The sequence below is a fragment of the Borostomias antarcticus genome (genome assembly GCF_949987555.1).
Source record: "Borostomias antarcticus genome assembly, chromosome: 17".
Classification (NCBI taxonomy): domain Eukaryota; kingdom Metazoa; phylum Chordata; class Actinopteri; order Stomiiformes; family Stomiidae; genus Borostomias; species Borostomias antarcticus.
The window spans coordinates 17,405,202-17,549,380 of record NC_140250.1 but is presented as its reverse complement, the minus strand read 5'-3'; the positions used below and the strand labels follow the sequence as shown (position 1 = coordinate 17,549,380).

The 144,179-nt window shown below is 42.9% G+C and overlaps 3 protein-coding genes across 3 annotated transcripts; 2 read left to right on the top strand and 1 right to left on the bottom strand.

Moving 5' to 3' along the window:
* Nucleotides 1-25,751: 25,751 nt before the first annotated feature.
* On the bottom strand, nt 25,752-31,611 carry LOC311320508 (gastricsin-like; the record flags this gene model as incomplete). Its single annotated transcript, XM_084452270.1, has 9 exons — nt 25,752-25,916; nt 25,994-26,092; nt 26,951-27,098; nt 27,369-27,485; nt 29,336-29,535; nt 29,990-30,108; nt 30,581-30,698; nt 30,910-31,051; nt 31,556-31,611. 9 exons carry the CDS (start codon nt 31,609-31,611, stop codon nt 25,752-25,754), a joined length of 1,164 nt encoding a protein of 387 aa, XP_084308396.1.
* A 22,709-nt stretch (nt 31,612-54,320) lies between these two features.
* tfpia (tissue factor pathway inhibitor a) lies at nt 54,321-83,845 on the top strand. The gene is made up of 6 exons (XM_084452268.1): nt 54,321-54,454; nt 70,356-70,556; nt 75,919-76,095; nt 80,563-80,646; nt 82,699-82,887; nt 83,341-83,845. Exons 1-6 carry the CDS (start codon nt 54,367-54,369, stop codon nt 83,403-83,405), a joined length of 804 nt encoding a protein of 267 aa, XP_084308394.1. The 5' UTR covers nt 54,321-54,366; the 3' UTR covers nt 83,406-83,845.
* Nucleotides 83,846-101,547: 17,702 nt separating this feature from the next.
* On the top strand, nt 101,548-112,321 carry calcrla (calcitonin receptor-like a; the record flags this gene model as incomplete). The annotated part of the gene is made up of 12 exons (XM_084452034.1): nt 101,548-101,577; nt 102,029-102,182; nt 103,567-103,677; nt 105,203-105,315; nt 106,011-106,102; nt 106,247-106,373; nt 106,763-106,916; nt 107,058-107,118; nt 107,327-107,393; nt 109,474-109,692; nt 111,304-111,345; nt 112,103-112,321. The coding sequence occupies 12 exons, from the start codon at nt 101,548-101,550 to the stop codon at nt 112,319-112,321; spliced, it is 1,389 nt and encodes a 462-aa protein (XP_084308160.1).
* Nucleotides 112,322-144,179: the final 31,858 nt, after the last annotated feature.

Below are 144,179 nucleotides of genomic sequence, written 5' to 3'. Positions count from 1 at the left end.
TTCCAGCTATTCAACTGCAGCGAACGAACGTAGGCTAGCGTGCTGCAACCTAACAACGTTAGTTGAAAGTGAATTTAAATTCCCACGTGGGAACACATTTCCCTCAGTCTAGCGCCTATTTCTGTTCACCGCAAACTGCCTTTCAGACCAAATTGTTTGCCAACGTTGTGTCCTGCTCCGGCTTGCATGCGACACAACGGAGCTACTCACACGCTGGGGACAGGACGAGAGATGGAGAGAGAGAGTCAGAGAGAGAGAGAGTCGGAGAGAGAGAGAGAGTCGGAGAGAGAGAGAGAGTCAGAGAGAGAGAGAGAGAGAGAGAGAGAGTCAGAGAGAGAGAGTCAGAGAGTCAGAGAGAGAGTCAGAGAAAGAGAGAGAGTGTGTGTGTGTGGGAGAGACTGTGTGCGCGTTGTGTTGAAACTTTTTTTTAACTTGCTTCCCCACGAGGTAAGGCAATTTTGTCCTGGCCTATGTACATTGCAGATGGCATGAGTTACATCTGTCTCACACACATTGTACTAGTTCCACAGCATTGACATGTTTTAGGTTAACACGCATGCGACAATGAACTGGCTCTCGTTTAGGTTAACGCTCATTAAAGAATGAGTTTGCCATCATTGATGGGTTGTTGTGATCGGCGACTAGAAAGCATTATCGGAATTCCCCAATATCATATTTTACTGAATATCTGCCGATTCCTACTGCAGGCTGATCGATTTAGGCACCCCTAGCTTATGACGCTAAATGCCAAGCTACTTTGTAATCTCTAAACTATAAGTGCACAACCATAGTATTGCTAACAATGCATCCTCATCAAAGTTATTTATGGAGAAAGAAGTGTCAAAGTGTTAGCTTACTTTACTGTAAATTGAGACATTCCAGGCTTTTAAAATGAGTGTTAGGATAAGATTTGAAGTGTGCCCAGGAGATGTTTTTACAGTTTCTTTTACAGTTCTTGGGCTCAGGCGGTTGCAAATAAACTTCAAGACTGACACATCGTATCAATAACCCAAGGAAGAGCCAAAACCACTTACTGCATAACACCAAATAACATCCGGCCTACACATTTACAAGAACCTATGATTGTGATGTGTAAAAACTGCAGCAGGTCTAAATTCAATCACTGTTAGTGAAATCCAAAGCTTTGACATTTGAGGGAGTCATGTGCTTGTCGAGCCAGATGAAAATATGAATCAATTTGGCTCCAGAAACTGTTGACATTTTATTTAACCATAATTGTGCTTGAGAAAACAGTCCTGGCACAATCATCACCATATAATTAATAAAATGGCATACCCTAATATGAAAAATTAGATTGAATAATTGCATTTTGTCTATTTCTTCTTCTCAGTTTCCTGTCAATCTAAATTATGAATGAAGAGTTATAAATAGTTATTTTGGGTCAAAGTTTGCTTGGATCGACAGACGGCAGCGCTAAGCTGCCTTGAAGAAAAACAACTCTGAAATCTCCATCACTAGGAAGTTAATCTTTACACAGTGACAGTGAAGAATAAGCAGCTATGGCTGATAGTAATGATGTTATCAGTCACACTGAGAATGATCTTGTACAGACAGATGAAGGATCTGTCTGGAGAGACAACAGCACATCCACTGGGAGTACAAAAGTTCAATGATGAGGACGGTCAGGATACCAGGGCAATAAAATCTGGCCAGGGACAAATCCACCCTGATACAACAGTAATGAAACAATCAAACTGAAATCATTTGGGCCTAGTTACTCACTACTATGGTAATCGCAGGTGTGTTTTTGTACTGTATTTCCCAGTGATCTCATCAAAACCAAGTGTCACTTGTGTTATGTCAGTGGATGGACGCTTTCCGTTTTAGATTGTTTTTGTCTGAACATTTTGTCGGCCACCGGTTTCTGAAGTTTGCTCTCAGTTTGGTCTTTTCATTGTTTGCTCAGCCATGATTGCTACACTACAAAAGTACAGGACAGCACACAGTACCAGTACCAGCACTAGCAATGCAAACGCACAAAGAGGCTGCTCCGCCAACATGCTCTACGTCCCCTCTGCCCATCCTCTCGGGCAGACCAAACTGCTGTTTTACGTAAAACGCGTCACTAACCGTGAGCAGTTTGGGATTTTTGCTGGGAATGTCAGGTTCTCAGAACTCCCAGCAGTGCAAATGGCAAGGCTTTCGTGATTGGGGGTTAGGATGAATCATTATTGTGTTACCTCAATGAGTGATAGTAGCAAAATTGACATTTATTTATATGAAAAGGTTTGAGATGATCACTTGAACACAGGCTACATTGACTGCAAAATCATGAAGAACTAAACAATATGGCCATCAGATGCAAAGCATGCAAAGTAGTGGTGCTATTTTTATTCATGTCAAAATAATTATGTTATCAGCCATCTTGTGAGATTCTGATTACAGAAACCATCTTCCTGTTCTTTTCCTTCTTTTTTTATGTCTGGATAGCACGTTTCTTCCGGGTCTCTCTTATGACCTTTAACCTTGAGCGTGAAAACGTCTACTTCTAAGACCAGTTCTGCTTCTCGATGTGGCGGATTCTTGCTGGGAAATTGAAAATGTTATTTTAAAAAGGCAGCTTCATCTAGGGCCTGAAGGCTAACTCAGACTCATTTGCAAAAGGAATTGGACATTCATATATTGCATACAATATGAGCCCAAGGGGGGGGGGCGCTGCAATAAAATAATTTCCCTTGGGAAAAACAGTTGCCAGGCACCACAGTAGGGACGAGGAAAGTCTGAAGTCTTCGGAGGTCTCCATTTTGCAACAATTCTTAGAAAATAGCCATACTTGCTGTGACAAAAGTTATCCAAAAGTCTGACAGACAATTGACCAATGTTGTGTGCATCTCTTTTGATACAGACATGGAAAAAAGACTAAAGTGACAAAATACTAAAGTGACACATTTCTCATGCCCTTATTTGATTGACAGTGTTCAATCTTTTTGATTGCTTTGAAATAATCTGATGCTCCAGTTTAGGGCTCTGTCCCAAGTCATTTCATTTATGAGAAATGGATTTGATATGGCTATACTGGGAGAAATATAAGTGCTTCCCACAAAACTTAGCATGTGAAATATGAAGGGGGAAAAAACATCCATCACTGTGCTGGGTATTATTTCCCTCAATAGACAAAGTTAAATCTGGCAATAGGTAAAAATCTGTTGCATTATAAATGCAGCTTCTAAACAAGGTAAACAAAGACCGTCACCATCCACCCATCCCAAACACACACGCACGCACGCACACATACACACGCACACCCATATGCTGCCCCAATGGAAGATAAAGCATACACGCAGAAACTAAGGAGCTAATGACAGTACGGGGCATTAAAAAGCAATACAGGCTAACGATGCCTCACAAGGTTCACCATCGGAAAGCCTGCGTTTTTATGCAGTAATGGCCTGCAGTTAGAGGTGATGCATTTTCAGAATACCTGCGGACCTGGCAGAGTTCATATGCAGAGGCTTCACGCCAAATCTGGAGTAGCCTTGCCTCAAGCAGCTACAAAAATGAAAATGTCAGCATTCTTAATGCATGAGATCCGCGTGCAGACAAGACTATATTGCGAATAATTGTGGCTTGATTCCCTTTCATATGATGAGTGTCTGAGAAAGTTATTTTTGAGGCTACTCCAATAGCCCACTAAAAGCAGAGGATAACACCCCACAGAATACTTCTACGTTCATTGCCGCTCGGTGAAGACTGATGTCAAACTTGGTATTCCACTTGACGTTCGCATCCATGTTGCTTAGCAAAAGAACCTGCCGCTTACTATTCGGAGCAACAAAGTTTCTACCCACACCAAGAGATAAGAAATTGGCTATGAGAGAAACAGTGAAACCACAGTAAATCTTGCCTACATTCGTTGAAAAACGGTAACCAACTAACTTCATGTGTTGCGGAATTACACACATTTTGACGCCTAGAGCCCTAGACAAGTGGCAAAAACAACAGAGCAGACATTGGACTCGATTTACAAAAATACACAACTGTTGAAATTGGTTTCAACAATTCTAAACATCCCAAAAATAACAACAACTTACCAAAGAACACGATAATCACGCTGTCCTCTCCTCGCCGTTTGCACCGCATCAACGACTCTCATTGCCTGTCCTCATCTCGCTACAGCTGCTGGAGAAGTTTGGTGACGTCAACATGTTCCTACTTGCTAAATGTTCACTGGATTTGTCAACCAGCTGCACATTTAAAGTGACAGATCATGGGATGGTGGTAAGTGGGCTAATTTGTATCGTTAAAAATTCCATCTTTTGCTTTCCTTCTCATTTTCAACATATTTTTTCGGCATTGTTTTGTATGTGGAGGTTGGCCATTCATCATCCATATGAGAAAATTATTACTTCAAATGGAATATGCCACAGAAAGTTATTTAAAAATAAAAACCCATGAAATAATTTCCCAAGCTAAACATAGTGTGTGTCCTAAAAGTCTGCCCTTTATACAGCCTTACCTCTCCAATCTTAAGAACTCAATTTCACATTGTTTCCCACAAGCTCATTGAGATTCCATTAATTCCATTTAATTAAATTATAAGTGGCCTACTCATGGGAAACTCAAACCTATCCATTTTCACACAGTGAACGAGAAACGGTGCTCAGAGAGCACAAACCTCCGTACCGGAATGCATTCCGTGGCCCTGTGCCAAAATTGAATGGGTTCTAAATTGGCCCATGCTACACCCCTCCACGAGTTTCATGAAAAGCAGTCTGGTAGTTTTTGTGTAATCCTCGTCCAAAAAAAGAATGGAAGTGAATGGCCGTCAGTGTTTGGGGGGCTAAAAATTACTGTATGTGAATGGTTGGCTGTATTTGGCCGGATCTATGGCGCCCCCCTCAGGTTACAGCCAGTGGGGTGCACTCCCAGCTCTCCACCTGCACACCCCAGTCCAAACCCTGTGTCTCTAGCACTCCCACAGAGGTAGCGGGCTTCTTTCAAGCTTTGTTTTCATTTTGTGTAATCCTAGTCCAAAAATGACTGGAGGTGAATGGGTGGCTTTATTTGGCCAGCTCTGTGGCGCCCCCCTCAGATCACAGCTGGCGAGGGGCAGTGCCATGCACTTCGGGCTCTCCACCCCCACACACACACCCCAGTCCAAACCCTGTGTCTCTAGCACCCCCACACAGGAAGCTACAGTAGCTTTGTTTCCAAGTTCTGTTTTCATTTCATTCATGGATCCGGCCCGTGATTCGGATCTGCTCTAAATTTTAATGGGTTCTAAGGTGGTCCATGATACATACCTCCACCGAGTTTCATAAACATCGGTTTGGTAATTTTTGCATAATCATAGTCCAAAAAATGAATGGAAATGAATGGGCAGTCCGGCTGTGTTTGGGCGGCTCATGGACCCGACCCATGACTCGGATCTGCTCCAAAATTTACCAGGTTGTAAGTTGGCCCATGGTACTTGCCTCCACCAAGTTTCATGAAAATCGGTCAGGTAGTCTTTGCATAATCCTGCTAACAGACAAACACACGTACGCACACATGTACACATGCCACCGAAAACATTCCAGATAGCAAGCGGATGTGTAATAATTCTGCGCAATATATGGGCCGGAACTAAGCCACAAGGCCCAGATCTGGCCTGTATATGGCCCAGATCCGCTTGCTATCTGGGATTACCTCTCGCCCTGTGCTGTCAGATAGGATAGCTGCTCTGCAGTGATACGGACCTCCATCATCATCTCAGTTTATCACACCTGCAGTCTAAAGAGAAATAGATAAAATATGAATGCTTGCATGAAGGGTCAGATGTGGCTTCACCTGGCTCTAAGACTGATGGAAAAGTACATCAGAAGAGAAACCACCATGCTTACATTGTGCTATTGAGTTTCCAGTGGTACAAATTTCCAATCTAAGCTGTAGGTTCAATGTATAGAGGGCTTCAAAATGATTGGCACCCCTGAATGGCAATGCACAAACGATGCATAAAAAATATAAAGTTTATATATTATATATATATATAGAGAGAGAAACGGAATATATACCAACAAATTAATTTAAACAAATTCAAGGTTTCCTAATTATTGGCATCCCTCATTTACAGTAGTAATTAGTGGAACCACCTCTAGCAAGGATAACAATGGATTTTTTTTCTGTAATGTTTGACAAGGCTAAAAAACACACAGCAAATGAGGTCTGGCAACTGAGATGCCATTGCAGAACATTGATTTTGTTGTCATGGAACCATTTTCTGTGTAGATCTTAAGGCATGTTTTGGGTCATTGTCTTGTTGGAAAGTCCACCTAAGTTCCAGCTTTCTGGTAGAGGCAACCAGATTGTCAGGCAAAATTCCCTGATACTTGGGGGAATGCATTATGCCATCAATCTCAACCAATGCCCCTTGACCTCTGAAAATAAAATACCCCCAAAACATCACTGACCCACCATCATAGTTCACCATGGGTATGAGGTGCCTGTCCTTGTATGCATAACTGTTTCGACGCCAAACATGACAATGCTGTTTCTGACCAAAATGTTCAGTTTTGGTCTCATGTGACTAGAGCACCTTCTTCCAGTCATAATTTACAGTAAATTATGTTTGGCAAACTCCAAGTGCTTGCTTCTGTGTCTTGTAGTCAGAAAAGGCTATCTTCTGGCAACCCTTCCCAAGAGCCTGTGGTTGTGGAGGTGGCGTGACGTCTGATGGTACTTTTTGAAACCTGGAGACCCCAAGATGCCACCAAGGCCTGCAATTCTTCCACAGAGATTCCTGGGGATTTTGTTGCTTCTCTCAACATCCTCCTCAGTATCCTGGGGGGAAACATGCAGGTGCGTCCTCTACCCATGAGGTTTTCAACCCTTCCATATCTTTTGAATGTTTTAATAATTGCACTGACAGTGTTCAGTGGTATATTCAATTGTTTGTGGATCTTCTTGTAGCCATTATCAGATGTACTGTATGAAGGTCTACGACCATCTGTCTCTTTTGAAATGACAGTTCTTTTGTTTTCTTGTTGTTATGTTATTTTTATTTGTAATGTGCCCCATAATCCAATTTTTACATCAGCCCGGAGAAAACAAAAATGAACGGGGGTGGGGGTGGGGGGGGGGGGGGGCAGCAATAACAACAGTCAGACAATAAATCAGACAGACACAGATAGAGGTGATCTGAGACAAGTAAACCACTTGTACGCACAACAACAACAACAAAACCAGTTCAAGAATTACTTGCAGCAAACATGTGGGTTTTAAGTTTGTCCCTAAACGTCTCTAGGGTGGTGGCAGACTTGATGTTGAGAGGGAGCTTATTCCACAGTCTCGGCCCCATCACTCCAAATGCACGGTCACCCCTTCTCACCATCTTTGACCGCGGGACCTTTAGATGCATCTGGTCATCGGATCTGAGGGACCTAGAGCTGGAGGAAGGGTCCAGGAGATCGTTGATGTAGGCTGGGGCGAGACCGTTAACGGTTTTGTTGACAAACATAACTTCACGCATTCATTCTTCATGCATGCAATATTCCTTTCTGGATGACAAAGGGATATTGCACATGTGATACCTAATTTTTATAACCTAAGATCCCCATTCAGTACATATGCCACCCTCTACACACACACACACACACATACACACACACAAACACAAACACACACACGCACACACACACACACGCAACCATCTACAAACTGAACGCCACACCAAAACACTGCCCGGTACATCTGCCATTCCCTTTTTATGAGTCCAATATAACGTGGCTCTGGGACATGGGTACATGGACCATCAGTACTCAGACTTTACTGTCTAGTTTAAGACCCAGAATGGACAGACCCTCTCCCTGAGTCAGGACACCCAAGGGTGGAGCCAGCTTCACCTTGGAACTTCCTTCTTCCCTTCAGCTAAGGCAAGGCAAGGCAAGTTTATTTGTATAGCACATTTCAGCAACAAGGCAATTCAAAGTGCTTTACATGAGACATTAAAAGCATCATTAAAAAACAAGGACCTTAGGAAGGTCATCGTTCTCTCAGTAATTAAATAGTCAAGAAACAGCACAATATCTTATCAACCATCATCAAGTCTGCCTGTATAAACCTTTGAGGAACATGGTTTCTTTGTATTGCCTTTGTAACCTGCTGCAACTGCATGTATCCAGAGCTCTATATTAAAGTTGGTGTCTGACTCATCTTGGGAGCCCATGCATCCTCCTTGAACTTAGACTTGCAATGTTGGATAAAATCAGTTCGGTAACAATAAAAAACAAAAACCTTTGATTTAAAAAAAAGTTATCAATAGCTGTTGACTACATTTGATTTAGCATAATAATAATAATAATAATAATAATCATCATCATCATCATCATCATTACATTTATATACTGTAGAGCCTTTCTAAAAACCCAAGGACGCTTTACATGACAGAAAGAGACAGAGACAGTGTTATGTTATAATCTGCTGAACAAAAGCTGAGTGTCTGAGGAGAATCTAAGATGGCCAAAGCCATGCAATTATGTTATGCATGTAATATAGATTGGGGGGCGAGGCAGACACCTTCTCGTGGTCGCGAGAGTCTTTACTGTGCCTTCCGCCGGTCCCCCCAGGAGCTGAGTCAGACAGGCTTGCTTTAGCCCTGCTGTCAAGACTCAGCCGAAGGAGACGAGCGCTGGGAGGAGGCCATTAACTCCATTGACTTCTCACACTCCTGCCGCAAGGCACGGAGCATCCTTAACAACCTCACTGGTAGGTCCAGACACTCCCCCCGTCACTGCCCCATCTCTGCAAACAAAATCGCATCACAATTTGTGAAAATTGGGACATACAAGGGCAAAGACCATGAATCAAGAAGTGTCTGACATCTGGAAGGCCACAACTCCTAGCGGCGGTAACATCTCCGGTGAATTCACACCGGAGGAGTTCGCTGCTTCCCTCCAGCAAGTAAAGCCAGGGAAAGCTCTGGGGTCTAATTCTATCTGCCCAGAGCTTGCCATGCCTGCCTTGAAGTCCGGGTTAAGAGCATTCCTCTCTTCCTGTTTGCGCCAACTCAAGATCTCCAAAATCTGGAGAAAACGCCTAGTTGTCGCGATCCCTAAGCCGAACAAGCCTGATGGGGACCCCAAGAGTTACCGCCCCATCTCTCTGTTATGCCCGCATTGAACCAATCATTGATCCGCTGCTCCCACAGGAGTAGGCCGGGTTCCGACATGGAAGATTTACCGTAGATCAAGTCACTTTGTGGACTCAAGACATTGAGGACAGCTTTTCGGTCAAAAAGAAGGCTGGAGCCATCTTTATAGACCTGACGGCTGCTTACAACACACATACAATCGTATGCCACCGCGGCCTCACCTGCAAGCTGATCCGCCTGCTGCTGGACAGGCACATGGTCAGCTTCATCATGGAGCTTGTCGGAAACCGCAGCTTTACCTTCACCACCGGTAGCGGACAGCGAAGCAGGTTGTGACGCCTTAAGAATGGCGTCCTCCAGGGATCTGTCCTTGCCCCCCTCCTTATGACATATACACCTATGACCTGCCGAACACAGTTTCCAGGAAGTACGCCTACGCAGACGACCTCTCACTGGCGTACTCCGCTGAAGATTGGCAGGCCATGAAAGAGACTTTGAGCCAGGACATGCAGACACTAGCGGCATATCTCTGGAAATGGAGATTGAAGCTCAGCGAGGCAAAGGGGGTGTCGGCGGACTTCCACCTTAACAACAAGGAAGCCAAACGTGATCTCCGAGTGCAAATCGATGGAACACTCCTGCCATGCTGCACTGAAACATCCTATCTCGGGGTAACATTGGACAGGTCGCTCACATTCCGCCGACACCTTGAGTCACTGCGCAAGAAGTTACCAGCTCGTGTGGCATTGATGAGGCGACTGGTCCGATCAGGCTGGGGTGCCGACGGTACAAAAACACTGTGTACGGCAGCCCTAGCCCTGGTCTACTCCACCAGTGAATATTGCTCACCGGTGTGGTGTCACAGCACTCACACCCGCCTCATCGATCCGCCTATCAACGAAGCCTTGCACATTGTGACAGGATGCCTGCATCCCACTCCTGTGGAAAACCTTCCCATCCTTGCAGGCATCCAGCCCGCTGGCCTCCACCGCACAGGAACCACAGCACGTCTCGCCTGCCAGGCTGTGGAGCCTAACCACCTGCTCCACGACAGGCTCACTGCAACAGCGGAGCCTCCCCGGTGTCTCGAGACACCCTTTAGTGCCTGCAGCATAGGATCTCCTGCAGCAATGCAGAGATCTCAACATCAGCGAGGCAGGATGAGCGGACTGCACCTGGCGTGTGGAGTGGGAGACAAACACCTTCCCCTCCCGGGATGGACTTACCCAGACTGGCATGGGTGAGGCTTAATCCCCTCCGGACCAGCGTTGGATGCTTCTGCTCATCGATGCACAGATGGGGCTTGGCATCCTGTGCGGCGTGCGAGTGTGGCGCCGAGGAACATACCGCAGATCACGTCATCCAGGACTGCCCGATATATTGGACACCCAATGGAATGCAGAGAGCTGAATCTGAGTCAGCTACAAACCTTTAATGGTGGCTGGGTGTTGAGGGACTACATTGGCAACAGGGAGCCCCAGTAAGGGCATTATGGCTCATTGAACCATATGATGTGCTTTGAGCAATCCAAGTCCAGTTCAGGCCCTTAATGTCTATCTTACAGTATATATCAAATTAACGGTAATGTACACAGTTGAGATGTTTTTACAAGCCTAGTGACCATGACTATTGCCTACAAACCAACATGTCTGAGCTGGGGAGTAGGAGTTTCCACATCACTGGACTTCATGATCAAGGCTATCCTGATTCCTAGAATCCGTGAGATTTTCTGTGAGATTTAAACAGATACCCGCAGATCCAAGGGGGTGGCTGTGGCTCAGTGGTAGAGCGGGTCGTCTAATGATCGTACGGTCGGCGGTTCGAATACTGCGTCCTCCTGTTCATATGTCGAAGTGTCCTTGGGCAAGACACTGAACCCCAAGTTGCTCCCAATGAGCAGGCTAGCGCCTTGCATGGCAGCTGCCGTCATTGCTGTGTGAATGGGTGAATGAGAGGCCATAAAAGCGCTATATAAGTGCAGTCCATTTACCATTTATCCAAAGATTAAACAGTATTCATACAGTATCAACCCAGATAGCATGAGTGGACTGGGGAACAGTAACACATGGCTGATGTAAAATGCCATCATGAAATTATACCAAAAATATAAATATTGCATTTTCATAGCTCATAATACTGTCACGGATGAATTATCAAGCTCTCTTTTGAGTAGAGGTAGGTTGCTGTAATGTCGGTGTTCCCCCTTGTCTCTGCACACAGACGGCAAAGTGTTTCACCTTCGCCTCAGAAAGTCGTGAATAAAAAATAAGAGTCTTATGGGTTTTATAGGATGATGCAGTGGGTTGAAAATCAATGATTTAAAATGCAGCATTGTACCCCTCAAGAGGTCATTCAGTGGGACACTGGGGTGGATCGTGTGCCCTAAATATGTGTCCATAGGCACAGTGCATAGGGATCCAGTTATCAGTTTTTAATAGGGTAGTCAAAATCCACACAATGTGCTCTTCGGTCCAAAGGAAAACAAAAAAGGCAACCAAGGCACTCTTGTATTAGCCTGGAGGCCAGATTCATCATGAACAAAAGTAGTTTTCACAATAGAGTATGGACTTCCAGCCGCCCAGTGGGTGGGAGTAGATTGGATGGCTAACGCTGTCCCTCCCTGATGAAGATAGACAGGAGCACTTGGTCAGCCCTCACGCACGCTGCCTACTGACTGCTCCCGGCTGCCCTTGGGGAAAGGACATGGGGATGGGTTAAGAGCAGAGAAAGGTTTCATCGGTGGATGCTCCAGCCATTTGGTGTGTGTGTTTGTGTGTGTGTGTATGTGCGTGTGTGTTTCGCTGACTACACCGTGTGATGTGGGTGTCTCACCGTGTGACAAATAAAGATGTTTGTTTTGTTTGTTTTGTACTTGCCTTGACAGACGAACTCCTTCAGCCAATCAGCATAATAAAACATAAATCAAAGTTTTTCTAAATCAAGTTAGAAGAACAGCGAAAACATATTTTTCCGCTGAGAAACTCCACTAGTGCATAATCTAGTTTTTCTTTAACTGTTGTTATTGAGTCTATTTCTGCATTAACTGCGCCTGTGTTTATTCTTCTAACGTTAATGTTACTGCTCGCTGCTTCATTCTACTAGTGGACTCTGTTGTATGTCTCGTCATCATCTACGGGAACCAATTAGGGACTGGGGGAGGAACAGCAGTTAAAATGCAGTCTCCTGATTGGTGCCCCATATTTGGGGAAAACTCAAATCATTCTGAGTGGATCGTAAAAACTACTTTTTTCTTTCGCAAAGAGTCTGGCTTCGAGGCTACTCTTGTATTAAAAAGCCTTTATTCCATGGCTAATGCACAGAAAAAAGAAAAAAAAAACACACCTACAGGCCTTCATCAAGATGACTAGACATCAATTTGTCAGTTTTTAATTCAAGAACTTGGAGGCAGGAAATGATGGACTGGATTGATAGCTATCAACAAAATAGGGTTACAATAGTGAAATGAGAGATGGTGAAGTGAGTGGTATGTAACAGTCCCATGCAGTGTAGGGTTATGTCAGTGTAACGGCCTGCTAATGCTTTCAAATTGATCAAAGCAAGCATGGGACTGTAATGGCACTGCATTTGTTCATTGCCTTTCAGTCAAGAGAATGCAACAAATTTTTGACCTCACACAATTTACAAAGGGAGATTTTTGGTGTGTACAAACAAGCAGACCTTTGTGTGTGTGTGTGTGTGTGTGTGTGTGTGTGTGTGTGTGTGTGTGTGAGAGGTAATAATTTAATCTCCTCTCAGTGGGAGACTATTTTGAGTTTGTTGACAGCACAAAAAAAGGTGATCACAATTTCAAACCTACAATGCACGCTATTTGGTGAGGCTCACTTAACATTGTTACTTGACGTGTTTCAGTTCTGCATGCTTGAACTCTGACTATTGATTGCCTCAGCTAATATTCCACCAAAACTAGTTCTGTCAGGCAAACGCGTTTTGTTTCAAGCATTTATTTGATAAATGTAATGCATTCATCTTATGGTTCTGCTTTGCAAAGCTCCTGCGCAAGAATGCATAGCTTTTAACATGATCAACAATAATGGGAGAGCGTTGCATAATACCATCACTCTTCCTGACAGAGAGCCTGCGGTCGCTAAGCTGGAACCACAAGATGGAGGCTGGGGAGAGGAAGGCACCAGCAAAGTAGCAGCAACTAGAATGGCAACAAATAAATTAAGTTGATATCTATCGAAAGCTCTATCTAAATTTGACTCCACACTGTAATGAGGTTTCAGCAGTGGAAAGAGTACAGTAGTCGTGGGAAAGGTACAGCAGAAGAGATGCTGCTGGGTGGGGTGGTCTACTTAAAAGCCCAGAAATCCCTCACACACATCTGGAAACCTTGCATCACAAGTGTGTCCATTGTCATAAACACCCATCTATGAAATTGTGCTGGGAGACATCATGTCAGTGAAGTTATTGTGTCCACCACCACAAATGTGTATACAGGGCAGTCCAATTGTTGCTGTTGCTGCTTTGTTACCATCAAATGGTGTCAAACTTGTCATGCATAGTAGAAGTGCTGTTGACTAGGTAATTGCCTCCATGCTGGCGACAGTGCGGAGGGTACATTTTCACATGAGTGTGTTATTTAATTTGTTTGCTACAAAGCAGGATTACACAAAAACTACCAGAGCGATTTTTTCACAAAACTCCTGGGTCTCCTGGGTTCACGTCCTAATGGAAATGTTGTTTTTATTTAGAGAACGTTGATATCTTATCTTATCTTATCTCATCTTATCTTAAATAAAACCCAGCAGAGGAGGAGAACCCAGAATACACCCTTTAAGGTGGGCATTTCCTCTGCTTAGTTATGAAAGGTTTTCTATGAATCGAACAATAACAAAAGTTAATTTATTCAGTTCAAATCAGGAACAGTAACTGGAAGTTATTGGAATATTGTTAAGAATCTCATCAGAAGCGTTGTCTTAACTAAACTGTTTTTCGTGTGTTAAAAAGTGTTAAAAGGTCAGACTACCATGCCCAGCTGCCAGGGCCACTTCAACAGACACCTCAGCCAACATTACTCAGTTTAGCAATTGATTTTCCCTGCCTGTAAAGAAGCTGGAGGAAATACAGTATGAATGCATTCAAGATAGATCGCCATGCCTTTGAGGGAGTGAGGGATATTGTATCAGGAGATAAACATAATCTCGCCCTACAGTAAGATGAGAGAGGTTGATTTTTCCAACTAGGCAGAACCACTAGCCCTAATACACTCCCATTTTAGTTTTATGGTCTATATTATTGCAGTCTGTATGAATCTGTAGTACTCGCAATAAGAGCTAAAAATATGGTCCCTATTTACCTTAAATAGAGTAGTACTCCTACTTCATAGCAATGGAGTCTGAGGTACATTTGTAACATAACTCCGGTAGCACTGCCGCTGTATGTTCTCTTCAGTGGTCAACAAACAAGGATTTGTCCATCCTTTTCAGAAAAAACAATGTTATAGAAAATGCTGTACGCGAAGGCTAGAGCCTTATCTTTGTAAGAGATAAGCTAGTGCAGTGTTATAATTCTGTACCAATATGGATAAGCAGCATGGCTACTTACAGATTGTGCCTTGTTAAAATCCCAATAACACAATATGAGATTAAGGATTCATTAAAACTGGATTGCTCTTTAATAAGTGACATTGCATGACAGGCAAATGAGAGTTTGTTTATACCTTAGGGATAAGATAGTCATGGCAATAGTAAACATTTGAATAATCTACACAGTGGTGTCTAAATCCCATTATTCCCGTACGGTAGGAACATTTAATCAAATGCACCTGCAGTATTGGAATGGAAATGAATATACTGTGAGAAAAATAAAAAAAATATATAATTTTTTTCTTTTGCCAATTTATGACAAATAAAGCACATTTGAAGACCACAGAGGAAACAGTGCACGCTTTGCTGGAAACATACGGCTCACATCAAGCTCTGTAACAGCAGTGGCAACATAATGGCAGCTCATCAAGGCTTTTGGGCCCAGGGTGATGTCGATAAAAAGGCTTGCGGCGATATCTGCACACGATCCAGCACAAATCATTATGTGGGGAAACAAGATGACAATACGCCAGTGAGGGATGCATCTAAAAATATATTTCCACATCGTATCACACATCCTTAGCCTGGGCCTGGATACTCTCCTCCTTCAGAGTAATCACATTCTAAGCATGGCTGGTGGTGAAAAAAACAGTCTTAGGGCTTCAGTGCTGTCATTCATTCTGCCGGCCATTACGACGGTCCTCCTGGATTTAGCTCCCACTCCTCCTAGCATGCCCGGAGCTCTAATGTGTTTTTATTTTGTTATCAGGGGGCTGCTGGGGTGAGTCTGCAGCCCTTGGGGGATAGTCGATACCTGCTCTGGCCTGGCTAGCTGCTAGGTGAGCGCCGTCGTGACAGGGCCATGGAGGTATATCACTGGAGCAATCTAATTTCCCCGCCTCACTTAAGGGACCAGCAAGGACAATTTTCTGCTTTTTCGCCAAGTCCCCCCGCCACGAGCTAGGCTTGGTGTCACGAAGTGTGACCAGGTGCCCGATGGTGGTTGGGAGAATCGGAAGGAGAGAGAGAGAGAAAGATAAAGAAAAAGAGAGACAGAAGAAACAAACAAAAAGGCATCGAACAACAACAACAAAACCTTATCTTATCGATTATCAACAACAAAACCTTATCTTTCACAAAAGACGTGCAGGAAAGTGAAGCGCTCCTTTAATGAATTTTGGCAGATGTCCAACAGAGGATGTCTAGTAAGGAAACAAAGGAGTTTGCCCCCGCCCCTCCACACACACACACACACACACACACACATGCCCTGCAAATTATATATTCTGGAAGAGGTGGAAGCCAAGTATTCCCGTGTGTTGGATCATGGGAGCTCTGTTGGGCCAACATTGCCCGGTCTGAATGGGGCTTCCAGGGGTCTCAGTGTGGGCAAGCCAGCAATCCTCCCCCCTCACCAAGCCTGGCTCTCACGTCAAGCAGAGAGACAGAGTGCTTGTTATCGGTGTGCAAGGCTGGAAGTAATACAAAGTGCAAGTGTTCCGAGCAGGTTCATTGCGGTGACGAAGCCCTCGTTTACTGAAATGGGAGTCGGGCTGGTTTACGGGTTAGAGAAGATAAAGCAAAACAGAAATAAAAGCTTTAAAAGATCTTGATGATTGGACAACTGCAGAATTCCATTATTCTTTTTTATTGTCCTCTCAATCCTAAACAAAATGTTTATTTATTTTCCCATGCTAATGACTATTTATCTAACTAATCCACCCCACTCTCTGCAAAAAAGATACAATTATCAACTTTACATTCATGATCAAGGTTATCTGAGAAAATTGTCTCCCTGCTTTTGTAGACTAGTGCAAGAGCATCTGTATTTATTTCCATAACAACTCTGTCTCTCTCTCTCTCTCTCTCTTTCTTTCTCTCCCCCTTTCACTTTTTTCTCTTCCTCTTCCCCTTTCTTTCTCTGCAGGAACAGCATCTCTTTACCAAGCAGTCTCCACTGTTTTTTATTTCTATTATTTTGATGAATCACATTGTAGATAGAAAAATAAAAATGCTGTGGCATAATTTAGTATCCACTGGCATTCCATTCTGGGCTATACATCCTTCTGCCATAATTCAAGTAATGACATACATACAATATTGTGAAAACAAACAATCTGCATTTTGTCTCAATAGAAAGGTAGTCTACAGTAACACAATCGTTGGCCATTCATTTTGTAATCAATGTAATCCCACCTTTTATATATGTAAATTGTTCAGATATGCAGAGTGTGTCCTTTATCTTGACCTTAATCAGCAAGTGTACGTGACTGTATTTATGTCTTTGAAGGTTAAACCTCCTGATCCTGAATGTAAGGTGAATATTGAAACTAAGAGACTGGAGTAAAAAGAGAAGACACATACTGTACATCCACACACACACACACACACACACACACACACACACACACACACACACACACACACACACACACACACACACACACACTCCTGGAGCCCCAGCGCCAGCTCTCCTCCAAGGGTTTTTACTCCTCCGCCCATAGGTCTTATCTTCACTGAGGGGCGAATTCACTAAAGCGGAATTGCGGCCGTTAATTGCACCATTACATTGCGCGTCAGTTGCTCCAGCTATGTGCTCCGTTGTAAAAACCTATTCACTAAAGACATTGCGCTAATAATATCCCAGCGCAAACATGCCCATTCGGTGCAATTTGCTGCTGATATAGGAAATGACTATAATTACTGCGCATACAGCGCATACAACTCGTATAGCATTGGACGATGGCAGACAGAAAAAGAAAGATACGATTTTCAGACAGCGAACTTGAAGGCCTCACGGAGGAGGTTCAAAAACATGTCTCACAGCTTTCCGCAAAAAATATCACGACTGCAGCAAAAAATCATATTTGGGGTTTAATTTCCCAATCAGTCAGTGCCATTTGTGTGTGTAAAGGCGGAAGACTGCAAACGGAGGTGGAATGATTTGAAGAGACGAACAAAGGAAAAATTGTCATTTTATGTTATGCAAGTTGCAGCACGATGATCTGGCATACTTTTGGGGGAGTGTATAACATTGCCCCACCGGTACGATCTAGGCATCTAAACGGCTTTTCAGGATTCCAAATGTGCACTCAATCACACCGCGCGTCCTGATCCCAGAGCCCAGTTGTAGGCCTACGCCGCCTCTCCAACGTTGGAAGGATTACGCACGGGAGTCATCATCCATGGCTGAAGATGACCTGCCGTCACCTATGATACAAAAGCAAAATATTTTCAAGACCATTCAAATAAAAAAAATATTTTGTAGGCTATGTTTTTATTTATTTATACCTATATCGGCCGCCAGCCGTTCAATGAACAGCTATAGCGCAGTTTCATCGATTTTTTTTCCTTTTGTGAAGTGTAGGCTATACTTTTCTTGTTAAAGTGCGAAGATAACATTTTGTTGTGTTATTTTATTGCCATATAGTCATTTTGTGAGTAGTATGAATGGACAACATTAAGCCTTGAGTTGTACAGTACAATCCTAGACCGTACCGTAAAAAACGATGCGTTCTTACGGTAAGTCCATTGAACGGCTACTGGCAGATACAGTTATATAGTGAGCCGCGGTGGTTCTAGTGTTAAATCAAAAATTGACCTTCTTCTAAATATTCTCTCACGAACAACATGCCTGGCATTGCGATGCCGAATTCGCCTCGCAACAATCACTGCTGCCATGATTAGCGGAAAGGCTGGACATTACACACCCCTTGCACTTAAATACCACCACGTCTCTGAAAACTGAATTAATTTCACTTTAACTGCGTGAAGCAATTGGCGCTGATCTTTGTGAATTGGGCGGATTTTGCAATAATGTTCATTTGCATAGAAAGGGGAACATTCTCCGCCCATATTACCTAATTTAAATATCCGCTAATACCGGCGCAGAGAAACGCTATGAGGAAGGCAACGCAGTTAACACCGTATTTCACCCTTTGCGAGGGCTTTGTGAATAGCAAAGATTATTTTTGACTTATTTGCACAGGCTTTGCGTCAGGAAAAGCTGCGCAATCCTTTAGTGAATTCGCCCCTGAGTTTCTAAGGAATGATCTTAAACTGGGATCAAGTAGACTCACCCAGGCTCTAACCACATACTGGACCCCTGTGACCTGATTGGTTGGATACAATTCTAAGGCCACACAGGTTGATTGTGGCTCTACTCTATAGCGTGTTGTTGCTGGATTATATTTAACAGTAAGTATACTTTTACTGTAGGGAAATGTATTTATAGAGTCTAGGGTAACCTCACACATCCTTAGATGCATAAAACTATAACTTTTTACAAATACGACTACCCTATCTGGGCCCATCTCTCTGGGAGGGTAAAGCGACAATAGAACTTAAACTTTAAATGCACACTGTACTTTATTACTACTTTATTAACAGGGCAATAAGCAAAAGCAAAATAATAGTAACTTGAAATGGTGCTCAGAGAGCAAGACCTGCCCCTGAATGCATTTCGTGGCTCTGTGCACACCAAAATGGAATGGTTTCTGAATTGGCCCATGCTACACCCCTCCACCAAGTTTCATGAAAAGCAGTCTGGAGGTTTTTGCGTAATCCTAGTCCATAAAATGAATGTATAGGTGGGTTAGGGTTAGCTAAGGTGAATGGCCGTTCGGAGGTACATAACGACCATGATGACTAAGGCTGTGTTCGGAATCGCTCCCTCGTTCCCTCACTCCCTATTCCCTATATAGGGTTCACTATGTAGTGAACTACCTAGGGAATGGTTTAAGGAGTATTCGGACACTACACCGAACGTAAATCCCAAATAAAGTGTTGAAATTTAAATTCTAATCATGTGCATGTGTGTTTTTTCTACTTTGGTCCTGTCTGTTAATTGCAAGATGTAACGTTGGCTATAGCCGCGCTACCTAGCTAGCTATGAAGCGCACGATCAAGTAACATGTTTACAAACATTACATGTTTACGATTTAGCTCCGCAAGCTAGAGTTCCTTAAGTTTATACACGAAAGTTGCCGCCGCCATCCTCCGTTCACAGCCCTCTTCGCGAGACAACTCAACTGCATTGCATTGTGGTATACCGGAGAAAATGTAGGGTACATGCACTGTACCCTCGAAATCAAGGTGACTTGTGGGTAATAAATAGTGGACTATATAGGGAACGAAAATTCCGTGGAGAATCCGGACACTACAAACAAAATGGCTGACGCCCTATATAGTGCACTATATAGTGAATAGGGAGCGATTCCGAACACAGCCTAAATGTCTTCTTGATCTTGAACAGGCATGTCCAGGCTTGTCCTTATTTGAATTAGTGTTACAAATTAGTGAAATACAAATTCTATCATGATTTGTGTCTAAACCTTACTCCTAAACATTTCTAGATCCTTAGTACTAAAATCACTGTTAACACAAATAACATAATTAGCTATATAAGATAGCATTACAAACCAGAACTAAAATCACACTGCTCTGAGATAATATCATTAGCTGGGCACATAAGCAAGCATTATACATCATTACTAAATCACTTCATTCATCTCACCTCACTCCATTCAAATTATTCTAATTTTTAGTAATGACCTTTGCCAAACACTCTCTCTCTCTCTCTCTCTCTCTCAGATTGCCTTTTATTGTAGGAATTAATCCTCACTAGTGCAAAGGGCCCATTCAAAATCACTTTCCATGAGCTAGTTGTGTCTCCCTTCCATTACAGTGTGATTCTACAAGGAAGTAGGCTACTTGTGCTTGAGAGAGTGTTGACAGCAGAGGTGCCCCGCTGCATTCAGATTGAAATGCCTCGCTTGCTAGTTAGCTAACTTGAATGCCTGTTTATGCCATTGTTAGGCTATCCAGGCTATCTTGATTTGTAAAGAAATATGGGACGTTCTAACAAAGGTCCCCACTCCAGGTCGAAAGAAATGTTAACTCTCAGTTACCTTCAGCTTCACATGCCATCTCTAGGCTAGTGACTCTAGCTGTAATGTTAGCCAACAATCTTGGCTAGGCTGGCTAATGTTTAGCTAATACTAAACCTTTTGAATTATACTATTAGCGTATCATGCAGCTATGTGAAATTAACTAAAACACAAACTTTAGCTAACAAGGACTCTATACTTAGCCTAGTTGTTGGGACTGAAATTGGTAGCTAACAAAGCAAAATGCAGCTCAGGAGGTAGAGCGGGTCATCCAATGTCTCGTTGAATAGACGCTCAGAATAGAATAAAATGATACCTATTCCATTGCTATTGTATACTCTTAATGTTAATTAAATCAATGTGAACTGTGTAATACTAATATAGCATGCTTTCTACAGGAGGTCCATGCTAACCACCTTGTACTAGCCAATGTTTTCCTACCTTTGTGCCATAATGTTGTTAGTCCTGCATTGTCTTAGGATAGGGTTACATTTAGCTTTTAAAAAAAAATTCTTTGGGCATTGTGCGCACAAATTATACCCACGCTGGCTTGTGTCCGATCGTAGGCTCCTGTCCCCACTTAGTATGCTGTGCTTGGGCCCTTGTGTGATTAATGTGTGTTGTGATAATCAGAGCCCTTACTTTCTTGGAGTGTGTCACCCGATATCTCTCGGTGAGGCGTGTAGTACTCATTAAGAGCCCTATCCTTTTGCTAAAAACTTCCTTCACCATCTGCACCTGCCCTGCACGCACCCTCACGTACAAGACCAGGCTAAAGACCAGAGGTGACCGAGCCTTTGCGGCAGCTGCCCCTAGGCTCTGGAACAGCTTGCCCCTACACATCAGATCCACCCAGACCCTCAATGTTTTTTAAATTTTTATTGAAGACCCACTTTTTCTCCCAGGCCTTGAATTCTAGTAGAGCATGACTCCCAGGCTAGTGTGTGTATTGTTGTCTTAGTGGGTATTGTTGTGTTTGCATGTATGGTTGTGTCTTTATTGTAATTTATTTTTCACTTACCTGTACAGCACTTTGGTAGATTTTAGTCATTTTAAACGTGCTTTATAAATAAAGTTTAAGTTGAGTTGAGTTCAAGGGCAGAGTCCACCCACAGGCCCTCTTCTGCCCCTGCCACCAGCCCTCTCTGCCCCTGCCCTGCCCTAAAGGCCCTTATAGTAGTGTTTATCGTTTTTCATACATGTTATCTGTTTTTAATATTGTAATAAATTACCTGTATTTTGGATACAGCAGCCTCTGTTCCATTTCATTCTGGGCTTGTCCTAGTGGGGAGCTTAGCATTAACAAACTTCAGGGTCCCTCACCCATTAGTGTTTGGGAGGCATTATCAAATAAGTGTTATTAGATGGTTATTACCAAATTAAGAGTTATTACCTGTGTATGACTAGCTGCACATGTCCCTGCATGCCACACATACAGTACATGAATATGTAAAACTCCACTGATCAATTATATGAGAGGATTACCAGAGAGTAGGGCATCTCTACAGGTCAGCAGCTGACCTGTATGTGAAGACCCCAGGCCAACATTTATGGCCTTGGGAACCACCTCTTAGGCCCTAGAAGAGTCTTAAAAAATGCCAACCCCCTTCCTCACTAACAGCTAAGCAGAGGAGAGAGAGAGAGAGGGTGTTCATATAAATATGTTCTCACATAAAAGAAACAACAGCATACAGGTTAGGGTGCATCAAAATACACATTTCCGGAATATTGATTTGCATGGGTGCTAAAAGTGTTACCATCCATGCAAAAACAATAGATACAAAATATTAAAGCGATACGAGGTGATTTAGAGGTGCAACGGTACGTCTGATTTTATGGCATAAGGGGGTAACAGGAACTGTGTCCCTTCACTCTGCCCTGCTCGCACATGGCCTGCTGGTGTGTGTGTGTGTGTGTGTGTGTGTGTGTGTGTGTGTGTGTGTGTGTGTGTGTGTGTGTGTGTGTGTGTGTGTGTGTGTGAATGTGAGTTATTCACGCACAAGGTTGCAACATTGTTATATTTCAAGCACGGAGACCTGTCTGCTCCTATATTCCCGCACCTCTGTGTGTGTGTGTGTTATTCAACAACAGTGTGTGTGTTGTTGCAATATTGTTACATTTCAAGCCCGGAGACCTGTTTGTTCCAATATTCCCGCACATTTTACCCTCTGTTTTGCGGGAACTATTCTATTTTCACGCACCTGCATAAAAATGGGGGGGGGGGGCTTTGCCTATAAAAAGCTCTGCCTGTGTAGCTCAGTTGCTGAGTCAATTCCCTCAACGCCACCATCACACACCACAGGATCCAGCTCTCACAAGATGGCCTTAGGCCCCTGCCAGAGGAGCTGCACCCTGGTTTTTGGTCTGGGCGCCACTATCACCGATGCAGATGCCATTATCACTGGCGCCAAGCTGCCAAGTGGTCACCAGATCTTGCGGTGCTTGCTGTATAACTGCGACACACAACTGCATGCAAAGCGACCAGGTTTGACTGGAGCCATGTCACGGTTCCAGGCGGTTAAGATTGTTTTGGAGCAGGTGCGTCCATTTTATGGAAAGGCCAACATCCCAATGGGGAGTGATCAGCGAGCATGTGAGAAGATGATAGCCCTCCTCGATGCCAACAACAAGCTGCGGCGCATACCAAAGGAAAGGCGCTCCAGTGAGGCTACTGCTCAACTGGTGGACGCAATGGAGCACAAGCTGGATGCCACGTTCCCGCTGTGGACTCCAAACGCAGAGGAGCTGATCCGTGATGCAGAGGACCTTGCTTTTCTAGCCAGCATGAAGGGCGACAGAGTGGCCACATTTGGAGCATTCGATGTCAAGCTGCAATCCAAGGGTGAGAACACACCCATCCGTGAACGCAAGAAGACAGGCACCACAGCATTCATTCCATCTGACATTCTCAGCCGGCCAAGCCTTGTGTCACTGGCTACACGATTGAAGATGACACCAACGCAGCAGGCTGCTTTCACACGCGGCCTGATCGAGGAGTCAGGTGGAAATTCAGAAATGGTCTCCACATCCTACGCGACAGCAGACCGATCACGCCGTCAAGTGCTGAAGACCATCAGTGAGCAACAGCACGAGCAGTGGACACCCCCTCCCATGTGCACCCTGCACTGGGACAGCAAGTTGACACCAATGCTCAACAATGTGCGTCAGTTGGAGGAGCGTCTGACGGTGGTGGTCGGAGATGCGGAGCGGCTAAAACTACTCGGCGTGCCAGCATACATGAAGGGGACTAACGAGGCATGTGGAACGATCATCGCCCGGCTGACATGCAAGCTGCTGCAGGACTGGTGCTGTACCGATCAGGTTGTCAACATGGCATTTGACACCACGGCCTCAAACACCGGCCATCTCACAGCAGCCTGCATTGCCATCCAGAACTCACTGGGTCGACCACTACTCTGGTCCGGTTGCCGGCACCACATCGGAGAGGTGCTCCTCAGCCACATTTTCACTCACCTCAAGGTGGAGGTGTCACGATCGCCAGAGGTGACATTGTTTACACGTCTGCGGGACAACTGGAACCTGTTGCCACTCAAGGGCGGCACATTGTCCTGCTACATTCCTGGGGATGCTGAACCACCATTTCTTGGCAAGTTGCGTGCTGAACTCAATGTTTGCGCTGCAGGACTGCTCAACTACAAGAGGGGTGACTATCGTGAGTTTGTGCAGCTATGTCTAGTGTATCTGAGTGCAGACATTGCAGATCAAACTCCAGTAACCTTGCAACGACCGGGAGCACTGCACAAGGCACGGTGGATGGCCAAGCTGCTCTACACCCTCAAGCTGGCCTTGATGGAGCAGCACATTGCGTTGCTTCCTCAGGGGACCATCACAACACAACAGCAGGTGTTGAAGATTCGGGCGTTTGCCAAGTTCATTACGCACATCTACGCAACATGGTGGATGGCCTGTGACACGGCCGTAGATGCTGGATGGAATGACCTCACACTCTACTGCCACCTGTGTGAATACAAGGCTGTTGACGAGGGCATCGCTGCATCAGCAATTAAGGCTCTGGAGAGGCACCTATGGTACCTGACATGCGAGATGCTGCCCCTGGCACTCTTCAGCACCAAGGTGCCAGTTGGTGAGCGGCGCGCACTTGCAGATGCCATCTTGGAGCACAAGCCGGCTGATCTACCCATGCGAGCCCCACAGCTCCGCTTTGGCACTGGCTTTGGCAAGCCGAAGTTTCCAACCCTCTCGCCGACCACCAGCTTGGCTGACCTCGCCAACCCAGACTGCTGGTTCGGCATGCACCTGCTGCACATTGATCCAACTTTTCTTTCACTGGATGTAGAGGATTGGACTTCCAGTGCAGCATTTCAAACGGGTGCAGTGAATGTACGTGCCATCAATGTGGTGAATGACTGTGCCGAGCGTGGCGTCAAACTGACGTCAGACTTCGTGGCAGCAGCCAGGAGCGAGGAGCACCTGCAAAATGTGCTGCAGGCAGTTGAGCATGACCGCACACAAAATCCAAATCTTCGCCGCAGCAAGCGCAAGCTGGACCAGGAGTAGGACACTATATTGAGACATGTTCGAGGACAGTAACTTGATTTACTTGAATACTGTACTTAAGTACAGACACTGAGGAGTTGTACTTTACTTGAGTATTAGATTTTATGTTGTTCTATTCAAAATAAATGTTCTAAAAATCTATTTCTTGTCGTTTTTGAGATTGCATCGATGTTATTCAGGAAAACACCCAAAAACGCCCATTTTGGTATTTTTCACATGCTGCGTTGGACCTCTAAATCTCAAGTAATTTTCCCAAAACTTTGCACAAATCATTTGTATGTGTGTCATAACAAAATGCCACCCCAGGCAGAATGATATGTTGAGATTTAATTTTAACATTGCAATTTGATGCACCCTAATACAGGTATATGTTGAGATTAAAATTATTTGTAATATTCATAAACAGCCAGTTTCAAATAATGTTGTTTGCTTTCATCACAGAATCAACTGAGTGGTCTGTTGGTGACAGATGACAAGTCGATCTACATAATCTGAATCCTCACAGCCTCAACCACAGCTCACAGCCTCAACCACAGCTCACGGACAAGACAAGCTACCCGGTTAGAGGGTTACTATCAGATGTTTCTGAGTGGACCGTGGTTGAACTTGTCGGGTGTGGCCCTAATGCTGGTGCGGTCGTGTCGTCGGGTTGGGTTTGCGGTTGCGGTCAGGTTGGGCGTGCCAGGCTTAGACGGCGGTGGCGAAGCCCACGCGGTTGTTGGTGCGGTCGTAGACGGAGTAGAACTCCCTCAGGAACACGTCTCCCAGAATCCAGAGGGGCCGTCCGTCCCTCGAAGGCATGTAGGTGGGGATGATGGCCACGCTGCACTGCTGGTACTGACCCAGATGGTACTGGATGGAGAGACAGAGGGGGTTACAGGGACGACACACACACACACACACACACACACACACACACACACACTAACCCGATTAATGTAGGCAGAGGGAGACAGAGGGAAGGAAACTCCATTGATGACGAAGCTGAGGGTTGGAAGTTGGCTGATCTGGTCGCAGTTCACCAGGTACTGGAGCAACGCACACAAACACAAACACACACACATACGCACGCGCGCGCACACACACACACACACACACACACACACACACACACGCGCACACAAACACACAAGAGAGACGGAGGAGAGAGTTATGGAGATTATAGGCTTCTCCCTGTATGGCCTGCACTGGCTATTAACTGATAAACCTTCCTTTTAACTGATAGCACACCAGTTTACTGTATATTCTCTCTCTCACTCTCCCTCTCTCTCTCTCCCTCTCATCTCTCTCCCTCCCCACCTCTCTCTCTGTATCTCTCTGTCTCTCTCTCTCTGTATCTCTCTCTCTCTCTCTCTCTCTCTCTCTCCCTCCCTCTCTCTCTCTCGCTCTCTCTCTCTCTCTCCCTCTCTCTCTCCCTCCCCACCTCTCTCTGTATCTCTGTCTCTCTCTCTCTGTATCTCTCTCTCTCTCTCCCTCTCTCCCTCCCTCTCTCTCTCTCTCTCCCTCTCTCTCTCTCTCCCTCTCTCTCTCTCTCTCTCTCTCTCTCTATTAAATTAAATATGCTTTATTGGCAGGTGAACAATATTTCCCAAGCGTCAGGGATACAATTCAGTAATGATGACATGAGAAAACAAATTAAGTATACAATTAATTAAGCAAACTAAGAGATAGATAGGTCATAAACTAGGTCAATAACGAGAAAATTAATAGAATAAAAAGATAAAAAGAATGTATCAGATGTCATATGTAAAATAAATAAATAAATACATAAATGAACAAACAAAAACCGATCCACATGACGTAGAGGACTGAATGAGAAGTGAGCTGAGGGAGCAGCTTCCTGTGTTGTTGAGTTTCCCCCTCTGCTGTGTATCGTGTTGCCTCACATCTCCGTACTGGTTCCTCTGCGCCCCGATATACTTCATGAGGTACCCCAGCCCCTGTCCGGGGGCCGTGAGCTGTGAGGTGCCCGTGTCCACGATGGCCTGGCACCCCTGACGGCACCAGCCCGTCTCCTGGCCATTGATCTGGACCCTGGAGGACCACACACAGGGGGACATGCATTTCATTGAAGTGAATACACAGTCGGTCTATACACAGAAAACAAGACTACAGAACCACTTAATGAGCAATTCATTGTTGACAAATGACTCGTATCATATTCAAACGGTTGTTTTATGCCCCTGCTGTAATTCCACGGCTGAAATGTCAAGTTTCCCCCTAGGAGATCAATAAAATCGTATCTATATTATCTTATCTGATAAACAGAGGTTCTCGAGAGCTCTAGAAGTTGTCGGTTCTGACCCATTGATTTCGATCTGCCAGTAGGTCTGGGAGGTGACGGGAGTCCAGTGGAGCTGTCCGGTGTATTTGCTGCTGTCCACTCCTCCGAATGTCAGCTCACTGCCCTGCTGCTCTCCTCTGCAACATGCAGCACAACACAGATGAGATGGACTGGGCAGCCCAACACAGTAGAGAGATGGACTGGGCAGCCCAACACAGATGAGATGGACCGGGCAGCCCAACACAGTAGAGAGATGGACGGGCAGCCCAACACGGTAGAGAGATAGACCGGGCAGCCCAACACAGTAGAGAGATGGACGGGCAGCCCAACACAGTAGAGAGATAGACCGGGCAGCCCAACACAGTAGAGAGATGGACGGGCAGCCCAACACGGTAGAGAGATGGACGGGCAGCCCAACACAGTAGAGAGATGGACTGGGCAGCACAACACAGTAGAGAGATGGACGGGCAGCCCAACACAGTAGAGAGATTGACTGGGCAGCCCAACACAGACGAGACTTCACCTTATCAATCTGGGCATCGCTGCTCTGAATACATGGCCGATGATATCAGTCTGGGAATGGTGGCTCTGTACTCACACTGTTGAAGTGTAACAATACAGTAACAGTGGTTCCCCCCCCCCCCCCCCACCCCCCCATTGCTCTCTGTAAAGCGCATTGTGTCGCCTCTGTGTATGAAATGCGCATACAAATAAAGTTTGATTTGATTTGATGTAGTGATTAGTGTAGCAGCAATAGTGTTCCAGAGCATCATTTATGTTGCAATGTGAGACGTTTTATGCATTTTCTTTGAGCTAAATCTTTTTTTGGTCATCTCCAATAACTCAAAACTCTTAAGAAACAAATACATTTGTGAAAGCACTAGCACATGGCTTGTAGAAATAACGTTGTCTTCTCCCAGTCTCACACCTGCCCTGGTAAACAACCTCCTACATGCTTATGGCACTAAGAGCTCAGATATATTAGAGGATATTGCACCTGTCAAAACCAAGTTCATCTCTGGTAAAGAACGAGCTCAGTGGAGAAATGCTGTTCCAGTCGCAATGCTTCAAAGAGTGTGGGGAAGTTTGCTACTCTTGCACTTTGCCTTTAGCACTAGATTATGCTTGTTTGGAGAGGAGATACACTTTCTTGTGAGTAGTACACTGACTTCTAGAGTTACCCCCATTCTTAAATCACTACACTGGATTCTTCTTCTTAGTGTGGGTTAGATGTTATATCCTCCCCACCTTCAGGCTCGGGGCCAAGGGTCTATCTGTTTACCACCCCAAGCCTGGGTGAGGGGTTACCCGGGCTATATATCCAGGCACACCTCCAGGAGCCCTGTCACCGTTTCGTCATCCACAACCATCAGGCCACGCATTCCGTTGGGTGTCAGGTATATCGGACAGTCTTGGATGGTCTGCGGTTTGTTCCTCGGCGCCACACTCGCACGCCGCACAGGATACCAAGCCCCATCTGTGCATCGATGAGCGGCCGGCTTTCCGCATCATACAGAATAGATTTTTAAGATCCCGCTCCTTGTTTATAAAACTCTTAATGGTATGGAACCAAAATACATCTCTGACATGCTAATATCAAATCAACCCACTAGATCCCTAAGGCTGTCAAAGGGACTTTTTAATTGTCCCTAGAGTTAGAAGTATAGTAAACATGCTAAACATGGTGAGGAATAAAATGTATTTTATTATGGGCCTTTGAATGAGTGACTCATAGTACATTGTATTTCACTTTTATTTATTTTGGAGCTATTTTATCTACCTTATTGTTGTTATTTTATCTGATCTTTTTACTGATTTGATCATTTTTATTATTTTATTTTGAGTATTGTATTGATTTTATCCCTTGTTATTTTACTGTATTGTTTTTTAATTACCTTGGTTTTATTACTGTGAAGCACTTTGAGTTGCATTCACTTGTGCTATATACTGTAAACAAACTTAATTTGATTTGAATGGTGTGTCACACCTGGTCATGTAGAAGGCGAACATGTTGGCCGGCAGCAGGTTCTGGGAGATCATGGTGTCCATGACGGGGGTCTCTCCCCCGGCAGAGATGGAAGGGTAGGACAGGCCCAGGATGCCGTCAAACTTGACCAAAACAAAGTTCTGACCCGGCTCGAAGGTGCTCAGACCCACCTCCTGTTTGTTAATGACAATCCCGCCCACCTGTAGGGTGCAAATCACCCACCAGGTTACAGCCTGATCCACTGAGGGGTGAGCGCTGATTTACTGAGTGGATCGATTCCAGTTTAGAATGATATTCAACTAGGATTGTTCACATAGTACCAATCGTGAGCAGCCTATGCATCCTTTGGCCTAGATATTTTATGTTACAGCTTGGTAAAGCTAAAAAGTACACACAGAAGCTAGATTAGTAAAGACTGGATAGGTTTATTCAAGTCCCTTGCTATCCATTAAGAAAATGTGGATACAGCTTGTAGACCCAGGGACAGCAGATGGAAACTAGCCATTTGGGCTAAATCTGGCTCATATATAGTATTGTACTATGGATGTATGTGCATTGTCCCTTCACAAATAAATAAATACAAATCTGCTGATTCATCTGAGTGGGGTTTATCCAGTGAAGACATGTAGGCGCACATTAGCGGGTGTGACTCACGCTGACGGTGTCGTATCCGAAGACTCCAGAGAGGCTCCCGGCGCCGTAGGGCAGGTAGAACCTCTGTCCTTTTGCAGAAAAGGTGGAGGACTTCTTGGGGTCGAACTTTGTGTGCGTATCTGGAAACGACACAGTGTTATTGTTATGGTCATATCTTGCGCCGGCGTCATGTGACACATGGTCCGAGGGATTGCCAAAACTCACACAGCGACACGCTGTCAACTTAAGTTTTCTAAATACTTGGTTGGTCAAATCAAAACCCCAAGGTCTGCAGCCAATGGCAGCGCAAGGTTGTAATGGTCAGTATTTAGTAGCCTACAGCACATCCGATAATTTTGAAACAACACAGTTTCCATTTGATTAGGGGAGAGGTATAAAATATCAGCATCATTTGAAACAGTACTGGTAGCAGTGGTAATCGTAATAGCGTCAGTCCAAATCAAAGGCTGTATGTTGTTTGTTTTTGTCATTATTCAGGTTGATCGTAATTTGTGACTGTTCATGCAACTCAGATTTTAAATGAAAATAAAATATTTGATCACAAAAAAAAGTAATGTTTGTTTTAAACATAGCCCAGTGGGCAGTACTCACTGCAGGCCTGGTTGTTACAGTAGATAGAGTCCACCCACAGGTTGGCAGAGCCGGTGTCAAACAGCACCTGGAATGACTGGGGTGGCGTTCCCACGGTGATGGCTCCGTAGTAGGTGGTCTGGAGGTCACATGACCCAGGGATAGAGGGGCATAGTTAGCACAGAGGCTGGTCAGTCAGAACGAGGGTGGGTTTTAATGTCTCATGTAAAGCACTTTGAATTGCCTTGTTGCTGAAATGTGCTATACAAATAAACTTGCTTTGCCTTGTGTGTGTGTGCGTGTGTGTATGTGTGTGTATGTGTGTGTGTGTGTGTGTGTGTGTGCCTTACATCGGCGTAGTTGTTGATGTACATGGTTCTGGAGCTGATCATCTCCTCAGGCCGGTACTTGAGACCAGGGTCTTGGTAGGACAGGTGCTCCCCTCTGTCTCTCAGGGCCTCGCGCATAGACTTGAGCTTCACCAGAGGGACCCTGAGACAGGGCCACGCGACACACACCCACACACACACACACACACATGCACACAGACACATATACACAGACACACAGATACACAGAACTTGAGAGAGAGAGAGAGAGAGAAAGACACCGGGAGAGAGAAAGACATAGAGAGACAGAGAGATACAGAGAGACAGAGATAGACAGAGATAGACAGAGATACAGAGAGAGACAGAGATAGACAGAGAGATACAGAGAGAGAGAGATACAGAGAGAGAGAGACACACAGGGAGAGAGAAAGACAGAAAGAGACAGAGGGATACAGAGAGAGAGAGACAGAGATACAGAGAGAGAGAGAGAGAGAGAGAGAGAAAGACAGGGAGAGAAAGACAGAAAGAGACAGAGAGATACAGAGAGAGAGAGAGAGAGAGAGAGAGAGAGACAGAGAGATATAGAGAAAGAGACAGATACAGAGAGAGAGAGGGAGAGAGAGAGAGAGAGAGCAGAGAAGATATCATGCAGGAGGACCTTCCTTACCTAACGAATCCCTCAGTAAGCACCGCACACGCCAAAATAACTATGAGACACTTCATGCTGCCCGGTGAACACAGACCCCTGTAGGCTGGCTATAGCCCTGCTAGGGCCTCGCTGGCCTTATATACCGTCGGCCTTCACACTCCCCCAGTATGGCAAGATATCCTATTGTTTCCATTATCATAACAGGCCTGTCATATCTGAAGAGGTCACCCCCAGGTGTATTTGTCCTTGGTTCCACACTCTCCATCCACCATGCAGAGCAGGGCACACCCCCCCACACACCCACCTCCAACCTTCAGGTGAAGGAGAGAGGTTACCTCCCACAAAAGTCAAGTGTGCTTTTGAATGGAACTTTCCATAGACCGAAGGAACTGCTCTGTCTAATATCAACACTGCTATCAGAGGCTACCACTAATAGCTACCTCAATGTGCTCTTTTAAGTGTATTTACAGTAGATTGGGAATCTACTTAATTGGTTTTTATTTGATGTTGTTTGCAATGATTTTCTGTTGATGTTTTTGGTGAATTATGAGGATCCAATTGTTGCCATGAAAATGGTTGGATTTAGCCTTCAAATGAGGATTATTTGCTTATTTATATCTTCTGATCTTGCTATGATGTAGTCTCTGACAGATGCATGGTCTCTCTCTCTCTCAGTATACTATCTATAATAAGGGCTGTGATGTATCTTGTCCTGACTGGAAAACCACCATTTCCCTCTGAGCTTCACCCCAAGTGAAACGAGTGCTGTAGAGATAAGACCCTGCTAAAACTAACCACCGCTGATGAGATCAGCTAAAAATGTCACTGTATGTTTGCGCTCATTAAAACTTCACATACTACGACAACACATCTGGTCTAGCGAGCAGGGCTTTAAACAGGGGACCTGGAAATTGAGTCATCTTCCTTTTGAGTGGATGTGCTTCAATGTTAGTTTCAATCTTCAGTCAGGGGAGCTTGTGAGGAGGGTATCCAGAGGTGGACAGGCTGTAGATCAGAGCAGGCTTCCCCAGTGTTGGGGCACCATGTGGGCATTATGAGTCCGAGAGAATCGCCCCTCTGGAGTGTTACAAACCTGTATGTATGTATGCTGTATAGTACCGTACAGTATTGGTGCGTTCCAGTGGGAACCGGGATTTCCCCTTTTCAAACTCTTGGGAACCTCATCTACCCCGACCTGACCTGACCACAAGTCTGACCCTGGCTGCTCTGTCATCAAGGCAAGGCAAGGCAAGTTTATTTGTATAGCGCATTTCAGCAGCAAGGCAATTCAAAGTGCTTTACATAAGACATTAAAAGCATCAAGACAAAGTGCAAGAAACACATAAAATGTCATATAAAAAAGGACATTTAAAACAGAATGCAGGAAAAAATAAAATACACCAATAAGTGAAAGCTGTAGTAATACTGTTTATGAGTCTTTATCTGTCTCATGTGTCTCATTACATTAGTCGTACACACAGTACTGTCCAACTATGATATGGACCTTTTGCTATGGTGTTTGTATGCTCAAAATACCATGTAGTGTGTTGTTATCAACTGGCATTGATAAGGTTGGTTGGGACATACTGTACAGTGGATGACGCAATACACATGGCCCTTCACTACAGTACTTTCTCCAGCAACTGGAGTCCGTAGGCACCTTACACCAGGATCCTGTTTGTGGACTTCAGCTCTGCTTTCAACACCATCCTCCCGCCCACTCTGGAGGTAGTAGGTAAGCGTGTGTCCGACTCCACCTGCAGGTGGATCACAGACTTCCTGTCTGACAGGAAGCAACATGTGAAACTGGGCAAGCACGTCTCTGACTATATACTATAGGGGAACAACATGCATTCTACAAAGAAGATAATGTATTTTTTTGCCCAGGACGTTTAAACAACCTGCTGGTAGCTGTTTCTATCTTTTGCGTGACAATAGAGAGCAAAGGATTCCCTGAAGCACAGATATATTGCTTTACCTGACTTGTTGAATAACCTTAACTAATCTAGATCACTCTACGTGGACAACTACCAATGCTTACAACCTAATACCAAATTACATGTGAGCCAAAAATAAACTGTTTATTACTACCACAACTGAATATTTAACCTACTTTCATCCACTACTTCCTGCACTCAAAGGAGGGCAGGACATGTATTCCTTGTGGTAATTAAAAGTCTTTATTCGTAATTGTCTTACTTATGCCTACTACCAAGTCTTGGGCACAAGCCACGAACAAGGGCTCTCTAGGCATCCTGGTCCTGGGCCACTTTCTCCAGCTGAAGACTTATTTTTGCCGCTACTTTTTATTAAATCAAATAATTATTCATTCATACACTGCACATACCTTTTATTCCTGTATTTTATGGTTCCTGCATTTTGTTTTAAATCTCTTTTTTTGCATTTCGTTTTATATGACCTTTTATGTGTTGCACTTTGTCTCATGTAAAGCACTTTGAATTGCCTTGTTGCTGAAATGTGCTACAAATAAACTAGCCTTGCCTTGTCCCCATGTGTGGCCAGACCTCCTCACATCTGCATCCAGGTCACGGCGCCTGGAGGTTCCTAGTCTGTCTCTTTTCCTTTTCCCTTCCAGAAGTCCCAGTAATCATCTACTGGTTATGGATATGATATACAGGATTTGCCGCCCCCTGTTGCTAATATCGGTAAAGTCTAGTATAATTATGAAACTTACTGTATATCTCCATTACAACACCATCAAGCAAGAGGTGATCATTTGACTCTTTTTTTCTTAAACGAGATACATTTAATGAAAAAAGGGTATTGACAAAGTATTGAGCAGCACACCAATCATATACACTCGCACTCAATATGGTGGTCTATCAAGCTGAATAAACATTAATTTACCCCTTTACTGCTGTTACCTGTCTGCTCTGTTTGCCCCTCTTGCCCCTACCCTGCATGGACTGTACCATCGTTGTGTTGTGATGGGTGCTTCCCGCTAATTGTTGTTATGTAATGCTGTCATACAGACTGTATTTGATGGTTACATTTGGAACACTCTTGAACACTGTTGTTATATTTATGATAATTATTGTTGTATTGGTTATGTTATCTATTGTTTATATGTTGAGAATGTGATGCCCCCCCCCGCCACACACACACACCTCCCCAGCAATATACGTCATATTATCTCACACACACACACACACACACACACACACACACACACACACACACACACACACACACACACACACACACACACATACACACTACATGTACACACACACACACACACACACACTCACACACAAAAGACACAAATCTTGAGAATGTGACCCCCCATTGCTATTGTTGTTGTATTGATATTGTTCTAGCGTTCATCAGTTATGTAAACATTAGATTCCTGTTCTATGTTATGTTTTTATTATTATTTATTTTTAATATTATATAGTTTGTTACGTGGTTGTATTATACAGTACAATTGCACTACCCTGTGCTGTGTCTCTTTGCTAGTGTGTTAGTCTGTAATTTAATAAAGTAGACCAATCAGCTCACCTGCTGTGAGGAAAATAATAATACATTTATTTTGAATAGAGGGGCAAGCTTTTTTTGTTTTGTTTAAATGGTTTGGTCATTACTCTGGACCAACAAGATAGGGCCCTAGATGTGTCCTACTTGTGATAATGCAGTGCAGCTACTAGAGGCAGCTGTAGCCACATGGTTGGACTTCTCTCTACAGGTGGTCAACATGTTGGACCATAACTGATGGCTTCCCCCAAGTCTATCCAGATGAGGAAGTTTGGAGAGTGAATGTCAATTCATTTTCTTAGAACTTCTACTGAAGGGAAAGGTCAGTCCATCTCTCTCTCCCCGTGTCCATATCCTGGAGCCAGGTCATGCTGATAGGCTGGATGGATCATAGCCTACTGTACAAAGAGGGAATAACAGAACATTATCCCAGTGGGACGTTGACACTTAGTGTGTAGCGCGTGTGTGTGTAGTTGGGTGCATAATGGTCATGGAAAGCTGTATTTCTCCCAGATTAATAACACAACAAGCAGATAACTGTACAAAGAATGGAACATATAACTCTGGTAGAGATGTGTTTGATTTGATTAGAAAATTATGAATGACAGGAAGTTACACTTTCACATGATCCTGGCAACAAATTACTGTAACTGGCACATGGAAAGATACCCTCAATATCTAAAATATGTGGCACTCCCTTCTATCTGAAATACATTGAAGTGCTACTTTGGCACACCAAAAAGTTCAATGAAGAACGACATTATCCACAACAGCTTCAATACTGGTCTGCGTCCCATTCCCAAAGCTGCATGTGGCATGACACCCATGTAAGACTTTGGTCTCTTCAGAGATGATGAAGCACAAAGCCATGAAAGCTATAAATCCCTCATGTACTTGTCTCTCTGAAAGCTAGATTACTTTGCAAACGGTCCAGATTTAATATGCTGTCAACCATTCATTGCCCACTTCACAGAGAATGTTCTGGCATTCTACGCCCTGGCATTAAACTAGTGAAGCCGCCTAAAAGAATGACAGGAGGGGGTGGAGCTACAGAAACAAAGAGTGACTAAGTGTTTTAAGTGGTGCTATGAAATACGTGCATTATTAAACTGAATACATCTTGGATGAGCACCATCCCATATGAACTGAATGAATACTGTAGCTGCACAATTCAAAGGCCCGTCAGTTAACGATGTTTTGTAAAGCTATTCAGTAGCCTCTTTGGGTGAACAATAATCCTAAAGTATAATTGAGCGTTGCATAATAAATAATAAACTAAATGGAAATGAAATACATGGAATATAAGGTTCTCCAATGATCAAAGCGATTTAAAATACTAAACAAAAACATACATTCACATCTTTACAACCTCCAGATCTTGTCAACCGGGCCAGCCCTAATGCTAAAGTACAGTACTACAGCAGTAAGCAGCAGTATATTTTTTGTTATGTTTTTTCCCCCAAAATGTTTTTACATGTTTGGCATGGCTTGGACATAAGCTTACCCCCTGGCGCTTGTGTTCACTGCTCCCATGGAGGACTATGTGCAGGTCATGCCAAACACAAATATTCGGATTGCGATACATTTCACAGGAGAGCATACTGACACTGGTAAGATTACACCCTGTGCTTACCATCTCGGAAAACCACTTTATTATAGTTTTTCAATGCATTTACATATGCCCCATTGACTTCCGTTGTAGCCCAGTGAGAGCCTGCAGAAAACCTGCAGCTAGCTCAATACTAGAACAATCGGAAATTCTGATCTCAATGTTTTAGGTTCATGGTAGATAGACCACAAATAGGGTTAAATGTCCAAAATAGCACACTACCCCTTTAATCAAATCAACCTTTACTCCCTCAGGGCGCATTCATATTCTATGATAGCGCCAGCTACAGTACACAAGCTATGTAAGACTACGCATGTTGTATTTGACGTGTCCTCGCGCAGCCAAGTGTATCCTGAGGGAAAAAAAAAAAAAAAACTTTACGCAAGCCCCGGCGTTAACTGCTTAGCTTGAGTAAAGTATGAATTAGGCCTAAGGCGCATTATAGATATCTCAAGTTAGATGCCATACAAATTAAATGCCACACAAAGCTAGACACCTACACCCCCAGGCACAGAATTCCTCACACCTCACAATCTACTTCCCAGGTCTCATCATATATTTAATTAGAGAAGTCACCCAGTGTGTCTCCAAAGGTGGAAAGATAAGACGCCAGGTGAATAAAAACTAATCCGGAGTTGAAGGGGCCTATCTCCAACACACATTTGTATGCTCAGGCTAAGCCTAACCCTAAGCCTTTTTAGCATGAGGATGCCAACCAGACTGCTTAGAATCTCATTACTGCTGCTGTCACCTTCCTCAGGTGTAGCTGGTGAGTAACGATGGCTTGCTCACTGACACTGCAGATTCGAGCGGACGCAGATTAATACGCAGAATTAGAAAACAATTCCTCAGCCGAAGTTCTCCGCCATTCTATCTCCTTTGAGTTAAGGGGCGGAACATTACTCATCCCCTTCACGGAAGCGGATGCACGTACTCTCTCTCTCTCTCTCTCTCTTTCTCTCTCTCTCTCAGGATCATCAGGTACTGTGGAGTATAATGGCGATAGAGAGTGCCGTCCACTGGGGGAGTGAGAGGACATGGCAAGAAAAGCTTGAAAATTGGCAGGGTGTTCACTGTAATTCTGCTCTGCTTGTTGCTATAGGTAAAAGGGCCTTGATTGGAGGGGGATAGATATTAGATCGGTCCGTGTCCGGATTTGTTCGTTGGTCTATCACACATGTACCAGAGCCCATCACTAGGGGGTGCTCAACTGTTCATTTTTCCCATTGCTAATACATATTGCTTTGTACATAAAAACTATACTTGGTGTCTCAGTAAAAGTATTGTCTATTTCACTCAGGGGCCATAAACTGGTTGCTTAGCCTGGCTTCGCCATCCTGATCATGTGAGCTTACATTCTGTTTCTCTCCACAGATCAGTCTGGTCACACCCAGAGTTTCACCCAACAGATATTTGCTGGGACAATCACAACCGTTTATCTAATATGGGGCGGATTTAATACGACCCATTTGATACGATGATACAACAACTTACCCACGTTTCGTTGCTCTGATTGGTCTATCCAACTGTGTCCAGAGGCATTTTGGACTGTGACTGTTGATAACGCCCCTTGGAAATTGAAAATAAACTCAGCAGCTCCAGATCCTTCACATTTTTGCGAAGTGGGTCTGGTGAAGCCAGGATATGTCATGCTAGCCAACTATCCAAAATAAATGTTAAAGCAATACGTAGCGTTTTCGTGGAGCTGCGCCCCCACATGCTCTGCGAGTAGGTGCACTGTCATACTGTCGTAATGTTATCAGATTGTATTTTTCTTTTTCTGGCTTCCTCTGTGATGTTTCGCTTCGGTTTTCTCACCTCCGGCATGATATCATTGAGCTAAAAAACGCATGATATCCATAGACGCCGGAATGGTTAGCTACTACTGTATTGTTTAAGCACAATGTTGCACATGCGCACTTCGACTGAATGCTGCGTCCCGGGGGCGCGAGTTTTAAAAGGTAATAAATGTCAATGTATTATCTTTCTGAGTAGACTGTTGGGACGATTCAGCATACTTTTAGTAAATCTAATTGGAGAATTAGCACCAGACATGTTTGTAAAGGTCCAAATATCGCGATGTATTGCTTTAAGCTTGTTGGATATTTGGCTGCCTGCACAATGCTAATGCTAACAACACAATTTGGCAAATATAGTTTGAACCTCTTCCTTCGTTCCTCTCTCTCTCTCTCTCTTTCTCTCTCTCCCTCTCTCTCTCTCTCTTTCTCTCTCTCTCTCCCTCTCTCTCTCTCTCTCTCTCTCATCCAGCTCGCTTCCTGCGAACCTCCGCCGGTAATCCAATTGGGGAGGACGCCCGCTGTTCCCCAGAGCGCGACTACTGTAGGTCATCTCAGGTATACGCCACACACATCCCGACTCAAAAATAGCAATCAAAATAAAAATAAAAACAGTCTATAAAATGTCAGAGGCACATTCTAGCACTACAGTGCCCTAGAGTGATGGGAAGATAGAAAAAAGGGCAAGGACAATAACAAAGAAAAGGCTAAAAGATACAGAGCTGCTGAAACAGTAGGCAGCCACACAGAGCGGCACAGTAAGGTATGATGGCTCAAAGGTAGGTTAGCTCAAAGACACTAGACTACTGAGATATAATGGGAAAAATAAATCATTTTCTGTGTCACTTGCATGTCACTATGCATTCAATGTTCCACGCGTGTCAGGTTGAGTGCTGGTCAGCATCCTAGAGTAATATATATATATTTTTTTTATATATTGATATTCATTTCCTATTTCTGAACTCTTCACTACACATCTTTTCATTTTCGGGGTGGCATTTGTAGGGGCCGATGTGCAGACCGTGCAGTTGGCTATAGGGTCACACCTGGCAAGTGTGAGATGATCAGGTTTGACTTGCACAAAGATGCATTCACTTCCCTGCATCCCAAGAGTGTCGCCTCCCCCAAATCACATCCAGAGTGGCTGATGGCAGCCACATGGAGCTAATTCACTCAGTTCATTAGCCTCTGTTAAGGACAGAGAGAGAGAGAGAGAGAGAGAGAGAGAGAGAGGATTTTGGCAAGGAAGGCAGTATTAGAAGGCTAGCTAGGCCGTTGGTTATCTAGGATTGGGCTTTAATTGGCATATGAGGGAAGATGCATAAAGATGATATGAGGCACTTACTGTAAGCGGCACATATCCAATTGTTATAGATGCCCATTTTCAAGTGTTTTCCAAGTTTGGCTCAATGCATCGTGAGGAGTAAAAACGGAAAGTAATCTGTCACTGGGAGTACTATGAGAGAATAAAAATAAGATTCTCTTTCATTTTTTGCTTGGCTGCTATAAACTTTCCGCTAATGCTTCTCAATGAGAATTGGCCGACACATCTTGGCAAAGCAACTTCAATGATCCGCCCTCTGTGTCGTCGCTTTTCATCCTGCTGCTACTTCCTCGAAGAGAGAAAGAGACAGAGGGAGAGAGAGTGAGAGAGAGAAAGAGACAGAGAGAGAGAGAGTGAGAGAGAGAAAGAGACAGAGAGAGAGAGAGTGAGAGAAAGAGACAGAGGGAGAGAGTGAGAGAGAGAAAGAGACAGAGGGAGAGAGAGTGAGAGAGAGAAAGAGACAGAGGGAGAGAGAGTGAGAGAGACGGAGGGAGAGAGAGTAAGAGAGAGAAAGAGACAGAGGGAGAGAGAGTGAGAGAGAGAAAGAGACAGAGGGAGAGAGTGAGAGAGAGACAGAGGGAGAGAGAGTGAGAGAGAAAGAGACAGAGGGAGAGAGAGTAAGAGAGAGAAAGAGACAGAGGGAGAGAGAGTGAGAGAGAGAGAAAGAGGAGCCCAATCCATTACAGTGTGTATTTCATTACTCATGCGCTGAAAGTCTTAACTTTGACAGTTCCAAGTGGGGGATGGAAGCATTCAGTGGCTCAGTCTGAGCAGTAACAACAAACATTTCAAAACAAATGTGAGAAATGATACAGGCCAATATTAATCATCTACAGTTATAGCCTACCGACTGAGCAACGTAAACCCGCAGAGACTGCCCTCGACTACACCTCACTCACTGGACATCTTGTTTGTTGTTTGTAATACTACTTGTTGTTTGTTTGTTGTCTAATGCCGTATAATGTGTCACTGTCACAGCATTTCCAGTGTTTCTACTTTCCAGGTTTTGCTTGTGTTTATTATCTTTGATCTCCCAGGAGAGCTCAAGTCCACACGCCCTTTCTGAGCAGTGACAAGCAATGAGACTGAGCTGTTATTTTAAAACTGGAAATGGATATTACATTTAATTTAATAAAAGGAAGGAAGGTTGAAGGATGGACAAAAGGATGCAGGGTGACAATGTCCACACAGCCCAGTCTACTTCATACCGCCTCAGTTATTAACAATATTCAAAAGTAATAAACCATAACGTTCTTGATAATGGAGTTCAAACATAGTATAATGAGGCTTCTGAAACATTTATATGCAGAGAGTTCTACAATATATTGCATGGTGTGATATCTATTCTTTCCTGAAATTATTCTGAATCAGCGAAAAATTTTGAAAAATGTCTGCTTATACAAATGTGTCTTATACAGTATTGGAGCTTCAACTACACTGAATACTGGCACTCTGGTTGTCAGTTGTCACAGGTTGCTGAAAACAAATGTGGAAAAAAATGGGGAGGCAACATTCTTCACTTTAGGCAGGTAAACAGAATGGTTAGGTTAGGTTTAAGCTTATAAACCAAATGGTTAAGACTGTAGGCCTACTTTTCTTACATCACCGTTGCATGTGTTTGCTAGTCCACTAAGCAACTATGAACCATTGAACCAATATGGTGGTGTCCAACTATATTTTTAATTCAACCTGTTCTCTGAGATTTTAGATGGAGATGATTGATTTGTTATTGATGTCATAGTTTTCTTTCATCATCAATCATTTCACGTTCAGCATAATTTTCTCAGGCCAGTCAAGATGAGTTATCGACCAAGTCAGGACAGCTTTGCTTTGTGAGACCAACCTGATCTTGCAAGTTCACATTCTGTTTGGCGCATCAGGTTAGGGTCTGTATGCTTTGAAAGGTGTCAGGGGATGTGCATGAGTTAATAGCCCGTTGCCGCTAACACACTCAATGGATCCATAGGTGCATAGACAAAATCCCTCAAAAACACCATAAACTCTCGTTTTCAAAGACAGGAAACTCACCAAGTAGTCACTGGTGTCTGCTGATGTTCTGACAAAAAAAAAAAAAAGTGGACAACGCCATCATCAACCTGATACACAGGGACCACTCCCATCTGGATCAAATGGGCTGGTAGCACTGTGAGGATCATGTTCTTTGATTTCTTCAGTGCCTTCAAAACCATACAGCCACAACTTTTGGGAGACACGCTATGGACAAAACTGGGGGATGCCCCCTTGGTGACCTGGATTATGGACTACTTGACTGGCCACACATGTGAAACTTCAGGCCTGTGTGTCTGAACAACTTATTCAAGAACAAGGTAGGCTACATTACATAGAAGAGGTCTCGGATTTTGAGTTTTTATATTGCATAGACATTTATTCTCTCTTACATTTCGATCTTCAATGCATCTTTAATTTCACTCTGTAAACATCTTCAGATATGTATGACTTACTTCGCTCAGCCTTCGTAGTCCCATTTGTGTTCAGTATAGAGATTCATTGTAAGAAATGTAATCTCCCTCTGGTGTTTTTTTAACATTAGCTTCGTATCAATGTTAGGTTAGGTGACATTTTACAATATGTTTTACTCCAATTACAGCTCTAACTATTTACATGGAAATTGAGCAAAGTTTAAATGGCCCTTCAACTGTACAACGCTTTAGCCTCAAGCTACCACTTTATATTAAGTACAGATTTATGGGAAACTTGACATCCCATCTACTCTGACATTGTGGCAGGCGTTTTTGCTGAGAGTGAGTAGCAGTGAATGCTCTAATGGTTAAATGGATAGAACTTCTATAGACTGTCTTTGCAATTACTTTCCAGTGGAATTGCCTTAGCATGAAAAGCTGATGGCTTCAAGATGTACCCTTGTTGAATGCTTAATGGACAATTCACAGTGGTGGCCTTTCATCATTTATGCCTACTTAATTCAAAAGGATATGGTACAGTAATGCCAATGAGGCACAAGGCATGTTTTCCTATTTAAAGTCATAGACAAGGAATTATTACAGTACTCTATATGCAGCATTATTCAATTCTTCAACAAACTTTCAGGATTTGGAATTTGTTCGCTTGCATAACATTCAAGATTCCATGTACTGTAATGTACGCTGTACAATCACAGTGAAATGTTGCTGCACAGTGAAATGTTTGCTAAATTACAAATTTACAAGTTACAAATTTGCAATAATACAATTGTACATATTAACACAAATAACACAATAAATACCCTTTCTATACAGCATAAAATTAAGATGGAATGGGATCGATGGATTATTTACATCCTATATATGGATATGAATGAATGGCTGAGAGGAGTGAGTGAGTTATGTACATTCTATATTCTTCTTTATACAGCGGTTAGTTCTGGTTCTTGATTCTGATTGGCTGGAAGCCGTGTTAAAATACTTTGTAACACACACCTGGGACCGCATATCATTCCATTTTCAGTATTAATGCGCCTCCCATTTGATCCAATGCATTGTAGTTATTGTTATTGCTTGGCAACCCTTTTGTTAGGGGAACTATTTTGCTCGGCGGAATTGAGGGAATGATGCTTCATTTTGAATAAATGTTAATATTTTACATTACTTTGTGTTTATTTTACACTAATAGCTGTAGTAACTGTTGTATAAAAGCAATAAACCACTCAAGGCCGTGTGTTATAGTTATTTTATAACAGCTAGGGGGGTTTTAGGCACTCCACATCGCGTCATGCCTAACAACGCCCCCTAGCTGTTATAAAATCACTATAACACACGGCCTCGAGTGGTTTATTGCTGAAGTATATGCTGAGCCATCGCTCTATTAAAAAAAAGGAGATCTTGGTCAGGATTAGAACCCGGGACTCAATACAGACAGACCAGCGCCTTAAGTTATATACACTAGATACCCTGATCCTCTGGGTACAAACTGCAACAGAAAAGTTAAATGGTTATATTGGTACAAGTGTTGTGTTGCCTCATGTATAATTGTATGTATACTGTATGTGTATAAATGTATGTGTATGATGTGTATAATTGTATTTGTTAGCTTAATGTTTAGTTAGTTACTGTAATCTTTCCCTGTGTCATTTGTGTAGGAGCTCACTTGTACAGTACATCACTGACAGGAGGTTTTCGCTGTTTTGTCTTGGCAGGTGTGTTTTCTGTTTCAATGGCTTCTCGTGCCCTTTTGTTTACTCTGGGAGAGGAGCTACTTGTATGTTGATTCATTGATGGGAGGTTTTCGTTGCCTTGACTTGTCAGAAAGATCAGAAATAAACAGTAGACTCTACCTCCAAAGAGATCCTGGCCTGCTCTACTGTATACAGTAGCTATCATCTAACACAATTCAGACAAGATGCTGATCATCCAACGCTCAACACAGTCTGCTACAGAGGTCTATTGTGGGCCTACAACAAGTTACAACGACCCACTGTAAGTGTGTAATTATTGCACTGAGCTGATTTTGGATTGCTTCACTCAGGATAGTTGGATGGTTTCATAATGAATATCTCGTGGAGCTTGAGGCTAATTGTATCTGGCCTTATTCGCAGATACAGTCATTTTAGGATGGATCTCGCCAGTTCATATTGTATGACATGGCGTGATTCCTTTCCAAGCAACTGCTGGGGATATTTTACCCTGAGGGGAAACAGTTCATCCCAGTCATAGATCTTGCCCTCCTGTTCTCAACAGTAATCGCAAATCCTTGGAAGACCATTTCCGACATATCGTGAGGGGGTTCACAGAATAATTAATTGCACCAACCATTATAGAAGGTAGTGGGTTATTGTGCAATCTTTTACACTGTATTAACTATGTAGGTGAGGGCAAAACGCTTACTACTGCTTTTAATTCCCAGCAGTGGGTAAAAATGGTAATAATTCTCACATGCAAGTGATGGTGAAGTGCATCAGGTACTTCTGGGTAAGAAAGGGAGGACTTTCACTTTCCAGTAGCCAGATGCTAAGATTATTACTCAAAGTAACATCCATTGTGTTGGCCAATCCGAACCCATCTTGTAAACTAAACAGGTCTGAATGTAATCCTTTTGCCTCTCACTTAGCCTTATTTCACTCCTTAAATTAGCATATTTAACAAGCGTCCAGTCAAGTGTCATAACAAAGACCTTCAAGACATCCATCATTGATCTGTTCATCTTGAGCCGTTCATTTGTAAAGGCCTGTTTGTTTTCTGTCTTCTCATTAGAGGATGATGGAGTTGGCCGAGAACTCAGATGAAAAAAAAGGCCTTGGCCTATAGCCACTTCAAGCTTCATCAGAGCCAAATGGATCATGGCGAGGTGCTGTGGATCCATGTTTGAATAGGCTCCTCATCTGAGCCATTGTGCTCGAGCGCCCCATGAGGCCTTCAGGAGAGAGAAGGAACAAACTGCAGACCAACTCATCCAGGAATGACGGTTTTGGATGACGAAACGGTGACATGGCTCCCGGATGTGTGCCCGGATATATAGCCCAGGTGACCCCTCACCCAGGCTCGGGGTGGTAAAAGGATAGCCCCTCTGCCCCAAGCCTGGGGAGGAGAGGAGAACACAACACCTAACCCGCACAAAGAAGAAGAAGGAGACTGTAGGCTGTGAATTTAACAAGTAGAGCTTGTCATCAAAGCCACAAACCACCACAAGGCTCTTACTGTTCATGACGAATAGTCTGCAGATAGTTGTCCACTGAGTGTGTTTGGGGATGGTGTCACCCCGATGGCAACTTTGAGAGAAGCTTTTTTCTTTTTTGTCAATGACCTTTTTCGGAATTGTGTGATGGAATTAAGCTAAATCTCATGAATCTCATGAGTTTTAAGTGACATGATTAGTGAGTTGGTTATAACAGGATGTAATCATTTGGATGGTTTTCTGGACACGGTTCAATGTCTCATACATTTCAGTCTGACAGTTGACATACTTGAAAGTTGTCTGAAAGTAAACTTCATGAAAGTTGCCTGAAAGTGAATTTCATGAAAGTTGCCTGAAAGTGTAATCATTCTTAGCTGTGAAGCACATGCATGCATACTCTCTGTTGTAAAGCACTTTGAGCTGCATTTATTTGTGTGAAAGGTGCTATACAAATAATGTTGTGTGTGTGTGTGTGTATTATTATTATTATTATTATGATTGTTGTTAGTATGAGTGTTATTATTAATAATCATAATAATAATAATCTGTTGAATAAGTATTCACCATGACACTACTGTATGTAGTATGTATGATTTGATTTGTATGTAGACTATCCTGAGATATTGTAATGAAATAAAATTCCCAAAAAGGGAACAGGGGTTATAACACCGGGACACAGGAAACCATGAGAGCTTTGAATCTGACTCCAACTGTCTGGATGTTCTCATCCCAGTACAGAGCTTTTCTGATGGATCCTTTAGACTGAGGAGAAGCCACTTATCCTTGATCACGCTCCTGCAAAGGGATGAATACACAGCCCAGTGAACTGGTCTCAAAGACAGATATGCTTATGCATATTATGCATCCAAGACACACTGATGCATGCAGACACACACACACACACACACACACACACACACACACACACACACACACAGATACACAAGCACACACACACACACACACACTATATCAAAAGATAATCAGCAGTAAATCAGGGACACCCAAGAGAAAGAGCTCTTCTGCTTCATTTGTTTTTGCTTGTTTAAAGTTATTCGTTGTGAACAGACAAGGAAATCATTATGGACTACACACTTCCAACAGGACCGCGTCCCCTTATCCCTTATACTGAATTTAACTGATTTAAAAACCAAAAATTACACCAAAGTGCCTGCCACATGTATAACCCATCTATGGGTTCTACCCATATGAACAATTATATATATATATATATATATATATATATATATGGAGAGATAGATAGATAGATAGATAGATAGATAGATAGATAGATAGATAGATAGATAGATAGATAGATAGATAGATAGATAGATAGATAGATAGATAGATAGATAGATAGATATGAATATATATAATTGCTTTGGAAGAATAGACCATGTATTGGTGTTTTTATAATCTGCTTCAATACTTGCCAGGACCTTGTAGTTTAGTACAGTACACATACTGTATACTGTACGACCGATTCCATTTCCAATCTGCGTACATTGGTAGTACTTACTAAATGTAAATAATGACATTGAGTTAGTATTGCTGAAGTGGATATGATCAAATCCAAGCCTTCGCTCATGCATGTGTCCAGTGTTGTGAAATGACAACAAGCCTGATCACCTATTTGTACTGTAGAGGCTGTACAAGGACATGTCCTACTGTACCTGTGTGACTCACTGTTAGATATATAGTAACATGATGGGTACACATTTGCACCTAGGATGTGGTTGTTGTGGGGCGTGCGCGGAGCGCGTCACGGTCTGCCTCTCCGACGCCGTCTGACCAGCCCACCACCTCTGCGCGCTCAATGAGAGCGTTGGCTAGGCGACGACGCAGCCGGTCTCCATCAGGCAATCAGCGCACCTGTCGCTGATTGCCTCCGCTGCTACAAGAACCAGCGGGACCGGCAGTTCATCGCCAGATCGTAGCCTTATGTACACGGTACAAATCTCGCTCCCTGTGATTCCTAGTCAACTTGCCTTTTCTTTCCCGGACCCTGCCTTACCCCGTTTTGTGTTTTTCCTTCCAAGATTCCCACGGACCCTCCCTCGCGTCTCTCCGGCCCCAGTTCCTCTCGGCCTCCCGCGGATCCCTTCCCCGTCTCCCCGGACCCACAGAACCCCTCGAACCACCCCCGAACCCCTGGACACCCTCGGACGGATCTCCCGGTACCACGCTCGCCTCCTCCCTTGGACATCCCTTGGACTCTCGGACTGTACTGTAGCCAGGCGCACGCACATACATACAACACCCTGCCCGCCTATATCACCCCGCACCCACGGTAGACCACACACATAGTCTTCACTACGCACTACACATAGGTATTCACACATCCCATACTCCGAGACCATTCGGCGCACCACACTTTCTCCCGCATATCCCCTTCCCAACATCCTGGAAATAAACAAACCCACGGGCTAACGGATCAACCGCTCTGTGCCGCTTCTTTGGTCCCCCCGGGTCGTACCGCACAACATTACGATCTGGCCATGACGGACCCCAGCGGCACAGGGGCGGCTGACGCCCCGGCTCCACCGGTACCCAACGTCTCGGCCCTCACCGTTCTCTCTGGGGCTGTCCAGCGGCACGAGGGACGGCTAGCCAGCCTGGAGACCCAGCTCACCGACGCCTTTGCTCTGATTGTGGCTCGTCTGGATCAGCTGGACAGCACCGCTCGGGCGCAGTCCCAACCTCCGCCCCCCGCCGCTCAACCCATGGCAGCGTCTCCCCCGTACCAGGCTCCTGCGCCCGTCGCTCCGGAGAGAGAGCCGAACCTAGCCACCCCTAGGCCCTACGAGGGCGACTTCGATCTCTGCCGTGGGTTCCTCAGTCAATGCGAATTAGCATTTCGCTACCAACCTAGCCGGTACGCCTCTGACGGGGCTAGGGTGGCATACATCATGTCACTCCTCACAGGTAGGGCCCTTAGATGGGCTACAGCCGCGCTAGATCAGAACGGGTTACTCACCTCAGATTATGCGGTTTTCCGTAGGGAGTTCACTCTGGTGTTTGACCACCCCGTAGACGGATGTGACGCCGCTACACGCCTCCATGTAATCCAGCAGGGCTCTCGTTCTGTCGCGGAGTATACCGTCGAATTCCGCATCCTTGCGGCCGACAGTGGGTGGGGAGACAAGGCCCTCCTCAGTGCCTACCGACGGGGCCTTAGCGAGGCTGTCAAGGACGGTCTTATGAGGGACAGACCCGAGACCTACAACCAGCTGGTGGACCTGGCTCTCATGATGGACCAACGTCTCCGTGAGAGACGCGCCGAGCGCTGTCACCGTCTTCCTCCAGCGGCCCCTAGATCCTCTCCCCCGGCTCCCCGATTCCACCCCGAACCACGGTTCACGACACCCAACGAGCGTGCACCGGCTCTCCGTCCAGCCGAGTCCGAGGAGGAACCGATGCAGGTAGCCCGGTCACGGCTCTCGGAAGCGGTGCGCGAACAGCGCATGCGCGGAGGGCTTTGTTTATACTGTGGGGAGCCCGGTCACTTCATCCGTGCCTGTCCTACCCGCCCAAAAGACAGGGCTTACTAGCTGAGGGGTTACTAGTAAGCCACCTGACGCTGCCCCAGAACAAGAGCTCACCTAGTATGTTATTCCCTGCCTCGATCTCCTGGGACAGCCAGTCATTGACCGTTAGCGCTTTTCTGGACTCTGGGGCAGACGACAGTTTCATTGACAGCACGCTTGTCCGGCAGGCTGGTATCCCCCTTGTTCTCCTGGAAACCCCTCTGGTTGCCTACGCCCTGGATGGGCACACTCTAGGGAAAGTTACACACAGCACTAAGTCCCTTTCCTTCTCCATCTCCGGCAACCATGTAGAAACCATGCGTTTTTTTGTTATCTGTTCGCCCACGGCCCCGCTCGTGTTAGGGAGACCCTGGCTCCAGAGACACGATCCCCACGTCTCATGGTCCACAGGGCAGATCCTCGGATGGAGCGTCGCATGCCACGCCAACTGTCTCCGTTCTGCCCCTGGCTCCCCTAGGACGCTCAAGCCTGACCCCTTACCTCCGGATCTGTCTGGCGTTCCTACTATTTACCACGACCTAGCCCCCGTGTTCAGCAAGGAACGCGCTCTCTCTCTACCTCCCCATAGACCCTACGACTGCGCGGTCGACCTCATCCCGGATGCGCCGCGTCCCTCTAGCCGGTTGTATAACCTCTCCCTCCCCGAGAAAAAGGCGATGCGGGAGTATATATCCGAGTCCCTTGCCTCTGGTATCATCCGTCCCTCTTCATCCCCGGTGGCAGCGGGTTTTTTTTTTGTTGGCAAGAAGGACGGCTCGCTCAGGCCCTGCATCGATTACCGTCAGCTCAACGACATCACCATCAAGAACAAATATCCCCTCCCTCTCCTTAGTTCCTCGTTTGAGCCTCTCACTACCTCTGTCATTTTCACGAAATTAGACCTGCGCAACGCTTACCATCTCGTCCGTGTCAGGGAGGGCGACGAGTGGAAGACGGCGTTTAACACACACCTTGGGCACTTTGAATATCTGGTAATGCCGTTCGGGCTCACAAATGCCCCTGCCGTTTTCCAAGCCCTCGTAAATGACGTTTTGCGGGACATGTTAAATATTTTTGTTGTTGTTTACCTGGACGACATTCTTATTTTTTCCCGTTCCCAGCAGGAGCACGAGCAGCATGTCCGCCTGGTCCTCCAGCGGCTCTTGGAGAACCGCCTGTATGTTAAAGCGGAGAAATGCACGTTTCACGCGGCCTCAGTGGAGTTCCTGGGGTACATAGTGGAGGGGGGGCACGTCCGGACCGACCCCCGAAAAGTGAAGGCGGTGGTGGAGTGGGCCCAACCCACCAACCGGACTGAATTGCGTCAGTTCCTGGGGTTTGCAGGGTTCTATCGCCGTTTCATCCGTGGCTTCAGTAAGGTGGCAGCCCCTCTCCACGAGCTCACATCCACTCTTCGGGTTTTTTCCTGGACCCCGGAGGCGGACGCTGCGTTTGAGACCCTGAAGGGGTTGTTCACGAAGGCTCCGGTGCTCGCCCATCCAGACCCAGCCCGGCCGTTCGTCGTGGAGGTGGACGCGTCAGACACGGGCGTCGGAGCCGTCCTCTCCCAGCGGTCTGAAGAGGGCAAACCGCTCCACCCCTGCGCGTTTTTCTCCCGGCGTCTCACCCCCGCAGAACGCAACTACGACGTGGGGAACAGGGAGCTGCTGGCAGTCCACGAGGCCCTGGTTGAGTGGCGGCACTGGCTCGAGGGGGCTGAGCTGCCGTTCTTGGTGTGGACAGACCATCGCAACCTCACCTACATCAAGACCGCCAAGCGGCTAAACGACCGGCAGGCGCGCTGGGCCCAATTTTTCAGCCGTTTTGATTTTACCCTCTCCTACCGCCCAGGCTCCCGAAACACCAAGGCGGACGCCCTCTCCCGGCAGTTCGCGGAGGAGGCAGACGACCACGACACCCCTGACCCCATCCTGCCCCCAGCCCGAGTGGTGGGTGTCGTCACCTGGGCCATCGACTCTGTGGTCAGGGCGGCTCTTCGCGCCCAGCCAGGCCCAGGCAACGGACCCCGCAACCGCCTCTATGTCCCGACCCTGGTGCGTTCTCGGGTCCTCGAGTGGGGCCATTCCAGCCGTTTTGCCTGCCACCCCGGCGCCCACCGCACGCTGACCTTCCTCCAGCGGCGCTATTGGTGGCCCTCCATAGCGGCTGACACCAGGGAGTTCGTTGCAGCCTGCATCACCTGTGCCCGGAACAAGGCGTCCCATCGACCTCCGGCGGGCCTCCTACGTCCCCTACCGGTTCCCAGTCGGCCTTGGTCCCACATCGGGCTCGACTTTGTCACAGGTTTCCCCAGGTCCCAGGGCAACACCGTGATCCTCACCATCGTCGACCGGTTTTCCAAAACCGCTCACTTTGTGGCTCTGCCCAAACTCCCCTCCTCTGCGGAGACCGCCGACCTCCTCGTCTCCCACATCGTCCGGCTCCACGGCATACCCCAGGACATCGTCTCTGACCGTGGTCCCCAGTTCACCTCTCGGGTGTGGCAGGCCTTCTGCAAGGGGATTGGGGCCACGGTTAGCCTCTCCTCCGGGTACCACCCCCAGACCAACGGGCAGGAGGAGCGGACCAACCAAAGCCTGGAGGCGATGCTGCGCTGTGCCACCTCCCGCAGCCCCGCCTCCTGGAGCAAGTACCTGGCCTGGGTGGAGTACGCCTACAACTCCATGACCAGCTCAGCACTGGGTATGTCGCCTTTTGAGTGTTCCCTGGGTTACCAACCACCTATGTTCCCCCAGCAGGAGTCCGAGGTGGCGGTTCCGTCCACTCGGGCCCATCTCCGGCGGTGTCGGCGCATATGGAGGGTCGCCCGTGCTGCGCTGCTGAGAGCCACGGAGCGGTCCCGGCGTTGCGCCAATCGACGGCGGGTTCCGGCTCCCATGTACCGCCGCGGCCAGCGCGTCTGGCTTCTGGCCAGGGATCTCCCTCTCCAGGTCCCCTCCCGGAAGCTCGCTCCCCGCTACGTGGGGCCCTATACCATCGACCGGGTCATCAACCCCACCGCGGTACGTCTCTCCCTCCCTCCATCCCTGAAGGTGCACCCGGTGTTCCATGTGTCGCTACTTAAACCGGTGTCTGTCAGTGCCCTGTCGCCCCCTGTCCCAGCTCCCCCTCCTCCCCGTGTCCTCGAGGACGGCGACCAGGTGTGGCCCGTCAAGCGGCTGCTCGCCGTCCGGCGTCGGGGCCGGGGGTTCCAGTACTTGGTGGACTGGGTGGGTTTCGGCCCCGAAGACCAGAGCTGGGTGCCCCCTTCCTATCTGGCTGACCCTGCCCTGTTGGCCGACTTCTATCGGGCCCACCCTGACGCCCTTGGGCGCTCGCCGGGAGTCTCGCGTCGGGAGGGGGGTACTGTTGTGGGGCGTGCGCGGAGCGCGTCACGGTCTGCCTCTCCGACGCCGTCTGACCAGCCCACCACCTCTGCGCGCTCAATGAGAGCGTTGGCTAGGCGACGACGCAGCCGGTCTCCATCAGGCAATCAGCGCACCTGTCGATGATTGCCTCCGCTGCTACAAGAACCAGCGGGACCGGCAGTTCATCGCCAGATCTTAGCCTTATGTACACGGTACAAATCTCGCTCCCTGTGATTCCTAGTCAACTTGCCTTTTCTTTCCCGGACCCTGCCTTACCCCGTTTTGTGTTTTTCCTTCCAAGATTCCCACGGACCCTCCCTCGCGTCTCTTCGGCCCCAGTTCCTCTCGGCCTCCCGCGGATCCCTTCCCCGTCTCCCCGGACCCACAGAACCCCTCGAACCACCCCCGAACCCCTGGACACCCTCGGACGGATCTCCCGGTACCACGCTCGCCTCCTCCCTTGGACATCCCTTGGACTCTCGGACTGTACTGTAGCCAGGCGCACGCACATACATACAACACCCTGCCCGCCTATATCACCCCGCACCCACGGTAGACCACACACATAGTCTTCACTACGCACTACACATAGGTATTCACACATCCCATACTCCGAGACCATTCGGCGCACCACACTTTCTCCCGCATATCCCCTTCCCAACATCCTGGAAATAAACAAACCCACGGGCTAACGGATCAACCGCTCTGTGCCGCTTCTTTGGTCCCCCCGGGTCGTACCGCACAACAGTGGTATTCATAAGAACCAATGGGTCATGAGTCAATGTTATGGCATCCTCAAATGTATCCCCTGTAATGGTTACCATGGTAAGGAATGTATTGAAGCGGGTCATAGGGAGTGTTTATGACATCAGAACATATTCACTGTCACTGTGATAATGACTGTGTCATGTTGACCATTTCACGGAATGTTCATATTCAAAACATTAACACCACAGTTTGCAGTGCAGTTTATTGGACCAAGAAGTCGTTGCCCTAGTGACCCAAAGTTCCATTGGTTCCACTGAATGGGTCTATACAACATAAGACATGGCAGACAAATAAATGACAGTCATGAGGTGTCATAATGTAGTGACAGCGTCAAACAAAGTGCTGCCAGCACAGAGAGTGAACATTAGGAGGTAATTATTCTAATTCTGTGGCTACCAGTTCCATATCCAATATCAAACATGGCTCAGTATGCAACTGCACCATTTCCTTCTGGAATTATCCCCAAACAAAAACAATATTGCTAAAATGTCTCAGATATCTCCTACACTCCATCTCTGAGGTCTCCTTAAAGACTACCAGTGAGGTACAGTGTGAGTTATCTGAATGGAACGGAGACTTTAATGGAGTTTCAGACAAAAGCCCAGCTTAGTGTAGCCTGCAGCAGATGTGAATATTCCATTGCGGTGGGATGAAATGTGGCAGATGAAAGTATAGGTTGAGCTGACAAGATACAACCGGAGGGCACAGGCTACCACAGTTCATCAGATTCTAAATGCCTGTGTGTGTGTGTGTGTGAGAGAGAGAGAGAGAGAGAGAGAGAGAGGAGAGAGAGGAGAGAGAGGAGAGAGAGAGATAGAGGGGGCTGAGGGTGTCTCACTGCTCAGTAATGTAGCCTAGGCCTAGTGCCAGCACAACCAAAACAGCGAGTTAAACATTTAGGGCAGCCTAATGTATGGCACTGATATCAACTGTTTATTTTGACGCCTAGGGTTGAAACTTGAAATTCATTGTTGTCTGGTAGTTAATGTTTGCATCATATAATCCCACAGCACGGTGTAGCAATATAATAACCTGCTTTTCAAAATAAAAACCTTCAGCAAACGTAGGCTACATTTTTAAATTAAGTAGCATAGGCTACTTTCCTGCTATACTACTATAGGCCTACATGTGATAGTCCACGAAGCAGTTCCTGAACATGTATTGGATAGATTTCTGGTGGGAAAGAGAGTAGATAAGAAAGCAGACACGTTATCAGCCGGAAGTGCGTGGGATAACGCCTGCCTCAGCCTTTAAAAGAAAAAAAAAATCATGAAGTTTTTGCAAAAACTTTAGCCTACATGCTCCCCGGTCGCTGGTATGGCTTTCACGGATAAAGTGTGTATTTTGTGCGTTATTTTCATTTCACGCCTCGATTTGGGAACGTCCCGTGCTGAACGGCCAAGAGGTAAGATAAGTTCACAGTTAATGTTAAGATTATTTAATGATGTGTTCTCCGTTCTCACGAGTTGAAGTCGGAATCTGGTGCTCAATCATAATGAAGTCGGGTCCGCGGCAGTCCGCATCAGTCCGTGCGTAATTTGGGTCAATGACAGCCGGATACCACATGTAGAATTTATATTTTCTTAACTAAACCGTCCTGTTATATATAAATACAGTCAGATATAGCCTTGCAGTAGGCTACGTTTTGTTGTTTTGAACGATGTGATTGTGAAAGTTAAACACTGCTGGGTTGTGGCGCATATCCAAAAAGCATAACAAAAACATGATCTTGTCCGACACTCCTCTGCTAAATATAGTCAAATCAATATTAGTTCACAAAAGGGACACAGGGAATATGTTAACCCCATGATTTCCCATTTCAAAAGCCCCTTTTCCCGAGTCAATTACGCACCAACTGTTCTGATATTGGCCGACGTCTAGGAGCCCTAGGTCTCTGGCAGCTATGCCAAATTAAAGGGAACTGTGCCTAATTTAGAATATTTCGAATTCCCTGCTCATCACGATAAAGGCGCAGAGCACAGCAGAAACTGTAAATGGTTTAGCCATGAAACGAAGATCGCTCCAAATGTTATATGCACATGTATGCACTCAGTCAAGCCTGTATTCCCGCATCACCATTCACGGTAACCCAGTTGTTCTTGTTGTGCACGACTGCTCGGGAACCCTTGGTCCTTGTGGTGAAACCTCATTCTGGCGTCTGGGCCAAAGTCCTGCATGCCGCTGCAATTCAGTCTGGCTGGGAGTTCCTTCGGTGTTGCAACTGTCTCAGAGACTGTTTAAGAGCCACACGGAGTGAATGTCAAGGAGTGAAGTGAATTAGAGTGGTTAGAGGTTAGAACTGTAAAGTCAAGATACATGCGTAGGAAATAATAAAATGTCTTGACTTATTATTGACAATGAGTAGCCTAAGCCCAGACTGCTGGATCTCTACTTAGACTACTGCTATCAATGGTGGTGTCTCTGAGGGAGGCTCAGCCTTGATTATCTTGTTATTTTCCATGCAATCAAATTATCTCAAGGTAATTGGACTTCAAATCCATTTCGAAACCCAAAGGATGATATTCACACAGAGCAGCTGTATGATGCCATACTCAGGTGGGGCACTGTGTAACCAGGTGGGCTTAACTGTAGTTGTGACATGTAGGCCTAGTCTTGGTGTCCTAGACTTTCCTGTACAGGCATTCCCCCTCTACAGGCATTTCATAATCATTCAATGTCTGTTTTGAGCTATCTTTAGGACACTTGTGGAATGGAGGTGGGGGTTATCCAAAAAAGAACTGTTAGTTGGGAGGTTTCTAGACAACAGAAGGGCCACACAAAAATTTTTAACATTACACAGGAAAACTACAGTATGCCTACTCTCTTGCTACAGACAGAGAGAGAGAGAGAGAGAGAGGGTTTCCACTCATTTTTACCAATACGATTCCCCAACTTTTCCATGATCTTCCCATAACTATATTTCCATGGCTATTATATTTCCACATTTTATGGTTGTGTAACATAGCCTTAGAACTACTATAATTATGTAAACACATGATACATGTGAACTGCAACTTGAAGAATGGATGGATTGGAGTGAGTGCTCTCACCCACACACACACAGACACAGATTAGACATGTTTGGGCTGCTACAGCAGGACAGCAGCTGGTCGATCTCCCACCTGTACTGTAAGTGGACTCGTCTTCCTCGGAGATGAGTCAGATGAGGGTGATGTCGTCTGTAAACTTCAGGAGCTTGACAAACTGGTGGCTGGAGGTGCAGCTGTTTGTGTACAGGGAAAAGAGCAGAGTGGAAAGAACACAGCCTTGGGGGGGGGGGGGCGGTGCTTCCTGTCAGACAGGAAGTCTGATCCACCTGAGAGAGCACGGCCTCCAGAGTGAGCGGGAGGATGGTGTTGAAAGCAGAGCTGAAGTCCACAAACAGGATCCTGGCGTAGGTGCCTGCGGTCTCCAGGTGCTGGAGAATGAAGTGAAGGGCCGTGTTAACTGTGTCGTCCACTGACCTGTTGGCTCTGTAGGCGGACTGCAGGGGGTCCAGGAGAAGGTCTGTGATGGATTTGAGATGCCATAGAACAAGGTGCTCAAAAACCTTCATTACAACAAGGGTCAGGGCGACGGGTCTGTAGTCGTTGAGGCCTGTGATCCTTGCTTTCTTGGAGACGGAGATGATGGTGGAGGTCTTGAAGCAGGCTGGAATATGGTATGTCTCTAGTGAGATGTTGAAGATGTCAGTGAACACCGGGGACAGCTGATCAGCACAGTACTTCAGCGAGGGGGAGACAGAGTCCGGGTGCTCTCCGAGGGTTCTGTCTCTTGAACAGGTGGTTCATGTTCCTTTTCTAGGATGGTGAGAGGCTGTGTTGTAGTGGGGGAGGAGGAGGGGGGGGCAGCTGTCGAGAGGTCCGGTTAAGATCCGAAAGGTCCGTTAAGATCGAAGAAACATTGTGGCCTGTGAAATTGTTTTAGACTTTGTAATAAAATGTGATATCCAATGGAAAATCCGATAAGCCGGAAAATTACCTAATACATACATAATAATGACATAGTGGAACTCAGCCAAGGTAGCCTACCTCCTTTTTGAAAATGGGGCATATGGGTCAAAAGTTATGTGCAGAAACGCATCTCCAACTTGGCGCTAGAGTGTTCGAGGGGTCAACATGAGACTTGGTGACAGGGGTCATGAGACTGTACGGAATGAGTCTGCCAAATTTCACAACTTTTGACCATACAGTTTTAGGGCTGACAGAGACTCCAATGGCAGATTAAGTTTGGGGATGAATAATTTACCATCCCTATGGTGGCCTATGCCGTCACTTGACCCCCAGCAAGACAGGGAGCACATTGTTTCAACTCAGTTGACAAATTATGTGAAACTGACACCATAATGCAGTTAATAAATACATCATTCCTGCTTTTTGCCTTTTTAGTGGTATTTTTTCTTCTTCAGTTACACAGATAATGTGACGTATTGTAGATGAATGTTCTTGCAAAACAGTCTTTCATGAATTTGTGGGGAAATTCAATTAGTTGTTCACTTAGTGTTTGATGTCTTGGCCTTTTATACCAAAACCTCAGGCCTTAAGCAGATGGGAATTGCATAGCATGTGCCATTTTAATTAGCGTTTGTAATAAGCTGTATATTTCGCCAAAGTCTTTCTTTGGCAGAAAGCTCTGAGTTAGTGTGAGTCTGTGAGAAGCTGTTCTTTGCATCGGAAGATACTGCCAGGTGCCTCATGGGTAAAACTAGTTGATGTGTGATTTCAGCGCCTAGCCAATGTTTGATCGTAACATTTTTAAAAATAAAACCGTGTCCACTTCATTTGACCGTAAATTTCACCTGGAAGTAATTTAAACCACGGTGTGGTCCATGGATTTGTTTTTGGCGGTGAGCCCATAAGCACCAACTTCCCAGACTTCATCAATATGCTGTTTTAGGGTGCAAGTCCACCGGCATGCTGCATTTTAGAGCTGGCGCTGTTTTCTCATTGTTTACAATGGGTAATGCGCTCTAGGGCGCTATAGAGACGAGAGCTGTGCTCCAAACGCTTTTTAGCGCTACAGCGCCATGAACTCTAGGCTTTTTTGGCAATTGAAAAAAGTTTAACTTTTTGAGCTAGAGCGCAGGCTGTAAAAGGCTGTTCTGATGATGACAGTGCTCAGTTTTTGGCAAAACCGCAGAGACAGCGAACGTTACCCCTAGCTAACATTAGCTAGCTATCTTAACTTGGCTAGTTAATCTGCAGTCTGCAAAAACACGACACTCGTTGCTAACGTAGCTGTAAAACATCGGTCGCCTAGCCAGCTCTAAACTCCAGCTCTAGTGCGCTCTATGCAGCTGTAAGCTTGGCGCTGTTAAGCTACATACAGCTCGTTGGTGGACACACAGCCTTACAGTTCATTGTAATATGGAACTTCCCCTGCTGGCCAGCTGCAAAGAAACATATCCCCAAGTCCATAAGGGACGATAAACTGAATCACACTGATTTGTCCTTGTTATAAATAGGTTGGTAATGGTGTATTTATGAAATATTAGTCTAATGTAGCGGAGCATAGTTGGCACAGTCACACAATGCAATCTCTTGATTTGGCTCAGTCGTAGCCTAGACTGAGCAATTCCATCCTAATGCTAATCTGCTTTCCCTCAAGGTCTGAGAACAATTTCAGTATGCACAGTAATGGTTGCTATTATATCCAGTGATTACTTTGGTTATTGTAGGCCGGGACTTACAATTGACATCCGTTTTAACAGGGTGAACTCAATGGCCAATGTTTTATCATTTGCACTGCTAAGACATTCTTGAGGTATTCTGATAGGAATATTATGCTTTGTTTATTACACTATATGATTTACACTTACTGGGGCTGTACCCGACTCGAATTTTGTGAGCCGAAACAGATTTGTCTGTTCAAATCAGAGATCTGATTATTTGTTCCTCCTTTTCCCCCCATTATGTCTAGGTTGAGGGGAGACCGTGGGAGTCGGGGCAGCTGTCAAACTCAAGTTTGCAGGCAGCATAATAAAATACTAGCCCACATTGTCCATCTACTTCAGATGTCCCCATGTTTTATGCAATGTTTCCCATAGCCTACATTAGGGTTGGGCAATTTGCAGATAGTCTCATCAACTGCACCTTTCAAAGCGTGTGCAGATAGGCATGTGTTGGGCAGCAGCAAAATATCACTAAAGCATTTTCATGGATGTTAGAACTCAATCTGTTTATGGGAAAATATCTTAGTTATCTTCGGATATTGGATATCTTTGTTAATACAAGAACATTGATCTAGGAAAGCAGTTTTGTGTTGTGTATTCCGTTTTGGAAATGCACATGATTGCTGGCACATCGTAGGCTAGGCTAGGCATAGCAGAGGAGAGAGGGGTTCCTTCTTCCCTCTGCAATATCAGTCTTAAGTCTAATTTTACTGCACAACAAATTTGGCCGGTCCGATATAAATCACATGGCAGCTGAGTCGTCTTAGCCCACGAGCGCATCTTGAGAGTGGAACAAAAAAACAACTGTTCGACTTCAAGAATCTCAGGCGACTTAAGGATCTCCGACGGATGATTGGAGGTGTCGAATTTCAGGGGGCAACCCTTTCTGTACATTGCATGTAGGCCTACACTTAACGTTAAACAATGTGATGTTATATTTAGGGAAGCACCGATTGCTAAATTCTGGGCCGATGCCAATGTTTAAAATAACAATCCGGCCGATGGCTGATGTTTATTTATTTTTTATTCCCCCTTTTGTGCCAGGGAAACAAAGAAATTAAGTGTTTGGTTCCAAAACGCCAATTTTTATTTCACTTCAATTTGAAAGCAAACTACACGTGCGTTTGCGGCATTACATCACAGATCTTCTCCGAACCTGCAGCTGGGTAGGCTATGTTTTGCAACAAAAAAAGCCGTAATTGTTGCGACATAACATCGGCCACTACAGTACCATCGGTGAATGTCATTTTATTTGCCGATGGGCCGATGGCAGTCAACAAGGCCAATATCGTCCGATGCCGATGTTCGGCCGATGCATCCCTAGTTATATTAATCTTAAAACCGTTTCCCTATTTCTCTCACATTCTCCAGGCTCTTCTCTTTGTGAATGGCAGTCAAGTACACAAGAAGACAGACGAAACCAGTGTAGAACATCATACTTATTTGGTTAATCGTCATAATAATTCAGCAGATATTCAGATAGCTGTTTTTAAACAATACCTTTCGTGAATTAGCTCTGCCAAATGCATGCAGAAGGCCTAGTGTTTTCAGACATTCTATTCACCATGCCACACCCTCAAAAATGTCTGAGAAAATGCCCGTTCAGCACCATTTGACACACAAGCAAGAAGACAAATGCACCCGCCGGAGCGTCAGACACAGGTTAATCCACACGTCCTATGCACTGTCACTTGGAGAAATTGGTGTGTTTCAAACTTCTGTATCTGGAGAGGCGATACTTGCTCCTAATGCATGCTCTCCATCTTCTCCTTGGCTTTTGCTCCCCTTTTCACTATTAACAGTTGGTTGGTTTTGAATCTGTTTTGGAGCCCTTACAGTAGTGTCAGTTTTGCTGAGATTTTTTACCTCTGCCCCAGCCACAGCGCAAGGCAGAAGGTAATGTTTACGGTGGCGTATGTTCGTTCGATGGTTCGTTAGCATGATTATGCAAAAACTACTAGAGGGATTTTCATGAAACTCGGTGGAGGGGTGTAGCATGGTAAAACAGGCATAACACAGAAGAGGAGTACAAGTGGAATGAATGGCATAACAACCGAGGGAGGATGTTATATGGTGGAAAAGCATTTACACAATATCAACTTTTGTACATTGGTAGGACCATCAGAGACCAACATGTATATGATAAACACATTACAAAATTCATTTAGCATGTGCGGTGCCCTTTAAAACACAATTTAGAGCAAAGCCAGCTCCCTGTGTGGTGGGGCTAGAGACAGACACATGGTTTGGACTGAGGGGTGCGGGGGGAGAGCCCGGAATGAATTGCCCCCTGCTGGCTTCAACCCGATGGAGGTGCCACAAAGCCGCCCAAACATGGCCACCCATTCACATCCATTCATTTTTTGGATGTAGGGAGCGAAAAATCCCGCCCATTCATTGTCAATGTGGGGATTAAAACAGCCATATGTTGACGTGGGAAGGTCAGAGACATGGGGTTTGGACTGGCATAAAGCTCTCGACCTAACGAATGCAACGATACCAAATATGTCCTGCTCGCACACACGTGCGCACACACTGAGCCACAAAATGCATTCATGGGCGGAGATCTGTGCTCGCCGAGCATCATTTCTAGTGCCAGATTGTTTGAGTTTTCAGTTTTTGCCACGGAGTAAAAGGCACTGTTGTCTCTGCACTAATGTCAACCCTTTACTGCTAACCTAGTTGTATGCTTGTGACTGTTGAGCTTCTAAAGATATGAAGGCCAAACATTTTACTGTGATACAATTAGCTATTTGAACAACATTTTAGAATTCTATGGTGTATTAAGCCATTTCGACTTCGCATGGCTTAACCTTGACCTAAATGGGATACACAAAATAGAAAAAGATGAACCATTTTATTTAATTTGCACGGTAAGGGCATATGCTAGACTTAAGTTCAGCCATTAAGTATTCGATTTTTCATGCCTTGATCCATGAGTCAGAATAGACACGCTTGTCTGAGTTGATACTGATATCTTTTTCCTTTTCCAGAAACTTTGCAGGGGTGTGTGAATGCCTGTAAGGCCTGATGAGGCCCTCACTGGTCATCTGCAACCGGCGTATGATACAACATCCTATATGACTCATAGATGATTGTACAGCATGCTTTATTTTGCATTTCAGGAAGCAATGTTCCATGCTAGATATAGTGTGGGACACTGTAGTATATGTCTAGTCTGTTGGTAAGTCCCTGTGTTTTAAAGGAAGGGTTGCGTGTTCTATTATTAGATAAAGTGGGTTATTCAATGGGGTATTCCACCCAGTAAAGCTTATTACTGAATAGGATGTTTTAGAAATTCAATTAGTCACAGGGATTTTCCCAATAGCTTTATCTTAACTATGTGTTTAGTTAGTTAGTTAGTTAGTTAGTATGCACTAAAATAATTATTGGATTGGTGGATTTGCATCTTGTATGCAGGCACTGTAGAATGTTAATACAGTGTAAATACTGTACCTGTACATTTACAGCTGTACAGACCACAGAAATGTACTTCGTTGTTTCTAAACTGCTTGGTCGTTTCAAAATTATCACTCAATGATCTTCAAGATGGTGGCTCTAATTCATGCATTATCGGTGTGTTATGCACTGAATGTAATCACAATGTTAACTAATTTGGCCTCACTTTTAAGTGCTTATGAATTGATATTGTAAGTTAGAATTTCCCAGAGTCAAAAAGTCACCCTTGGATCTCAACTGGATCTGTAAGTCAGAACTAGAAAGACAGTCGTTGGACAAATAGCGAGATTAGTTGGGACATATCCCTAATATTTGAGATAAACATTCTCCCAAGACCCTTACGCGAGATACATAAACGGTTGAGAGAAACTCACAAAAACATGTTGTGCAATTGGAAGATTTGCTCTCATCCAGAACTGTTGATAGGGCAGAGTGTACTGAAGGTGTGGAAAAGACAGATGGACTGATTTGAACTTGCTGAGGCACACACTCAAACCAAGTGAACATTCAAAGAGTGATTAGCTGTTCTCACTTTAAGTGGATTTCATTTGATTCCGCATATTAGGATGGGAGTCTTAACTATTTCTCAATGCAAGGGTGATGTAAGAGTATTACATTTCGTTGAAAACACTAAGAAGTGTGCGAAGGAGTTGGAGAATTCAGAGTTTGAGAGACCTTTGCGTGAGGGCATTGTCTTTTCAGGTACTCTTAGCTTGAATGCTGTATCATTGGTCTTGGTCGTCAGTCTGCACCAATCTGTATGCTATTACTGTTCTCTCTTCCTCCTCTCCTCCGTTTCAACCTGTTGATTCTCAATACCTTCTAATGACATGGAAGGCAGGGCTATTCAAAACTGATACTGTATATATATATATATATATATGAATTCAATTTATTGTGCTACTTGTAAAAGACGAAACCTTGAGAAAGTATTCAGTTTTTTCTTACTTGAATAAACCTTCCTACTTAAGTGTGTGTGTGTGTGTGTGTGTGTGTTAAAGCAAGGCAGTTGCTGTATGAAACTCAGTTCCCTTTCACACATACGTATAATTATTGGACGCACGTATCGGCTCTGATCACTAGCGAATCGGCCCTTTTAAGGGGAAATATTGAACACGGCTCATGAGTTCCATCAATGTTCGCCCCTGTGAAGATAAGAGTGTTCCCTGTATCTCATTTGTATTGTTTGAGCGATAGCCGGCATTGCAGGAAGAGCTGTTCCTATTGATCTTCCCGTTTAATCAAGAGGGCATCTATAGTGTGGAACAGGCTGAGCGTGACATTTGCAGAGACTCCCGATGAAGCCTCACTGTGACTTTGTATCTGGTTCCATTGATTCTAGGGTATAATCACATTCGTTTAAAGGTGGCGAAACGCATTTTAAGAGTGTTATTTGAAGGACAAGGGACTGCTCAGTGTCCTTGAAACTCACTTCTCTCTGGGTGAAAAATGATGGAGCAGGTTTTTGAGGTCAGAACACTGTAGTAGCCTATATAATATCTGCAGGTTCAATATGTCTTCATTGGAAAGTACTGTAGGTCTCTTCATTTATAATCATTATACATATATAGATTTTATTGATGAAATAATGGATTTTTCAAGCTACAGCAGGTTAATACAGCGCTACAGTTGCTGTCTGCTAGCTAACGTTAGATAGCTAATGTTATAAGGTAGCATGCAGAGCTAGACACGATGGACCCGATTGGTTACCTAGCTGGCCAGCTTCCAAGCTTGTCAGCCCGCAATCTAACGCTTGCTAGCTAGCCAGTTAAGTGAGCCAGCACAGCAGCTAACTACTATTAGCAAGGCTGCTAAGTTTGACCAAAAGTTTGGAGTGAGATTATTTAATTATTATTATACTGATAACTACTATTAGACTACTAACCAGCCGCAGAAGCTAGCAACTCGGTAGGGATATCCTTTGTTATGAAAATCCGCGGTAAGAACATCAACCTCACATTTGATTGGTTAGAATGGTCACTGTCAGCTCACAAGGTAGAGTGTAGCCTAACTCACGAATGTACAGAGAAAGGGACAGTCGACTGGGCCTCTTCCCCGGAGCCCGGGGAGAGTCACACCAGAACAATTATTTCCACCCGCATCAATGCTCCCAATTATATTTTGAGGTCACGCAGATTCAATGTACGGTCGTGATTTTGAGCCCTGTGGTGAAGCTAAACCAACAAACTTAGTCAAGCCTCTAGATTGTAGCATTTTCTAGCCTTGCCACACAAGGCTGCTCCAAACCCACTTGCACTCCAATAACCTGTTAACGCCCGCTCCACAGAACAGAAATTGCACTCCTGAAAGTCCTCAATGACCTCACCGCTACTGACAATGGAAACCCAAATATCATCATCCTCCTAGACCCGAGAGCAGCCCTCGACCCCGTGAGCCTCATCCGGCCCACTAGACTAGAAGGCCTCGTGTCAATGGGGGGGATTGAAGCGGCCAGACGGTATCTTGATGTGGGAAGATCACAGAGACCTGAGAGATCACAGGGTGTGGAGTGGCATAAAACTCTCAAACATGTCCTGTTCAAATGCATGTGTGCACACATAGCCACTAAATGCATTCATGGGCAGAGGTATGTGCTCTCCGAGCGCAATTTCTAGTTTATTATATTATTTTTATTATATTATTTACATTTCTATGGCATTTAGTCAGGAACTTAGGAGCTGACAAGCAGTTGTGGCGAGGAGCCGGACCAATAAGTCCAAAATACCTGTAGCCTACTGTACTTGTTGCATACAGTAGGCCTGCACTTTGACGCAACATTGAAATCACTTCTTGTGCGCAGATGGTTATCTTGTAGGCTAGCCAATAGGACGGATGCATGTTTTTGTTATGTCACCAATTAGTTGGTGATGCACTTCAAACGTATTGCACAGCACTGTAAGAGTGTTGAAATGCTTTCACACAGGCCATTTGACAAAACGCCTCCTTATACTGCAATAATGGCACACTGTGGCTGGTGGAGAACTAAAATATCCTCCATTAGTGTGTCTTTTAAACAATGTGCATTGATTTTCCACGTTGGAAAATGTTCTACAGCCTTGGCAATTCCCCTCTGTGTGATTCACTGGCTGTCGATGCCAGCAATGCCACAAATAACTCACTGGGCACTTCTGGGGGTTTCAGAAGATGGCAGATGGCACATTGCTACTTCCCTGCACAGCGTATGATAGCAGTTGAAGTGGACATAAGTTAGCCATATGGTCCATCATGGCATTGGCAATTTTCTCTCTGTTGATGTGCGAGCTCCCTATAGTGCTCACATGGGTGTGTTTTCAACCTGGATGGAAAACGGTGTAAATAGCATGGCAGCTCAGCACTGACCTTGAGCTATGGGGCTGCGATGTTGTCTCAGCCATGTGGAATGCCTAGTAAATCAAGGCCCACTGCCACCAACTGGAACATGTTGCTGAATATGCTGCAGCCCTGGAAGTGCAGTGTGGAAAATCCACTATTCACGGTCTTGAAGTGTTGGATTACTTCACTTCGATGAAGCTCTGGACTCTTCAAACTATCAGACCCTTGTGTAGGCTGAGGTATATTGATGCGAGGGTGACTTTTTCCTGTCAAACTATTTTTTTGTTATCATTGGACACGAGGTGTAAAACAGGTAGAGGCTCATCTGGGCTATCTGTCCCAGGAGATAAGGCTGTAACAAGGTAGGGAGGGGAGGGGGAGATTTCTCCCAAAGAGTCAGGGTGGCAGACTAAGTCACCTCTGATAAACCTCTGGCATTCAAGATTACCGTGGTGGGATCTAGTGAGAGGAAGGCTGGAGCAACAGACAGCGGAGAGAGAAAGATTTATTACTTGCCAAAGTCGAAAGAGAGGAAACATCAGAGGTTGTGGCGAAGGCAACCTGTGGTGAATGCCAAGTCCGACACGAATCAGACAAATAACTGTGGCCTGTCTGGCCACTGATTAAAAATGCATGGGCCTCGTTGTGAGCTTAGCGATAATTAACTGGAGAGAGGGGGGGGTGGGCTTTGGTTGCAATTTTAGCAAGTAGGCCAAAATCTTTATTTTACCAACAGGAATTATGTATTGCAATGAGACATTTATAGGTATTTTATGACGTCTATGGACCATTTGAGCTACTGTATAAGCCACTGAAGTCAACATTTCAAGAAGTTTATATGGCTGACAATGCATGATAATACATTCTACCTTTTTGTGTCCCAGAGGTGTGATTTAACTTTTATCTCCATGGTAGTTTAGCATTTAGCCTAGCTCACTATGTCAAATAAATATAAGAAAACATATCTTAAACGTCATCAGTGGTCACCAAAATACACAATACCCCTCACCAAAGACCCTTTGATACAGCACAAGAGTTTAATGTGGCTCTTGAGACAAACTTTCATCTCCCATGAGAAACATTGTTTAGATTGAAAGGTGGGACGTTTGTGATGATGACATCATCATTAGTCGACTGAAAGGGATCCTTTCAGTACTATGAGGTCACTGTCTCAAAAGCTACCAGTGCTGTATGACTCAAGTTCTGTCATGGATGTATTGTTTCCTCTTTTCTCTTCTCTTTTTATACTAATTTCTCTCTAAATCCAAAGGTCTTTATTGCCATGGGAAACATGTTACATTGCCATAGCAAGTGAAAAACAAAACAGAAACAATAAGTTGTAAACATTACACTGTGAACATGTGAACTACAGTGTTCAGCAATGTACAAATACTGTAGTCGAAGTACAAAGGGCAAGGGTAAAGATACGTGGAAAACAAAATTCTGAAATTTCTTATAATTTGTTTTGGTCTAATGATGTTGCTGTCCTGGGGCTCTGTAGAATCAGTTTGTGTTTGTGAACAGAGCCCCAGAACTAGCTGGTTGAGGGGACATCTTTCTAGATTCACCTCTCTATAGGTGAGGGCTTTGTTATGGAAGGTGTCAGTCTCTCTCTCTCTCTCTCAGATTCTTAATCACCAAGCCCATGATAACCTGGCCTATATCTATTAGCGTGATAGATTCACTTAAACGCTGATTGGTCAAGTTGGCCATGAGTCACCTTCAGCCCTTTGTCCATGGCTTTAAGGCTAGGCTCTGATTAACTCTGACATGTCTTTACACTTTGTTTGCACAGCTAGCAGTGATGTGGCCTTTACTGGCGTAAGCAGGATCATGTCCTTACTGTACATTCTCCATGCCCAATTAACCATTGACTCATTGCTAACACATTGACTAGTACTAGCTAAGAAATTATCTGTCCTTATTGCTCTACATGGTTTGATAAAGTCAATATCTAGAGTACATGATTCATTGTGTATGAATAGGGATTAACTTGGACTTGGAACACACTTCTTCCTGTATACACACAGCCTTTTTTGTAGTTGGAATATAATATTTGTCTGGCTTAAATGATGTCCGCTTTTCAGTCCTGACATCGACTTAAATGTCGTTCCTCATCTTGGTGAAATCAGCATTGCCTTCTCCCCTCTTTTCTCTAAATGAGTCTGAAATTCCATTCGTGGCAACATGCCCCCATTGCCGGTGTTGCCACGGAGTTTGGCATAGTGGTCAGAGTTGAGTGACTCCAGACTTAGACATGATCCAAACTGAGGTGAGAGGGGGAAAAGCAGAACATGTCCACGGTAATCAGAGGAGCAGCAACCAGTGGAAATTTTAATTGCCGAAAATGTGTTGCCTCTGTCTGTGATAGGCCTGACAGTGCAGTGCATGCTGTATTTTCGGCTGGCATTGACCAAGCTTGTGTCGATTCATTGTGGTTCGGTGTGAATAAATAGACCTAACTTACTTGTATGTACTGTACTTTACAGTATGAGCATTTCTTTTTCTTTTCCGTGAATCAGTACTTGTTTTTGTGTTTAACATCTATTTCTACATGTCATAAGACATCTACAATATTTCTACATGTGTTCCTTTTTCATTTGAATAATGTAATAATGACTGAACAGAATATTAAAAATTGTTGGCCACTGTTCTGTACAGTTTAGATTGATGAGGGAGGGAGAGTTACAATAGAGTGATAAGGCTATGTACTGTAGTAAGTCTATCCTGTGAGGTTTTAATATTAATATTTTATTGAGGACATGAAAGTATGGTTTTATGAGAAATATTTCTGGTTCACTACCCGAGGTAATGTTTTGACTTGAATAAAGTTCTTAAAGCCCCTTGAAAATCCCTTGTTCCCCTGTCTGCATTCATTTGGAAACAGTTCAGTTATTGATATTGTTGTGTTTGGAACTGTTTTTCAAATATCTGGATGGACTCCATCGGGATAGTATTAGAACATGAGTGACTGAGGAACACACTGGCTATTGTGCATCATCTGGCCTCAGAAGAGGCTAAAAATCAATGAGAACATCCTGTTTTCTGTCTTCTCTCCTTTGCTAGGCTTGTCCCAGCTTAGTAAAGCCCTTTCATTGACACAAAGCCTGGTTTCCATTCCCGAATGAACTAGCTGGACCAAATGGGCAGTAACGTTTCTGCTCCTCTCTGCTAAATGAGAAGGAGAAGACAAAGAATCAGAACTTGTCAATATTGTCCTCTTGAGTTTGTTCAGGAAGGATAAGAAACAGATCTGTGTTTACATACCCAACGAGGGCCCCACAGTGAGACAGGACCACAGTGGACAGCCTGTCTGCTATGTAATCTTCCATCGCTTATCTGCCCAGGCAGAAGAATGTAAATAAAAATACCAGAATCCATGCTCTGAAAATATTTAATCTCTCTCGCAAAAGCAAACCCATAAGCCTGGGAAGTTTGAATTCACAGGGGTATTTGATGAGACGTTCCTTGGCTCTCGTTCCAAGTCGTTATTATATCCATGGTAGAGGTGGGGGGATGAGAGTGCTGCAGGAGGTAATTAGAGTGTTCTCAGTACCTGGTGCCAGATGAGGAGGAATATGTGTTCGCTAGACGGGTTGCTCACCTTTCTGGCCCCTGGGTGATACTTTTTTTTTCTTCCCTCTGGAATATGTAGGGGTGGGTCGTATGCCCACCTCCGTTGTTCTCTGTAAAGCGCATTGTGTTGCCTCTGTGTATGAAATGCGCTTTACAAATAAAGCTTTGATTGTTTGATTGATTTGTGATGTGACGCCATGTTCCCTGGAGCCCTGTCAGTACATTGACTATAGATCTCAACTTGGTTGACTTTTAAACTGCCACTCTAATAGGTTAGATGTCACTACACTAAAAATGTGATTTGTTAGATTGCCTTTTGGGGAAAATATGTGCTTGTAGTGCCCTAGGTTACAGATGACAACCCACATGAGTGTCAGCCTCAATAATCAAAGGTGAAGCAATTTGACCACTACAAGCCAGATCAAGCTACACAATGCATAAAAAAACTATAGTATATAATTGCCGGAGCTAACTTGACAGCAACGGGAAGCCTTGTTCCTCCAGACTAATAAATACCAGGATGTTGAAGGTTAGCTGATCCACCTTTCCTAAAGGGCTGATGGGGGAAGGGGGGTCTGCTCTCACTCAAAACCGCAACCAACTGTCAAACTCACATCCCCCTCAGACAGAGATCATGCTCCTCGCTGTGTGTTCTGAACTAACGGTCCTGTCACAGTGGGCGTGCAAGCCCCGGAATGCCCACCGCACCGTAGAAGAGCGAGACTGGTCCCTGCAGCAAACAGAGATGGGGATTTAACATCCCGACAGGTGGTGGTGAAATAATCTGTCACCTATTTTCTGCCTCTAAAACAAGCCATTTCTTTCCAAAAATACAGCATGTAACCCATTTGTCAATGTTTTATCTGGTGGTATGTTTTTATGTGCACCTACTGTGTCACTGTAAATTAATCCATGTTATTTTTCGAAGAGGTTGCATTCAGAATCAGACTTGCTGTTGTTTTATGAACTACTGGAAAACGTTCTCATGCTAAAACGCATTGGATAACATTGAATAACAAATGTAGTTCTCACAACAGTACTGCATTCTCTAACTTTGGCAGTTATAATGCTGAAGTTGTCGGAACATGCCTCCCCCTATCTCTCCAAAAGCAATGAGGAGCTCTCGACCGTTAAGGCTAGAAATCGTTTTTAGAAATGCCAGAGCTGGTTTAACCTTTCTGTCTAAAAGACTCAGGCTATACCTTGTCCTAATCCCCCCCCCCTGTCCTCAACATGTTTGATGAGTATCATGAGCAGAATGCTAACTCTGGCTCTTTCCTTCAAGCAGATGTCGCGCAGCCCGAACTCTTCATTTTTCACGAGTCGTGCGCCCTCAAGAAAGACGAGGGGCCCTGCAAGGCTCTACACAACCGACTCTACTTCGACATCGACTCGGGCCGCTGCGAGCCCTTCGAGTACGGGGGCTGCAAGGGCAACGCAAACAACTTTGAGAGCTTGGAGGCGTGCACCGAGATGTGCGTGGTGTCTGGTGAGTTTGACCTGAGGTTTTTATTATGTGACTTGTATTGGTTGAAATGTGAAACTGCACCCCATGTACTGTGAACAAAATCATGTTTTATTTATTGCAGTGTGTGTAGCTGTCAATACAAAAAGAACACCAAAAAAACATTACAAATCACTCATGATAAGATGTCCCTGTTCGTCAAATGCCAAGTCACTCTATTAGTTTCAGCACACTATCAAACATGACACTCCTATGTTTCCAGTCATGACATGAGATAAGGTACAATCTGTGTGTGAGCCAATAGTGTCTAACCACAGTAATTACATCATCAGTGTAAATTAACTAACGTGCTGGTTCCAGTGAGTGGCTGTAGGGAGTTGTCAGTGTACTGTACTTTATTTGCCCCATATAATTTTAGTGCTTTATGGTTTGGGTGGGAGTGCTGTTATAGTTATAGCTTTGGTCTGGATTGCACACTAAATATTCCATCCACACATTTTCATGATGCGTCCGGTGATATTCTGAGGGAACTTGGATGTAACTGTTTTCACCTACCTGTACTCCACTGGCAGAACAATCACAATGTTTTCATCTTATCAGCTAATGACTGATACAACAGCCTGGCAAAGATCACAATTCAGTAATGTTTCTGTCAGTTACTGTATGTGCTAGGAAACATCAAATTGATGCAACAAATTGAAGGTAAGATATGGTATAGAATCCCACAGGGGTAACGCTTTAGAATAACCCTTGTTAATAAACCATTTATAAACCATCTGTTCATAGTCTGTTCAACATTTACAAATCATTATGACAACATTTATAAACATTAATAAGATATCTAGGCTAAAGCCCATTTCTCATTTTTAGTCCTAACCCTTGCCCCTCAGAACAGAGTGCCAAGGGCTAGTGGGTTGAAATCTTCCCCTATGAAATAGGACACCCCTTTATGACTGATACGTCATCAGTACGTCCTCTAGTCTAATCTGTCGGTCTACACGGAGCGGTAACAAGTGCAATCAGTTGTCAATGCCAATAACCTCTGGTAAGACTGGACTCATTTTTATTGAGTAAAATGTGGCAAATTTCTTCGGATACTTTTGGGTGCAGTCATGACTGTTGACAGAAAGACTAAAAAATTGGCCGACCGTATGAAGATGCAGGCATGTTCTACTGTATCAGTATGAAATATGTCCTCCTATATGTCCAACAGGAAAAGTGTGTTTCTGCTGTGTTGATATGACATTCTGCTCCATAGCAATGACATTCTGCTCCATAGCAAAGAAAAACCTATTTGTCTCATCGATAAAACAAAGTAATCTCTGCCATCATACGCCTCATCGTGTTCTTTTGACACTATGCATTAATCAGACGACGAGTCATGACTGTGTTTACGTCCTGCAGTGCAACGCTTTAATCTTGAGATCCACGGTTACGAAGTGACTCCATTTTTATTCTTCAACACAGACGATAACCTCTGGGAATGAATCTGCTTCGCAGGTAAAACCTGAAACACGATTAATTCAGAGGATCTCTAACGTTAGACTGACATAAGGTGACAATCGGTCAAGGAAAATAAGGTTGTCGTCCTGATGGAGTTGTGATGTGATAACGTAGTGTCTAGAGATGGTGTTACAATGTGTTTACCTTGCTGTAACTCACTTGATAATGAAAAACTCTTGGAGTTGTACAGTATGTCGATGATATGAAACAGAAATATATTTCTTCTAAAATTCAAGGCCATGAAAATGTACTCTTCACCGCAATCCATTATAAATGGCAACAAATGTACAGGTAACAGGACTTAAAGTATACACACACAAGAATGTTGACTGGATCACAACTACTGTAGTAACAATTCCCCTTTACCTCACAGTAAATATGTCAGCCATTTCCTCACTAAAATATTTTCTGACAGGCTCAACAAGGCCAGTACAGAAATGCATGATTGAATTGCTTTCCACATACTCAATTTTACTTTTCACAAAAGCGGCCAAAACATTTAGCATTGAAATCATACAGGAATTAATCTAAAATAAAACATTTTGCAGCAATTGCACTTCCTTTCACATGTTTGTATTGTTTACTTTTAGTCTGCATGATCAGCAATTTTAATGAATATTTAGAGGTTTGGAAATACAGTATCTTGCAGTGTCTAGAAAGAGTGTGAAGTCAAGTAAATGGCTTCTTACGTGCATTGCACATTAAGTCACACATTTTGAAAACATTCTGCCCACATTCAGAAAAGAAAGCCTTAAACCACCCTAAGAAGCTGCACAAGTCATCGACGCTGGGGCCCCATGCCAGGGTTAAGACTGCAGGGTTTCCAGCTTGCATGGTTTAGGAAGGGCCTTATCTCTCATACCCTGGCAGTGCAGGTCATTGTGTCAGAAAGGTCCCCTGCCCTCCTGCCACTCCATTGGCCCCCAGGAGGGATCAGAAGCAAAATGGCACACAGACAGACAGTCAGTCTGTTGGATACAATAAGCCCTCCCCCTACTGCTTCCCTATGCTGTCCTCCATCTTGGCCCCAGTCTTCAGCTTTAGTCCGAATTGAATTTTAAAAGACACTGAAGTTATCGGGGTGAACAATAATCCCACCTCTGGAGATAACAGTTTTCTCAAATGAAAAGTCTGGAGGACGAGGGCGTCAGGATTGGTGGTGATTTTGTTGATAGTGTTCTCAGCAGAGAGCTCCACCGACTCAGACTGCTGCGAATAACTTCCTTCTTCCGAATGAACACTGAACACTCATTCTGCTCTGCCAATTTATTGGCCTAATCACACTTTCCGCCTGACATTTAAGTCTCATCAAATCTTATCCAGCCAGCTGTGAAAGACTCTTAACCTTTCTGACATTGCGGTGTAAATCATATAAATGGATTCCCACTATTTGCACTTTGGTGCAGTCGGCGAGCTGCCTTTGAGTGGGTAACTATGTGGTAGATAAAGAGAGTCCCGATCATTGGAATGGCTTAATCGGTTTTAATTTAGGCAGTAAAATGGTTTAATTCATCTTGTATTTGTAGGGATTATAGTTGTAAATCCTGTTGACATTGGTGTCATACTGTGAGATTGGAAACTGACTGTCTCCATCTAGTGGCAAACTGCTTTGTAGCAGCAGTTATTGGAAGTGTAATGGATTGGATATGCACATGATAGGAGCGTGACACTGCCTCAAAGTAATTTGGATTGTCTTAAATCTTCAACTTCTTCCCTCCTGAAATGCCAAACATGATTTCATGTTGGCAAATAGCCATATCCTTGAGAGTCTGTAGGACATAATACATACTCCCATAACATTATTCAGAGCGTGGTCAGGTCAGTAATTCACTGGCAGAAAACAAATTGTTTTTTTCACCTCCAATGCCTTTTTATAAACAATTGCTGTTTTGAATAATTCATGGGGCAATTTTCCAGAGGCGAGAAAAGTCTCATGTCTCATAATGTCATTATGATTTTTCCCATGGTATTTTCATGAAGTGCACTGCTAGATTAAAAGTGGAATCGAAGTGCTGATCACAATCACACAAAATTAGCTATAGACTAAAGTAAGCGATATCAGTAAGGGATACACAGCAATAGGTGTGAGGAAGTAAAATGACATGTCAATCAATCAATCAATCAATCAATCAATCTTGATTTAGAGTGCATGGATAATGGATACAAAAAACATACAGTAAACAATAATACACATTCGAAATGAAGCAACTATATTGAATATTATTTTATGTATTTTTTCTAACCCTAACCCTAAATCCTTCTGTGTAGTTTATATGAAGGCATAAAGGAAAGCATAGTACAATATAATAGTCAGTCATACTGAAATCCCCTTACAGTATTAAACATTGTGATGACAACTGGTGTAAGGTGTGTCACAAATATTATGATCAAATAGATTTCTGAGATTTATAGGGATCTAAGTCAAACGATGAAATCTAAGTCATGCAGATTTCATGTAGATAAGATGCAGATTAACTGTATTAGCAGACAAATATCTTTGATTGAGGCATTTAAATATTAATCCTCCCTCTTTTAGCCTGTGACAGGAGGCATCTCGCACATTGATGAGCGGCCACTTAAGTGAGATATTTTAATTAACCACGTTCATTTGGTATCAAGGGATGGAGTGGCATGAATATGAGACAATGTATTTATGGCTTGGTCCTCTGCCAGTTACCTGAGCTGGGATACTGTGTATGTCCTAGATGAGACTAAATCTAATCACTCACTGGGGTCCGTGAGTGTGACAATGGAAGTCACGGATTACTTGAAGTGCAAAAATGTTGAAATATGATAATAAGCCACTAGCTGCTGTTTTAATCATTAAGTTTAAGGATGCTTATGGAATAACAAGTGTCAGTGCCAATGATAGGGTAAATGGTAAATGGACTGCACTTATATAGCGTATATAGAGGGTGCTGTCTCTGTGATTAAATAACAATTTAACAAACGATGAAGTCGAGGACTGAAACAGAGAACCCTCCAGGCATAGCATGAGCTGGCCGTCACCATTGATGACACAGTGGTGGCGACGACTTGGACTGCGAGGAATCTGGGTGTAACCCTGGGCGACCAACTGTCATTCTCCTTACATACTGTACTATATCACATCCAGGGGTGAAAATTAACTTTTTGGCTCATGGTGAGTCACCTGCCAAGGGGACTGTAGATGAAAAAATCTACCGGCCAAGTATATCTTTTTTTCAGGTAGCCTTCCCAAATCTAGTCGCCAATTGGAAATTTTACCCGCATTTGGCCGGTGGCAGGTGTTAATTTTCAGCCCTGATCACATCCGTCACACGCTCCTGCAGATTACTGATCTACAACATCAGGAGGATTTGCTCTTTCCTCACTGACAAAACAGTGCAGGTGCTCATCCAGGCCCTGAGCTGAGATGGGCTGAGATGAGTCAAACGCCCCCCCACCCCCCTCTCTTTCTGGGGGGTTACTCGGTTCGACCACGACGGCCGTGCGTAGGAGGGCGTGGGAGGAGGCCTCGAATGTGTGTTGGGGGGGGGGGCTGCTCCGGAGGTGGGCATACAGTACGAACAAAGGCCATGTTTCACCTTTTCTAAGGTTGGGGTCACTCTAGGAAAAGTAATCAAATGTCAAGTCTTGCGCAACATCAATCAACAGGGGTTTTCTCTACATTATTTGACCCTTAAGACAACACAAATTCACACGTACGCTGCACCTATCCTACCTCTTGTTCCTTGGCATAGTGGCAGTTTATACACACATTCAATTTCCTGTTTTATGAAGGTATTGTATGCTAGCCATCTTAACCTTTACGATCCTCCAGTGTCTGGAAAGATAGCCTGGAAGGACAGACGGAGTGATACAGTATATAAAGGCCTCTCTCTCCCCCTCCCTCTGTCTCCAGCTGACAAGAGCCCCTGCCACCTAGAGGAGGCCCCCGGCCCCTGCCGAGGCCTAGTGACGCGCTACTTCTACGACAGCAAGAGCCAGGGGTGCAGACAGTTTTACTATGGAGGCTGCTTCGGTAACGCCAACAACTTCAGGAGTATGAAGGACTGCCAGGCCAGGTGCCATAACCCAGGTAATGTGTTTTAAATATTGGGCCTCATTCACCAATATCTTACGTTTGTTTCTTAAATTTGTGCTTAACAATGGTAAATGGACTGCACTTATATAGCACTTTTTAAAGCACAAAGCGCCTCTCATTCACGGCGGCAGCTGCCATGCAAGGTGCTAGCCTGCTCATTGGGAGCAATTTGGGGTTCAGTGTCTTGCCCAAGGACACTTTGACATATAGACAGTAGGAGGCGGGATTCAAACCGCCGACCCTACGATCATTGGACGACCCGCTCTACCACTGAGCCACAGCCACCCCACAAGAAAGGTCCTGAGAAAAGTCTACGCCTGACTCCTGATGTGTTCTTAAGTAGCCCATGCATTTCGGCAGGGCGGGATTAGAACCCGGGTCTCCCGCTTGGGAGGCGGTTGTGCCGACAGTTGGGCCAATAGGGACGTTCCCCTTGAAGGAAATATCAGTGATCCTTTGAGGAGGGAGTTTCACCAGCTGCTCCATGTATCACTCGCTTACACTTACACCGCAGAATTTGTTCGCAGCTGTGTTCGTATAATAATGAATTCCATTGTGTCGTAAATTGAAAGCGCATGGCAGTTGTTCCGAATTAGCATAGGTAAACGCCCTGCCAGCCCCATAAAATTGCATGAGACTGCAGCTGTGTGCACACAGAAATCACTGACAGGAATTGAAAAGAAGAGAACTTCAGTAGTTCTGAAGTGGAGCTGTCATATTTAGTAGTGTCAGTAGTGGTGATAGAACCCCCCCCCCCCCCCCCCCCCACAAAAAAAAAAAAAAAAATGATGCATGGGATGCTATTACTCTTGCTGTCAACGTTGTAGGAGGAAGGAGGGGCTGATGTCAAACTAGAGGCAAAAAAAGGATTAACAAACACGGAAGAGAGACGCTAACCACTGGAGGGGGAACGGCTTGGCCAGAGTTATCTGAGCTGGACCGGCGCATCGGGGCCATTATGGGAACCACAGCCCTTTCTGTGTCACTTCCCACCCTGCTTCCAGTGACGTCTCCCCCTGAGCTCATGTTTTCTGTGTTCCCTCCTCTGGAGCCCCCTGCTGGTTTCCCAGTGCTGTTGTTAGGGTTGTTTCAGTTAACCCTTCACCGTCTGCCCTCCTGTGTGGTTGTCTGCACCTGTCTTGATACGTTTAGCCCCACCTGCAGCTCATTTCCCTCATTAGCTTTCCTTTATATTCTGCCCCAGATAGACAGACAGACAGACAGACAGACAGACAGACAGACAGACAGACAGACACACAGACACACACACACACACACACACACACACACACACACTTTAATATTCCTCATGGAAGGAATTTGGGCGTTTCAGCACTGGAAAAGTACAAGTGGAAAAGTGTTTTTGTACAGCAGAATGAAGAATATACATAGATAATATACATAATAGATTAAATTAAATTACAAGAAATATATACCTATAGTATTCATAAATATTGAATACATACATACATGTGCATCTCAGAAAATTAGAATATTGTTAAAGTCCATTATTTTCAGTAATTTAATTCAAACAGTGAAACTTTCATATATTCTAGATCCATTACACAAAGTGAAATATTTCAAGCCTTTTTTGTTTGAATCTTTATGATTGTACATGTTCAGTATGTTCATTTATACACTCAATACTTGGTGGGGGCTCCTCTTGCACAAATGACTGCATCAATGTAGAGCATGGCATGGAGGCAATCAGCCTTGAAATATTTCACTACATGTGTAATCAATCTATAATATATGAAAGTTTCACTATTGGAATTAAATTACTGAAAATAATTAAGTTTAATTAGGTTTAACATCATGATCATGATTATTCTGCAACCATCCCACATCTGCATGCACATACAGTAGGAGATACAGTAGTTCATCCCTATCAAATGTGTGCAACTACCCCCGGATCATCATAAACCATAGTCTGCATTAACCAATAGCTGTGCGTAATTGGATGTGATTGCCACTTGGATACACCTGTTGCCTGTCATCACACACACACACACACACACACACACACACACACACACACGAGCAATGGGGAATTGGTGCATTGGGTAGCAGGTCACCACGGTTTGGCCATGTATTCATACTCTTATCAGATGGGCCATTTTTGTTGCTTATACATGCAGTGTGTTGTGCCATCTTGAATGTGTCCTTTGTGGCCTGTTATTTCTAGCCTACCTGTCACAGGGTCTCACATTGTCCCGTGCATCAGTGAGCTGTTGATATTTGGTGGGCATGGCTTCAGTTCCCACGCTCCTTGTTTGTTGGGGTCACGGCATCATGTAATGTTATATTTCATTTAATGTTTTCATTGACTTATGTTTCTGATTTTTATCCAAGTTATTGGACATTATTTGCGTCAGTTGATGTTTTCAGACATTCTGCTGTGTGCGTAATGGCACATTTGTGGGGGAACCACAGTAGGCCTGTCACTGGTGTTTCATATTTGTAATGGGCAATGCGAGCAAGGCTTTTTAATTTGTTTAGCACATTACATGCACATTGCAAATTAATGGGACATAACGTTATCCTACATATACTGTAATAGGTAGGCAGAACAACAGGGAAAAGGGAGATGTGTGGATTCAGCTCGCAGTTAGTATTATAATCACGTTCGGGCGCCTCGTTTCCCTGCGTGTTCATTTTTAGCCTTATTTTACATTACATTACATTACATTACATTACATTACAGTCATTTAGCAGACGCTTTTATCCAAAGCGACTAACAATAATAGCATTTAACGTAGGAAAAGCCAATGTCCTACTATTTGCCAGAACTCACAAGTGCATCTCCTTTCTAAAAGAAGTGACTAAGAGCATAATCTAGTGCTGAAGGCAAAGTGCAAGAATAGCAATCTCAAATACAATAGGTGCTTAAGAGGGAGGATTTTATTGATGGGGGTGAGTAGTACGCCACTTGGTACATCAAAACTTCATTTAGGAGCATGTAATTATGTGGAACAATCGATTAGCCTGGCATCAATTGATTTGTTTTCAGCACCGAGGTGGTGGACAGCTCCGGTTAAGACACTTCTTAACAGCCTTCTTCAGCGCTCAACCTCCAGCTTGTGATGTTACTGCTCCTGCTGAGACTCTCATGATGACCTGGTCGTAATAAGCCAGGATCAGATCTGCAACATGGTTTGGCACCTGATGTTTGGTCATGGTGGTCTGGACCAGTTTGTGGGGGGTGGAGAGATACGTATTGGCTAGGTCTCACCACAGCACTGTGAGGTCTCCCTTGTTCTCACAGGCTTCCTGGATGAGCCGAGTCTCCACTGCAGTGTGTTCTAGACACCCGGCACTCCAGCGATCCCTCCCTTCTGCACTTACGTGTCTATGTAGTTGTTGCTGGAGAGTAATAGCCTTGCTATTACGCTAAAGAGGCTCTTTCCTTCCATGCTCAGCAGAGATTATTCTGAATGGGTCCATTTTCCTAGATTCCTCCTCTTTAGGGATCCAGACCCCTTCAGCAACTGCTGTGCCACTTTTCCTCTCCTCCATATGACTCTCAGTGTCTTCCAGAGTCAATTGAGAAGCAATGGACAGTACTTGTAGACCTATACAGGACTCCACTTGGTCCAAGGGCTGAGCTAGATCTAGCCTTCCTCACTCAGGCCCATAGCCAGGGGGGGATCGGGTGGACCGAAGGAACCCCCCTTCACGACCAAAGGTCCAGAATTTAAGACAAAAAATTGGTACTCTTAAGTGCCAATCAGATGTTTACTGTTGTTTATGTATTATTTGATCAGTCAAGCTAATCATTTCCGCTAAATTGAGGGTATAACTTTCCCTCTTTTTGCTTCTGAAGTACACAGAGTTGAATTGATCAATTCAAGCTTAATGTATTTATATTGCAGGTATATTTGGTAATTTCTTTGTCATTTGGTGATTTCTCTGATTCGTGAAACGTTTGTTATTGGCTTTTATATAGCCATAGCTCTTGAAAATTAAGTTGATGGATCTTTGTAGACCATGAAATTGCATGTCACTTCAATCTTGTATGAAAATCTTTGTTGTTTTTGTTGTTGCAATTATTCAATTATTCAAAGCGTGGGCCAAGTTTAGAAGTCAATTATATGTTACATTTTTTATGAGGTGTTGAAAGAGTTGCACTAGATAGATTAAAATCAGTTGTAAGATATATTTTAATTTTTTTTAAATTATTATTATCATTATTATTATTATTATGATTATTGTTATAATAATAATTATTATTATTATTATATTGCTTTAGAAGTAACCTTAACTATTTGTCATTTGGCAAAAAGCCATGTCTCTATCCATAATTTTAAAAGTTTCAATGCATATTTCAAAATATTCTCTTGTAAGCTTGTAAATGTATAGGACTGAAAATAAATTCTGTATAATGCTTTAATGTGCTTTTATGTACGTTGCTCATATTATTCAAACCCCAAAATAAACCTCTTCAATCTTGTTTCTTGACAGGAAACACCACAGTGGCCCCTCAAGATGAGGTCTACGCTGAAGCAACCACTAGCAAACCTAGTGTGCAGCCTCTCATAGTGACTGGTAAGCTTACATATCCATGCTTACGCATTCATTGTTGTCATGTCTTTCTCATGTTGTGGAAGTCAAATCTATGGAATCCAGAAACAGAGAGCAGGTCTGGTGCTAATAGACATAAAATACTTGTTCTTGTCTTTTACAAAGACAACAACAATGCACCACTAGTGCACAGAACTCAACGTTTGCCTAAGTAGCTCTTATTTTCTCACCTTGCACCAGAGAGCAGATAGGGTCTTCTGATTGGCTGGGTTTCCGAGCATGAAAAACCACACACTCGGAGACTATTGGCTGATCTGCTGCCAGACTCCCTTCTTCAGATATTTGGGAGAAGAGGAAGAAATGGCTGAGGGGAAGAGGTGATGGGGATGCTGGAACTAGGGCAGAGGAGAGCTTCTTCTCAGTCTAGCAATGCTTTGAACACTACTGTACAGCATGTCTCTCATAGGTTGACGGCAGATTGGTAGAGTCCAACTCTTTATTGTGGGGCCTTTCGTACTATGGCTATTTGAAATGATGAGCCACACTTGAGGCATTGTTTGCAAGCATCTGCCTTCATCACACTTTAAATCGAACCTAGAATTTGTCCACATAACTATACTATTGATCTGGAGCAACACATCCCAAAACAGTTTCGATTTTATAAATCAATTGTACTCCAGATGTTTTAATCCCCCATTCAAAATCTGGTTCTCCATACACAAGGGACTCAAGATTTTGTTTTGCATCAAGACAAACTTGGAAGAGCTACCCTAATACTTAGTTGCTGATTAGCTTTCTGTATTATGAACGGAGGCATAATAAACATCAGGGCAGTCTTCTGCTGCTCACTCCCCATCTTCACCACTTGAGGGCGCTGTGGCTCCACTCACCCATGAGCCCCTCACATGCACATGATTTTTAATGCATTACTTCTATTGGCTGTAGCTTAATATTTACAGTGTCCTTGTGGATAGAGTGTCCGCAGTAGGAGGTTGAGGGTTCGATCCCCGGCCGAGTCATACTAAAGACTGTAAAAATGGGACCCGATGCCTCCCCGCTTGGCACCCGGCATCAAGGGTTAGATTGGGGGTAAGTCATGCGACAAACTAGCCAGGGGGTCCAGGTGGTGTACTTGTACATCAAGCTGCCTCACGCTACAGAAACAGCAGGCTCCTGCCCTATGGGCCACTAGGCCCGAGAAACATTGGTTCTCAAGGCTACTTACTCTGTACATTTCGGACTGATTCACCTGTCTTAATTTCCCTCGTGTGTCAGGAGCACTGGCGCATAGGCCACCAGTGCCTGGTACAGAATTTGCGGCATGATAGAATCCATCTACAGGGGATTGTTTGGCTGTGATGGCAATAATCAGTCAGAATCATTTGTGGAATGTAATTTTCATAAAATTCCATAAATGCAGATTCACACCTTGAGTGTTTCTTATAGTGTATTGTTTAAGTTGTAAAATACTGGTACATGCAATAAGGGAAGGGATACATGCAGTGGCCACTTTATTGGATACACCTATCTAGTACCTATCGAGTGTTTTGGCCCACAGAGCTGCCACTCATGTTTTTTGTTTATCACACATTCTCTGTAAACTAGAGACTACTAGTGCATAAAAATCCCAGGAGGGCAACTGTTTGAGATGCTACAACTTTTTTGTATTGAACCTTTATTTAACCAGATAAAACTTGTTGAGATTCAAGGAAATCTCTTTTTCAAGAGTGACCTGGCCAAGAGGGCAGCAACCAATAAAAACACATAACCATCCAGGTTTCATACATATGGAACAACCATAAAACTACTACGTCTGGCACCAACAATCATAATCACAATCATAATCATCATCATCATGGTCATAATCACAATCATAATCATCAAAGGGTCCATTCTAATGTCTGGTCGAACCACAAAGAAACCTCGAACAGATGTAACTAATAAAGTGGCAACTGAGTATATGTTCAGAGTGGTTTATTTATCTAAAAACAAGCATATTCGCTAAACGTGTACTGTGCATGTACAGTTTCAGCATTAGTCCGTGTGTAACTCCCCTGGTTTGCTTGTACTTCCCAGAGTTCACTCCTCCAGATTTCTGCCTCAGTCCTGTTGACAAGGGCACGTGCGACAGGGTGGACAGGAGGTTCTCCTACAACCCCAAGACCAGGAGGTGTCAGTCATTCCGCTACAGCGGCTGTGGGGGCAACAAGAACAACTTTGTCCACAAGAGGCACTGCATGAAGATGTGCATGGATGTGAAGAAGGGTAAGACGCAGGTTTGACTGTACTGCGGTCAGGTCGACTTGACCGTTAGGTTACAGGTTCCACTCTTTCGCTAGTGTCTCTATCGTCAGTATCGCTTCTGCCCTCACTTGCCCTCGCTGGGTCCGATCTCGGGTCTTCCGACTCGCCAACGCATGAGACCACCTCTCATAACTACCACTTCAGCCAGCTATGCCACCAAAAAGCTAGCGATTTGATGGTGCAGGTGGGCGGTATTCATACTCAAGAGTGAGTTAAACCAATTCAATTCAGTTACACTTATTATTCATTTTCAAATGATCGTATTCGATGTTAGTTAAAAAGAGGTCTGAAGACATTCGCCATCTGAGAAATGCCATATCCTAGTCTCAAATCTATAACTTGTACAAACTCGTCATACAATAGTGCACAGTAGTTTCTCTTTCACTAACTGTTTTCGGTTTTCTGCCTTTTCAGATAATGGGAGAAAGATCATTCGAATAAGGAAGAAAAATGCAGACATCATATTTCGCTCTGTCTGAACAGGTGTCTTTTTTTTCTTTTCTTTTTTAAATCAAATCACACACTACTTATCTATATATTTATGTTGGTTATGTCACTGTGGTATTTTGTATTGTTACGGTGTATAAACCTTTATTGGACTTGGCTATGTTAAAATGTTTGCTTAGTAGCCTATAAAACTGATATGTTTGTACAATCACACTTTTTTACCATTTTTATTTCACTGTTAGAAAAAAACAGTGGTATCTTTCTTAGGACTGGGGACAAATTTGTTTTGCTGACAAATGCATTTAAATAACCCCACATAGCACTTTCCATATAACATCCATGCAAATATTGATTGTATATGCACTGTATTTGTTTAACCAGATTATTCCCATATATGCAATGTTTTCTTTGTTATCCAGTGCAGTATGTGGCGACTTAGAGACAGTGTTCCTATAAAAATGTGTCCAAAATGTGTCACACAAAGTTTACTTAGTCTTTTAAGGGTAATAAAAAAGTAAATGTTTAATTGTGCTGTGTTTTTTTTAAACATTTAATCACATGGGAATATGTTTTAAGTTGCTATTGCTGGCTGTGTGAGAGGACTCTGAACAAGGGAGGACAGTATTGTAGTAGCCTTTACACACACACACACACACACACACAAATATATATATGTATATATATATAGTGTGTGTGTGTGTGTGTGTGTGTGTGTGTGTGTGTGTGTGTGAAAATATCATTTTATATCATTTTGTTGGCTATAGGCCTAATGTGAATGTAGATGGCTTGCAACTTTTAACAACAGACCGTGGACCATCAAAGCGCATTCAGTAGCTTAATGGCGGGGATTTTACAGTTTGAAGAGGAAAAGCCTTAATAATTACATGGATGTTATTAGGCTACCAATAATGGAAGTCAATAGCCTAAGCTTCAGCCAAGAATGATTATCTTAACAATTTGTTCCATTCAGTGCATATAGCCTATTCAACATTTAATCACAAAGGTCCACCTAATGCCTAGATAAACTGGTATCAACATTTTTTATAGGCCCTAGTCATACCTAAATCCACTGCGCTTGATCAATTAAGGCCCATTTAACTAGGCCAGGCCTAATAGCCTATGGCCTTTGACAAGAACAATATATCAAGTGATTGTCAAGCTATTTTAAAAAGGCCTATACGTAGAAAGGGGTAGCCTAGCCTACTCTGCATTTAATGCCGAGGACTTTAAATTATGACATTCGCTTCCCTGCATATATAGGCCGATATGCGAGGATGTCCTTTGCTTGGACTGTAATTTAGATGGTTGTTGGTGGACAACCCTGGAGAGTCGCCAGAGTAACTTGTCTGGCCCAGATTGGGAGAGGTATATCTCTCTATATGACGCTGGACTAGCCTACCGAGTAAGTGCTCAGCTGTTGTGTGTGATGTAACAGGAAGTAGTGGTTTGCCTTACAAACTGACGGCGCAGTCCCTTCGTTATTCATTGAGCGCTGGAGCCCTTTGCGATCAGTCCACTCTACCACAAGCACCGGAGTTTTGGAATAACCCTTAGCCTACGTTTGGATTGCTTTGCCTGTTCGGTTCGTCGGTGTGGGTTCCCTACCACTGAGGTAGGCTACTGGACTGAATCCTCAGGTAAGAACCGAATTAATGTAGACATTAAATGTTGCAATAGCCTATTAGCACAAGACCTGAAGCAGCATGGGTCAGAATTTTGTCCACTGCATTTAGGAAGAGTTACACTTGCGCTAGACTTGATTTCAACAACAAACATTGCTTTGGAATGCAACTGATTTCAGTGCAGTGATAGTAGCCTATAAAGAAAACTATTGCACAGTTTAACGATATTGAGGGATAGGCAATATTTCACGATGTTGAGGGATGGGGAAACAGTCTAATTGAAGAGTGTCCATTAGTAGCATTCGAAGGTTGATGTTCGATGGTTTGGATGACTATCAGAGAAACACAGGTGTTGTTTTTTTGCAATCGAGTTGAGGACGCAAATGGATGATTCATATGATTTCCTGCAGCAGGCGTCACTTTTGTAAACGAGAACACTATGCCTATACCTTATGGTAAAAAACTAACAAAAACTAATGAGAATCAGCTTGGTCAATAAGTGAAAATGCAAAGACATTATAAAAGGTGTAAACATGATTACATGCAGATGATACACAAAAACAGTCTCCTACAAAAATACCTTCAATCAACCACGGATTTCTGGAAGCGCAAAACAAAATTTAGACTGCTCTACAACACAAGGAATATGCAAAGCGCGTTTGCCGTCACATAGCATCAGATTTTCACTGGTGATGTCTCACCATGGATGTCAGGTACACCCACGCAGCCTGTCATCGCCAGTGCTATCTTTGAATGGTTGTTTTATCCTCTGCCCAGTTATGTACCCTGCGGATCGGACATGAGACAATCCCAGGCGGCTAGATGCAAGAATAGAAACGGTGATGATGTTCACATTTGGCAGATCTCACCGTGATTCCACGCTAAAGCCAAATAAAGCTCTTGCTAAATCAGGCACTCCCAAGCCAAGCGCGCCTATAGTAGATTGCCCAAACCACCAGGCAATATTAAGCACCGGAACCTGCTGCTTTAGATGCGTAAAAGCCTTTTTAAGACACAGCTGACACAGAATTCACCCTCTACTTTAATATTTATAATTCTGAAGACACATGGTATACTCTTATTAATGTAGGCTATTAATAGTATAGCCCATTGCAATATGTAGGCTATTCAGCATTAACACTGTCATGAAAAAATATCATGGCTTCACATTTTGGGTCGAAGGACAGACTCGACACAATGGAGGAGCTGCATGTGCTGATTTCCATCCTTCAAAGATCGTTGATAATTTATTCCAATCGGTATTGAACAGCAGGGGTGGGCTATTACAGATCTGGTCAAAACGGTATTGGCCGGGTTTCCCGAACGAGTTAAGCACTTAACTCCAAAGTACTTCTTAACTCCCATCTTTGCATTGGAGTGAAGAAGTAGCCTACTTTGGAGTCAAGTGCTCCTTAACCAGGCCATTGTTGCTTCATCACCCGTAGATGTAGCAGCCAGGTAGTTCGGAGTGTGAGTTGCCAGCTGCCTGAAGTAGGACTCTAATGAGTCCGCGCGGATTGCCTCAATGGCAAAGTCCCCACAGCAAATATATGAGCTCGTTTTAAAAATAAAAAAAAACTTTGAAACTTTGTGCGTGGGGGTCTTTGTGTTCAAGTCTAAAGCGGTGGATTTACCCCCCAGTAGTTTAGGAATGAGGTTAAAAAGGGCTATAAAAATGTCATTGGGACAAAGGTTCCTTGCTCGCCTTGGTGACACGGCTTCCACATCCTGCCATCCCCATGGCACAGTGCATGGCCCAGCTATGGCATCTAGAGTGGTCCACTGTAGCTATGCTCCAACTATGCTTCTGACGCACAGTACCCTGGTTGCTGGGGAAGTGTTGCTGGTGTAAAGCAGATTTATGACACATGATCAAATATAATAGCCTCTCACTTGTATCATCCATCCCATAATTTATCTTATGGTTAATGGTATCACTTATCACAAGTTACAACTGTACTTACTCTAACATGGGGTTAAGAGAAAGTATCATTACTCTGGAACACAACATACTCCAATGCACAGAAGGAAAAAGTCAATAATCCCTTCTTTAGATTAGTAGATTGGATAAAGTAACCTGTGCACAGTAGCCTATCTCCAATCTCAGGTGTGATCCATCTTTGACTGTTTGTCTGTTCCAGTCTCAGGGGTGATCCATCTTTGACTGTTTGTCTGTTCCAGTCTCAGGTGTGATCCATCTTTGACTGTTTGTCTGTGAGGCACGATCACGTCATACGGAAACGTCAAGTGGCCATGATCACCGGGCATCAAAACAGATAGTGCAGCCAGTTTTAGGGGGGTGCACTCAAATCATCAGAGATGACGGTAACGCTGCCGCTGCTGCAGCCATCCCAACATGAATCACCCACTTCCCCGTAGATATGGACGCAGCAGCCGAAATGCATTGAGACGCTTTCACGGCGGCGCGCTGGAGGCCCTCTTGCACGTTGTTCCTCTCACCGCCCGCCTGTGGACTAGCCATTCATCTAGAGACCCCGCGCTAATAACGCTCCCTCGTATCCCGGCTCCGTATTTGATTACCCTTCATATGCACTCAAGTGTGTCGGGGGCCATTATTGAATCCCAGCCTTGCCTGTACACCAGCCTCACACTCGTCATACCTTTCTCTTTTTTTTTGTCACATGCACCGTCGGCTCAGTTATCACATTACACTAAAGCACAATGATGCTATGTATCACTCTCGAACCTCCTCCAGCCCAGCTCTGGATTTGGTTTCGTTTGACGACGGTCCAATGACGCTCTTTTTTTTCCATCCCGTGCATTATGGAAGATGGTTTTTTTTTTTTTCTTCTTTGTGATGTACCCCCTTGTTGTTCCAGGCAGGACTGGTCATGTGTGTCTCAAAGAGCAACAGTTGGGCCTCTTGACTGTGCGTGTGTGCGCGTGTGTGTGGCTTCTACCGTCTTATCTAAGATGGAGTGCCCTGTGAGGGATTTGGGACGGTGGGAAGGGTCTCTGCGGTTTCCAGGGGTGTTCCGTGTTTATGCGTGCTAAACCAACTGTCTGCGGGCGTATGGCTGACTGATTTACTGGGTGGGAGGCCGCTTCTGCTGGGGACGGAGAGAAAGGGACCTTGAGAATTTGCGTGTGTAACCATCCAGTGTGTGTGTGTGTGCGAGAGAGAGTGTGTGTGTGTGTGTGTGTGAGAGAGAGAGAGCAAGAGAGGGAGAGAGAGAGTGTGTGTGTGTGAGAGAGGGAGAGAGAGCGAGAGAGAGTGTGTGTGAGAGAGGGAGAGAGAGGGAGAGAGAGGGAGAGAGAGTGTGTGTGTGTGTGTGTGTGTGTGTGTGTGTGTTGTGTGTCCACATGTATCACCCATGTGGCAGGAGACCAAAAGCAAAACGCAGGTCATGTTTCCAAGATATCTTTTACATTTAGAAAATAGCTTACGGTACTATAGTATATCTGTATCGCATGTTATTACTAAGAGGTGCATGCTTATAACCATTTTGTGTGTGCATTTATGGCAAAGAATCTCACATTTAGCATTTCGTTTTCGTTATTCTGTTCCTCCACCCACTCATTGTCAGTTTGCCACAGGTTTCATGATGGTTTTCCTAAGAGCAAGTTAAAAACACCCTACTAGTTTGTTAACAGTGCACGTGCTATGCAAAGTATACTATCTCCATCTTTATCACACGCGTTAATTACCCAGTCATGTACTGGTAAACAAATATTTACTTCCGTTCATAAGCTTGTAGTGTTAACACAGGCTTGAGCCAGCTGGGAGGTGCTAAGACTGCACCTGTTCACTGTTGTTTATTTTTTTCCACTCTTGTGTACATTTGGTTTTGTTTTTTGTATATTTTGTGCATATGTTGGTATATTTTGTAAATCTGTATGTCGTTTTGTTGTCCTTGCTTCTGTAACACAACAAATTCCCCCCTTGGGATCAATAAAGTCTGTCTGTCTATCTACAGCATATATATATATATATGTATAATGTATGTCTGTAACCTATGTTGTGAATAATGCCCTAGAGGTCAAGTCAGAGGCATGTGCATGGGTCACATCATGTGCATGGGTGACTGATTTTGTGGCTGCTTTGATCCTCTTTCATTGAATGTGATCCAGCTCGCAGGGCTATTTTGGTTGCTGCCAGGTCAGTAGGGAACCTTTTCACATCCTAGCAGGGCGGCCCAGGATTCATAACCCTCCACTGGCGCTGAACAGTCTGTGAATTAGACTTTCACTCTCTCTCTCTCTCTCTCTCTCTCCCTCTCACTCACTCACCATGAACAGTGAATCAAAGTAGGATTTCCATCTTAACCTTATTCATGATTTTAGAGAACAGGGTTATCATCAAGTCAATTATGTCTCATCAAACTGGAGAAGAGAGAACCTACACCTTAACACTGATCCAAAGTCAGACTTTAATTTTCGATCATATTGTTCAGTTGTATGATTTGAGGAGGGGAAGTGGACCTGAGGTCTGTGCGTGACCAGGAGATTGTTCCACCACAGCCTCTATGCCTCAGAGTTCCTTGTACATGTGGTTGTTTGGAAGCAGGTCATGGGTGGTGGGATAGAATGAGTACAGCATGAGTGTAGCATGGTTAAATACTGAACTTTTGGTGGGTCAGGGAATGCTCATCTTCTCAGGGTGATCCCCTGTGGCTTTTGCTATTGATATTTGGATGGTATTCAAAACATATGGTAATTATTTTGAATGATCGTTGAAGTCAACAAAGTTCCCACAGATAATATCCAATAAAAAGTAGTTCTTTGGCATGTTACTCTACTCAATGGGCCCATAGGTGCATAGACAAAATCCCTCAAAAACACAATAAACTCTCGTTTTCAAAGACGGGAAACTCATCGAGTGGTCACTGGTGTCCGTTGATGTTCTGGTAAAACATTTGCCACAAAGTATGCTTGATTTGTATTGACCTCAAAGCCAGGTATGTTTAGATTCATCCCCGTCCCCTATTTGTGTTGATCAACAAACCCTTCTACCTAACACCAACATGAAATACCAGCTGCAAAGCAATCCTAGGCTTCTTGACTTGTTGCTGTTGTTGTTGTAGACTGTGACCTGGAAGCGGCTCTTCTTCTTCTACTGTAGCCTCAAAACTCAGTCAAGACCTCCCAAAGTTCAAGCGGAAGTTTACAAACGTATGTACTGCAAGTGAAAATAGTTATTTGCTAAATGATAAATAAAACCTGATTGGAAGCATACTTTGTGGTGATTTTTTTTGTCAGAATATCAACGGACACCAGTGACCACTCGGTGAGTTTCCTGTATTTGAAAACGAGAGTTTATGGTGTTCTTGATGGATTTTGTCTATGCACCTATGGATCCATTGAGTGTGTTAGCGGCAATGGGCTATATCTCAAGAGTGCACCGTTTGATGAAACTTTGTTATCGGCTGTTGTATATGATCGTAAATAACCTTCTAACGTGCTGGCTTAAGATGCTAAATTCCGAACCTGTCCTTTAACCCTAAAATAGTGGAGAACCTCCATTACGTTTTGCTGTCTATGCTGCTGCTTGTGCTCTACTTTATTTTTGCCCATGTATTTTTACTCAGGTATTTTTTCCTCTGCGTAGACTAAAATGGCAAACCTTTGAAACCGGATTCTTCCCTATGAGCATGCTCCTAGTGTGCTGCTCTCCCTTTGGGATGTTCTTTGGTTTTGCATATTTACAACCATACTTTTGATACCTTGCTGCAATTAATTTGTGTGTTGGTATAAGGACATGTCAAGTTATTTTGTGTAATTAAAATACAATGTCTTTTATTTTGGTTCAAGTTGTGTTTCCTTGAAGAAATGCAGCAAAAACAGGATATCAGTGTGCAAGAATCTATGCCACGGAGAGATTGTGGTAAAACTGAACTCTGACTTTTATTGTTATGCCACACCATCTGTGTGCCTCAGTTTAGCTGTGAGCATAGTCCTCATGACAAAGATACCCATTAGATACTCACTGTAGAAAGATCAGAATCACATGCTATCTGATACAGTGGCACTTTATCTTATCAAACATTTATCATTGTATTTTTAAGATGTTTACACTATGTAAATACAACAATTTTTATTGAGACCTGACAATTAAGCCCATGGCAAATATTATATTGAATAATATGTAAATTACTATGGTAAAATTAAATGGTAAATAAGAGTGCACTTATAGTATATAGCACTTTTACCCACACACTTTTTTGGGGGGGTATCTTTGGCAGTGCCCTGGACTGGTTCTCCTCCTATCTCTCTGATAGGACTTTCTCTGTGTCACTTGGTCCCTATGTGTCTGAATCTACTACTCTGTCCTGTGGTGTGCCCCAGGGTTCTGTTTTGGGTTCTATATTGTTTGCTTTATATATGCTTCCCCTAGCACTGATTATTAGCAAATTTAAATATGTCTCTTATCACTGCTACGTGGATGATATTCAACTGTACATATCTTTTAATTTAGATAAGACTGACAGACTATCTGTTTTAGATTACTGTTTGACTGCTGTTAAGGTATTGGATGGCCAACAATTTCCTTCAGCTTAACAGTGACAAGACTGAGGTTCTTATTATTGGTCCAGAGAATGTCACAGCTTAAGTTGCTGAATGTATGGGGCTCCTCTCAACAACTGTACAGTCAAAGCTCAGAAATCTTATTTTTGATCAGGCAATGCACTTTGATCATCACATTAAGTCACTGACCCGAAATTGTTTTTTTCAATCTTAGAAATATTGCTAAACTCCGGCTTGGTGTCGCAAGTGGAGCAGTAAATGGTTATTCATGCTTTTGTATCTTCTCATTTGGACTATTGTAATTTCCCTTTCACCTGCATCAGCAAGGCATCCCTGGACTGTCTACAAATGGTCCAAAGCGCTGCTGCAAGGCTGCTGACTAGGTCCAGAGACTTCCTCACATTAATCCCATCCTAGCCTCCTTACACTGGCTCCCCATCAGTTTTAGGATCCAGTTTAAGCTACTTTCATCACTTTTAGAGATCTGCATGGTCTGGCACCTTCATACATCTGTGACCTGCTCCACCCCAACATCACAAGCAGGTCTCTCAGGTCGTCTGACCAGGGCCTGATGGTTGTTCCCCATTCAAGACTAAAGACTAAAGGTGACCAAGATATACAGTTTGCATAAACAGCACTTGTATTAACATTTAAGTTGACAAAACAAAGGTTTGCCATCTGTGTTATTTGGGCAAAAGAATATACGGGCAAGGGCTGGCCCTGAATGTTCAGGTTAAGGTTTCTAAATTGTATATAATAATAATAATAAACAAATATCAATTCAGACATTCAAAGCTTGATATTTTCAGAATTTGTTTCTCAGTTCAGAATTCCGTGTATTCATTTTAGGATAGATTAGCCTACGTGCAGAACATGTGCCCCTCATCCTATAATATATATATTTTTAATCATAAAACTTTATTTGTTTAGCACCTTCCATATACAAATGCAGCCCAATGTGCTTTACAACAGGGAAACTAAATACACAGAGGGATTTACATAAAATAGACATAAAATGAACATGAAAGCAGGGAAAACAAGATGGAAGATACAATATTTTAAAAAGATCGAATCAAAGGATGTAAAATAAATAATGAAACTCACGCCTAACCCTAAATTCCTCTCTTTGGTGTAATTTGTCTATTCCACTGTGAATAGTGTTTTAACCGACTTCCATGAGCAGTCGTTGGCCCTGTCCTCGTTGACATATATACATTTGTCATAATAGTATTTGGAAGGACTTTACACTGAATTCTGTTTTTAACCTGTTTTTCCTATACAGGTACCTTATAGGGACGAGCATCGGAAATTAGCTTTAGCTAACCATTGTTACATGGTGTTGCACGAATAATTTATTCATGTTTAATGCATCTGTCCCTGCCAAATAAACAATAAATGAAATGAAAATGAAATTCCTCTGTGAATAGTATTTTAACCTTCTGAAGGCCGATAGATGTCTTTATACAGTAGGCTGCAGATATACAGTAACATTTGAAAAGAAGTACAGTAGCAAGCAAGTGCAAAAGGACCTAGTTAAAGCCTAAAGTGAAGAGATACGTTTTAAACTTTCTTTCAAAAATATTTAGCGAGCTGGCTTCCCTGATATCTATAAGTAGCATGTTCCATAGCTTTGGGGCATAATTGACAAAGGCTGCATTTCCGGTCTTAAATAAGTAACTTCAGTGTATGTGTAACGTTAGTAAGCACAATGGCAATAATAATAATGAACTGCTTGTTTTTTTGTTTGTTTTTTGCTTTGATAATGAACATTCAGAGCTTCGTTCCCAAACACCAGTAAATGTTCGAACCCTAAAAAATGACATTCGGTCTTGCCCTAATACGGGCACAAAGTAGTTTTTCCTTGCCATCCTAATCCAAGGAATAGTGAAAACATTTCCTTTGTAAACCCATTGCTCCCCAATTACATCTGAGTGGGTTTGTTATTGTTTCCCTTGACATGTGGTGGTGCCCCAGGAGTACTGGGAGCCAACATGAGGTCTGTTCTCATGTCCTGCTATCATTAATATAGCTGCCTGACATGTTCAGGCCAGGAACATACTGGAAGCAGTCATATGGGAGAGGTTCTTTTTAAGGGTCTTGATATACTCAACCCCAGCCTATGAGAAACAGTTATAAACTATGAGAGAGAAAAGAAAAATAAAGAAAATGCTCACAGCGGCTCAATATGCATTTAATACATTAAGAAAACTGTTTAAGAAATATGAATTGACATCCCTGGAATTGTCACACGTAGGCACCACATTTCCTCTGTCTGACTGTCTAGAAGCCAAACATAATTTTAGACAGCATCCCCAAGTCAATGAAAGAGTTAACAGTTCATGACAAATAGATAGATCTAAAAACCAATGCATAACTTTGAATAGTGTTCCATTGTCCCCATATCTTTGTTCCTTGTTTGCAGGCCTTAAAACGAGCATGTGCTGCCTATGCAAGTAAACACAGTGCAGCTAGATGTGTGCTGTTGCTCTGCTCCAGCCGGTCTGACAACGTCACACCCAGACACACCACCGCCAGTCCGGCTCCTTCCCAGAAAAGTGTTTCAAGTTAAGGTGGGCGAGGCCAGCTGATAGTGCCTGTGTACTCGAACACCTGTTAGCTGGAAATAATGCACCAGTGCCATATCTTTTGTTTTCTCTTTTTTTTACCGAATATTGTCAAGTATTAATTAATGAAGGATTTATTTTTACACCAACAAGTGTAAACATAGGAGCGCAAGGGATTCTGTGGTTAACATGAGTTCGTATCAGAAAAATAATTAGTTTTTGAATTTGTTCCTTGAAAATCTGCAGTCAATATAGCATTTATCAGTGCTTGAATACATGGCATTTCTTTCCACCCTATTGCACAATCTGGGCTTAATGAGGAACCTACTGTTACACTTATTTATTTCCACTCTTGTACAAAGTACATTTGGACGTCTGTAGGCTATATATTTTATTACCTCTGCCCCAGCGACAGCGCAGGGTGAGAGGTAATGTTTTCAGTGGTGTGTTTATTTATTGGTTCATTTATTTATTGGTTTGTTTGGAGGATTATGCAAAAACTACCTGACCCGATTTTCATGAAATTTGGTAGAGGGGTGTAACATGGGCCAACTTAGGACCCATTACATTTTGGAGTGGTTCCGAATCACTGGGTGGATCCACAAATTTTTTAAAAAACTGAGTGAAGCCAGCTCCCCGTGTGGGGGCGCTAGAGACACGGGGGTTTGAGCTGTGGGGTGCGGGGGGAAAGCCCAGAGTGCACCGAACCGCCCCCTGCCGGCAGTGACCCCACGGAGCCTCACGGAGCCGCACAAACCATTCACCTCCATTCATTTTGTAAAATGTGTTACAATGGCCTCTAATTCACCCATTCAAACACACACCAATGGCAGTAGCTGCCATGCAAGGTGCTAACCTGCTCATTGGGGGCAATTTTTGGCAATACAGCCGCCCCAATTTTGTAGACTTGGGCTCAGGAGCAAAAAAATCCCCCTATTCATTTTCAATGGGGGGATTGAAACGGCCAGATCTTGACATGGGAAGGACACAGAGACATGGGTTCTGGACTGGCATAAAGTTCTCGACCTAATGAATGCAGCAATACCAAACGCCCTGCTCGCACCCACATGCCAGGGGACGGAATGCATTCATGGGCAGAGGTCTGTTCTATTGTTCTAGTCTGTTTGACTTTATCTTTTAATATTGTAACAGTACAATTTCCCCTCATGAATTAACAACATACTACTACACTGCATTTTGTTTAAAATGCGCTTTTTTACGTTTCGTTTTATGACCTTTTATGGGTTTCTTGCACTTTGTCTTGATGCTTTTAACGTCTCATGTAAAGCACTTTGAATTGCCTTGTTGCTGAAATGTACTACTACTATTGCACTATTCAGGTGCAACACTATTCACTGTTGATAGATGAGCCAATTAGTGTAAGCATGGAGCAAACATTGTTTGAAGCTTGAGTTTTTCCTCATGTGGTTTAGTTTGGTTTATTTAAAGTACAGAGTTTCAGTCAGATTAGGGCCAGTCTCGCCTGAGCCTGCAGGTGACATCTGCCAGTAGTTAAATGTTTTGAAGCTGCAATGTTGACCTTGAATGGTGCTGAATAGTTGTATTTTACAAGGAGAGATAAACAATGTTTTATGTTGGCATAGCAGCGCTTATCTGCCACGACAGTTGCATCATTGTATTTGACTCGGGCAAGTGTTATGAGACTTCTACAAACATGACATTTGGCCAGTGTATCCATTTGTATACTTTGCGATTGGTCTGTGTCAAGTCTGCAAGCGAACGATAAGTGTAATTGCATAGGATCACATTGGGAGGAAAAAGGCACATTTTCACTTACTCTGATGTGGGCTGTGGGGTAGGATGTTTACAACAACACACAAATGCATCTTTGCAGACAATGGGAACGAGATCATCGCACATCTGTTATGCATACAATATGTCACAAGGATCTCCTGGTGGTCACTCTCAGACATAAATGGTGACGGTTCTTGTACAAAGTGTCAAGTGATAAAAGGACCACCCACTGCCTTCCACCACAGTGGACATGTTTGTGGGTTGTGTTTTCATACATCAATTGATCAGTTGTCCAAAAAAAATGGTGTAGTGTCGTTGCGTGGCTAAGCCAGACTCGTACTCTGCTGCCTTCCGTTTCAACAAGCTGCTTCCGTTTCTACAGAAATTTCTCTCAAACTAGTTTTTAGCTCACACAAATAATGTACAGTATCAGCTCACTTACAGAAACTGTCAAGAAAGATAGAGAATTGCAATACCCGTAACCCGCCTGAGGTTCCTGAAGTAAATCATAAAGTAAAGTAACTGTTCTACAATGGAGAGTTTGGATACTTGATTCTGATTGGCTAGCAGCCGAAGTAAAATACTCTGTAACCCACAGCTGCGACCGCATAACAATTAGTATTAATGCGCCGTCAATTTCATTGACGAGGCCATTGATAAGATCAAGCGGTACGCTATGCTTTGCGTAGCAACCACTCGCAGCAACCTCGCCTTTTTCGTATCCTATTACAAAAACGCACTCATCAGTCCGACTCCAACACTTCCACACCCCTACCAGCAAAAACGAGTGCCCTGGAGAACTGTTTTAATAACTGCACCATAGCTGGAAATATTCAAATAAACGTGAACCACCCGAATTATGCCTTATGTCTTATTACTGTATCTGAACAAGGCCAACCCAAATAGGCGAGATAGCCTATGTTGCCTGGCAACCATTTAATTCAGAACTATAGCCTATCGCAGACGATTTTGTAAATACTAAAATGATAAGAATGAACGGTAAATAAATGATTGAATGTTACTTTGTGTATTGTTGGGATGATGGTCAGGTGATGTTTGACTACCTTGAGAGTAAAGTGTACCATTGATTGGTTGATAAGGGTGATGTTTAGAAAGGAGGAGGAGTGACAGGCTAAAAGTTACGATTATAAAAATTGATGTTTAGGATGAGGTTGTTGGGATTCGTTCATACGGATGCCCCAGCCCACCATCTGTGTGGCAATGGGACTCGATTCCCCCGGTTCCAGCCTGTAGAAACTCTGCTACCCCTAACCTTGCTGTGTTGAAAGACGAATTGTTACAGAAGAGTGTCGTTGAGGAGGAGGACTTTGCTGCATCATCACCAAGGACCCGGGGGTAGTAGGAGTTGTCAGGTCAGGACCATATAGGGTAGGGTGATAGAATTAGGCCAATTTAGTCACTCTCCTTCTAAATGTATACTTATGTCATTGATTTATTACCTTGTACTCTGATTTTACTTGCTTATGCTTGTAGCCCAATTAATTAATATTTATCCAACTTTAATAAATTGAGTTTTGCTTATAAAGACAACAACTCTACTGTCATGTCACTCTTCCCCTTGTGAAGCTTAGCTTCTAGGGGTAAGTATTTTCTTATTTCTGTGATTTGTAAAATGTTAGGTGTATGCATGCCACCACCGGTTCTTAAAGGTTAACTCTAGACCCACTTACACTCTAGACCCACTACATACATACATACATACATGCATACATACATACATGCATACATACATACTGTACATACTGTACATACATACATACATACATACATACAAACATACATACATACATACATACATACATACATACATACATACATACATACATACATACATACAGAGACGTTTGCCATTTCAGAGAGATTGACTAGGCCACTGGTGCAATTCTGAATCAATAGTTGTTGAATGGAATGTTTATCATCCATTGTTCAACGCAAAGCCTTGTTAGCCTGAGACTGGGGCAAGAATGTAAGAACCTCTCCGCTTTCCTGAATCAATATTGATATAGCATACAGTACATTTAAGTGTACCTCCATTTGTCTTGTAGCGTGTAGACCGCTGGATGGACAGCATGGGGTCGGGTTGTCTCTGAAATATATTACACACATCCCTCTGTGGACATTTGTGTTTTGTTTATAGAATTATATCCTGTACTTTAATATATGCCAGATATAGGCCTGTGCCTAATCACTCTTCCCAAACAATGCTTTTCATGTCTTACATTGGGAATTATTGGTTTCATCTCATTTATTACCGTTTTATTGTCACTATCATTTGTCAAGATTTGGCAAGACTTGGTAACGCTTCAGAATAACACTGGTTAATAAACTATTTATGAAGCATCTGTTCATAATCTGCTCATTCTTTACATATCATTTTTACAACATGTATACATGTTAGTGAGCTATTTATAAATGAGTAGTTATGTATTTATAAACAGGTTTCAAATTATTTTCTAATGGTTTATAAGATAATTTAAAGGCTATGTGATAAGGGTCTGGTCACATTTAATAAGTAATTTATGAATGACTAATCAACTAGTTTTAAATGATTTATATAAGGTATGTGATAATGTTCTGCTCACCATTCATGGGTCATTATGAAGAACCTTAATGCATTGTGAATTCATAAATATTAGCACTTGTAGTAATACCTCAGTTGATGCTTAATACAGTTCTTCAGAAACCATTTATTAATCATTAGTAAAGTGTTTTGCAATGATTGAGCTGAAGCAGACAATCTATAATTTAGATATTTATAAATGAGCCATTACTCAGGGATATACTATAGAAACCATTTACTAATCATGGCGGTTGTTTTTTTCAGTGCTTGATCTTTAGCGGGTGTGACCAATTTGAACTTGTCTGTGTTGTGTATTGTTATTGCCAAGGGGTGGATTGGAACCCCGGTCTCCCATGTGACAGACGTCGTTCTAGCCAGCTGCACCACCAAAAAGCTTATACAAATCATTAGTAAATAATTTACAACTGGTTGATTAGTCATTTATAAATGATTTATTGAATGTGAGCAGATATTACATACCTTACACATGATCTTATAAATCATTAGAGCCATTTGAAACATGTTTATAAATACATAACTACTAATTTATAAATAGCCCACTAACATGTAACATGTTCTATATTGTCATCAATGTATATCCTCAGCATCAGTTTGCAAACAGAGCCCTGTGCTCTCTCTCTCTCTGCCAGATACAAGTGGGGGACTTGGCAGAAAAAGGTGCTTGTGTGTGACAGTACAGCTGATCTCTTCCAGTCTGTTTCCAATTTGCACATTGCCATAATGTTTTACAATCCCGGTCCCAGCATTCCCCCTGGGGTAATGGCTTGTTAATTCCCAGCAGATTTCGAGAGGGAGGCTGTGAGTTCTGCTGGCTTTAAAGTCTGTGATAGTACTGTAACATTCTGTTAGACTCGAATTAACATTAAGTTGGACTGAGGTAACCCTCCATCTCCTGATGTCAGAGAGAAGTTAGGACATAGACTAGATATGATTTTGGGTACATTTTAACCTCAGTTTTTCTCTATGCACACTGTCATTAATTTTTTCATCTTGTCACTTAGAATGTATAAAGGTAACCAAATACCGAGCCTATTTAACATGGGGATTAGGCAATAGGTTTTCTTTATACTGTAGATATCACTACATTCCCTTGATGGCATGGGATGATTATTGGACTAAATGTAATAAATGACTCCAATTTCCTCAATTTTAGCTAAAGAGCTGTAATGTTTCCTCTCAAATGAATTTCATCCTCAGGCTGCCAGTGGCATACAGTCAGTCAATTACATTCCAGTCAAATTGAATTAGACATCGAAATGCCCCACTCCTTACGGCGATAATGGGACGTTTTTATTTATTTATTTATTCAACTTTGAATTGATCTCATCTAGGCTACTGTGACTTTAACCCCAGCTAGTATTGTACAGTATGTCACAGTATAACATGAAATGAATGGAGCTGCAAAGTCTAAGATGCAGTCATGGTTAAACACCATGTTCGATTTGGCTATTTAAGCTAATGGTATCAGGCTACTTTAGACATACTGCCAATAAACCACACATGCTTCGGCAAACGTGTCAACCTTGCTTGTAACCAGATTGATTATGGTTACAAGTGCAGAAAACTAGACCCCAGTTCCAGAGGCCTACAGTACGTGTGCCAACATCACACCCATCCCGATGTGCCTTCTCTCCTCACTTATCAATCAATCAATCAATCAATCAAAGCTTTATTTGTATAGCGCATTTCATACCCAGAGGCAACACAATGCGCTACACTTAGGCTTTGTGCATCCTTTAGCGCTTAAGTCAACCTGCTTATTCGCAGTAGACAATCTGAAGGGTTGTGCACGTATGCTCGTTCGCTGTAAATGATGGTGACAGCTAATCACAGCCCACAGTTGCACCGAAGAGGCCGCGCTCCGCGCTCGTAAACAAGCTCTGGCGGGGAGGACTAGTGAACGTGCGTCCCTCGGTCTCATTAGAGTACATTGGATTCAGGCGGAAAGCACAAAAAAAAGCCATAATATTCAAGTGGCTCAGTTGATGTTGTTGTTTTTGCTAGTGAGAAGGGTTTACTGACATGACCTCTCTCTCTTTACAGATCAATCTCTGGTCAGTATGGGACTCTTCATTCCCAGAAAGAAGATGGATGGTGTGGGTCGGTGTTGGATGGTGCCCCTTCTAATGCTAAGCATATCTGCAAAGGTCGGATTTACTGTAGAATTTACAGGGTTTGCATCCGCACTGCACACTTGTACACAGACACCCACACACAGACGTGTACAAATTCAAATTCACACATACAGAAAGTACACAAAGATTACATTTGCTTACACTACACACATGTTGTACACGCATACTCTCACACCGCCACACACAAATTCTTATTGTATGACTATAAAATCTCTCGAATATTTTTCTCTAGGAGAGAGCGAAGGTCTCATATGGGTAGTTTACAGATATTTTTTCCATCTCCACAATTGTAAAAAAATCAGTATGCCCCACCTTGTGGTGCTGCACCCTGTCAGTGGCTCTGCTTGTTGACCATAAATGAAACAAATACATATGAAACAATATCATTCATGGCTAGCTGGCTGCTATCAAAATCAAGTCTGCCAATAGTTTTGTTTGCTAGGGCTTGTTGTTTGCTGCTAGGAATATCGGATAATATCCCGGGGTGGGAAACTAGCTGAAAGCAAAGGTAATGGACACTACCCATTTAACTTATGGTTCCAAACCCATGTTAAGTATTCAATGTCATTGCTGTTCCTCCGAAGGAATCGTCAGGGAATATTATCACCATTTGAAATTCCGCTGCAATGTGATGTGAACTACTTTTCTTGGCGGAGTTCACTCAAATAGATATAAAAGGGACGGAAATAGTCTCTATTTATCCCATAATGTTTACCGATGATGTAACCATTATATTAAAGCAACAACTCGCTTGTTTATTACGGCTGCACCTCGTGCCTATGACTGCAGCACAACCCGGGGTATATTGCTGATATAACACCCTCTCATGCATTATTGCTTCATTATAAACGGATGGAGGCTCACTTCAGTCAGTAACCCTGCACATCCACTAATCAGTATTGTATGGTTTAAGCTTCTAAGCTTAAGTACAGTAGCTGTAGTGTATCATGTTTGTACATTGAAGCAACTCATGAGAGGGTGAGCAATATCAGCAATATACCACGAGTTGTATGCCGTGCCTTCACAGAGTGCCCAAACACGTGGGTCCACAAGCCGCCCAAACACGGCTGCCTATTCAACTCCATTCATTGTCAATGGGGGGGGGTCTTGAAACGACCATACAGTATCTCAACATGGGAAGGTCACAGAGACACAGGGTTTTGGACTGGCATAAAGCTCTCGATCTGACAACCAAATATATCCTGCTATGAAATGCACCACCTCTGTGTACCATTTCTAGTTGTATTTGTGTTAAGTCGCATTGTTGTGGATTTATTGGCCACCATACTTTGGTCTTTGAATTACTTGGGAGCACAAATCTCTGTAGACCCATATGCAGTACATGCTTTATTAAGCCATTCAAGCTGCAACATCCCTATTGTTCTCTCCTATGGAAATGTTCCCTTGTTGAAATGCTCTTAGTTTGGTCCTATCATGCATTCTGTTCACTCGTGTGAAGTTACATAGCATGTTCTCTGTTCTTAACTGCAGCTCTATGTGGAGGCGAGCCCAGAGGTGAACGACACCCAACAGCAACATCCACAGAATGTCTACCATGACATTGGAGTCACCAGGAACAAGATAGTCACGGCACAGTTTGAGTGCTACCAGAAGATTATGAAGGATAGCCACCAGAATAGACAAGGTAGGGTGCCCACAAACTTTGTTGTAGTGCAAGTCAACAAGTCCACCCTCCATTAATTCACGTCATTTGGACACTGAACATCTGTTTACTAAACCAAGGCTGGAAGTTGCCAAGTTGGCATCAAAGATTTGTACTGAAGGTACCCCCTTTGAAACCTGCAGTAGGCACTTTGGTGGATGGCTAGATCTGTTGGTTAGTGGTTTGAATGAATGACTTGAAGACATTTGCCAAAATCAATCCATCATATAATAGGACTGTAGTCAAAAACTAGCCTTTTAGTGAATTCAGACACATTTAAGTGTGTTTATAAGTGCATTTAACCATAAAGCTCCATATTTACAGTTGTGTTACTGTTTTGTAATCTCAGTGTCTTCTGACTTTACTTTAACTGGTTACTACTGTTATTACCTGAGTGACACGCTGTGCATATCGGAGGGTGGATCAGAGCCTTTTTTTCCCCCTCCGATGTCCGATCCAGCATTCTGGACCAGTATCGGCCTGATAACCGATGCCGTGGATCGGATCAAGACATCCCTAGCCTTGTGTGTAATTAGCATTGCTGTCACACTGGTTTTCAATATTGTTGTTAGTTTTTCCCTTATTTTTATACATAGGCATGTGCTTTTTTAAAACAAATGTATTCATTTTTGGAGAGGTTTGCTTGATGTGTGCACTTGTTACCATTGGCAATACCGTATTGACCCAAATATAAGACAACCCTGATTATAAGATGACCCCCCCGTCCGTTTTTCACTGTCGTAGTTTTCGCGTTTGAAAATACATGGGAGTGAACAAGCTTATGGCTGACTGTGGTGCTCTGTTAGTTGTGAGTGACGTTGGCTGGCTTCAGTCAGGAGGGGAACGGGCTATTTGGTGCCACCAATTAGATTTACTAAAAGTAAGCTGGATCGTCTAAACAGTCTACTCAGAAAGATAATACAGTGACATTTATTACCTATTAGAACTCATGCCCCCGGGATGCAGCATTCAGTCGAAGTGTGCATGCCCAACGTTGTGCTTAAACAACACAGTAGTAGCAAATTATTCCGGCGTCTATGGATATCATGCATTTTTTAGCTCAATGATATTGGTGCGAAAGAGGTGAGAAAACCGAAGCGAAACATGACGGAGGAAGCCAGAAAAAGAAAAAGACAATCTGATAACTTTACGGCAGTACGACAGTGCTGTGGGGGCGCAGTTCAGAGAAAACCGGAGAAAACGCTATGTATTGCTTTAAATAGAAATAAAATCATACATGGAAAAGTGGGGGAAAGGCATTCCCCTGCATCCAACGCCCACTACACCCCTGAATCTAACCATAGTAATTTCATTACCTCTTCTTTACCTGAATGTTTTTTTTTCTCTGTTGTATCCTATGATTCAGAGCCCATGTGTAACAGGACCTGGGATGGATGGCTGTGTTGGGAAGACACCAAGGCAGGCTACACCTCAGAGCAGCACTGCCCAGACTACTTTCAAGACTTTGACCCCTCAGGTAAGACCCCCAGAACCCACTTACTGTATGTGCTACTACCTTAGTCCACACACAGTCACATGGCAGTCACTTGTCACAAGTGCATAATAAAGGGTTAATTCATCTTAATAAGACACTGTTCTCACTTTAGATCAGGTACCTGCAAAATGCATAGTAATGTGCATACTACATGCATCATTAATGACTAACAAATATGTGTAAGAAACAAAGGCTTTTAAACATTCTTATAAAAAAAAAATGTATGTCTTAGAATCAATAAACAATAAACATGTTTATAATGCTATTATTAACACTTACAAATGTCATATGATAATAATAATAATAATACATTATTTGTACAGCACCTATAGAAATAAATGCAGCTCAAAGTGCTTTACAACAGAATTTACATGCACGGAGTACTTCACATAAAAATAGACATTAAATGAACAAAAAGCAGGAAAAATAAGATGGAAGATAAAACACAATAAAATATAAAGGTAAAATCAAGTAAAATACAACAATCTTGGATAACACCAAGAGAAACTGGATTTTACCTCAGGTATAATCCAGGATGGCAATTTCCCCAGATTTTTAAACAGCATTTCTCTTTTTGTTTTAGGGACGATCAGTAGGATTTCAGTTTTGTCCTTCTTTAAGATGTTATTGCTCATCCATTTAGTTATTGCTGGAAGACAAATAGTAATGGAATGTATAGCTGCAGCATCATTTGGTTCAGCAGAGATGTATAGTTGTATGTCATCCACATAACTACTGTATGGAAACATGCATTGTGCTCTCTAATGATATCCCCGAGTGGCAGCATGTATAGTGAGAATAGTAATGGACCAAGGCAGCTCCCTTGTGCAACCCCAAAGCAGGTGTCATGTTTCTCAGACACATTCGCCAAGCCTGACATAGAACTTTCTCCCTTTGATGTTATGAACCAGTTTAACACAGTCAGAGAAACCAACCAGCCTTTCAAGACGATTGATTAGGATATCATGGTCAATCATGTCAAATGCTGCACTTAGGTCTAATAGGACAAGAATTGAGACCTTATTTCAGTTCAGTCTGAGGTTACTGATTATTTTAGTAAGAGCAGTTTCAGTTCTGTGGTATGTCCTAAAACCTAATTGAAGTTTATCCATGATATATTATTTTCTTTGAGAAAGGAGTTTATTTGTTCTGAAACTATCTTTTCAAGTATCTTACTAATGAATGGGAGGTTGGATATCAGCCTGAAGTTGTTCAGTGCATTAACACCTTGGTTTTTTTTAATAGTGGTGTTACAACATCTGTTTTGAAGGCATGTGGGAAGATGCCTGTTTGGAGAGACATATTTATGATGATGCCTGAATAGGAAAGGTCTATTCTCTCATCAGGCAAAATGAAATGCGTAAATGTTTTCTGTAATGCATGCTATTATAATACTATATTTCAATGAGTTAGATTTTTCAGAGCTGGTTTTTAAGAAACCATGAAGAAGAAAAACTAAATGTGAAGACTGGCCCCTCTCACAAGTATGTAATTTTTGTCCCCACAGAAATGGTGACAAAGATTTGCACTGAGAGTGGAAATTGGTTTCTGCATCCCGTGAGCAACAGAACATGGACTAACTTTACCAGGTGCAACGAACACACCAAGGAAGGCAGAGTGGTATGTTATGATCTATGAAGGCCCCTATATTTGTTTTGATACTACAGAAATATGTTTCAGGCCTAATGGTAAATGCAATTGAATTGTGATGGTTTAACATTATGTATATATAATAAACAAAACAAAAATATGTACTACTACTAATAATAATAATAATATTATTATTAATAATAATAATAAGAGCAATAATAATAATGAATGTAATGTTTAGATAAGTTAGTTTTTTTGTGCACATGTGGGCCAAATGCATGACCATCAGTGCAGGAGGTTGCAGAACCTGCCATCAGGATAATCAGATCTGACTGTAGCTCAAATGTATGCTTTTTAAATTGTATATAGTGAAAAAAAAAAACGCATACATTTTTAGCTATGTTTTAAAAAATATGTCTCTTTCTCTACACATCCATGAGGTATATCGGATAGGTTGTCAGACAGTAGTTTGCCAGGTGTACTCAAAGATGGCTCCTGGCAGTTGGTGCATCACTCACTTAAAAAAGCTGCAGTGCAAGCATGTGATAAATCAATTGATTAAGATCTGTAGATTAGAACCTTACATTTCATGGGCCTCCTGGTATTCAATTAATTTAATTATGGGTCGTCTGTATGGGCAGTTTTTTATAGATTCTTAAGCACTTGTCCATGCTATTCCAGCACAATGAAAGGCTTATCATGTTCATTAAATTATTGTTCTCCAGACAGCGATGAACTTGTTCTACTTGGCTCTCATCGGCCACGGACTGTCATTAACCTCCTTGTTCATATCCCTGGGAATCTTCTTCCACTTCAAGTAAGCATAAACAGACCCGCCCAACAACAGAAACGATTCTGTTCTTGTTCTTTAATTAGATCTGGACAGCTGATATATTTTAACATGTGTTTATTTTTATAACAGTACAATGACCATATCCTCTTGTTTTTTTCTGATTTCTAGGAGTTTAAGTTGTCAAAGAATCACTCTCCACAAAAATCTCTTCTTCTCGTTCGTCTTGAACTCTGTCATCACCATAATTTGGTTGACGGCTGTGGCGAACAACCAAGAGCTGGTCCAGAGAAACCCAGTGAGTGCTTTAGTGAATTGAGAAATATGTCCCACTCGGTACATGCGTCTTTATAATGGTCTTGTAATGTTGAATCAGACTTGCGAAAAGCTCTCCAGACACTATTGTAGGATTATTGCGTTACCGTCTTAAGTGTCTAAATAGTTCAAATATTTTTCTTTGGCCTTTTAGAGACTTTGTGACACTGCTTTTGAAAACCCTATACAGCTTCTGGAAAACATATTAAAAGCTGTTGGGTACATGGTACATTTAAGGAAGTAAAATGAGACCAATGGCTTTAAGTAAAGTCTTACCATCAATATCTTATCTTAATATCATACATAGTTTGATGTATGTCCAAATGCACCCAGGTGGCAGTCTTGATTGGTCTCTATTACCTTTTTTTCCAGACAAGTTGTAAAGTGTCCCTGTTCATCCACCTGTACCTGTTTGGGTGCAATTACTTTTGGATGCTGTGTGAAGGGATATACCTGCACACCCTCATCGTAGTGGCTGTTTTTGCTGAAAAGCAACACTTAATGTGGTACTATCTTCTTGGATGGGGTGAGAATAACCGTTTTCCTCTCATTTAAGCTGATTGATTTAATAATCATAATCATTCACCAAATATATATATATATATATATATATATATATATATATATATAAATATTTTTCTATGATGGATTCTTATTTCTTTTTCAGGCTTCCCTCTTATTCCAGCCTCAATACATGCCATTGCCCGCAGTTACTACTACAATGATAAGTGAGTCCTTGTCCTATATATTGAGCCATTTTATAACTTGAAAGCTATAAAACCCTTTACTTACAGATACAATCACCTGTCTGAGCATTTCATCAAGCTATTTTACAATCCTATTTTTATGAATCGGTTTCTTTAATTTGACTTCACCATAACAGAAGGTGTAAACCAGAATGGCTAATTCCACTCTTATCCACTCTCTGTCCTACAGTTGTTGGATAAGCTCAAATACATCACTGCTTTACATCATCCATGGGCCCATCTGTGCTGCTCTAATGGTAAGCCCCTTGCTATCATGTTTTGTAGAGAAATGCAATATGAAAGGTATTTTACTAATTCCACAATGGTGGTACTGTATAATCAAATCAAATCAAAGCTTTATTTGTATAGCGCATTTCATACCCAGAGGCAACACAATGCGCTTTACAGAGAACAAGGGAGGTGGGTATACGACCCACCCCTACATATTCCAGAGGGAAGAAAAAAAACAGTAATCAAATAATGATGAGTACCTGGTATTTATTCAAAATACTATCATGACATTCGGTCTTACTTTGTTGTAAGTACAGTAGGACCCCAGTTATCCGAACCCAACGGGACCGAAGGTCGTTCGTATCTCTGAAATGTCCGGATGACTGAAACTTATGTTAAAATGCACCAAATTCAATAGGTGGTATACTTGTTTCATATAGACTCATAATAGACCAATAAATACCCTTAATTACATGTGAAAATGCATCAAAATTGCAATCAAATAGCCAATTAAACTCATATAGCCTAGCCTATAATAGGTCTATAGTAGCCTATAATAAAAAAAACAAATGCATGCTTTGATCAAATACAGTACTTTATTCTCAAATGAGGCCCACGCTGTATCGATAGGCTACTGTATTCGCAGAACAAAATGGTATAACCTAAAAACAACCCAACAACAATTAGAGCAAATGATAATCAAGAAATAAATAAATGAAATGACAGACAAGTTGTCGTGTCTTGGCTATTGTAGCCTAAAAGAAAGTCTCTAAAACAACCGATGTAGGCTATATATAACGTGGCCTAGGCTGAAGGCTATTATTTAACAAATACAGTAGGCGTAGTACTGTATAGGCTAATCTACGTGCTCACAACACGTCTGTGTTCCTGAAGTCCATTAACTGGGAACGAAAAATGTCTCGATGCTACTCTGCTTCAGGTTGCTGACACGCTTTCTGGCTACCAAGGAATGCAGCTCTCGCGCAGCAGACTCGTTTGCGTTTTGCGCTCGACATTAGAGTAACAAAGAAATGAAACCTGACAGTAGGCTACAGCCTACAGGCAACATGTAGGTCTACATACAGTTCTGTTTTTATTCACAGTAGGATACAGTAGGCAACTGTAATGAAAATCCCACCAGTAACCAGATAGCAGGCTAAAAAAAAAGAAACGTATTTTAAGCCTGTCCGGTAGACCGGGAGGTTCGGATCTCTGAAGTTCGGATGAGTGGGGTCCTACTGTAATTTCAAAAGGCCTTAAAAGTAGTGTCACTTGAATTAATCCCTTGCTTATGTGTATTTCTTTTCTCCATGGATGCAAGGTAAATATTGTAATGGGGGAAAAAAGCTATTCACTTAAAATGGGCTGTAAACACTTTGGTGTTTGGTGGGAAAGCAGGGAAACATTGTTTTTAACGTGCAGTCTGGCCTCAATAGTTGGTCCCTCTGAGGGTTTGAAACATTTCGACCGACCCAGAAGTTGCCTGGGGTCTAAACATTGTTGCTGTGGTCTACGAATTGGACTGAGATAATTGAAGAGAAAACCATCCAATTGAAGGCCCCCTTTTGCAGTCCAGTTACAACTTGTTTGTCAACCTGCACTGCTGACTGTAGCATCTCATATGGTGAACGCATAAGAAAACAAATCAGAAGAAATTGTTTAAGCCTAGTTTAAGCCTTGGTCAAAACCCATGTCAATGGAGATTAAATTGAGATTTTCCACAGAAAGGGTTTCTTAGCCCTAAATTAGGCTTAATCTTTGTCTGAGAAACCGGCCACAATGTGTATGTAATGTGTAATATGTATGTATGTATGTATGTACATACGCTCTTACTTGGTTCTGATGGCTTGTGTAGTAGTTGGAGAGACATTCTAGCGGCAAGTACTGTTCTTTCCATCTTATCTTCCCTTCCTTGAAGGATAACATTTCAAAGTATCCAACAGCCTACAGTAGGACTGTGGGCTTTCTTCCTACAGTATAAGGGCCACATAATGTATTCAATTCCTTTTAAGATATTAGTAAGGTTCGGATTATAGCACCTCCTAAATTTTCCATTGTCATATTGAATGTAAACCAATTATTTCTCCTTCTTGGCTCCCCTTGTAGGTCAACCTGTTCTTCCTGCTCAACATTGTGCGCGTGCTCATCACCAAACTGAAGGTGACCCACCAGGCTGAGTCCAGTCTCTACATGAAAGCAGTCAGGGCCACCCTCATCCTGGTCCCTCTCCTGGGGATCCAGTATGTCCTTCTGCCCTACAAGCCTGCAGGACGGGTTGCCTCCGAAATCTATGACTATATCATGCACATCCTAATGCATTATCAGGTAAGATTCTATTAGGGATGTCAAGGTGTGGATTTTATCCCACCGACTAATAAACCCATGACAACACCGGTTTTACCGGTAGCACCGTCTAGCCGACGATAAGAGAGCGCTTACTTTAATCTTTAACGTTAGACCTTTGCATTACGTTGAACTGCACTGTTGTGTACAACTAGAATGGGTGAGAGAATAGGCTGCTAGAATAAGCTAGCCAGCTATCTTATGGCAACAGCCACTCCTCGGTGGCTAGGTTAGCTGTTAACGTTAGCTAGGGTAGCTAGCCATGAGAGGCTCCCATAACCTCCCCCTCTCCTCCCCCTACTCTCTTCACGTGAATTGAAACTGAAATGTGATTCCTCTAGACTCCTCTGCTCTGTGGTGTGTGTGTCAGAGGGACAGATCACAGACACTTGTTTGAGTTTGATGAGTGGGCGCTGATATGCGAAAATTAACTAAATAAAGTAAACGACGGTGGGGACAGAAAACAACAGTGTGGCAGTGTTAAAGGAGTAGTAAAGGGAAAAATCATGTTTAGCCCTGTTTTAAGGTTACTTATGATCATATACAATGGTTCAGACTGTATCAAAAAGTTGACAAAACTAGCACTTTTGAGAAAGTCGGATAATTGCTCTACCACCGTTTTGGTCACTTGAATCTCAAAAGTGCTAGTTTTGTCAACTTTTTGATACAGTCTGAACCATTGTATATGATCATAAGTAACCTTAAAACAGGGCTAAACATGATTTTTCCCTTTACTACTCCTTTAAAGTATAGACGGTTATGCCCGAACACCGAGTAACACCAGTAACGCTGACAACCGTGACAAGCCTAGACTCTACACATGCTTAGTTCAACTGCAAATGTCAACAAGCTACATATTTCAACTACCTTTCAACTACAATACCAGGCAGTGGCCGTACTCTTGATTGAGATTTGTCGTTTTTTCCTGAATGCTTTTGGAGCCCAAATCCCTTGTCCTGACATTTCTCCAATCTAGGTACATTTTAAATTGATCAATACTTTGGAGAAAGTCATCCCTGTTCAGGATCAAGACACACTGTGTTTTGAGTAACATTTTGAAGCTGCTCATTATCCGTGGTTAATTACCTCAGTCGTCCAAGCAACTGTCACATTGTCAGCCAACGTTATTATTTTGACCTTTCAACCCCTCCCTGTTTGTCTCATGGCCTGTGGAAGAATGGCAGGAAGGAAAGCATCTGTCGTTTTGTGGACTGAGGGGATGGCTGAATGTTGGCTGAATATTAGCTGTACAGGTTGACCCAATGGGGCCCGTCAGCTGAATCAGCTCAATAAATCACCCATTACAAGAGAACACACTCTCACTTTGTCTCAGCATTGTTTCTCCCTCTTGCTCTCTCTCTCTCTCTTCCCTCTCTCTCTTCTCTCTCTTCCCTCTCTCTCTCTCTTCCCTCTCTCTCTCTCTTCCCTCTCTCTCTCTCTCCCTCTCTCTCTCTCTCTCTTTCCTCTCTCTCTTCCCTCTCTCGCTCTCTCTCTCTCTCTCTCTCTCTCTCTCGCTCTCTCTCTCAGGTTGTCAGAATTTAAAGTAATGTGTTTATTGACGGTGAGTACTTACAGTTGTGTCTTTTTTTTCAGGGACTGTTGGTGGCCACTATTTTCTGCTTTTTCAACGGGGAGGTAAGATTAGAAACTGTTTTCTATTCTCCTTAACTTCTCTGGACACACACTCTCCACTGTGTGATCAAATTGGGGCAAAATTAGGCAACTTCCTCTGTCTATCCCATGGGCATTTAACAGGGGTGGATCTTTCAAGTATTGCATGAGAGCCTGTGGTTCTCCAGGGGCTTCGCTACAGACTACAGATCGTTAAGGCTACTGGCAAACGTCCGCGGAGAGTATGCAGATCGCCGTCGGACATGCTTCAAAGGGATCTGTACCGAATTAGTCCTTTGTGTTTGGACAGAGCTCATGTGCAGGCATGGTGGACGGTAGACTGGACATACTGCATCAAGCAGCGCTTTCCCACCAGAAAGCCCCCAGTACTTTTCCCCTGGGGGAAAATCCCCTAGAACTCCCTATCCCACCTAGATATGCAATCTGTCTATGGGGGAAACTTATTTTGTGCAGTGAATTTAAACATGCCGTCGTTGAAATAAAACTTTGCCTGTAGGCTCTCTACTCAAATGTTCAGCGTAGCTGCCCCACCCACAAAGTACTAGCCCCCCGGCAGGGAGCAGTACTACTTCACAAGCGTGAGCTTTTTGGGGGGTTTTGACTGGAAATCTTTTTTTTTTCTTCTTTTTTTCCCTTTTCCTTTTTCAATCAAAGCCAATGGTTTATGAATCCAATGCACTTCTGAGACGAAACTAAATCCAACAGGTAGCCCATAATTCCGCATATGTAATTGACAGATAATCGGTATTCATCTCGACAGGTGCAAGGGGTTCTGAGGAGGCACTGGAACCAGTACCGTATCCAGTTCGGGAGCACTGTGACCCACTCGGACGCGCTCCGGTCAGCCTCCTACACGGCCTCGTCCATCACTGATGTCCAGGGCTGCTATACTATCGACAGCCACACAGAACAATTGAACGGCAAAAGCTGCCACGACATTGACACCTCCAATTTGAATTCGGACAGCCCCTTTGCCTGATGATGCAAATCCCCTCGCTGAGCAACCTTCCCCCCATACTGTTGCTGTGTATGCACTAAGGGGGGAAATGGAATGAAGATAAACAAAGCCGATTAGCTTCTTTTATACACAGTGAAAAAATGTTTTGCTATATGTCACTGAAATGGGCACTTTGTGTTGTCGGCAAATCACTGTCTGTTACTCTTTGCGGTTACTCTGTCGCCAGTGTCGGAAGCTGCTTTACTGCTTTTCAGTAGTAGTTTCAAGGAGCCCCATGTATATATTCCAGTTGTTTATGTTAATGTAGCCAAATAGTAAATAGTCTTTTCCAGTTTATTGTCCCCCACCAGATTAAATCAAGGGGGGGATATTAATTTGACCCCTGTGCATTAGAGTGTGAGGCGTGCATGCGTTCGTGCCTTCCTCACACGTACCAGAGTCCAAGGTGGGGTGGTCGCCATAATTCATTTTTCCCATTGCCAAGTACTTTTTGCTTAAAAAAAAGTACATAAAAAAAATGTTTGCTGTCTCGGTAAAAGTAGAGTATAGTCTATTCTACTCGGGAGACTGTTTACTCTCTAAATCCACAGAGCTCAGAGCTTGAAGTGTTTAGTAGCTCTTTAGGTGCTTGTTTTCAAAATTCATAGTGTTACCAGCTGCCTGGGTTTGTTTGTGCCACTAAATGGAGAAATTTGTACAGGTGGGTGATTTTTCACTCCGTCCTATCAATGGTATTCAATAGACTGATCCATCTCCTCTCTGCCCTTTGACATTGGACTTTGGACCAGTTTTTGTTTGTCTTCAAACCTCCTATTATTAAGTTTTCTAATGACCTATGTGTTCTAAAATATAGGTATAACCGTCTCTCTATCCCCGTTGTTAAGTGTATGTATGTGTTGTTCCAAATGTTAGGATACCCGAGATATGGGTATCGAGATTGAATGGGAAAATGTATTAAGTCCAAACTAAATGTCGGTCAATTGGAGGTTATTCTCTGTGCTTTTAATGGCACTAATTGACTCCAAGCTACTCAAAACGATGATAGCTAGATTCTTTAGGCCAAGTGGAATCCAATGATTCCCATCTCTTGACGTTTGGTTGATTTTACTGGTCACTAGATCAGACAAGAAGATGACCAATTCCGTTTAACAGCCTTACATGTATCAGGGGTGGGGGAGGACAGATTCCCTGTGCATTCGTATATATTAACACGTTGAAAAAGGGATAGTCATGAATTGTTTGACCCCCCTTGTTATGATATTAAAATTAATTATCAGATAAAGTCTTGATATTATTTACCTAAAAGGATTTACATGTCACAACAAACTTAAAAATGCCCCTAGAATTTATACCTAAATGGTATAGTAATACTGTAAGTCAAGTGGACCTGTACAGAAATGGAGGTCCAAGGAGAAAAAGATCCTTATTTTTCTTAACCCCATTTTTGTTTTCATCCCTTTTTGCACCACAGCAATCACAAAGTAGGCTAGATAACCTTCTAATACTGTATACTGTAGGCTACATATGGAGGTTTTCAAAATGTGTTCTTTTCCTATTTAAATATGGAATTTATCTGTTTTCACATCAGATACGTATTTGATATAATCAAAATTAATCAATGGCTTCTATACAAATATATATTTTTTTTAAATGTCAAGGATTATCTAAAAATGATTTCCTCTAAATAGAGTGTCAGGAGCTCCCGTTATAGCTACCGCCTTACCACTTACATAACATGTACTGTATTACCTTTGCACATCACAGGGCATTCTTGTTTTGTCTCATAGGACGACTATGAAGTTAACTAAAGTCAACATAAACTTTCAGAGATGAAGTACAGCTCAAATATGTAAAGGTACATTCACATTGCGGTCTCATAAATATCTCAGTTATTGAGGTATATTATACTGTATGTATGTAGCTCGCTTAGTAATCAACCCGTGTGCTGATTATTTCATCCCACTGTCATTTTACAACGTTGACAATTCATCATCATAATCATCATCACATTTTCATTTGAAAGAAAAGCTATAGCTAGCCAACACTTACAAGCAATGTACAGTAAATAGTGTAATAACCACCAAAAAATAAATATCTGATCTTTACATCTGAGGAACTTCAATTGTTAAGTGTGGCACTATGCTCCTTATAACATGTACAGTATGTACTGTATGTATATGACATTATGTATAGCATATACACTACATTCCTTTATTGTCTAGCAGTATACAATACACAACTTTCCTTTCTATGTCAGGCACATATAATGTTCATATCTGTCTTTTCTCAGTTTGATAGCAAAATCATTCATTGGAATTACACGATTACTGAATTAATGTTGCCGTCTAAACATGCTGGAAACCACTCACAATCAGAAAATCATGTAAATGCTGCAGTGCTGAACTTGTACAGTATGTGACTGCTGTATCCACAGTATTTATGGGTGTGCTCTCAGACATTCGGATAGGAAGCAACTGCCCTGTTATGTAAGAGTGAGTGGGATGTCTTAGGAGTTGTTATGTTTCACTGAATTAGGAGGAAAGAAGATTACCAATGAGGGGCTATCATCTATCATCTATCATCCTGACATTCACTGTGGAACTACCTCTGTGCCTGTTACAGTTTCCTCTGGTCCTGGCTCAATCAACCCAATTATTTTGCTTCTGCACCGAAATGTAAGGAGTACTATGAAGCCCCCGCCATGTTGTTCTGAGGTTGTGGGAAGGACTTGCGATTCTATTCGCCCCCTCTCAGACAAGTCACTTGTAATCTAATACAGTCACAATACGCACCAGGTTTGTGTGCCGCAGCACTGATTATTAAGACACATTCTTAATACCACCTTCTACGTGTTGGATTGGCTGTGTCCATTTCCCTTCCATGAGGAAAGATCCGCACACTGATATCTCCCGGTTCACTTTATTGACAATACGCAACGTTTCGACCCTTAGGTCTTCAACTTCCGAAGTTGCCTGATGAAGACCTAAGGGTCGAAACGTTGCATATTTTCAATTAAAGTGAACCGGGAGAAATCATTGTGCAGATCTTTCCTCTCTTCTCACGTATGTACTCTGAGATCCAGCACCTGGCCTACTAAGGTTGGATGTGCGCACAGCTCTTTGGCCTTTTGTCCATTTCCCTTCCAGCCTGTTTAGTAGAGTTGTCTCAGTAGCCCACACGGCGCGGACTGCCGGACAGTTTCACACAAAAGGACTTATCCAAGGATGAAATGTATTCAGCTGCATTCAACGGTGTTTTCTTAATGGAAATGAGATCATTTTGAACTATTTGGGTGGCACTTGCTATTGCAGACATGGGAATAATGGGAATATGATTTAGATGGCATAAAGCCTTCATAAACCATTTATGAAGCATGCACTTTGTGAAAACAATTATGAGGGAGATGTAGCGGAGCCTTATATTTCCAATGCTGTGCTAAATGTATGTTTTATCTCCATACCGCTATTGAACAAAAGATTTTAACTGATTCATATAGTTCATGAAGTGTTATGAAGCCTTCATAACACATGCTTAAAGTGTGACAAAGCAAGGACAATGTATGTGTTGTATATGTATGTTGAAATAGTACTGTATATAACTTTGGAAGTCAACACGCCCAGTGCTCTACTGTATTAATATAATTTGTAGCCAATGGGTTTCATTCTCTGGCTGTGAAAATATATATTTGTGTAAAATGTATTTTTTCTTTCACTAATATAGATTATGTTGCATCCATGTGTGTATCAAACAGTTGCTGTACAGAAGTAGCAAATGGCTCACTGTATAGTATGTTGCATATTGATAGAGGTGACATGACTTAATCTTCGTTTAAAGTGTTGTATTTTTCTGTTGAAAAATGAATATAGTACACAAAATGAAATGCATTTGCACAATTTCTTTGGTGTAAACATGCTTAATCCAGGTAAGAATAAGACAAATCAGAAACAGGAAAACTCATGTTGAGAATGAGCCCTAAAATAAGACTGGTTAAATTTGACCACTGGAGAAGATAGTATAATAAGAAACAAAAATCCATTAGACCTACTTAACAATGTGTTAAAAACAAACAAAAAAGCAGTAAAAGTTGCTTTACAGTTGGCTGCTCATTGAAAAGTTGAAGTTAAGTTTCATGCCAAATAATGTCTTGTTGCAAAAAATGTGTCCAGGTGATGTGCTGTAATTGGATTGTCATTGCTACAGTATACTGTACCAACATGATAGCGTTCCTGACATTCCTGAGTAGCGTTCAAACGTTTGCTTTACTTCAGAATCGCCATTGATTACTGGGCTAGCTTAAAAAACTATATCTTAGCTACAACAGTTTTGTGTTTTGGGCTAATGCTTTCTAGATCGTGGGGATCTAGAGTGGGATTTTCAAAAGGAATAAATACCACACATACAGTATAAACACAAAACTTTCTTTAAAAAAACAAAACAACGAAAGTGCATATATAAGGTGCAAGGTATTCTAAACTTAATAGATAATTTATGATGGTGTTATGTTATTGGTACAATGGTGATGAGTAGCTCATGTTAGCTTGCTGAGCTAGCTAGATTTGCCTATGACTCCTCATCCACTTGAACAGTTAGTGGCTAGCTGCAGAAGCTAGGCTGTTGGCCAGCTTAGCTGTACTGTAGGTTACAGCTTACTACCCTAATAAGGGCACAACTAATCACAAATATGTAATGATTAAAAGCACACATTTGCAACACTACATAACCATCTTTCATTAATTGGTCATATTAGATTCAGAAGCTTTTAATTCAGTCATGATCAAGAAAAAGTATAATTCCAATTATTTTAATAGCCAGTCACTCTTAACTCTTAAGATGTCAAGTTGATAACACCTTCTTGATTGGGATCAGGGTAGGGTACTTCACTACTTGTTCAAATGTCAGCTTGAAAGATTCCTCAGTATGCCTGGTGTAGTGTACACTGATGTGTTTATAGAACCCTGACACATTCTATTACGTTAGTGCTGCTCTACACCACCTCCAGAACATTTGGACACATTTTACCATGGTAACTGCATAAACTCCTCACTCCCACTCAAGAGTAAGAGTCTGTGTTCAGGTTCACGAGGCAATTCATTATGGATGGAGACAAGGCATACTATACAGTACCAGTATATCAGGAATTGGATCTAAACCAACTGAAGAAAGCTCAAGCTGGGTGATTCAATGCAGTTTTACCTTGCTAATTGCAATGGGATCCTTCTGTATCAAAATGCCGAAGTTTGAATCACAACTCAAGACACTCAAGACTCTAAACTAGACCTTCAAACATTCACTGAGTATTGTGTTATCTGGGATCATCCCATTAAAAAGAGCTTTGTTTTTGTAAAAGAAAGGCCCTTTCTTGGCCATTGTAAAGAAAATGCTGACTTGGTCGAAAAGCTTGCATACTATAGTACACATCTCTCACATCCACAATTTTTGAAAATTGCCAAACTCTAATCAATATATTATACTCACAAGTAACACTTTTGCTCATTTTTTCTGCACTTGAATGCAAAGAATCAAAGGAAGAGTGGATAAATGAAACTGTAAATAAAAAACTGCTCAACTGTGGTTTGTTAGGCAACCAGAGAGAAAGGAAATCAGTGAGCCATGATTGTAACAATGCGACACCAATGAGAACGTGGTCATACTTATAGTGTAATTTGTAAAACTTACAAATTTGTACTTTGTAAATTGAGTATCAAAGTTTATCTGTATAGAGCATAATCTTGGAGCCGGCAGTAATATTTGTACACATACTGTACATTACGTGACAATAAAGATATCTTGAATCTCACAGAATAGAGGCTAATAGCCTACAAAACACGTCAGTACTAATTTCATTAAAAAATTACAATCATTTGAATGTTTGTGTCTTAGGGACTGAATAAACACAAGACATAAGCAAATACACACCCTCCCTATTTGTTTAAAGTTGAAGCATATTACTTACTGTAGATCTTCACAACCGATGTCATATCGTCGTATTACTATAAGTTCTTTGCCATTCTTTGACTTGAGTGTACAATCACTTTTAATTACTTAAGATTACTGAAAAGGTCAATCTTATTAGGCAGCAAATTACAGCCTGTGGGCTTTGTTGTCTGTTCAAATCGTCAGTCTTTCCAAATATACTTGAGTAGACCGACACAACATTGCTTTTTGTTTTATGAATAATGAACAAATTGATGAATGAAAAATGTAGTGTACCTACCAGCCAAGGATTTTGAGGGTTTGGCCCTGGTGAGCTAAGGCAGAGGGTATTTAAATATACTGTATAGAACAAAATATATCTGCTAGCCTTTTGAGACTTCATCAGCTATTTTGACACTTAATGTTAACCATAAACATAACCATTATTCTAATATAAATTCACTGTGAGACTTAACAAAATCAAATATGTGCGTCTCTGATAGTGGTGTATTGAATTTTGTCCATCCATGTCAAGTTGATAAAGCTGATATGAGACCAGACATTACATGATAATCAAACTTGTTGGATGGTGGGGGGGTTGGGAGGCTCATTTCCATTGGGTAATTCTAGTAGAATGTGTTAAATTGCATTCATGACACAAATAGCTTGATTTCCGAAGGGTTCATCCGAAGTTTATCTCTGCCTGACTCAACAAGTGTCCCCCCCCACCCCCGATAAAGTTAGAAAGAGACGTGTTCTCCACCAAGCACTTCATATCACACTTCATCCAAGTATGACTCACATGTACAGCTGGGCTACTACCGCCTCACTGCTTCCAACCAGCCAGAACTGACGGCTGGAATTTCAAAAGACCGGCAGCCAGCTTCTCACTCAGGCGGAAATCAGGTGTGATTCATGCCTAATGTTTCACATCAGTGCAAAATGTTGTATCTTTGTAAACTAGGGCAAAAAACGTCTAAGGTCAGACATTTCATGTAGGTTTGTGTGTCCTGCTGCCAACTTGTCTCCATCCTAGACGATCTGAATAATGGTAGCACTGGCGGGCGGTAATACTAGGATGAGGTATAGCTTGCTGTCACTTGCATTTAGTTTCAGAGTGTGGACTGGAACATGTGTTATTCGAACTACAACCTGCGAGGTCAACAGTTCCCTCGCCAGCTCCTATTCTCAAGAGAATCCATTCAGATTCAGATCCTTCTTTGTCACATGTAACATACAGCATACTGTACAGTCACAGTGAAATGCCGCTGCCGGCTCTGAGATGTGCTCATTACATATAATAACAAAAATACAATTTATAAATTACACAGGAAATACAAATCTTTACATTATAAAGATAAGATGCTGGTATGGATGGATTACTGTATGTACATGCAATAAATAAACATGGATATAAATAACCCGGTAGGGGGTGTATTATGTACATGCTATAGCTATAGATTAATAATACTTGGGGTGAGATAGCAATCATCAAAAGTCCTGTTAGGGGATTAAAATGGATGACTCAGACGAAGATGAACAGTGTGTGGGATGAATATTTGGGTGATGGTAGAATATCAACAACACTGAAAATGACAGTTGTACATCATGAACAGCAGGGTTAATGATGTTTTGTTATGCAGTATGCAGATGATTCCAAATGTCAAAATGCACTCCAGTCTAACTCCTATAGTTCTAACTCCTATAGTTCTCCAGCGTGCTGCATTTCAATGGTGTTTTCATCTCAGCCGGTACCGCTTGTGAAATTCTCCCTCTCTCGGTTCACTGCTCTGAATACATGACAGCATTTCTAACAAGCCCTAAAAAGGCTGGAGGCAGGAACTTCATTATTTCGGCTCTGTACAACACCACAATGGATTTGAAACGAGACATTCAATATGTCCTTTAAGTGCAGACTTTCAGCTTTAATTTGTGGGTGTTTACATCCAACTGAACAGTGGAATTTCAACAAATTGTATATGTGGTACCCCGCTCTTTAAGGGACCAAAAGTAATTGGACATATCTGGAATATGTAGGGGTGGGTCGTATGCCCACCTCCCTTGTTCTCTGTAAAGTGCGTTGTGTTGCCTCTGGGTATGAAATGCGGTATACAAATAAAGCTTTGATTGATTGACAATTGATTGATTGATTGACAAACTTACATGATCATAAATCAAATTCTCACTTTTAATAATTGGTTGCAAATCATTTGCAGTCAATGAGAGCATGAAGTCTGGAACCCATAGACACCACCAGACACTGGGTTTTATCCCTGGTGATGCTGCCAGGCCTCAACTGCAACTGTCTTCAGTTCCTGCCTGTTGTTTGGGTGGTTTCCCTTCAGTTTTGTCTTCAGCAAGTGAAATGTATGCTAAATTCGATTCTAGCAGGTGATTGACTTGGCCATTGCAGACCATTCCACTTCTTTGCCTTGAAAAACTCTTTGGTTGCTTTTGCAGTATGCTTCGGGTCATTGTCATCTGCACTGTGAAGCGCCGCCCAATGAGTTCTGAAGCATTTGACTGAATATAAGCAGATAATATTGCCCAAAAGATTTCAGAATTCATCCTGCTGCTTTTGTCAGCATTTACATTGTCAATAAATACAAGGGAACCAGTTCCATTGGCAGCCATGCATGACCATGCCATAACACTACCACCATCATGCTTCACTGATGAGGTGGTATGTTTTGGATCATGAGCAGTTCCTTCCCTTCTCCATACTCTTCTCTTCCCATCATTCTGGTACAAGTTGATCTTTGTCTCATCTGTCCATAGGATGTTGTTCCAGAACTGTACAGGCTTTTTAAGATTTGTTTTGGCAAACTCTAATCTGGTCTTCCTGTTTTTGAGGCTTACCAATGGTTTACATCTTGTGGTGAATCCTCTGTATTTACTGTATTTGAGACAGATACGCCTACCTCCTGGGGAGTGTTCCTGATCTGTACAACTGTTAAGGGGTCTTTTTCACCAGGGAAATAATTATTCTGTCATCCACCACAGTTGTTTTCAATGGTCTTCTGGGTCTTTTGGTGTTGCTGAGCTCACCAGTGCGTTCTTTCTTTTTAAGAATGAACCTGTACCAAACAGTTGATTTGTCCACATCTAATGTTTTTGCTATCACTCTGATGGTTTTTATTTTTCAGCTTATTGAAGGCTTGCTTCACTGCCCTTTGGATTTCATATTGAGAGTCGACAGCAACAGATTCCAAATGCAAGTACTACACTTTGAACTCTAGACCTTTTATCTGCTCCTTGTAAATGAAATAATAAGGGAATAACACACACTTGGCCATGAAACAGCTGAGCAGCCAATTGTCCAGCTTTTGGTCCCTTAAAAAAAGAGGGGGGGGGGGGTTATGTAATTGTTTTGTAGGTGTACATCCTACACCATTCACCTGATTTGGATGCATCTTGATTGTTTCATTTCAAATCCGTTGTGGTAGTGTAGAGAGCCAAGACAATGAAAACTGTGTCAATGTCCAAATATTTATGGACCTGACTGTAATGCATGAAAGAGAGTATGTGGCTGCACAGTCAGTTCTATGATGATGTCTTTGCAAATGAAAATCCCAATGGGCCCTACGCAGACATTGTACAGGTATCTATTAAAATGGCCAGCTACCAGACCTTTCGCACAAGGTGTACAAGTGCGATAGACTGACCTTCCTTTCTAAAGAAGGACATAATCTGGTGACAGTTGGCCAAGCTAAACATGTGACCTCATGAAAAACTCAACAGACATTGTCCTCCGTCAACATCACAGGATGTGAAGGTACCAAAGTGGTACTTTTCTAATCACCCCCCCTCTGTGATGGCAGAGGAAATAGAGAGGGTAGGGTCTTTTCTCAATAAACACAATTACCAGGCCTCGTGCTGATGGATGTCCATTGAGAGCAGCGGTGTATCCTTAGGGGGCAAGACAGCTTTTCTACTTTAGGGAGTCTTGGATATTGTTATCAGCAAGCTAAACACGTTTTGTTGATGTTGAAGCACGTAAGCACATTCTGTTTCAAGGACAGCAGAAAATGATTGTTCTTATGTCATTATGTTAATCAGTGGTAGGTAGAGATTAGGTAACTATGCAAACATTTTAGAGGGATAAGGCAAGATACTGTAACTCACTGGTTGTTTAAAAAGGGTACTCCACCCTAGAACAACATCAGGCTCAAAAACTAGAGCCCCATACAAAGATATAGGCGATGGTGATTCCCTTGACCAGACTCACATGAACAATGTTTAATTGTTCAATCAACTTCACACACACAACTGAGAGAACAGCAGAGCGGAATCCATAAATATCAAAGCCAACAACATTACACCACGTCAAAGGTTTCTGGGGTGAATTACGCCCCTTAAGTGTCCACCACACAAGCCCATCCAGAATAAACCCTAGTAACTGAAGTTAGTGTGGCAGTTGGGGGGTTCAATTCAGGGGAACCAGGGGTAAAGAGTCCATGAGCACTGGGTGGGCAGGGCAGCAGTAGCCCCGCGATGGCGGGGGGGGGGGGGGGGGGGGGGGGGACCAAGGGGGTCTCACTGAGGGGGGGGGTGGGGGTGAGGGGGCGTTGGCTCCAATGGCTGGGTGAAGTCCAGGTGGGCGGTCTTTACCCGATCCACTGAGACGTGCTCAGGTTTGCCACCGACGTCCCAGAACAAAATGCTGTTCTCAAAAGCACAGCAGGTACGTTGTAATTGACCCACCCAAATCCAGGTTTCTGGAAAGCATTCTGAATGGGAGGGTTTCGAGACTACATGTGCATGACATGCCTTCATAGGCTTCATAGGGAGTTGGGGAATTGTGTTCCTCTTGCTCACTCATGTTAGCCAAGAGAATAAAAAGTTTATTGTAAACAAGAGACATTGCATGTGCTTAGAGGCTAGAAAGTCATTGGCACAAATCCGCAAAGAATGGATTGCTCCCTCTAATAGCTCGATATTTTGCACAGCAATTGCAACGGCAATCTGCTCCAGTTTAGCACGATATCCACAAAAGATTTTGCTCTAATGATATGCCTGGGCAAACACACCCACCCATTTGCCAACTGTGTGCAATTTGCACCCATGATTGCAGTTAGCCATGTACGTGTTTTTGCACACGCCCGGCATGACGGTGGCTTCGTCTGGCTACAATAATGCTGCCATGATCCCTGGAGAGCCCGGGCATGTCAGCACATACGTATGTGTTGCACTTACCACCAGCTGAATGTAGATACAAGATCTTGGATATAGCCGGATCTTTCCCCAGTGTTTCAAGCTGTTATCCATATTTCAGGACACAGATTGGATCATAATGAAAATGACACACTGCACTTTTTAGCAGAAAATATCAGTTATGTTTGTTTCTGTGCATCGCAGCTGGCTAAACTTATTTTTAAATCCCCCTCTATATATATTTCACCATTAATATCATCCAATATATTTTTAATAATTACATCAAACCTATCTGCTGTAAAATGCACATATATGCAAAATTCAAATTGGCGTAGATTCTGTATAACCCCCAGATTAATCATGATAGAAATGTTAAGCAAGAGGAAATTTAGAAAAGGTAAAAGGCTTTATACTGACCATAATTTGAAAGTTGGTTGGTTTTGCATGATACTAAGGTTCTCACTCACCTGTATTACTGCCACTCAACTACAGGTTAGTTTGGAAAGCAGGTGTTTGGGCACTGTCAGAGTACAGCTCAAGCCTATCACCAGAGAGAAAATAGCACTGGGATTTACAGGACAATAAAATGACCTCCCAGTCCAATTCTATCTGACAGTATGTGTGTCATGTGGTGAGACAGGGGTTACTGGGGTCGTGTTGGCCCCAATATTAGGCCCAAATCTCTTAGGGCTAGTGCTGTTGTTCGTTGGCCGACCTACGAATTCTGGGAAAGTGGGCCTCTCTCTCTCTCTCTCTCTCTCTCTCTCTCTCTACCCCCCCACATTTCTCTCATCAGGGGCCTCCCAGGAAATACAACAGGGACAGGTGCTGACATTTGAGAGCATGGCTCAGTCGCAGTCGCGTAGGGGTCACAGCTGTGAGGATGGGTCCTGCTGATCTTTCTGTGCCTTGGGAATCACCCCCAAGGGAATTTGACGTACGGTAAATGATTCAAAAAGGTGTGAGGCCATTAGACTGCTGGCTACCACATCAACCTAGAAACCAGGGGGTTGAATCTAGCCATCTACCCCCCCTCCCCTGTGACCCTCTCTACCACACTCTTCTACCTAGAAAATGGTGGGAGTCTCTGTATGTGACCCATATACAGAGTTCACACATACTTTTGTGTTGTAGTAATATAGGCTGCTGATTTCTTAAACATTTTAAACTACCCGGTCTTAAGCCATGTTCCATTTAACAATTGAAATAGATCAATTCTTCCAATGAGACGTTCAAAGACAGCCCCCTGTGTGATCAGAAGTGGTTCAAATCAGCCGCTAGTATCACAGATGAAGAACAAAATGGCTATTTGCATGCATTCTCTGAGGCCTGAAAAAGGGAAACGAGGATGGTAATGGGATATCTGTAAAGGATTTTGCTTGGAAGCCCAACAGTCAGAGTGCCGTCGCGTCCCAAGCCAATGTGCTTGATCTGCAGGCAGGACTGAAATACTGTAAGTCATGCCTAACATGGCTCTCTATCGCCGGCTCGAATGCTATGTCTTCAACCTACCAAACCATGCCAACCATTTGACTATATCTAATGTAGTGAGGTTCCGATGCAGTGGCCCTCATGCGTCAGTCAGGAAGGCTCTTAATGAGCTAACGTCTTAAGAGCTTGGATCGTTAGAGGGGCCCGGTTGACGGAAAGTACATTGCTGTTTAGTGTGTGTAATAAGAGCCTGTGTGTGTGTGTGTGTGTGTGTGTGTGTGTGTGTGTGTGTGTGTGTGTGTGTGTGTGTGTGTGTGTGTCGCGTGTGTGTGTGTGTGTCGCGTGTGCGTGTGTATGTCCATGTGCATTATGTATCAGTTGAAATGCATGTATCCATGGTGTGTGTATGTGTGTGTGTGTATTTGTGCTTGCTTGCTTGTGTGCCTGCACAAATGCATGTGTACGTCCACAATAGTCACAATAGTGTTTGTCCTTGGGGAAGGCATCTGGGTCTTGGAATTGTTCCCTGCTAAATGCAACCATTGTGATCCGGAATAGATCACAGTAAATAGCAATGAACATCATCAAGGGATTATTTAAATTTGTTTGAGGATTCATATAATCTACAATCCTGAAACTTTGTTTGTTCTGATTCTCTCAAAACCTTTCCATACGGTAAATTACATAGACATCCAGCTCAAAATATTTCTAAAATTATCTTTGTGGCAATGCCAAAAAGGAGACATCATCATTATTATTATTGATGGAGTTGCCATTGCCCAAACACATTTTGCAGATAAGAAAATCTGATTTATGATTCATACAACAAAGTATTGTCACAAGTCCCCCTTTTGCCACCAACGTGGCAAGAAAGAAAAATGTCACACTTCACATAATTGCATTACTCACTTGGAGGTTATAATCCAGACTTCGTCAGAAGACATCAAGGGGAGGTGTTGAGCTTAATACCCACAGGTCTTGTTCCGTTTCTTGCGTCAGCCTTTTTCCAGACAATAATTTGCATGTTCGCGCCTTGGAGTCGCAAATCGGAGTATCTGGATAATCTCTCTGCATCTGTCAGGGAATCAAATATCAGTGTGAGTGAATCGCTCTCTTAGGGAATCTCTCCTAAGATCAACTGGATACAGTTATCTGCCCTGACCAGGGTTGTGTTAAAGAGCAACCATCTCTCTTGAGGAAGATCATACTGTTACTCATTTGCAAATTGTTAATTAAGCAATAAGACAGTCGAGGTCGTGCTTTACTGTGGTTTATTGGCATGGCTGTGGTGCGGCCGCAGGCAGGACGCGAAGCGGAGTGCTGTAGGCACCACAGCCGTGCCAATAAACCACAGTAAAGCACGACCTCGAGTGTCTTATTGCTTTTATACAACAGCACTGCACTGTTGTTAATTTTATTTGGAAAAAGACGGGTTTATAGTGTTCAGTCTTGATTAAATATGTTGTTTCAGACCTCCATGATACGACAGCTAGTTCCGACTTTGATTACGATTGCTAGGCAACGCGAGTAGCCTACGCTACGAACGATAGGGAGTAGGAATACATTTGGTGATTAACTCAGTGCCTTAACTAGGGTCTTAAGGCACTGCTTGGAACGCGTCTTAGCCAATCACAATGCGCAGTCGGAACTAGCTGTTGTATAAATGGGCTTATTGAATTTAATCTTGTTTTAATGCCAGTCAAAATTGACACCAAAAAACAGGGCCTGGAACTACAGTATTCTCTTTGTTCAGGCAAGAACCAGCATCATGTTTGGGTTAGATAGCTTTGTTCATTTTTACAGTTTAACAAAGACAAAATAAATCTGTCATCGAACAACCTGCTTGGAATGTGTAGAAATTACTATCTTAAAGAAGACTGGAGCTAGGGTGGCTGACGGCCAGCAATAATTGCCTACTTAAGTGACCCCCATCAAAAAAGGATGTCCACTCTCCAAGTGAAAGGGTAATGAGCCAAGTGCCGTCCTCCTCCTATTGTGAGAAATCACCGGCTAGTTTTTTTCTTTTGCTTGGGTATTTCTTTGACTATGTAACACTATCTAGTGTGGTGATGTTATTAAAATCACATCACCACCAAAAGAAACTCACAGAGGTGTTAGTTGGCGTTCTGACATATAATTCGCCATAAAGTAAGATTGTAGTTCATCTGGAAAGGCTTTTTTAAATATTTAGCATATAACTATTTAGTCGCAGCACATACATGTGTAAACTTCCGCAAACTAGGTAGCCTAGCAACATAAACAATAACAATAGCTACCGTAAGTAGTTCCGCTTCCTGAATCCCCTCTGTGGATTGATCTACACATCTACAACGGTCGCGTCAATACAAGTCAATGGATCTCATAAAATGATCAATAAAACCCTACAGGATTCATACTTTGCAGCGAATTTGATGTCCGAACAAAAACAGACACCAATTACCCCCTCGGTGAGATTCTTGTCTTTGAAATCGAAAAAGATTTTTCAAGGTGCCCACCCACATCCATTGTATGATCAAAACGGTGGTAGAGCAAATATCAGACTTTCTCAAAAGTGCTAGTTTTGTCAACTTTTTGATCTGAACCATTATATATGATCATAAGTAACCTTAAAACAAGGCTAAACATGCATTTTCCCTTTACTACTCCTTTAGGTTAGGAATAGCTTTAAGAAATCCACAAGTAGTTTCCTTTAAGATACAGTATGTCAGTTATGTAAGTAACACAGTAACATGATATGGATAGATCAGATATGTATGAAATACATTTTATGAAATAAATTGTTGCAAAATGATGTAAAAGTCCTAACACAGTACAACTTTGAAAACGTACCTTGAATCCTGCAAAACAATAGAACAACCCATTCCTTAAACTAATGATATTGGCCGGGTTTCCCGAACGAGTTAAGAAGCACTTAACTCCAAAGTACATCTTAACTCCCATACAAAGGGTTGCTTAAGAAGGGTTCCTTAAAGGAAAATGCTCGTTTTTGACAACCTGGACCTTATTTACGACATATTATAAGAAGTTTGACTCACCGAGATCACTTTTGTGTTGTTCGGAGGCCTGTAGAAGAAATTTAAAATCCAGCGCGAGCCAGTATATCCATGTAATGTCGTCGGACGGGGCAACGGGAATGCAGTTTCTCAAAATCCATTTTCGGCCGCTAAACGGTTGTTTTCATCAATCAGATTGGATGAATCGACAGTTGAGATTCCTCAACGCGAGCCATTGTTGTTTTGGTTTTCAAATACCGGGTCTTTAGCCTCTGTAATATGATCTTTACACGCCTCTCCCCCACTTGCTCCAGCACGCATGCGCGCAGACTGGCTATTCTCCGGCTCACATTCTCTGCGCTACGATCGTTGTTGGTGCCGAGAATATTGTCGTCGTCATTCGTCAGCAACAATCCGATCGTAGCGCAGAGAATGTGAGGGAGAATAGCCAGTCTGCGCGCATGCGTGCTGGAGCAAGTGGGGGAGAGGCGTGTAAGGATCATATTACAGAGGCTAAAGACCCGGTATTTGAAAACCAAAACAACAATGGCTCGCGTTGAGGAATCTCAACTGTCGATTCATCCAATCTGATTGATGAAAACAACCGTTTAGCGGCCGAAAATGGATTTTGAGAAACTGCATTCCCGTTGCCCCGTCCGACGACATTACATGGATATACTGGCTCGCGCTGGATTTTAAATTTCTTCTACAGGCCTCCGAACAACACAAAAGTGATCTCGGTGAGTCAAACTTCTTATAATATGTCGTAAATAAGGTCCAGGTTGTCAAAAACGAGCATTTTTCTTTAAGAAGGTTCTTTATCGGGAAACGTTATTGGCATACATTATTGTTTAAGTATGTTTGGTTTATCTTTTGTCTCAATGAACCAAAAAGGACCCAGCATGAACCAACATGGACCCAGCAAGTTTACAAGATTATTTATTTATTGTAGGAGAAAGGTCGTCACTGTGATGCTCCAACACAAACAAGTTGGTCTAAGATTCAATCTCCTGAGTCCTGTAAATATTTAGAAAAGAACAATCTGTAAACACAGGAGGGATTATTTACAAATGTTCTTCTGTTCTGACCCTTTGGCCTTTGCTCGGAAATGAAAGCAGAGACGTATGTCAAATGAATGGGGGTTATGACAGCAAATTGAGAGAGCAACCATCTGACGGTACACTGAAAAAACAAACATTACCAACATGGAGATGAAGATGATTCTTACAGACAACCATTCAGAGAAAGGATTTCTCCAGGTTTTCGTGAAATCCACGGATGACTGAGGGGGCTTTTGACGTCCGTCTGCGTTGTTGGTGTGTTGACAGGCTTCCCAGCTGGTTCACTATTTCAGAACTCAAGCACTCTAAAATATTTGACACTGCATACTTATAGCCCACTATGCCATGTTCTTTCAAATGCACTGATTATTTACAACCTGCTCAAATGTGAGCACTGATCTCTATTGTTATCTACATCAATCAACTTAATTAAATCCCTATGTTATTGTTGTAAATTGCTTATGTTTTGTTGATGTTTGTGTTTGCTTGTGAGCTTGTCGGCATTGGAAATGAGGGAAACCTCAATTGCCCTACGAGTTTAAATAAAGGTTTGAATTGAAATGAAGCAATGAAAGGATCAAATTCTCACTAAAATAACTGCAGTTCTACACAGAACAGATAAACAATGGTTTACTGCAAGATAACGGTATTTCCTGACACTCGAGCTCTGCATACTTTTGACGGCAAGCTCTGTTGCTAGCTGTGTCCCAGTCCTGTCCTCAGTCAATATTCCTGCTGCATTACAATCGGGATGAGTCATCATAACAGTGACTAATCTGGCCCACAAATCCACTCCAACAGCAAGTGTAATAGAATGTGTTCTAAACAAATGCTGCTGCATAGAAAAACGACTGGTCATATGTAACCACCCACATTTTCTAAGTACACTTAGGTTTTGATGGCTTTCAGAAAGAGTCTGGTCGCCCACATTAAATACTCATGCAAGTTGAAATGTCTACATTATGTGTAGAGGGATTGAACCTTTCATTTTTCCCTTTCAAAAGAACACACTCGGAGGTATTTATTTTTAGCACAAAATGTATTCCATAATCGACCCTTCCATCAATTATGTTCTCTAGACTAAGACCCTCAGCTAAGTCTATAAAATGGAAAATACATAATTTCCATTATGAATTCAGCTCTTGTTTTAGCATGAGCATAACAACTATAGTTACGTATACACATGCTTGTCTTTCTGTTATAGTCTGGTACTAAGGAACCCCAAGGCAGACACTGGACAAAATCATTTGGGAAATGAAAATAGCGCTGAGTGGTCAGGGCTGGTGAGGTGGGGTAACAGGAGAGGGGTCTGCTGAGGTCAGGTAGAAGGTACCGGATACTCAAGATCAGCTCAGAGAGGCTCAGAAGGAGCTTCTTCCCTCGGGCCTTCCGGATTCTGAACGAGGACACTGTCTGCTGATCTCTGGACTTAACTAAGTCTCTACTACTGTACTGTATACTCAGCACAACAACACCTTCTATTTATACTCCTTATAATACATCTACATTCTATTAATAAAATAAACACATCTAATAATATACTCTATACTGTACATCATATGCATACATATTCTCTCTAGAACCATATGTATACTTATCTATTTAATAATTTTATCTGCTCTCAGCACATCCCATTTACCTTGTTCATTGTGCCTAGTTTTTGAGCTAGTGGGGAAAAAAAACAATTTAATCTCGTTGTACTGGCATGTGACAAATGAAAACTTTGAACTTGAACTTGGGTGTTAGACTTGAGACTTGAAAAAGCCCAGAATGTGACACAGAGTGGCCAGACTTGACCAACTTGTAGCTTAACAACGATCTAACCCAGGGTTTAAATAGTGCAGCTGATGACAGATGACAGACAGGTGTGCATGCTTGAGCAGGTGAGGTAAAACATGAACTGGAGCCCGGAATAGGAGTCGCGGCCAGGCAAATCCCACACACAGACAGGGAGGGAGAGCGACGCGAACCCCACACACAGACAGGGAGGGAGAGAGACGCGAACCCCACACACAGACAGGGAGGGAGAGAGACGCGAACCCCACACACAGACAGGGAGGGAGAGAGACGCGAACCTCACACAAAAAGAACATGGTATGGTCAAATATATCAATGTAGAGAATTTAAGTTTTTTATTAGGCCTGCCCATTACTTGGAGTAGGCTACATAGGCTGTGTGGCTGCTACGCTTTTTAAAAAGTGCAAACAGGCACGGTTTCCAGTTACTGTTCATTCTAACTGAATTCGCTTAAGCCCGAAGATTTCCCTCGATAGCAGAGCTAAACACTATTGGACAAGTACAGTACATTATGTCCAGACTTCAAAAGTGTTGTGTAGTCGATTTAATAGCCTTTAATCTATTTCAGTTAGCGCAATTGATTGATTTGACTTAGGCATTGGTTATTGATTTACTCCAGGAGCTTGCTCGATCACCTTGTTGAGAGGGGTCAGGGAAGAATTTTTACAGCTCACTTTTCTGGCCCCCGGGTAATTACTGTTTTTTTGCTTCCCCCTGGAATATGTAGGGTGGGATGTATGCCCACTTCCCTTGTTCTCTGTAAAGCGCATTGTGTTGCCTCTGGGTATGAAATGCGCTATACAAATAAAGCTTTGACTGAGTGGTTATTGATTTGACTTCTCTTTAGGTATTCGATGCACACACGTCAAGCAGGTCCGTGACCCCAATTTCATAGGGGAGCAGAAAAAACCTTAATCGTCCCGTTGAGGGATTTGATCTTTTTCCAGTCCTGACCCACATTAGTCACACTGTTTCTGGCAGCCCTATTAGCTCCCCAAGGTACGAGGCCCTGTTTTGATATGTATTAGCCTACTGTAGTTCAGGATTTCAACCTGAAAACCATGGATAACAAGCCACACTTCTTTACACCCCCCCATCACCACCTTTAAAGCCCGCTCCATTCACATCCTTCCTCTTTGCACAGTAGGCTGTTCGCTATTCTATTACATACAGTCGGGCCGACACCCCTTTCACCTTCCAACGTTTTATTATGTTACAGACAAAGTGAAAACAGGTTTTTAGACATTTGTGCTAATTTATTAAAATGTTGACAGAAAAAATCTGTTGTAGAATAAGTCTGTAGCGTAATAAAACGTGGAGAAGGTGAAAGAGGTGTGCAGACTTTCCGGCTTGACTGTACAAGTGTCTCCTATGCCTATAAATGAGCTGAAATGAATGCATTTCACCATTGTACAGGCCTTTCCTTTAAACATGGAGAACGGCATGAAACACAAGAAGAAGTGGTGATTACAAACAAATTGAAGTCATGTCTAAACGTGAGTGCATTAATTGTGTACATAGAATGTAGGTCTGTAGTGTTGTAGGTTTTGTGTTGGTTTTGGGCTGGTGTGTCCCTTGTACTAAGGCAGAGAGAGAGAGAGACAGAACAAATATCCTATTGTATTCTTAATATGACAATAAGGTTGAACTTGAACTTGAGCTTGAGCAGAAATGGCCTTGGTCAACAACACTGGAGAGTATCACATATTTCCATGGGGGCTTGACGTAGAGCATATGAAATCTGAAGCCCACCCTTGTAATGGTGCCAAATAGTGTTCAGCTGTACTGCTGCCAACACTCTCAGTGTGTCTTCACTGTCCTTGCACATTGGGAGGTGGAACATAGGGATTTAGAACATAGGGAGGTAGAACACAGGGAGGTAGAACATAGGGAGGTAGAACATAGGGATTTAGAACATAGGAATTTAGAACATAGGGAGGTAGAACATAGGGAGGTAGAACATAGGGAGGTAGAACATGGGGAGGTAGAACATAGGGAGGTAGAACATGGGGAGGTAGAACATAGGGATTTAGAACATAGGGATTTAGAACATAGGGAGGTAGAAGATAGGGAGGGGACATTTACAGTATGAGCGGAGTTGGCTGTACTGGTCTGTGGTTGCTATGGTGATCTGTGATGGGTGGTAGCCTACTGCAGGAAGTTCAGCATGTCAGAGTCATGCCTCAAGATTAATGGGGCAACACATTTTTGCAAGTCCCATTATGGCATGTGATGACATCAACTGTGCTATTGGCAGCTTAGTATATACTAAACACAGGTTGAAATAAAAGACCCTAATCCTATTCAACATTTTCATAACAAAGAATCTAGAATTTGGATTTGGAATAATCTTTCGGGTACACATTACTGTACATTCTGTTTCCTGGTGTGATCTGCTGATAGTGAAGCTAAATGAGCTGATTTTGAAAGTATAGATAGAAAACTTGCTTGATAATCTACTGTACCTCACAAATGAGTGTACTCAGACATCAACTCTTCTGGAGGCCTTTTGAGTGGCAGTCTCTTTCATGTTAAGTGTTCCCTCTCAAGAAGGGTCACCCTCTTGGAACCGAGTTGCATCATTCCCTATTTCCTGCCATTGTTCTTCTCCACAGTGGGTACAGCTCAGACCAGGGATCTGGGGGAAGCAGGGATGAGAGAGCACTGTTTCCTATATGTCTGTGGAATGTCTGCTAGACATCATCAAGGAGCAGAGGCGGGACCTGTGAATGACCTCTGACCTGCACAAATCTACACAGTTTGGTAGAATCTCAAAAGGCTTGCCTCAATCGATTCCTTGTCTCCCCTCCTTGTCTCCTTCTCAAAATGGATATGAGGACATGGTCAAGGGAATGGAGAAGAATCTGTATATGTGTTCAGATCCAGTAGGCGTTGAGAAGAAGGGCACAAGGCAACATGTAGAGGCTCTATAGTCATCCTTTGAGGCCCTATTCGACCTATAAACTCTTATGTCGAGTCTGTGGGGTATTACTACAGCTGCATTTGATATTACCAGGATAACAGAACAGCACCAGTTTCAGGAAGTAATGCAAGTGACTACAAAGACGAGGTGGCACCAAAAACATAAGAATGGAACTGTAACACGGTCAAGAGGTCACAGCCTTTCCATAGAAAAATAGACATGACTTATTATAAGTTGTGAAAGTGAATGATGGATATGTCCTTCTTCTCAGCCTCAAGGAAGTTAAAAAGAGAGTGTGAGAAAAGAGAGGTTTACAGAGGCAAGAGTCATGCAAGCAAGTAGTGAAGGGTGGTTAAGTGGGACTAGTTGAGAGGTATTAATTAGAATTAGCCCAGAAATATTTTCTTCATGGGATTTTTTTTTTAAGAACAAATTGCAGAGATCAGGGGCTAATCTAGCTTGCGTCCACTCCAGAGAGCGTGCAATGATAGCAGATCGGCTTTGCGCCTGCATGCGGGAAATTAGCCAGACACAGGAAGAAGCTCATTAGGGCCTGCCCAGGCTATTTCTAGGAAATGAAGTTGGAGGAGGGCAGTGAATATACTCAGCGTGGTATAATAACGTGGTATAAGAACAGTGGGTTCACACTTTGCATAGTCTGACTCAATGGATGTTTGGGAATAAGCCTTGTCATTCGTTTATTATTACCCAATTAGGGCCGCCGATTCATGTGGTTGGCCAATGCAGACTATCGTGAAACAACAACAACCTAGCAACCAGCTCCACTGAAGACAAGTGTGATTGGTTTAAAGAAATACGCCCCCCCCCCCCCTCTCCCCACACCTGAATGGTAATGAGTCCAGTCAGGCATTTCTCCTGCGTGGGTACAGCGTATACGGAGTGTGGAGATTTGCGATACACTTTGCATAATTGGAATGCTATTCAGTCTAATGAGGTGAGGGAGTGAAGCATTGGCAATCCAATACTGATGCTCTCGTGAAAAGAAAACATTCCTGACTTGTGATTAAATGCTATTTATTGAGATGAGGTTTTTCACTATCTGATATTGAAATTTTGAAATAATTTCACATACTTTATGAGCTTGACTGATCTTGACGCAGTGCAACTAATGAAATAGTCCCTGGCCACCTGACACTAAAGGCAGACTCAAGCAAACTAGAGCCAGAGGCTAAAATTTGAATTTTCTCCATGATCTTTGGCTCAGAGGTGAGTGTCTCCATCCCTTACTGCACACGAACATATCACCATTCCAGAGCATTAAGAATGCATGAAATTACGCTTCATAAATTAATTTCCCATGTTAACGTTTTCCCTATACAAAAACAAAGCATTAAATACTAAAAGCTTGCAAATGCATTACCAAGTGAACAGTTTGGATTAGGCATCATTCAAACCTTTATTTAAACTCAAAAGGACACTGAGGTGCATGCACCTCATTTACAGCGTCACCGAGTGAACAATGCACACATCAAATAAACATCACATCACACATCAAATACTCCAAAGATAGAGATCATGTTTTTAAACTCTGTGATTGTAGGGAGAACCTCCATCTTCAACCGAGTCTGAATGTCATTCCAATACGAGAACGCTGTCCTGCCAAGCTCTGTATTAGCTCGAGGGACCTTAAAAACAAGCCAGTTACTGGAACGAGTCTGATAGGAAGGAACGTTCCAGTCCAGTAGGGCGGCAATATAAGGGGGTAGTCTACCGATAACTGCCTTAAAGATATACAGATACCAGTGATGGTCACGCCGAGCTGTTAGGGATGACCAACCAACTTTACTATACAGAATACAATGATGTGTATCATACTTGTCTTCTGTAATGATTCTAAGTGCAGAGTGGTACACAGAGGTGCGGCGTGCCGATAAATTACGTCACCATAATCAAGAACAGATAAAAAATATTGATTCAATAACCCTTTTTCTACAGAACCGAGGGAAGTTAGATCGATTTCTATACAGAAAGCCAACTCTCTGGCGCAGCTTAGAGGCAAGATTCTCAACATGGTATTTAAAAGATAATTTTTCATCAATCCATAGGCCTAGATATTTTTACTCTGTGACTCTCTCTATTTGAATGCCATACACTCGGTGAGGTTTACGGCTAGGGTTAAGGGTAGTAGTTGATAGGTATAAGGGTTACGAATAGGGTAAGTGTTGGTAAAATAGATAGCATTCATTAGTAGAACTATATAAAGTTATAAAAACAGTACCTGGTTTTGAACCTGAAACCCATGGATAACAAGTGACACACCTTCATACCCCGAGTCACCAGCGTACACTATCCCCATCCTTCACCTTGCACTGCATTCACTACTCTATTACACACAAGTGACACCTACAAGAGCTTGTATAATTAATGCATTTCAGACAGGCCTTTCCTTTAAAAATGGAGAATGGCCTGAAACACAATAAGAAGTGGTGATTGCAAACAAATTGAGGTCATATCTAACAGCTGTTAGACTGTAGTTACAGTATAACACGGATTTTGCCAGAGACCCTGTGAAGCATGTAGGGTTTCTTCGTGAATTTGACACACCAGCCATGTGCATCTGGGAGACAACTGATGATTGGCCGGTTTCAAACCCTCTGCCTGGCAAGAGAGCAACACATCTGTTCAGCTAGGTCATCAGTTCAGTTTCAGTTTTCAGATTTAAATAGTTTATATAGTGTGTTTGAGCTCAATGCAGTCCTCTAGTTACATGCATCTTGGTTTAATCTGTCATCACTGCACAGAAACAGTGAACAGATTTCAAACTAAGTTCATAGAAAATTGGAATATCTTTCAAAAATGTGTGTGGTCCCTACAACAGATGTCTCTTATCCATGGGGTAAAAGTAACACTTGGCTTAACTTGCCAGCAATGATAGCATTGTTTTGACAAAAATCTTTCTAATCTAAAAATAGAGAGAGAATTTCAAGGCTGGGATGTCTGATCCAGCATGGCCAATGTATTGGGAAAATCTCCCACAGGAAATTCTTGGCCATATATCCTCAGTCCACCAGAGATGTGGACAACATTACAGGTGCATTCACTCTCACTGAAAACACTGGCATGGATGGGGAATGTGGAGAGCAGCACATGGAACAGACTTTCCCAATATAACATTTAAACACAAACACGTGCACGCACACACACACACACACACGCACACACACACACACACACAGATACTCTGGTCCAAGAGAAGGAGATGGAATCTGACTGAGTGAGGCAAAGGGAATGCATCTGAGCATGACATTTTTCACGGAACAAGACTACATTGTTGCAATTAAAAGTATTGACAGGCGTTTTCATCTGAGACTCAGAGACTCCTTTTAATATTTTGTGACTGAGCTCAACTCTTATTTTGTTGCTTTGATTTTTTCTTTCTTATCTCAGACACTAGCTTGAGTCTGAATGGTCTCAGTCTGAGAGAGAGAGAGAGGGAGAGAGAGAGAGAGAGAGAGAGAGAGAGAGAGAACATGTACCAAACCATGCTAACTCTGTCCAATGGCACATAGCAGTCTCTATACCGAAACAAAGGATTCAGATCAGGATGTCAAAGGTGGACAGTGAACTTGGAAGACAACAAGCACACACAGACTGAATATTATAAACAGAATCACTGGATACGATGTCTGGATACGGTGTCTATTCTGTTGTGAAAACCCCTTGGTGAAAACTGGTATCATGGACAACCACTTGGTAAAGTTCCCTGATGAAGACCTGAGCGGTTGAAACGTTGTTTGTAGCCAATAAAATAATACTGGGAGCATTCATCCAGTGTGCGGATCTTTTCAACCTCTAAGTTATTCCATATATTGATCCAGCACCTGGCCTAAAAACAGGATGGGATGTGCGCACATTTACTCTTTTTCATCATGGACAACCAGACATGCCCTCAACTAACCCAAAGAAAAATATGAAAACAATAGAAATGGAAACTGTGGAAGTGCTTCCTCTTTCCTTTTTTGGGGAGATGATGAGCTATCCCAATGTTCAAATCTCTATGGGAATTCTAATGTAAGTCACTCGCGATCTGGCATACCCTACGCCTGCGTGACAAGCATCCGGCTTTAGGCCTGGGCCATAGCAAACACACACCAGTATTTGCCATGTCTCTCCTATGTTGTTTTTAGCTTCTCTTACTCTGACAATGTAATTTAATATAATTTATTGCTTTATAAATGTTCTTAGCTGGAAGACAAACATACTGTACTCCAGGAGCTTGCTCGATCGCCTTGATGAGAGGGGTCAGGGAAGAATTTTTACAGCTCACTTTTCTGGCCCCTGGGTGATTACTGTTTTTTTGCTTCCCTCTGGAATATGTAGGGGTGGGTCGTATGCCCACCTCCCTTATTCTCTGTAAAGCGCATTGTGTTGCCTCTGGGTATGAAATGCGCTATACAAATAAAGCTTTGATTGATTGATTGATTTGATGTTCAAGCTGTTGAAGAGCTCAGACTGCCTTTCAGTCACTACAGTCCCCATTTTATGGTTTAAAATGAGTCTTGAATGCTCAAAAGACCAAGTTCATGACATTCACCAGAGCTCGCTCTCAGACAGAACATGAGAGGCAGCAGTTGCATAAACCGTTGGCTGTGTCTCAAACGGCTAAAATGCTGCCAATTTAGGCAGCATTCGGAGGCAGGAATGCATCAAGTCATGTCCCAATTGAATATTTACAAATATGCTGCCTGCTGAGGGGCCTCCAACTGGGCAGATTTTGAAGGCAACACAGATGTAGCCTTCGTTTGTCAAGATATACCACAATCCCATGCGCCCGCCACGCTGCTCCGACCAAAAGAGCTATTTTGCAGAGCAATTTTGTCTCCATGACTGTTAATATGTCACTTTCTGAAGTTTGAGTATGTTTTGAGGCAAGAAAGTAACCATGTAGATTCCCAAAATATGGCCAGTTTATCAAAATAACTTGTTTGTATATCTGATCTGATGTTTGTTTTCCTCTTCTGTAGGCTAACGTTAGCTAGGCTACGTTAGATAGTTAGGCCTACATAGCTTTATACACCTACATAGCTTTATACATGGTACCTTAAGAATCACTGCATACTACGACCTACTGAGATGTACTTGTATTCTTGATCTGAAATCATTGACAGAAATGGCTCCTTGAGTCCATGTCACAAACTGCCTCGGTCAAAGCAATGTCAATGCAACCTCAGATCAGGCATGACTGACTCACTAACACAAAGTACTGTAGCCTACAAAGAATACATAAAAGATAAATAGAGATCTAACACAAATAGAAATAACAATGCAGCACACCAATATAAATGGCAAATACAAAACAACCTGTATGCCTCGCATACCTGAAATCGTTGACAGAAATGGCTCCTTGTCCATGTCACAAACTGCCTCGTCAAAGCAATGTCAATGCAACCTATAACGGATAAAAATTGGTGGGGAAGTTTTAGCTAACAGTAACTTATGTTAGCTAGCCATAGGGTTAGCTAGCCAGACAGTGCACTTCCAAACTCAGTAAAACTCAAAACAACATAGAAACAGTTAAAACAGCGTTACAAGACCTGTAGTATCACCCCACTACATCATTACAATAATATTGGTCGAACATTATACACTTAACCAGCTCTTATTTTAGGAAGAATACTCCTCATTGAAGCTGCCTACAAACGCGACTCACCTCTCATCAGATCAGGCATGACTAACAGAACAACAAGAGCGCGCAAAAACACCGCGACGCCACCGGAGGAAAGCGGAAAACAATGACAGCAGATTTATTTTGGTTAAATAAATTCATACATTTATGATTTTGGTTAAATAAATCATTTAAATCAAAGAAAACATACATTGGAAATAAAATGTGTAAATAAAACAAATAAATATAATAATTTTATATTTTATAATAATAATTTAAAATATGTGAATCATGCGTCCACACCAAGCAACAAAAAGAAATGACAGAAATGTTTGAAGCCCGATATCCGGAAATAGGCCCGGAAATTCGCCTTATTCACCTGGCAGCCATATTGGTCAGTCTGGCGTGCGGATGCGGAAGTGCCCGTTGACTTCAATGTTAAATGTTCACTGTAAAAACACCACTTCAAGAACCAAAATAGTCAAAATAACAGGCTGAATACACTATCGGGGTTACAAACTCATCATTACCAGACTGATTGTTTTTCACTGTCGTTGTTTTCGCGTTTGGAAATACATGGAGTTGAATGAGCCATAGTTGCATTCACCTCCATGTCTTTCCAAACGCGAAAACAACGGCAGTGAAAAACAATCAGAGTCTGGTAATGATGTAGTCCAGGCGGACTACACCTGCCGTGCGGAGTGGGAGGCAAACACCTCTTACCCAGACCGGTGTGGGTGAGGCTTAATCGCCTCCGGACCGGCATCGGACACTTCCGCTCATCGATGCACAGAGGGGTCTTGGTACCATGTGCGCCGTGCGAGTGTGGCGCTGGGGATCAAACCACAGACCACGTCATCCAGGACTGTCCGACATACCGGACACCCAACGGAATGCATGGCCTGACGGTTTTGGATGACGAAACGGTGACATGGCTCCTGGAGGTGTGCCCGGATTTGTAGCCCGGGTGGCCCCTCACCCAGGCTCGGGGTGGTAAAAGGACAGCCCCTCAGCCCCAAGCCTGGGGAGGAGAGGAGAACACAACACTTAACCCACACCACGAAGAAGAAGAAAGCTTCCACTTAACAGGGTTCATCACCATCATGATTTGTAATAACTTTCACACTTAGCCTTATGACAATGACCATTAATGTCTAGTTTATCTTCTCAATGACCATCACAGACTAATTTATCTTCTCATTAACATTTTATTGGATGTTTTATGAGGGAAGATGATGGATTCTTGGATTATAAAAGGTAGCGTTGGCTATATTATTAAAGTGGATTGTCACGATTCACCTGAGGAGTAGCCTACCATTTACTATAAATCTAGTGTTGTGCCAGAGCGCCATAGTTGGAAGGTCCTGACTTTATCAGGACTTACATTGACTATGAATGTGGCTGAACCATTGCCATGCTTCCTCCTATAGGATGCTATGATATAGAACCTCACAATAGTAAGGGCCAGTCAAAGATGACAAAATGACGATGAACTTGGGTTTAGGGCTAGTTTTGTGTGCTTGATTTAGCCTGCTTTCGGTCTCAGAGGGGCAGGGTTTGCACATTTGGGACCATTCTATTTGTTCTTTTGTTCTATTTTGCCTGACAGGCTTAATCAAGCCTCACAAATTTAAGATGGTGTCTGACTCTGCTTTAACATGTTGGAAAAGTAGGCTATTCTGTCCCAATTCACAGAGAAGAAATGCTTTCTATCTATTAAATATAGACACAATTGACTTGGACTGAATGGGATTTTGGATTCTGATAGCAAATGATTACATGAAAGCTTACCCGCTTAGACTACATCATAGCAAATCACAATCATCAAGCAAACATGAGTTTAATAATAATATTCCAAAAACAGACTTCCACCATTAAGTAAGAACATAACGCAGATTAAAACAAGATGGGATCAGTGAAGTATGGAGGGGGTAGCTTTCATCCTACAGTGAACAGCCTTTGGAAATGGAAAAATGTGCAGCAGATACCCTCAATGTGTGGACAATTTAGGTTATTTAACACCTGCTGAGAGAGACGAGAGAAGGAAACTACCTAGAACAATTGAATAGTTGGCTACGTTTCACTGTCTGGTTTGCCTCTTGTAGCAGGCGTAGTCACTGTCAGTGATAGCTACTAGCCCCTGGGAAGCAGTGGTGCTCACATTGGCATGATGCAACCCCCCTACCTCATGAACAGGGGGGACTGTGAGATAGTATCTTGATAGACAGACAATTAATATGCAGTTCTGATATTTGTGCCAAGGCAACTATATACAACCTACAGCACTAGGTATACTGACTCAAAGCACAACATCAAACCAAGTAATATGAATTGCTGCAATTACATACAGTATATAGTTTGCTCTAAGAAATGTGCAAAAGAGAATCTGAAAATAAGAATATGAATAACTTTCTGCTAACATAATTGGGATTGGAATTTTGTGGATGGAGAGGAAGTCCTCAGTGTCATATTTTTACTTTCATTATCTTCTGTCTATTTCTCCTCTTTCCCCCAATTTAACATTTGTACAAAATACAGTTTATGCATGCGTAGTAGGTCTAGTGTTTTCATTTTAAGAGTCATCCTTTTAGCATAGTGAGATTTAGAGTCAAATGTCATCGAGGGTTTAGAGAATTGCAGTGTGCAATCTCTGTTGCAAGAGGATGGTTTCTAGCTTCCATATGTTGAGAAAAATGCTGTACAAAGTTGAACATGCCTCAAGAGGATAGTGTGGAAATGTGAAGGACTAGGGTAATTCCAATGTTTTATGATTTGGTACACTGTCTCGGTCCAACTGAATCATCGGGGTACTGCTACTTAGACCAACTTAAAACACACATAATGTATACTTTGAGGTCTTGGAAGGGGACCTTGGGAACACTGTATTTATGGATGCTTAGGGAAGGGTATGATGTACTGTAGATCTGTATCTTCTTAACAGCTTTTTGGGTTGCCAAATGTACTATAGTCTACTAAGTAACAGCTCAAGCTAATGCTATCATATGGGGCAAAATTGAATGGTTTGTTACTGTAGGTAAATCATGCTACTTCCTGGTGTGTCTTTTCGAGGCAGTACCCATAGGATTTAACTATAAGTTACATCATTTACTTGTTTATTTGGATTCCTATTAGTTCTTTTTTTTGAGAGAGAGAGAGAGAGAGAGAGAGAGAGAGAGAGAGAGAGAGAGAGAGAGAGAGAGAGAACCCCCACCCCCCCACAACACACACACACCCAAAACACAGCCTCTCACCATCCTAGAGAAGGACCAGCTGTCAAGACACAGAACCCCCGGAAAGTAGCCAGACCAGACTTTGTCTCCCCCTCCATGCTGAAGTTACTTGCTGACCAGCTGTTCCTGGTGTTCACTGACATCTTCAACATCTTACTAGAGACACGTCATGTTCTAGCCTGCTTCAAGACCTCCACCATCATCCTTGTCCCCAAGAAAGCAAGGATCACTGGCCTCAATGACTACAGACCCGTCACCCTTACCTCTGTAGTAATGAAGGTCTTTGAGCACCTTGTTCTGCTGCACCTGAAATCCATTGCGGACCCCTCTTAGACCCCCTGCAGTTCACCTACAGGGCAAACAGATCAGTGGACGACACAGTAAACATGGCCCTGTAACATGCAGCAGGCACCAACAGTACACGCCAGAATCCTGTTTGTGGATTTTAGTTCTGTTTTAAACACCATCCTCCCGCCCACAGTGGAGTACACGTGTGCCTGACTCTACCTGCAGGTGGATCACGACTTCCTGTCCGACAAGAAACAGTATGTGAAGTTGGGCAAAAACATCTCTGACTCCAGGTCCATCAGCACCGGCTCCCCCCTGGGCTGCGTCCTTTCCCCTCTACTATTCTCCCTGTACACCAACAGCTGCACCTCCAGCCACCAGTCTCTCAAGCTCCTGAAATTTGCGGACGACACCACCCTCATGATTTCATCCTGTTTGGGCCGCACCAGGACAGCAGCTGGTCGATCTCCTACCTGTAGGCGGACTTGTCTCCTTCAGAGATGAGACCGCCTACAGCTAGGAGATCTACCAGCTGCTATCCTGGTGCGGCCAAAACAACCTGGAGCTCAACACTCTTAAGACAGTGGAGATGGTTGTGGAGTTCAGGAAGAAATCAGCCCCCACACTCGCATACACATTACACTTTACACACTCACTGTATATGACCAGCGACCACACTACATTTTGTATGTTTTTTATCTTATCTTATTTTGCACTAGTACTTGCTCTTTGCATTGTCCTGTCTTTGCACTGTCCTGTCTCGACCCTGCACCCTGTCTAATGCTGTCTCCATGTTATGCACCATGCCCGAAAGCAAATTCCTTGTATGTTGAAAAACTACAATGGAAAGGAAACACATTCCGATTGTGAGAAGAGATTAGAGGAAGTTTAGCTTGTTTAGTCAAGCTTTTGTAAGAAAGAAGGAGCATCTTCTGACTGAGATACCACTGCCCATCTTTGCAGCCACCTTGTTACTCTGACCATGCAGTTGACCATTGAGGGTGACTTCAAGAGACATTCTTTAACCTTATTGCTAACCACTTTATAGAAATGCACAGCTGTGGCTCTTCTCTGAAAGCATGCTTATAGCCAAAAACAATACTTTTTGGACAAATTTACTAATGTAATCTTACCAGTCTCAGTATGCTCTCCTGTGAAATGTATCGCAATCCCAATATTTCTATGTGTTTGGCATGGCTTGGACATAATCATTCCCCTGGCGGTTGTTTTCGCTGCTCCCACGGAGGACTACAGTATGTGCAAGCCATGTCAAACACGTAAAAAATATCTTTGGATTACGATATATTACACCCGAGAGCATCGTTTTTCCGACACATTTACATATGCCCCGATGACTTCTATTGTGGCCCAGTGAGAGCCTGAGGAAAAACTGCAGTTAGCTCAATACTGGAACATTCAGTGAAGTTATGGTCTCTGTTTCAGGTTTATGGTAGACAGAGGGG

Bases quoted from the DNA above. Each gene is read 5' to 3' on its own strand.
- tfpia (XM_084452268.1), top strand. From the start codon at position 54,367: ATGGCTTTCACGGATAAAGTGTGTATTTTGTGCGTTATTTTCATTTCA. The intron at 54,455-70,355 runs GTAAGATAAGTT...TCCTTCAAGCAG, and splicing joins CCGTGCTGAACGGCCAAGAG to ATGTCGCGCAGCCCGAACTC. The intron at 70,557-75,918 runs GTGAGTTTGACC...CTCTGTCTCCAG, and splicing joins CGAGATGTGCGTGGTGTCTG to CTGACAAGAGCCCCTGCCAC.